Source organism: Pogona vitticeps, chromosome 11, assembly GCF_051106095.1.
Source record: "Pogona vitticeps strain Pit_001003342236 chromosome 11, PviZW2.1, whole genome shotgun sequence".
NCBI classification, from domain to species: domain Eukaryota; kingdom Metazoa; phylum Chordata; class Lepidosauria; order Squamata; family Agamidae; genus Pogona; species Pogona vitticeps.
In genome coordinates this window covers 1,199,477-1,339,801 of record NC_135793.1, presented here as the reverse complement: position 1 = coordinate 1,339,801, position 140,325 = coordinate 1,199,477, and the positions used below count along the sequence as shown (strand labels likewise).

At 48.4% G+C, this 140,325-nt stretch overlaps 5 protein-coding genes across 10 annotated transcripts in view; 3 read left to right on the top strand and 2 right to left on the bottom strand.

Moving 5' to 3' along the window:
- LOC110074335 (heat shock factor protein 3) overlaps positions 1 to 1,368 on the top strand; it is a 19,014-nt gene extending 17,646 nt beyond the window's left edge. For both annotated transcript variants that reach the window (XM_072981221.2, XM_020784399.3), the window contains one exon: positions 1 to 1,368. This exon is cut by the window's left edge and continues 2,193 nt beyond it. The gene's annotated coding sequence lies outside the window, so the exon portion shown is untranslated.
- A 4,206-nt stretch (positions 1,369 to 5,574) lies between these two features.
- Positions 5,575 to 19,313, top strand: VSIG4 (V-set and immunoglobulin domain containing 4). Of its 3 annotated transcripts, XM_020784413.3 has the most exons (9): positions 5,575 to 5,796; positions 9,028 to 9,390; positions 10,631 to 10,912; positions 11,212 to 11,277; positions 11,660 to 11,725; positions 13,521 to 13,577; positions 16,901 to 17,014; positions 17,560 to 17,581; positions 18,545 to 19,313. In XM_020784413.3, the coding sequence occupies exons 1-9, from the start codon at positions 5,739 to 5,741 to the stop codon at positions 18,741 to 18,743; spliced, it is 1,227 nt and encodes a 408-aa protein (XP_020640072.3). In that variant the 5' UTR covers positions 5,575 to 5,738; the 3' UTR covers positions 18,744 to 19,313. The 3 variants fall into 3 exon arrangements, with proteins under 3 accessions (XP_020640072.3, XP_078236798.1, XP_078236797.1); XM_078380672.1 differs by lacking the exon at positions 11,212 to 11,277 and having other exon boundaries at positions 18,545 to 19,307; XM_078380671.1 differs by lacking the exon at positions 11,212 to 11,277 and having other exon boundaries at positions 11,645 to 11,725; positions 18,545 to 19,307.
- A 28,544-nt stretch (positions 19,314 to 47,857) lies between these two features.
- On the top strand, positions 47,858 to 74,992 carry LOC110074339 (uncharacterized). Of its 2 annotated transcripts, none has more exons than XM_072981525.2 (15): positions 47,858 to 47,899; positions 59,523 to 59,605; positions 62,939 to 63,115; positions 63,206 to 63,355; positions 63,960 to 64,001; positions 64,797 to 64,881; positions 65,551 to 65,628; positions 66,689 to 66,755; positions 68,606 to 68,794; positions 69,507 to 69,682; positions 69,987 to 70,148; positions 70,703 to 70,812; positions 71,605 to 71,794; positions 72,472 to 72,592; positions 73,095 to 74,992. In XM_072981525.2, the coding sequence occupies exons 2-15, from the start codon at positions 59,526 to 59,528 to the stop codon at positions 74,798 to 74,800; spliced, it is 3,333 nt and encodes a 1,110-aa protein (XP_072837626.2). In that variant the 5' UTR covers positions 47,858 to 47,899; positions 59,523 to 59,525; the 3' UTR covers positions 74,801 to 74,992. The 2 variants fall into 2 exon arrangements, with proteins under 2 accessions (XP_072837626.2, XP_078236795.1); XM_078380669.1 differs by lacking the exon at positions 47,858 to 47,899 and adding an exon at positions 48,469 to 48,590.
- A 4,317-nt stretch (positions 74,993 to 79,309) lies between these two features.
- Positions 79,310 to 83,337, bottom strand: LOC110074343 (adrenodoxin). Its single transcript, XM_078380817.1, has 4 exons — positions 83,226 to 83,337; positions 80,816 to 80,965; positions 80,203 to 80,332; positions 79,310 to 79,551 (listed from the first exon to the last, which is right to left on the bottom strand). The coding sequence occupies exons 1-4, from the start codon at positions 83,335 to 83,337 to the stop codon at positions 79,431 to 79,433; spliced, it is 513 nt and encodes a 170-aa protein (XP_078236943.1). The 3' UTR covers positions 79,310 to 79,430.
- An 8,516-nt stretch (positions 83,338 to 91,853) lies between these two features.
- Positions 91,854 to 129,558, bottom strand: MSN (moesin). Of its 2 annotated transcripts, none has more exons than XM_072981199.2 (13): positions 129,375 to 129,558; positions 106,351 to 106,434; positions 99,474 to 99,569; positions 98,704 to 98,978; positions 98,420 to 98,503; positions 97,819 to 97,965; positions 97,029 to 97,125; positions 96,629 to 96,792; positions 95,785 to 95,915; positions 95,443 to 95,603; positions 94,514 to 94,606; positions 93,224 to 93,457; positions 91,854 to 93,015 (listed from the first exon to the last, which is right to left on the bottom strand). In XM_072981199.2, exons 1-13 carry the CDS (start codon positions 129,384 to 129,386, stop codon positions 92,851 to 92,853), a joined length of 1,743 nt encoding a protein of 580 aa, XP_072837300.2. In that variant the 5' UTR covers positions 129,387 to 129,558; the 3' UTR covers positions 91,854 to 92,850. The 2 variants fall into 2 exon arrangements, with proteins under 2 accessions (XP_072837300.2, XP_078236787.1); XM_078380661.1 differs by lacking the exon at positions 129,375 to 129,558 and adding an exon at positions 108,996 to 109,016.
- Between the last annotated feature and the right edge of the window lie 10,767 nt (positions 129,559 to 140,325).

Genomic DNA, 140,325 nt, shown 5'->3' with positions numbered 1-140,325 from the left:
ATGTTGTCAGCTTCCTGTTGCCAACAAGAGCCAGAGGCAGAGCTGAACTGTTAAGCGGGAGGAACTTGCACAAACCATTAAATTCCAAGATTGTCAGACCAGCACATCTCTGTCCTTTCCTTTCATCAGAAGGCAACAGGTTGAGTCACATGCAAGGGGTCTTTCTCCGGTCACCCTCCAAGCACCTTTTTTTCCCTTGTTTCTGTTGTTGTGAAAACAGCAGGCAGTGCTGTAGGGACGGCCAGGGCTTCTCCTACAGCTTAGTGGACTGTGGGAATGCTGGGTGTAATTTACCTTGGTGTCAGCAAATCATTGGGCAAGATTCTCCAGGATGTTTTGGCTGGTAAATTACTTTAAAAGAGGAGCTAAGCTGGCTGGATAGTTCAGTGGTTTAAACCTCTGGCTGCAGAGCAAGCCAGAGGTTGGGAGTTCGCTTCCCCCACTATGCCTCCTGGGAGAAGAGCCAGCCTGGGTAGCCTTGGGGAGGGGGGCAAGCTGAAAAGTCCCAGGGCTCCCCTTAAAGGAAGGGAATGGGAAACCACTTCTTAGTACTCTGCTTAGAAAACCCTGAAAAGTGTCAGAATGGAGTTAACACCATGCAATTATTTATTATTTGAGATGGCTGGATAGCTCAGTGGTTTAAGCCTCTGGCTGTGGAGCCAGAGATTGGGAGTTCATTCCCCCCCCCTCTCCGGGGTCTCCTTTGAGTTAGAGCCAGCCTCTGTGGCCTTGGGCAAGCTGCACAGAGGTCCCAGGGCACCCCTGGAATGGAAGAAGGGAATGGAGAATTGCTTAAGAGTATTCTGTACCTGGGAAACCCTGAAAAGGGTCGTCCTAAGTCAGAACTGACTTGATGGCATCTGATTCTTATTTAAGTGTCATTGAACAGATTTTTAGCTGCTTGGAAAACCAGCATTAGATGCTCCCCAGTGAGTGGCTCCTCCTTAAAACTAGAAGCAGGTTTTCCTTGACCTGCTGCAGGATTCTGCCCTTTATTTTTCAACAGTGTTGGGATGAAGCGGTCAGAGAAACCCGCATGAGATGTGCGGATGGCACAGAGTCCGGGGGTCGAGGGATGAAGTTGGTGAAGAGAAACTATTTCAGAAGACAGGGAAGCATAAACAGAATAAAAGACCAAATCACAACCAGCAAGCTAAAATTGGACAGTGAACAAATGCGACATTCCACATGTGGCAAATATGTTTTTAAAAATAAAATTGAAATAAAATCTTGCTTTGCTGTGATTCATGTTCTTCAAAATGACAACAGCATTGTATGAGGTCATGCGCCAAGGAAAATATACATGTTCAAAACAAAGAGGGACAGGTTCTCTTAATGACAATTTATTAAACTAAATTACATCTTCCCGTGTTTGTGTGTTGTTGCCTTTTCTTATCATTCATACTCCCCATTACATGCAATGAAAGACCTTCAAGGATATGGTTGGGGTTTTTTTTTTTGGTTTTTTTAAAATCTGTAATCTCACTTTTCTTACCTGTTATGTTTCTCCAAATGCAATATCTGGCACTTGAATAACCAGCTCTCAACAATGAAAAACGTGCTTGTTGCATCTGGTGTATTCAACAAGAATAATGATCATGAAGCGCAGACAACCTGGCTCAGCAGGGAACACGTGACGAGGATCTTAAATTTCCAGTTAGTCACAAGTTGAACATGATTTAGCTGCGTGTTGCAACCGCTCAAGGGATGGTAGCTGGGAAAGGATTACGTTTTGTGAATGCCCTGTATTTCTGGGTTGCTGATCTATTTTGAAAATGAGAAATGAGTACATCCCAAAACCCAGTGGCGGAAAATAAAGATTGCAAAGTCTTCGAGGTTCTAAGGCTTGGATCACGCACACGAAGGCAAATGTATATTTCCTTCTCTCACAGCATTATCCTGCCGGGCATACAAATCTTTCAGAACTACATGCTGGAAAAATCAGGCATAAAAAAAATGAAGCTGTACCTAAGGGCCAGCTGCAATGCAAACATGGGCTAATTTGCCAAATGTGGACTGGATTGGGGTTCTTTTAGAATAACCTTGACAGTCTTTTCCCCCTTAAGGACGTCACTTCTAATGACACTTTAATTGTGTTGTCTCCTTCAGCCCTTATGATACAATCCACACATTTATAATGTCCCTGGCTGGAAATGTTCTTCCAAGTATTTCGGAGAGATTTATGACCAAGTTAATACTTGGCTTTCTATCCGCTCTAGAGATAAGTATGTGTGCAATTAGCGTGCCCTTGAATGCATAGGATCTGAGATGTTTGGCACTGTGCTTGTTTTCCTGCAAGGAGGAGGGTCCTGGGCCCTGTGCATCGCCCCGATTTGGCTGAGCTCAGAAGGGTGCTAAGGATCCCTTGCACAAAATGCAAAGTGAGGTGGAAGGCATTGCAGGCACCTCATTTCTCAGCTCTTGAAATGCACACAGAATTCTCCATAACAAGAGCGAGAACACTTTGCCCCGATATGGAGGGCCCCCAGTTTTTTCCTGCCTCTGTTCAGCCACTGCTTCTTTCTTTATGGGGGCGCTTGGATGCCACCTCAAAGCAGGAGAGCTCTACTCCAGAGGAATCTGAAGTCCCATGGCTATCGTTTTGAGTGAGTTCAACTAGGAGGGTGACTGCCCCGCTCCCTTGACCGTCTTTGAGTCACAGGCAACCAGTGGATGTTTTTAGTATAAATGGGGACAAGGGGTGAGGGTGGGGAAAGCCACTTAATTCTCCGAGGGGGCCCCCCAGAATGCTTATGCCACTGTTTTTGTGCAAACATGGCTCCAACAGGCTGTGTTTTCATTAATTTAGCTGGAATGAAGAGGATGATTCTGATGAGTTGTTATGTAGGGTTGGGAACCCAGATTTTTATGGTCTGAGGACACGGTCAGGAGCTGGGGTTTGAGCCACATCTCAAAAGCCTCTCTCCTCCTCTTTTCCGTGGCCCTCAAAGATGCCATCCCCAAACGGGCTCCGTTTTATTTAGCATATACGGCAACATATAGACATAGACATCGGTGTTTCAGTCATGTAGACATGCTAAAAATCAACTATTCTCAAAAGCGCCCATGGTTTTTATTCCAGACTTTCCTAAAGTTTCCCAACTTCTGTAAAGTTGGCAGGCAATTTTTTATGAAACCCTCAAGGAAGTGCTGTTAAAATGCACTGTTCTGATGGGATGAGATTGAAATGTTGACACATCTCAAAAAAATAAAAAAATAAAATTGTAACCGTTTCTGCTGCTTTCCTGAAATCTCCAAGGGATATGTGTTTGAGGCAAATCCTCCCTCCTGAATGTCTTAAGCAATTTAAGGCTGTGCTGAGCCTTGGCTTTTGAGCTCATTGCTCTCAAAAATTTTCCCCTGTTTGCAATATCGGCATTTCTGTTTCCTGTGGCTAGATTTCAGGATTCTGATTGTGGTTTCTGGTGGCTATTTTTAATGGTGCTAAATGTGTACATGGGAAGCGCATTAATGGCTGTCACCTCCCCCCCCCACAGCCTTACATCCCAACAACAACAAAAAAAGAAGGGGCAGAAACGGAGAGGTGTGTTATCTAATTACTTCACTGCAAAATGTGGGGATGATTCTGGGTGGTGACATGGGGAGGTGGGGCCCTCAAATATGCCAGTCCTTAAAATAGATGTGAAAAGACATCGCTGATCTGAAAACTAATTTTAAGCCGGAATGAATGAACAGTGCTATGTAAACACATACGGGTTTCCTGGCTATGACTTAACCATCATTTTGAAACTGATTACAGCACAAAAGTGTGTTTGGCTCGTGTGTGGCGCAAATCCCTCCTTACCCAAACCCAAGGAAGGGAGGTATTTTCTCCAAAAATCTGGTAGCCCAGGAAGGCTTCTGTGAAGGCAACGCTACAGTCTGGTGGCAGAGTCCCCTTTGCTGTTCTTGACCTGCCTCTGAGGTGCAAGTCAAACAGAATTTCGGGGCTTCGATCCACCTCCCACTAAATGAAATTGCCTACTTGTAAAATAGAAGCTCTGAGGATGGAGCCAAGCCTTTTTGTCGCTTGAGGCAGAGCAGCTCATTGCTTCGGCAACTGAAAGTACAGAGCATCTCAGCCCCTTCAAGCTTTCGCACCGGTGACAGAAAACCCCACAAATACTTCCCTACAACCCTGGCCGTAAAGCGACAACCGAAGGGAAAAAAAATGTAAACAACTAGCGATTCCTGCTCTTTTATGGGCCAGGACACACAAAATAAGCTGTTCCTTGAGGCAGCCGCCTCACTTTGACTAATGTTTGGGCCGGCCCTTATAAATAACGTAATTATTTCAAGCCATGGAGGGCCTAAATGTAGTTCCTTTACCCCTCACGAATGTCCTGGGGGCAACGGGGCACCTCCCGGTGAAATATTGGCACTTGGGCTCCGTTGAATCATTCAGAAAGATGAACGGAGGATTCCTAGATCGACAGACGACACAGCAACGTTTAATAGAAAATTCATGGTGGCAAGAGAGCAGTTGACCCAGCCTACCAAGAAGAGTTGGGACCTTTTCTTCAGAAGCACGGGTGGCGACATAAGGAAGGGCCCAGTTTTCACTTCTGCCACTGCTCTGTCACAGCTCAAGAGGAAGGACAGAAGTTGTTGGCTCGCACTCAGTGCCTGTGCAGATGGTCCAAGCGTGTGAAACGTGGCCATGAGTCAGGATAGCATGTGCCCTTCCTTTCCTTCATGTCAGCATCTTCTTCTCCTCTCACCCCTTGCCTATTTTCCTTTCTTTGGAACTCATTTGAGATAAAGTGTTTTCCCTTGGTGTTCAAAAAAATAATAAAAAAACTTGGGCTGGAAGTCTAGGGTGTTCTGTGTCCTGTTCTTTTCCTCATTCTCCTTGGGATCACTCCAATGGGCTACCGTCACCCTCCTCTCTTCCTCTGCTTTTTGCCTGACCAGTCTTTTCTGATGGCTATTCATACCCTTTAGCAGTGCTTACCTTTCCCATCACCTATCAGCAATTCCTTTTTGCCAGGTCAGTGAATTCCAGTCCTCTAGAAACAGTCAGAATATTTTTGATGGGATTTCTTTGGTTTTTGCCTGGGTGACAAAGTATGGCCCCTGTTAGTTACAAAGCTGGCAAGTTGCCCCCCCCCATGGCAGAGAGTTGCTTTTGTTTAGACTGGCTGGGTCTGTTCACCTGCACAATGAGTGAGATGCTGCCAGAGTAAATTATAGAACAAATTATTAGATCATGGGCCCAACAATTTGTTATGTCCGCAAATGTCATACTAATGCATTTCAGCGTTTCATGAAATAAGAGTTTTTCCCTTTATCAGTTGTTTATATGTTCAGCTGTCAGTCAGTGAGCAAAGAGATACTGTTGTGAGGTCATGTTATTTTGCTTTGCTCGGTAGGAGAACGGGCTGCTTCACAAGCGACTTTTAGTAAACTGCTGTTCCAGCCTCATTTTCTTTAGCACAAGGAAGAGTTTCAGGGTTGCATCTTTGCTGCCCTCTTCATTATTTGAACACTCTATATGTACAAAATTTCAAATATGGATAGAGGAAAAGGTCTTGCTCGCCTTCTGCTCATCTGCTCACTCCAATTTTTTTCGAGATGCTCAGCCCATTGCAAGATACTTAAAAAGAAGAAGAAGGGGGAAAAAAGGAAGGAAGGAAAAAAGAAAGGATAACAAAGTGAGCCAAGAAAAGGAAGTTGTCTTTATTTCACTCCTGCTCACAGGACAGAAGAGAGTCCCATTAAAGTGGAACTATATAAATATGGGAAAGTTTTCCTGGCTGTGGCTTTCGGTTCTTGTGACAACCATCTCTGGAAAAGGTGAGTCCAAAACCTCTCCCCTTAATTCTGTACAAATAAATGGGTTGTGAATATTGTTTAACCCCAGAGAGAGGAAATGAAAGCAACATTTTGTTGTTTAACTATTATGGATTGGGTGTTGTTAATAGAGCTCAGTGAGTTAGGCATGTGTCTGGAGAGCCAGAAGTTGGGAGTTAGATTCCTAAATATAGAGCCAGCCCGTGTGGACTTGGGCAGGCTGCAGAGTCCCAGGGCACCCCCAGAAGAAGGGAAGGGGAAATCACTTCTGTGTACTTTCAACCTAAAAAACTCTGGAAAAGGGTCACCATAAATCAGAATTGGCTTGATAACACACACACATACAAAATACAAATTAGGGTTGATTAGATAGAGTTTAAAAAAAGTTAAAACAGGTAATTCGCTCTAAATGTGTCCCAAGTTAAGTAGATAATAGATTTAAGTAAGTTTTTAAAATTTAAGTTTGAACAAAGCTGTTTTAGGTCAGAAGGTGGAGTGCATCTCCTGAAGTGATGAGGGTGAAAAGCTTGGAAAGTGAATTTGTGACTTCGGAGCAATTATTTTGGCTGTTTCTAGTCCCAGCTAAGAGCAGACACATTCCATCGATTGCAGAATGGTACAGCCACACATAAATCTGATCAAGTCCGTGGCTCTACCCTAGTTGGGACTGGCAACAGTGTGGTGGCTTTCTTTATCTATATGCCAATTCCCATGGATATAATAGGAGCTCTAGGATTTTGTTATTAGGTGAGAAACACCCCTGTTAAGATCAAAAATATGGTATCTTAAACAGCCTGAAGGTCTCTGATGGAGACCTTTTAGTATGACATTTTTAAGCTCCCAGAGATGTGGGCATCGGCTCTGATACTCAACCTGGTTCTAGCTGTTCACTCAGTTATTGTTACGTCTCTATTACATCTTTTTGAAAAGCACACGAACTTTGGTGCAAGCTTCTATGTCTGTTGCTTAGTGTGATGTTACACAAAAACAGCAAGGGTGCAACTTAATGTTAGACCAACGTTGCCTGCATGCTTTCTTAAGATGTACAGGAGAGAAGTTGGAAACCCTCGTAGGGGCTCATCGGGTGGTAGATTTCACCCATTTTTTTTTCTGGAAACAAGGAACGTCATAAAAAGAAATAAACTCTGACTCTCCTGTTTAAAACATGGCAAACACCCACTTAAAACCCCAGAGCGTCCCAGGGCAGGGCAGGGGAGGGCTTCTTCCGTAGAAAGAGCCCCCTCCGCCAAATCAATTTCTTCTGCACCATCCAGGCTGGAGGTGATTTTTAGATCCAAGATTAAGCAAAACAGGTCTACTTGACAAAATAATCTGGGCAGACACATGATGTGCTGTGGTTTATTTATTTCAAATATTTTTACCCCCGCATTTCTCCGCGAAAGGGCCCAGGGCCGTTATCTATCATTCCCACAGAACTGGAGGGTGAGAGGTGTTGTGAGCATCCCCCACTTTGCGGTCTCCTGAATTTGCAGCCCCATCCCCCGGGGCTGAGGGGGAGTCACGCTGCAAAAGTGGGTGGCAAAGGGGCACCCAGCTGAGGATATAGTGGCGGCAAATCCTCAGGGTGGAGAAACCGGCAACCCCGTGTGTGTGTGTTTCCCCTTTCTTTCCCCAAGAGAGGCTGCAGGGGAAACCGAGGCCGGGATGACGTCGTTTCCGTGCCTTTGTGGGTTTGGGTGGCACAGCCAGGGGACGAGTCATCAAGGGGGGGTGAGGTCACCCTGCTCCCCTCTCTTGTAACACACCCACACGATGGAAAGAAAGGTTGCCTCACTGTCATGTCTAAAGGGAGAAGGTTTGAACGGTGCCAAGAGCACCCACCGTCACCAGTGGCAGACCTCCGTTTTGGGGCCCCCTGAAGCTTGAGCTGTTATGAGGGGCCGCTTGCCACCAGCCAGAGGGGCTGGGGAACCCTGATCTTCTTGAGTTGATCCACCATGACAGATCACAGCACATTTCTTTAAAATGGGGGAATAAAGTGGCTTCTGGGCACGCTTCAGGATTAGAGACACCGAGGCTCCAGTTGCATGAATATCAACATAAATTTGCCCCCTGCTCTCCATCCTCAGCATATATTTATCTCTACCCAAATCACCTGAGCTTGAAATGGTTCCCTTTCTTGCACTATGATTCCTGAATCTCCAGAATTTATTGTTCGCGCTATGGCTCCAAAATCACCATCTGGTGAATGGAACCAAAACCCACAGGCTGGCAGTTGGAAGGCAAGCTTACATTCCAGGTGTCAAATTTGCACATGTTGCGAGAATTTGGGTTTGTCCTCATAAAAGCATTGGCTGCCCTGGTGGCGGTTTTTTTAAAATGGCTTTTTGGACTCTCGGTGTGGTGCAAATCTTCTTTTTTGTTCTTCCAGGTTTGGGTTGTGACTTTGTCGGGGTGGGATGTGGTGCCCTGAGAGAGAGAGAGCGAGAGAGAGAGAGCGCATGGCTGGGTGGGAAAGGGGGGGTGATCATAAGAGCCGGCCATGCTGTTGTTGTCATTTGGGTGAGATAAACAGGCGGTCATGAATAAAACCACCACACTGGTTTACAAAGCTGGTGGAGTGGAGTGGATAGAGCGATGGACTGGGACTGAAGAGATCTGGGTTCAAATCCCTACTTGGCCATAGAAACATCCGGGGAGTGGCAGCCGTGAAACCCCTCCTTGGAACATCACATATTCCCCCAAAACCCTATTAAGGTTGTCGTAAACTGAAAGTGACTTGACAACATGTAACAACAGCAGGTTGTTTTTGCAGTTTGCTTCCCTTGGATAGCTCAGTGGTTTTGGTCTCTGGCTGTGGAGCCAGAGGTTGGGAGTTCGAATCCCCCACTGGAAGAAGAGCCAGCCTGGGCAGCCTTGGGCCAGCTGCACCCCGCCCCACAGTGCCCCTAGAGGAAGCGAAGGGTAATACACTTCTGAGTATTCTGTATCCAGAAGACCCTGAAAAGGGTTGCCCTAAGTCTAAATTGGTGTGATGGTACATGATGATGATGATGATGATGATGATGATGATGATGATGATGATGATGATGATGATGATGATGATGATGATGATGGTTACTCACCTTGGTTCTAACAGTCCTGCCTCTGTGGAACATAATGTCAGCCCCAGCTACCTATGGAATAGGTCTCTGAGCTACAATTCTATTGAAGTACTTTTTGAACGCTGTTGCTTCCTTCTGATTGTGTTGCTGCTGCTGCCTCTCCCCGCAGCCATCCTTGAGCTCACTGGTGACCACGTGGTCAATGGCACCTGGAAAGCCGCTGTCACTTTGCGGTGTGTGTACGAACCATCAGCGGAGTTCAAACAGGTGAAAGTCGTCTGGAAAGCGTCTCAGCAGGATCGTGGCTTTAGGACCATCTTTGATCAGGAGCTGAACTCTGGAGGTCAGACCTTCACCACGGCTTTCAGGGGCAGACTCAGCCTGACCCAGCAGCGCCCAGGAGATGTCTCCCTCCAAATCAAGGAACTGACCATGACCGACAGCGGATCTTACGCCTGTGAGGTCACCTGGGAGGCCCGAAACAAGAGTAGGATAACCAAAGAGAAGACCACCAGGCTCCAGGTGGTGAAAGGTAAGTACTGTTGGTCCATGAGAACTGAACAGTGGTCTGTGGACTGGGCTCGCGGGCTCTGAATTTTCAAGAATGGTTGTATGCGTGTGTTCAGTCTTGAATAATTTCTGTAGGATTTATTTAGAGATGTTGTAGTTTGCTTCAAGATTCACAACACGAGGAACATAATTTTAAGTGCATAAACTCAATGAAAGTGACAAAGAAGTAAATCATAACCAGAAATATGCAGAGTCTGACTCCAGTTCCAGCAGTGCTGGGAATCCAGTCTGGGTTTTAATCTGCACTCTACAGGACTTTTCCAAGGATGTTGAACCTTGAAACAGGTTCAGGGCCTTATCTTCCCCAAAGAGATCCAGCATTCCTATAAAGTGGAAACAAAGAACCAGACGGGATTCTCAGAAACTGGAGCCACTCACTGGCTGTCCACATAAAAGTGAATGGCAACAAGAAAGAGAGAGGAAAGCTGTCTAGTGTGCCCACCAGTGTTGTTTTGACTGAGGATGTGGTGTTGGGTGGCATGGGAGAATGTCTTTGAGCTTTTTGTCATGAATGGGATGAGCAGGGGTGCAGTGCTTCATCCCAAAAAGTCAGTGGAAAGGGATGTTTGGGGTTGGGTGGGAGGCAGCACAGCTGTGCCTGGAGCTTTCAAGGCCGCCTCAGACCAAAGGACAAGTCTTTGTCATGTCACAGAGATGTGGCAAGCAAGGATGGGGAAACAAACACAACAGATGAGCTAGCACGTGAACACGGACATCAGCGAGGAACAGGAGATGGTTGCCCAACCTGGAAATCCACCTTGCACACAATGAAACCATAATTTCTCCCTTCTGACTCTCGCACTGGTCCTCCTGATAGGTCAGCCAGAAAACCAGAGTGATTCCCACAAGGTTTAGGTGTTGCCCAAACATCTGGATAGCTGAGGGATTTAGGTCTCTGGCTGTGGAGCCAGCGGTTGGGAGTTCGATACCCCCAGGGTGCCTCCTTAATAGGGATGGGACTCCATGATCCATGTGGTCCCTTCCAACTTGGCCGTTCTAAGATTCCTCAGATCTGCTCCCTTGAGCCTTTGCTTTTCTTTACAAGGAAAAAAAGGTTAAGGGCTTGTTGATCCCGACAGCTTCCTGGCCGGTCCTGCCTTTGTTCACGTCCCTTCCCTTGCTTTCCAACCCCATCTTGTGTCAGTTTGGACATGTCTGTGTTCAGCCCTTTGATGGATCGGAGCTCCTCTTTTGCCCTCCAGTTCCAGTGAGCAAGCCAGTCGTCCAGTCCAGTTATAAGGGATCCACCCTGGCCAGGGGGACAAGAACCAGCCTGGAATGCTCAGCCAATGGCTCTCCACCCATCATATATCGGTGGTACAAAGAGGTGCCAGGAGACCATCCGGAAAGCATCGGGACCGGGGCCGTTCTGACCTTTGACCCACTGCAAGCCTCCGATGCAGGAAGATACTACTGTGAGGTGGAAAACAAGGTTGGAACACGAAAGGAGCAGAGCGATGTTGTGGAGCTAAGGGTAGATGAAGGTAAGGGCAGAAGATGATTATTTATTTTCTAAGCCACCTTTAACCCCGTAGGGAATCCAGGGCAACTCACAAAATGTGAAACGACAGCTTGAAAATGGCAATGTATAAATATCTTTTGTTATTTTTTAAAAATAAGTACATACTATGGTTTTTAAGTGAAGTTAAAAAGGAATTAAAAGCCATTTAAACCTGAAAGTTAAAAGCAGCATTTATGAGATAACCTCTAAGCTCTAATGCTTAGCAGGGGTTTGAATAGTCAGAAAGAGCTGAAATGTCGGGGATGGTTCTTTCTCTTGTAGATTCTCCGCCATTATCGACTCATTGGCCGAGCGCCGGGTTTGAGACAAGCACCAGCACGCCGAAGGGTGAGGCATCGCTAGTAGTTCCGTAGAGTCCAGAGTTTGCACTCAGAGATATATTGAAATGGGTAGCTGCTGGTTTTTTATTGGAATTGTTCTGGAATTAACCATTTATTGCAGTGGTTCTCTGCTTTGGTTCTCCTTCTTGGACTTGAACTCCGAGAAGCCTTCAGCCATCGCTGCGCTGGCCAGGTTTTCTGGGAGCTGCAGTCTGGAAACATCTGGGAAATCAAGGTAGGGAACCACTGCATTATTGAGATAAAGGCCAGCTGTGACGAACTCCGGTTTCTGATCCTTTCCCTCCAGAGCCTTCTATTTTATAATTCTGGGCAGGGGTTTGAGTAGTCAGAGAGAGCTGAAACATCCCAGATGGTTCTTTCTCTTGTAGATTCTCCACCATTATCGACTCATTGGCCGAGCACCGAGTTCAAACGAAGCACTACCATTGGGATAGGTAAGGTTTCTTTTTATTTCCAAACGAGACTTCATCCATTTCTGCCGTCTGTTGGCACCTGTCCTCTTATGTGTTTGTTGCTAGAGGAGATACTAGAGAACAGAAATTTAAAGTCCAAGCAACAGCTGGCCCTCTCATCCCATGATGGGCCAGCACAGAAAAGGGTGAGGAACCGCCATGCAATGTTCCTGTGTCAAGTTAGACCAGTGCTTTGGCTAAGGCTTTTAGGGTTTGCTAACCGAGCCCTGGGTAAGGCAACACCTCATAGAAGGCCATATCAGTCTATTGTGGAAGAATGTATGCGATTCTTCATTCAGGCTGCTCTTTGGTATGTAAAGCTTAGCATCCTTTCTTTCCTGCTGGCAATGCGGGCATAATATTGTGCCATTCCCTGGCTTTTTGAATTGTGGGTACAGAAGCACACTATCCCACATTCATCAACCGGAGGTCTTTTGAAAAATTGGGTCTTAATATGAGGCAGTGAGGAATCTAGGCAGAAGAAACAGAGTCTTGGTCCAGGGTGCTGAAATTTGCAGGAAGCGTGCGACTGTGCCTGTTGGCATTCGGTGGTGAAATAGCGCGAAGCCACTTGGTTTGAGTGCATGTCCCACCTCTGGCCACTCATGCCTGGACAGAAAGAACCCTCAAAGGGAAGAGGTTTGGCAAGGGTTCAATGCAGCCTTTGCACGCACAGAATTTCGCTTCCTTTTTGAAGCATCTTGGGCCCCACCTCGAGATGGCGAAGAGTATTGCTTCTGTTATGAGGTACCAAGAATATTCCTTTCTCTGGCTGGGGAATCAGGAGGACTCCCCGAAAGAGACAATTAAAACTCCAGCCTCCCCTCTCTTCCATAGGATAGCTCCGAAGCACAGGAGTCAAGCAACAGCGAAATGAACAGTTTGTAAACCTGAATGGAAAATAAAATAAAAATAGAAAGAATGAAAGATGATAACAAATTCTGTGCAGGTGCCGTTTCTTACTTGGAAGTGTCATGACCCCAGCTGTGGTTACAGAGCTGTTTCCTTCCAAGGAACCTTTTTTTAAGCATGGTGGTGCTGCAGGCTAAACCACAGAAGCCTCTGTGCTGCAGGGTCAGAAGACCAGCAGTCGTAAGATTGAATCCACACAACGGAGTGAGCTCCCGTCACTTTGTCCCAGCTCCTCGCCAGCCTAGCAGTTTGAAAGCATGCAAATGCAAGTAGATAAATAGGTACCACCTCGGTGGGAAGCTAAAACACCATTCCTTAGTCACGCTGGCCATGTGACAAGGGAAAACTGTCTTCGGACAAGTGCTGGCTTTATGGCTTCAAAACGGGTTGAGCACCGCCCCCTAGAGTCAGACACGACTGAACTAAAAATGTCAAGGGGAACCTTTACCTTTACCTTTGCTGTACAAAAGGATACTCTAGTTTTAAAGTCAAAATAAGAACACAAATAGCTGTCACCCTAGGCATGTCCAGTCAAGTGTTCCTGGACTATAAAATGAGTATTAAGGAACAAGGAAGGATGAATAGGGTGCCAGCCAGCATCCACCAGTGTGGCCATGATCCTGTCCCTTGCAGCCAAGGAGTTGGGTGCGAGGGACTGTCCTTGACGGTCCCCTCCTCTGACGGTCTCTGGGTGGACTTTGGATCCAGCCTCAGCTGTGCAGATGCACCCCGGGCAGACGAAGAGGTCCTAACCTTTGTTTATAGGTAGGAAGATGGGACCAGGTCTGCCTTTGTGTCTCAGGTGGAAACTGGCTTCCTTTTCTTTCTGCTAAATCGGGACCGTTGGCTTGATTTTTTTTTTCAGATCCAGGAGCTGCTTCGTCAACCACTGAAGACCATCAAAACACTTTGAGAAGGAACGGTAAATTCAGCAAAATGAGAGGCTGAGCACCAGAGTGGGAAGCGGGGCTGTGTAACCAAGTGGATCCTCTGCCCATGTAGAGGGTTGGAAGGCAAGGGGACAGGCCGGACCAATGAATGGCTCCAGCACAGACTGCAGGAGAGAGGCCCACCTTCAAATGCATCTCGTATCTATCTTTTTAAAGTACTTCCGATAAGTTAAAAAGAAGAGAGACTATTGGAGGATGGCTGGGGAGGGGGTAGAGAGGGGATGGCCCATAGGTTTTCCTGTGTGTGTTTAGTCGTTTAGTCGTGTCCGACTCTTCGTGACCCCATGGACCAGAGCACGCCAGGCCCTCCTGTCTTCTACTGCCTCCCGGAGTTGTGTCAGGTTCATGTTGGTTGCTTCGCAGACACTGTCCAGCCATCTCATCCTCGGTCGTCCCCTTCTCCTCTTGCCGTCACACCTTCCTAACATCAGGGTTTTTTCCAAGGACTCTTTTCTTCTCATGAGATGGCCAAAGTACTGGAGCCTCAGCTTCAGGATCTGTCCTTCCAGTGAGCACTCAGGGTTGATTTCCTTTAGAACTGATAGGTTTGTTCTCCTTGCAGTCCAGGGGATTCTCAAGAGCCTCCTCCAGCACCACAATTCAAAGGCATCAATTCTTCGGCGATCTGCTTTCTTTATGGTCCAGCTCTCACTTCCATACATCACGACAGGAAAAACCATAGCTTTGACTATTCGGACTTTTGTTGGCAAGGTGATGTCTCTGCTTTTCAAGATGCTGTCAAGATTTGTCATCGCTTTCCTCCCAAGAAGAAGGCGTCTTTTAATTTCGGGGCTGCTGTCTCCATCTGCAGTGATCATGGAGCCCAGGAAAATAAAATTTGACACTGCCTCCATATCTTCCCCTTCTATTTCCCAGGAGGTGATGGGACCAGTGGCCATGATCTTAGTTTTTTTGATGTTGAGTTTCAGACCGTTTTTTGCACTCTCCTCTTTCACTCTCATTACAAGGTTCTTCAATTCCTCCTCACTTTCTGCCATCAGAGTGGTATCATCTGCATATCGGAGGTTGTTGATATTTCTTCCGGCAATCTTAATTCCGGCTTGGGCTTCTTCCAGTCCAGCCTTCCGCATGATGTATTCTGCATACAAGTTAAATAAGCTGGGGGACAGTATACAGCCTTGCCGTACTCCTTTCCCAATTTTGAACCACTCAGTTGTTCCATGACCAGTTCTGACTGTTGCTTCCTGTCCCACATATAGGTTTCTCAGGAGACAGATAAAGTGGTCAGGCACTCCCATTTCTTTAAGAACTTGCCATAGTTTGCTGTGGTCCACACAGTCAAAGGCTTTCGCATAGTCAATGAAGCAGAAGTAGATATTTTTCTGGAACTCTCTGGCTTTCTCCATAATCCAGCGCAAGTTAGCAATTTGGTCTCGAGTTCCTCTGCCTCTTCGGAATCCAGCTTGTACTTCTGGGAGTTCTCGGTCCACATACTGCTGAAGCCTACCTTGGAGGATTTTGAGCATAACCTTGCTAGCGTGCGAAATGAGTGCAATTGTACGGTAGTTGGAGCATTCTTTGGCACTGCCTTTCTTTGGGATTGGGATGTAGACTGATCTTTTCCAATCCTCTGGCCACTGTTGAGTTTTCCAAACTTGCTGGCATATTGAATGTAGCACCTTAACAGCATCATCTTTCAAGATTTTAAATAGTTCAATTGGAATGCCATCACCTCCACTGGCCTTGTTGTTAGCCAGGCTTTCTAAGGCCCACTTGACTTCGCTCTCCAGGATGTCTGGCTCAAGGTCAGCAACTACATTGTCTGGGTTGTCCGGGATATCCAAATATTTCTGATATAATTCCTCTGTGTATTCTTGCCACCTCTTCTTGACGTCTTCTGCTTCTGTTAGGTCCCTCCCATTTTTGTCTTTTATCATGTTCATCTTTGCGCAAAATGTTCCTCTAATATCTCCAATTTTCCTGAACAGATCTCTGGTCTTTCCTTTTCTGTTATCTTCCTCTATTTCTTTGCATTGTTTATTTAAGAAGGCCCTCTTGTCTCTCCTTGCTATTCTTTGGAAGTCTGAATTCAAGTTTCTGTAACTTTCCATATCTCCCTTGCATTTTGCTTCCCTTCTCCTCTCTGCTATTTCTAAGGCCTCGTTGGACAGCCACTTTGCTTTCTTGCATTTCCTTTTCTTTGGGATGGTTTTCGTTGCTGCCTCCTGGACAATGTTACGAGCCTCTATCCAAAGTTCTTCAGGCACTCTGTCCACCAAATCTAGTTCCTTAAATCTGTTCTTTACTTCCACTGTGTATTCATAAGGGATTTGGTTTAGATTATACCTGAGTGGCCCAGTGGTTTTTCCTACTCTCTTCAGTCTAAGCTTGAATTTTGCTATGAGAAGCTGATGATCAGAGCCGCAGTCAGCTCCAGGTCTTGTTTTTGCTGACTGTATAGAGCTTCTCCATCTTTGGCTGCAGAGAATATAATCAATCTGATTTCGATATTGCCCATCTGGTGATTTCCATGTATAAAGTCGCCTCTTGTGTTGTTGGAAAAGAGTGTTTGTGATGACCAGCTTATTCTCTTGACAAAACTCTATTAGCCTTTGTCCTGCTTCGTTCTGAACTCCAAGGCCAAACTTCCCTGTTGTTCCTTTTATCTCTTGGCTCCCTACTTTAGCATTCCAGTCCCCTAGAATGAGAAGAACATCTTTCTTTGGTGTCAGTTTAGGTTTTCCTACTCTACTGCTTTCTCTTTTAACGAAGCATTAAAAATGTGATTTCCCCATTTGTGTTTTGAACGACAGCACCCAGAATCCGTGCTATAATTCCCAGAATTGTAAGGGGGGGCAGAGGGCTTGTTTTTGCTTTCTTAAAACTCACTCTGTTTGCTACACCCGTTCCTGTGTTCTTTGGAAATGGTAGGTTTTGGTTTTTGTTTGCTTGTTTTTAAAGCAATGTATACTACTTTTGTTGGGCATCCCACCATAGAGGCGTGCCAAGCAGTGTCCATTTCAAACCCAATCCGGCTATCAGCACTGGATTCATGCCAGCAATAGCAGGTGGCTGAAGTTTCGGAGGGCTTTAATTTGCTCTTCGCTGGAGTGATCCAAGTTGCTGAACCTATGCAGGGGAATGAGTTCAGCACTTTGGACAGCTCCTGTGAAGTATAGGCTAAAACGTGGAGTGGATTCCCAGCTCCCCTGCAATTGGAGTCACCAGCCGCCACTGATGAATACCCCATCCATCCCTCTTTATAGATTAAAAAATCAAACAAAAGTGTAACTCTTAAAAAAACACAAACAAACCGAAAACTGTGTTGTTTCAGCTTCTCGGGAGGCCGGCCTCCCTCTTTACATCATCATTGTGATCGCTGTGCTCTCTGTGGCTCTGCTCCTTGTGGTCTTATCTGTTGTTTTCCACAGAAGGAGGACCAAGGGCGGTGAGTTGGATGTTGTTTAAAGAAAGCCAAAGGAGCTTTCCCCCCTCCCTCTCCCCACAGTGCTGGTTTAATGTTGTGTTGCATGTTCCTACATTATTGATTTTATTTGAATGCACTGTAGATAGATAGATAGATAGATAGATAGATAGATAGATAGATAGATAGATGGATGGATGGATGGATGGATGGATGGATGGATGGATGGATGGATGGATGGATGGATGGATGGATGGATGGATGGATGGATGGATGGATGGATGGATGGATGGATGGATGGATGGATGGATGGATGGATGGATGGATGGATGGATGGATGGATAGATGGATAGATAGATAGATGGATAGATAGATAGATAGATAGATAGATAGATAGATAGATAGATAGATAGATAGATAGATAGATAGATAGATAGATAGATATCATGCTCAATGAAATGTTGCAGTTTGTGAATGCTTAGGAGAGGTTCCATCCAGAGCTGCACCAGCCCAGTGCTGGCCCTTCTGGGAGGAAATGGTCTCATAAAGCAATGTTCTTTCTTTTTCAGATCACACCTATGAAGTGGCATAGTAAGTGCTCATCTCCTGCTGGAGAAATCCTGCCATGCATGAATGTTTCTGCCTACAAATAGCTCTGAAGGATGAAAGGGGACTCATTGAGCCACCAATAAAATACCTGATGTCGCTTAGAGTCAGATCACATGGGAAGGCAAACACGTATTTCCTCCTCTTACAAGGTTATCCCTCTGAGCACGCAAATTGTTCAGTGCTATGTGCCTGAGCCATCACATCTGCAAGCCAAGCCATGTTCTCTTCCAAGTGATCCGTCACGAAACCAAACTGAGCTTGTTTGCCCGATGAGGACGGAGCCTTGGTTTGGAACAAATAGACAATCTTGAAAGGATGAGGTGCTTCTAGATATGGAGTCAGCCCTTTGATAATTTTCTGGCAGAGGGAAGGCAAATGAGCTTCAGTCCTTCTAAATAATCCAAATTTGCCAATGGGGGATGCTGTAAACAGGTTGCCCCCTTGTTGGGAGAGTTGTTCTCTATTCAGAGAGGACAAGTTGGATGAGGTTAATTTGTGCAGTGGAAAACAAATGACACCATGCTATCCTTTGCACTTTTTTTTAAAAAAGAGGAAGTCCAGAGCAGAAAAGACATGATGTGCTCTGGGTGTTCACATATCTTTGAGACGGGACATGCAAGGCACTGCAAAAGAGCAAAGTGCAGAAGGCGGAAGTGCAAAACTCCTCCTCCTTTGACCTCTAGAAAACCATGCTTTGCTAAGTCTTTGACCCCTTAATACCACTTTAACTGTTTTCCATTTGAATGCAACAATCAGCTTAATTTCATTTTAGCCTTTGTAACCCATTGCTCTTTGAATGGCACTGTCCCCAGCTTCATGCCAGGAGAAAAGCAAGGTGTAAATCCATGGAAGAAAGGAATAAAGAAAACCTCCAGGTTGTTTCAAGAGTAAACGAAAGCCACCCTTCCCCTCTCGATTTTTGTGATGATTTGCTCTCTGTTTCAGCAATAACAACCCCATGGAAGTCTCCACCAGGGGCCAGTGTGAAGAAGGTCTCTACGAGCAGCCCGCCCCCAGAGTTCATAACAACTACACCGTGGAGCCAGCCAAGGACAGCGATTACGTGGTCATGAAGGCCGATAATGAATACGAGTTCCTTGTGAACAAGATGGAATCGGAGTATGAAGTGGGAGGGGTCAAATGAGGACGTGGCATGGCCCCATTTGGAGCAGAGCTGCCATAGCTGAACTTCTAATATTTCCCATGGGGGGGGGGGAAGAATTCCTCTTCTCCCGTCTCTTTCTGGAAAGGCAGGAGACCCCCACCACCTTTTCATCTTACTGCTCCTCCCTGGCTTTTGAAGTCTAACAAGACTTTCCCCATGCACCTGTCAGCCTCTCTTTGCTGTCCTAAGGACTAGAAACCTAGATCTTCTTTCTGTATTTATTGTGCAACACACAGAGACGGACATTACACAGTGAAGCCTGGCACGGGGAAAGGGTGCCAGGAGGGCTGATGAAATCAACCGGGACATCATGCATCGACAGGGCGAGGCTGGCTGCTTCGTGAGAGCTTCTTTCCATGCCGTTTTGATATTTTGACTGATGGGTGGAGAAAGTCACAACGCTTGTACTACAACATGTGTGAAAGCAGCCAGGGGGTCCTTAATCCTGGCAGGTTTGGATTCCTGCCTTGAGCAGGAGGGTGGATGGCCTTCTCGGCACCTTCTGAATCCACGATTCTGTGATTCTAATGGGAACAGGATGAGGCCTTGGTGGAGGGGGACAGAAAGGGAACTGTGATTCAGTGACCCCTGTCAGCCCCCCTAATCACTCACAAAACTGTTCTTGAGGTGCCCATTTCACACAACTGATGTTTATAGAAAGCCCCTGATAGCAACCAACATCAGTGAGTGTTGGAGAGGCATGACTGAAGAAGTGCTTCCTTTCTGCGAAACTCCAAAGTAATCCCTGTGTCTACATCAGATTAATCCCAAGACAAAGCAAACTAATTAGCAATCTTGACGAGGTGAGAAAGGAGTGTGTTGTGCATTCAGATGCTTTCAGCATTGGCAGAACCTGCTCTTCTAATGTCAAACCATCTATAATGTCAGTTCTGAATATTACAATGTGTGTTGTCGGAGATACTGATTATCACCGTGGCTTGCCTAGTATCGGTCCCTCTATTGTTGCTGCTTGCTTGTTTTTACTGTTGGTATTATGAGCTGCACTTTAAATAGGGAATGACTAGAAGTATTTTAATACTACCTTCATTAGCAAAAAAAAAAAAAAAAAGTTTAATATTCTACTATTGCTCAAATTTCTTGTGCTAATACTCCCCCTTCTGTCTGACATTAACAATTTCAACTTTTACATGCACAATAAACATTTTAGCCAGACGCATGCTTTTAAAATATTTTTCTTCACCCCTTATTTTGCAGCATGGATGACTTGATTAGTTGTATGGAAGACCAAGTCATCTATTGAGATGTCATCTATGCAATTGCTTCTGTTGTCCCTTATTTCTCTGAAGGTTTAGAGAGAAAAAAGAGGGGTCCACTGTGGGCATTAGTATGAAAAACCTATCTTTGCTCATATCTAGCGCAAATTGGACTCTAGATTGGGGCAGAAATCTTGCTGTGATGGAGGGTTTATTGCCACATATTTCACCTAACTCTTAAGTATCTTTGTAACGTTGCAGCATTCCCACACTGGGGCCTGATTCACCTGATTCATATTGTGGATTCTTTCTACAACCGCCAGGATTTCCAAAGTTTGCCAGGTCACCTGCACCCCGATTCCTTGAGTATTTCAGGGGTAAAACATGGTACCAGGGAGTGGTATGTGTGATGTTGTGGGGGTTAAGGATGGGTTGGGAGTTGTCTGGAGCTTCTTCTGGCCCAACCGATGTGTGGAAATAAGCATGAAGGGAATCCAGGTAAAACCCAGCTAAAAACCTGGGTCTGTCTCTCTCACACACAGAGAGAGACACAAATGCGTTGTTGCTTTGGCGGGCGGTCTGCCATGGGGCCCTCACTAGGGTGGAACAGCGAGGGTCACAGAGGGGCAGGGATGCCTGAGCCGAGATTTGCTTTAGTGTGGCATTGGCTGGGGGCGTGTTGGGATCAGACTAGATGAGCTTTGTGTGCCCCATCCATACAGTTCTGTGATGAACTGAACTTTCCGCCATGAAAGGAGACAGAGACATCTCCCCTGCTGCTGCTGCTACTTTCTCTTCCTCCTTAACCTGCCCTTTCTGACACACATAATCGGGCATAGGATTGTGGGGTGGAGGTCCACAAGGAGGGGCTGAGGGTAACTGGTGGCTTTGGACCCGTCAGAACCCCAGCAGGGACTCGTCCATGGAGCGCTGATGAAGACAAAAAGCCACAGAGGCATTAAAAGCTGTTTATTGGGTAAGATGGTTGACACGGACATGATATACCAGGAGGAAAGCACGCCCATCTTGGAGAAGCATCTGAGTCCAGCTGGCCAGGGTCCCTTTTAAGGTGTGGTGTTGTAAGGAGGATCATCCGTACCCTGCAACCCCACCCCCGGCTCAAGGAGCTGCCATGACCTGGGCACCCAAAAAGGGTTTTATTTCCTTGCCTCCCATGTGAGCTGGCCAGATCACTCAGTGGTTTAGGTCTCTGGCTGTGGAACCAGAAGTTGGGAGTTCGATTCCCTCCACTGGGCCTCCCAGGAAAAGAGCCAGCCAGGGTGGCCTTGGGCCAGCGGCACAGGGATCTGAGAGCGCCCCTAGAGGAAGGGAAGGGGAAAACACTTCTGAGTTCCCAGTACCGAGAGAAAAGCCTGGGAAGGGTTGCCATAAGTCAGAATTATGGGCACCTAGGTAAAGGTAAAGGTTCCCCTTGACAATTTTTGTCCAGTCGTGTTTGACTCTAGGGGGCGGTGCTCATCCCCGTTTCCAAGCCATAGAGCCAGCGTTTGTCCGAAGACAATCTTTCCGTGGTCACATGGCCAGTGTGATTTAGACATGGAACGCTGTTACCTTCCCACCGAGGTGGTCCCTATTGATCTACTTGCATTTGCATCCTTTCGAACCGCTAGGTTGGCGGGAGCTGGGACAAGCGACGGGAGCTCACTCCGTCGCATGGATTCGAACTTACAACTGCTGGTCTTCTGACCCTGCAGCACAGGCTTCTGCGGTTTAGCCCACAGTGCCACCACGTCCCTAGTCATTGTTATTTGGACAGGTTGACAGGCGATCACTTTGATAAAATAACCAGGTCTTCAAGCTCAGGATCTCAGTCAATAGTGGTTGAGGATAGAACTGGTAATTTGTTGAGGGAGGGGGGGCTACTGGTTTGTGGATGCTGGGTGTTGTAATCCTACAAGTACCTGGTTGCTACGGGACAAAACATGAGATGTTGCTGTTTCCTGAGCTCCTTGCCTCCTCCAGGGTCCTCGGCATCTCCCGCAGAAGGCGGCGGTGGCGGGGGGCCTGCAGTCCGGCTGCATCTCCCTCTTGGCAGGCGCTGGGCGCTGCTGTGCAAACGCCGCCCTTTGTATATTTGACAAACTGACACCCTGCCACACGGAGTGTCAAATCAGCTCGTCAAATACACGGAGGGCAGCGCTGCGGCCGGCTCTCCTCGAATGTGGCTGGTGATACATGTGGCGAGGCAAATTCCTAGATCCAAAAAGAAAAAAGAAAAAAGAAAAGAAAGAAAGAAAGAAAGAAAGAAGACAGGAATCTCAATGAGGCACAGGCGAATCCGTCATCTTTTAGGACAAGAAGTTCTAAGAAGCAACTTGTGGAGACCGTTGGCTTGTGCTGCCTTTTTCCTGGCACGACATAAAAGCTCCCTAGAATCCTTGCATTTCTGTTTCCTACAGCTTATTGGGGAGGGGGATACATCTGCTATTTGTATTAGGTTTGCACTATTTGCTGCAGCTAATTGGTGAGGGTCGGAGGCGTTTGTGCCCCATCAATTAGAGGCAATTAGTCTCAACAAGTCATGCAAACCTTACATGGACATTAACATGGTTCTCGTGGAGGTGTATAAATATTCTTTTACTAGTCGTAGTTCTGGAAGGTTATTCTTAACTTCTAGTTTGGCCCTTAGATCCGCCAGATCCTGACCTTTGAACCTTCAAATGTGTGTGAAAATGCAATGTGTATCCTTCAGGTAACCCATTCACAGCTCTGTCTGCTGTTTAGTCAATTCTTGCAGAGTTTTCCAGAGTTTACTCCTAGCTGAGAGGATCTCTGAGTATTCTGGTACTTAATTTAATTGTGTGCCGTCAACTTGATTCTGATTTATGGCAACCCCTTCCAGGGTTTATAGGTAGAGAGTACTCAAAAGTGGTTTACCATTCCCTCCTTCTGTGCAGCTTGCCCAAGGCTACACAGGCTGGCTCTTCTCCCAGGAAGCACGGAGGGGAATCGAACTCTCAAATTCTGGCTCCATAGCCAGAGACCTAAAGGACTCTATAATCCCAGAATGCTCGCTTTGGACCTGAAAACTTCCAGGTTGGCTACAAAGTGGTTCTCTACTTTTCTTTCCTCAACTTTTATCTTCTTCTATCACAAAGCGAATACTGTACAAGCCAAAGCTATGGGCCCTACGATGGTGCCTTTAAGTCTAGCGGGTTTATTCCAGAGCCAGCTGAATCTTCCCTAAAACTCTTGGCCTGGGAAGTGTCACAATATTTCAGTTTTGTTTTATTTTTGATTTTGTGGCACAAAACAGCCCAACAGGACTGCTGCTTTGACAACGGCTACCATCAGCACCCTTTACCGCTTCTGACTATCCTTTCAGCTCCACGTGAACCAGGATCACATTAAAAGAGAAGTTAAAACTTCTCAAAGGCAGATTAAATCCCAGTGTTAAGAGTGTCCCGGAGAGAAGAGTTTTAAACCTAAGAAGAAGGGAAGGGCAAATCACTTCAACGTATTCTCTACCTAGAAAACCCTGGAAAAGGGTTGTCATGAGTCAGAACTGACTTGACAGCACATTATTAGTAGTACACTAGTACACTAATTTTTTAATAAAAAAATCTTTTGGATGATTTCTATCATAAAGTGCTCTGAATTTTGTTGCTCTTCCCTCTGAGATACTAGAAACACACACACAAAAACATTTTGACTTTCGTTTCTGCTGCTAAGACCCACAAATCAAGTAGGAAGTGAGAAGATACAGGTTAATTGAAACAAGGGCGCCCATGGCTACTTTAAGTCATTCAAACGGAACAGGTAAAAAAGAGGCAATCCTATATTTCAGGCTAAATTCTAGGAAGAAGAAGAGAGAGTGCCAGCTGGGCGCCCACTATAAACCAAGCCAATATGCAAGTTAAAGTGGACTAGGGAGAAGGTTGGGTGGACGATTTGAAAAACCAGGAAAATTAAACTCCTTTTTATTTGCAAACGGGTGTTTTAATTTTAGAATTAGAATTTTAGGAAAATGTATTGCACTAATGGGGGGGGGGGCAGAAAACAAATAAACAAACAAACAAATATGTTTGGCTATGGATACCCGTGATAGACAGCTGTCTGGGAGACAGAACACCAATAGGTCCAACTGCAGTTGGCGCAAACCGAAACAAAAAAAAATGTCTTCGTTTTGTTGGTTTATTTGCTAGAAACATGGCGGTTCCTTTTTTTCCAGAAACTTCAGAAGTTTGAAGACTGAGATTAGGTTTGTAGGGTGAAAGAGGGGCCTTTAAAAAAAGAGAGAGCAGAAGTTAGCTTCTCTTGCTATGCATTTGTCAGGAGGAGCCGGTGGTGTTAAACCCCCAGCCGTGGGGAGACACGCTGCCCCTAGCCGTCCGTGAGCTACTGGTGAAACGTCTACCACCCGGCTGTTACCCAGAGCAAATCTATTTTGCACAGAAGGTCCTGCTCAAAAGTAGAAGGAGCTCCTGGAAACCTCTCTTTAAAATTATTGTCCCTTCCTTGAATTAAGGCGTGGGTTGTCTTCATCCTTGATTCACTGAAAATGGTTCTGAGCGTATAGAGACTCATTCCATTTTCACCTCCACCAAACAGGTCGGTAGGTTTCTATACTGTCTCATCAACAGAAAAGAAACAAGCGATCAAGCGGGGCAAAAGGAACAGAAGAAGACCATCTGTGTCTCACCTCAGAAGCTCGTTCTCCAAGCCCTCATCTCCCCATGGACGCCCCGCGGAAAGAGTGGCCAGCCGAGACCCGGAGAGGACGCGACAGGAGCCTATACGCTACCTGTCTCCGAAGCAGACGAAGCCGCTCCACCTGCATCAAGGAAGGACCTCCTGTCGAGCGGAGCTGAAGAGCGGGCGGAGGTCTTCCCCAAAGGAAGGGTGGCTTGTTTTGAAGGGAGGCCGCTCCGCTTTTCAAGAGGAAGCTGAAAATGGGGAAGATAAAGCTTGAGGTTAGATGGCAGGAAATATCTGGATGTGAAGTGACAACACGCCGGAGTTGAGAAACGCTGCGGCCACACAGCAGCTCAGCAACTTCTTGGCAGCTGCTCCGTGTGGCCAAAGCTTCCCGGACAGCCAGCGCACAAAGCCTAGCTGTCCATTGATTTCCATGTCCAGCCAGTCTCCTTCTTGCTGGTGCCTTTACGATAGAACATAAGCTAAAGGCTGTGAGATGCCATCCGTTGAATCTGTGCTTAAGGGGTGGGGGGGGGAAAGACGAGTGGGGGAATGAAGACTTTGGCCCGCTGGCCCAGATGGGCCAGTGGACACTCAAAACAGGGCCCTAGGACACTCCCCAATTCACCCCCACCCCATGTTTCTCCTTGCTGGCTCAGTTGATCCGTCAATGCCTGTGAGTTTCTGGTTTAATCCACTTGGTCTTTGTGCTGCTCTATTAAATTTTGGAGGTGGAAATCCTGCTCCTCATTGCAGTAAACCACAACAAGAGTAGGCCCATTGAATCACTGAAACGTAGAGAAGAACTGACTCACCAAACCATCACTGACTGCATGGGCCTACTCTGTTTGTGACTTCCTATGCTGAACAACAGGATTTCACCCATAGTCTCAGACATCAGGACACTTAAGGTGCAAATCATTGCTGGAGCAGAGGTGCCAACTCAAGGATATGAAGTACTGGGGCGGGGTGGGGTGCGTACATAGTCTTCAAGCTAAGCTACTTGGAGTAAGCCTGAAAGAGAAGAGAGACTGATGCAATAATGATTAGGTAATTAACTGATTCTACATAGCACAGCATAGTGCATGTATAAGAAATTATTGCATGCTGTCAAGTCAGTTTTGACTTACCGCAACCCGTTCTAGGGTTTTCCAGGGAGAGAGTACTCAGAAGTGGTTGACCCTTCCCTTCTTCTGGGTGCTTTTCTGGGTCTGTGCAACTTGCCCAAGGCTGCACAGGCTGGCTCTTCTCCCAAGAAGCCCAGCGGGGAATCAAATGCTCAAACTCTACCTAAAGCACTGATCTACTCAGCCAGCTAAGTGCATGTATAATGTGGTATTTCTACCGTGTTTCCCCAAAAAGTAAGACAGGGTCTTATATTAAATTTTGCTCCAAAAATGCACTAGGGCTTATTTTCAGGGGATGTTTTATTTTTTCCATGTGCAACAATCTATTTGGTGGCCTTCCTCTCCTTCCTAGTTGATTAATTCTCCCGTTATCTAATCAAGTGGGAGCCGTTTTATGTCCTCACTCGCCTCTAACGCTTGGCTATTCCCAACATTGAACTTTTACCCCACCAGTTGCAGGACAATTCCATTGTCTCCCTTTGTGCCTAGAGATGCACACTCAACAAGGACTCACACCCTGAGCTACAGACAAATCCTGTGGCTTGCAAAGAAGCAGTTGATCTGAAGGGTTTCGGTTGCCGTTTGCTTCCTCTTTCATCGAAAGTATCTGAAAAGAGGAATGGGGGGAAATTGTGCATCTTTGAAATTAATGTTATTGGAGAAATAGATTGTTCATGAAATTTTATTTTATTTATTTTATGAACAATCTATTTCTCCATATATATATACTTCTCCTTGCACAGCAGAGGAAACAAGCAAGAAAACAAGTCCTACCGTCCTTGTGCAAAATCTACAACCAACAATGAGTAATGCTTTTTGTTGCATCGCTAAACTCAGTGGCAGAACTAAATTTTGGGAGGCCTGATGCTTGAACTTTTGTTATGGGAGCCCCTTCGCAACCAGCAACGAGGTCTCAGGAATGACTGCTCTCTTCTTCAATGGGGTTGATCCCCCGTGACAGTTCACTTCTGGAGCCCTTCTGGGTTGAGGGCCCCTGAAACTTAAGCTTCATGAGTTTCATCGTAGATCCGCCCCTGACTCAGCTACTGAAAACAAGGGCGCTTTTGAGTCCTGCAGGATTCTTCGTTAGGCATCAGACATTGTTCAACTAGGGAGGGCAGGAGAAGGGAAAAAGGGATTCATCACCATCCTGTGTGGATATTGAAGCCCCAGGACTTATAGGTAAAATCCCCCACCTGCCAGCTGCAAATCAGCCAAGGGGTTGTGGTAGTATCCAGTCCCACCTCGGGGGAAACAGACCGCATTACTTTGGTAGAACTCCAGAGAGAAGAGTTTTAAAGGCTTGGCCCGTTCTGTTCTTCTTGTCTCTAAGAGCGGGCCAGGAGACCTCGGGCAGACTCCAATCTGCTCCTTTTTAGGGAGCCTTCTTTTTTAGGGAGTTATCCACATTTTAAGCATCCAGACCCAACCTGTTCAGAGGGAAGGGGCTTGGAAGGCAGGGTGGGGGCTACCCCATGAAGAACCTCTCCCTCAATTATTTCTAGAATAAAAACTTCTATTCGCTCCAATAAAATAAAACAAACAGAGAGACAAACGGAGGGTATGTGTTTTGCACAAAGTTAGAAGCAGAGGTCTGTATTGCCCTCATCTTGTGCTTTTGGAGAACATTCATCTGCCTTTTTTTTACCAGTGAACTTCGCCAGACGTTGTGTGATAACCTCGCAACTCCTCTTGCCCCTTTGGGCTCAGTTTGTTTGTCTAGCCAACATGTGGCACAGCCGTGACTCCCCTCCACCCCCACCCCCCATTTTTGCCCTCTGTTCCTGCTTGGAAAACCTGAATGCATGCATATTCCAGGCAACTGTTGATTTACAGTGTGGCCCGCCTCTGGATCTGGGATTTGATTTGATTCCTATGGATCAGTAAGGCTCTTTTTCGCAACTGCTGTTTCATGATGATGATGACGACGGCATAGACTACGGTTTATGAGTGACCTAAAATCTTCATTGTCAGACCTCCTCTGCTCTTTGGTGAGCCCAAACCCGAGACTGGGCGCAGGAGTTAGGGTGCAACATTAACAACCACTTCATGGTTGATCTGGACCCTTAGAGGCGCCCAAGTGTTAAACCGCCTCTGGTGTAAGGCCACGTATCTCGAGGCGTGGAGGGCAGCCCCTGGACTTGTCCTCCGTATCTTCAGACTCCAGCAGCCATGGGGGACGCTCCTCGCTTCCCCCCCACCTCTCCTTGGTCCAGAGGAAGGATATATAGCTGCAGCCGGAGGATGATATGCCTGCTGTCTTTATTTAAGGATCCGGGTTTCTTTTTCCATTTTTGTTTTTCCTCTGAAGCAACACTTGCCTCTCCGATGAGCTGACTATGATAAGAAAACCCCAAATAACTGCCGTGGTCTTAGGCAGGGTGGAGTTCCTGCCTTCAGCAATGTGAAGGCCTTCTGGGCTACACCAGAGTATAATTTCACATACAGAAAAAACAGGGCACAGTCCCGTTAGGACCACAGGGACAGCCATGTTGATCTGCCCTGCTTTTATTCTGCCTGAGGAATGCCTTTATAGATTTCAGTCCATTTGGAAGCACAGAACAGTCCTTTCGATTTGGTCTGTGTGCGGCTGAGGAGGAGGACGAGGGGCATTCCTTTCCGTATTACTCAAATCTGTCCTCAGCTTACTTTGTTGCTTAAATTTGTACCCAGTTCTTCTGTGTGGCTTTCACTCAGGTTGTTCAACATCCTGAGAGCTGTGGAGGTGAGTTTAAGCAACAACATCAAGTTCTTTTAACTTCCTGCACATGCGCCATTAGCCTACTCTGCTTTTGATCCCAAGCGGTGGGTTTGGATTTTAGGGATCTCAACCCCATCCCCATATAGACTTACCACCACTGATTCATGTAGTAGACATCCCGCAAGGATATGTCTCCGTCTTGTAACTTAACTGTTCACACAGATGCTCCTCAGAGATTGTCCAGCCTGGAATTTATCTCTCTTTAAGCTCTGGGGAGTTATGCCACTGTTTTCTGCACACTCTGGAAGATATTTTTTTAAAAAATATTCATAACACCTGGTCTTTCCCCATGATCTGCATCTCTCTCTCTCTCACTCACTCACTCACTCACTCACACACTCATTCACTCACTCTCTCTCTCTCTCACACACACACACACACACAGAGAGAGATTTGTATTCATATTGTATGGTGTGGTTCAGTCTAAGATTACTCTTCTGACCTTTGATGTGTGAGAGTGTCTAACCTGTCTTGTCTTCCACTGGTTTTATTTCCAGTTAGCTCCTGATGTCTGAATAATGATATACTTTTAATTGTTTACTTTTTTTATTCTCTTAGTTTTGCAATGAATTTTTGCAGTAGACTGTGAAGTGGTTTAGCGCCATACTCTCTACTCTTAGTGATATAGCGCTGTTTCTGTTATTGCAGAGCGTCATGCACGGACTCCAGCCTCCCCAGAAGTTGTCCAAACAACCTTGCATTTTTTTTAAAAAAAAATTGGGAACAAGTAAAATTCGTTTGTCTTAAGAAAATGATCAGCTAGCTTTCATGATGGAATTGAGTGAAAGCGCCAGAGTTTATTTTCTAATGCAATGTGGTGAAGTTGCCCTCCGCTACTCCACATGGAGTGCTAACCTGGTAAACGGCGAGGAAAGAAATCCGTTTGCACAAAAAGCCCCTTTGTTGTCTCTTTGCACCCTTCCCACCATGCCTGCGATAGCTGGGGCCTACACGTTTGCCTGTTTGTCTGTCCTCTTTCTGGAGTGACAGAAGATCTGTCACTTATCGGCCACCCCCTCTCTTGCGCCAACCGAGGTCCTCTTTTGACATGGTTTTCTCGGCTTGCAGAGTCATCACCAGAGGGAAGTGACCGACCGCTAGGCTTCCAGATCTCTCGGAGTGGACCGGGTTGCTCAAGAGTGGCCGTTGAGCTTTGCGACAGTCTTCCTCCGCTGTGTGGCAACGACATTTCTTCCTCTGCAGCCTGCAGGGCCTCTGAGCAGCCCCAGCGGGCGAACAACCGGCAGGAGAAGTGCATGGGGCCAAGGCGGGTTGTGTAAGGTGGGGGGGGGCACGAAACCAACAGTTGTGCCCAGTTGTGTGTCCTCCTAAGGAACGGCCCAAGGATTTCCTGGTTTCGAAGCACCCTTCAACTTGGCCACAGCCGAGAGTGTCGCCCATCCATACCCTGGTGCCAGTTGGGAAGGGGGTGGAGACAGATAGATGTTGTATGCCCCCCTCACATAGAGAAATCAAGCCCTGAGATTTTCCTCTCTGCCTGGAGTGGCAGAAAGGCAACGCCATGGACAAAGACGAGCGGGTGACCGGAGACCTTGCAACTCACCAAGAGCGTTTCAAGGCTCAGCGGAGAGAGGAACTGGGGTCTCCCAAGTTGGGAATCGGCTGCCTTAACCACTAAACTACACTGCCTGCTTCTGCACTGACTCCAAACCTTCTTTCTTTTTTTTCTCTCTCTCTCAACTAAATTTTCTTTTCCCAGAAATGGGGAGAAAATATTTAGAAGGAAGTTCAGAACAAAATACCCTACCTGTCTTTTTATGGCAGCTTTCACTTAGCAGTGCTGTTGTTGTTACTGTTAGAGACGTTTTTGATTACAATTGTCACTATTTTGTTTTTAGGCGTGTATGTTTAATTTTTAGGCTACCTTTTTCCTGTTGAGAGGAACCCAGGTGGCTCACCATGATTAAGACAAGCTAGACAAAAAACAAACAAAGAAACAAACACAAACAATAAATTGCAAAGTGTTAAAAAAATAAAAAATATACTATATACAGATATATACAGATATACTACATACGGCTCTTATACCAGCTTTCTCACAGAATGGAGATTTAAAATGGGTCATAGTGGGCTGGTTTAATTTATTTATTTATTTATTTATTTATTTATTTATTTATTTATTTATTTATTTATTTATTTATTTATTTAGTTAGTTAGTTAGTTAGTTAGTTAGTTAGTTAGTTAGTTAGTTAGTTAGTTAGTTAGTTAGTTAGTTATCAAAAATATTTCTACCTTGCGTTTCTCCTTAAAAGGACCCAAGGCTGTTCACATGATTAAAAACACAATATTTAAAAGCTAAAAGCCATAAGTATACCGATGTCATAAAAGAATTAAACAAGGATCATATTAAAAATGGTAAATAAAATCTATACTAAGAAAACACGTTGAAAAACAACGGGGGACGTCCAGCCCTTTCAAAAAACATACCACGAAAGAACAGCAACAAAAAAATGACAAGAGTAAAACAAAAATAAAGAACGACAGAGCAATCAACCCACAATTAAACGCGGGGGTCTTTTAGATGGAGAAAAGTGGGGTAAAACATTTTAAGTAAGTAAGTAAGTAAGTAAGTAAGTAAGTAAGTAAGTAAGTAAGTAAGTAAGTAAGTGGAGACACACCGCTAGGGGGAGCCCCAACCTCGCCAGGAGATGAGGAGGGAGGCAGCGTGTGTGTGTGTGTGTGTGTGTGTGTGTGTGTGTGTTGCCAAATCTCTCTCTCTCTCACACACACACACACACAAACAAAACACAACACGACACAGACACAGACACCACGTTTGGGCTGGGTTGTTCTTAGATCCTGTTTGTGGGACTCAGAAACTCCTTTACATGACTGCAACCACTGATTTGCAAATGCAGGGGGAAGCATGGGATGCAAATGGTGGGGCAGGGGGGCTTCTGCTTGTTTCACCGCATTCCCAGGGATGGTTGATGGGGAAGTAAGAGAGGGCCTTTCCCATAGCCTGCGGAACTCCCTTCCACAGCAGGCTGGAGTGCCTGCCCCGGTCCACTTCTGCAGAAATGGTGGTTCCAGCAGGCTTTTAGGAGTTGATTAGCAATTTCATTGGAGGAAGTTTTTAAGGACAGCACTGTGTTTTTAGAAGCAATGACATAGTCTTCCTTTTGCTCTTAACGTCAAGATGTTATTGTTATAGGTTTTGTTGACCATGCTTTAAGAGTGCTAAGTTCTTGCAATGATGAACTTCAGCAAAGCCTATTCTAGGGCCCACAAGCAGCTCCAAAGCCCAGGCTAGTGAACAAAATGTATATCTTCCCATCCTCTTCCTTAGGTCCTAAGTTCATCTAGGGAGGCCCTTCTCTTGGTTCGGCCATTTCGACAGTTGCATATGAGGGGGACTCAAATGAGGGTTTTCTCGGTGGTTGCTCGCAGGTTGTGGAATGCCCTCCCCCGTGCAGCTAGGCTGGCCCCCTCTCTCCCCTCTTTCGGGTGTCAAGTCAAAACATTTTTATTCCAACAGGCTTTGGGCTGATTTTAACACAGCTAATGCCTCTACGTTCCCAGCAAACGTACTCTTTTTAATGTGTTTTCAAATGTTTTTGTGTTTCTTAACCGGTTTTATAGGATGCTGTTCATGATGCTTGGTTTAATAATAGTTTCAACTTCTGTGTTCATTTGTTTTTAATTCTTGTTTTTTTTTTTTAAGGATATGGCACAGAGGTTAAACTGCAGTCCTGCAGCCAAAACTCTGCTCACAAGCCGGGCTCAATCCCAGGTAGCCGGCTCCAGGCTGACTCAGCCTTCCATCCTTCTGAGGTCAGTACACTGAGTGCCCAGCTTATTAGGGAGCAGAGCAATGTCTAGCTTACACAATTAAATTGTTAATAAAACTTCTCTGCTCCTGTACCCTCCCATCTCATTCCTCTGGAGAAAAACAGTTGTTGTTTCTAAAAGGAGAACTACCACTTCCAGAAGAGCAGCTGATCTTCTTTAAAACCACGAACCTAGCAGCCAGCTTTATCAAGTCTTTGGGCCTTTTTCCCCTCCATAAATCCCATTTATTAGAGGCCTAGAATTCCATTTTTAAATGGCCACCAGTTTGCATTGACATTTTTATTGGGCGTGCTCATTACCAGCCCACGTTTTACACTGCTCTTCCAGTGGGTGTTGACCTTCCGGGGCCGAAGCTGTTTCTCCTGAGACAAAAGCGCCACGACACGTTGCAACGAATTGGCCAGTGCCTTCTGCAGAGTCTAGCTGGTTCATTGCTGGGGGCAAGACGTCACCCAGGTGGGGCAGCGGAGGGAGACCCTGGCCTGCTTTCCTCTCTCTTTCTCCCCTTCAGCCATCCCATAAATGGCTGCTCGAGTTGAACATCTCATTCAAAAGCTGTCTATGACGAACATTTGGAAAAATAAATAAAGCCAGAAAGCCTCGGCGAAGCCAAGTGGAAGATTCCACTAGCAATCCCTCCTGTCCCCGCCTGGCCAGCCCACACGGGTCCAGAGGCTGCTTTTCTTACCGGCTCTTGCAAGGCAGCCGTCCAGATTTCGGTCTCGATTTGGCAGGAGACGAGAAGGGCTGTCTGGAAACCTGGGCGGTGGCCCCGAGATGCCGTTTGGTTGACAGATGTTTGAGACGCCTCGGCCCTTGCTGTTATTTATTCCTTGCCTCAGTTTCTTCCTTAAGATATGACATGGAAGGAAGGGCCCCCATCCTGTCAAGGGAATTACTGCTGAAAGGGCTGTGTTCTATGAACGTGCCTTCATCTCTCTGGGCGTGGGGGCCACACATATTTTGCTTGAAAACCCAAAAACAAATCTCACACTCAGGTCAATGAGCGAGATCAGAAAAGGCTGGCTAAGTTAGGCCACATATCTTTCAAAATGTAGGGTTTTTTTCCTGTTTTTCTTTCTTTCTTTTTTTCCTTTTGCTGCCTTTGATTGGTTCTCAGGAGGCTTGGCGTTAAGAGGAAATGAAACACAATGATCTGGATCCAGATTTAGAAGCACTTGGAACTGTCCACTTAAAACTTCAGTGATTCATTGATTTTATAAAACGAGCTTCCCTCCGGGATTAGGAGCAGAAGTATGGGCAACCACAGTGTACCTACTTCTTCTCAAAAATTTGCTTCCTGTCATATCTAATGAGTTAACTTAAGGTAGAACTAAAGACAACGGCAGCTTCACAAATAGAAAGTTAAAAAAAATTGTTTTCACTCCAGAGACATAACTCTGGCAGATCTCTGTGACCGAGCCATTGTACTTGCAAGCAATGTTTGTCCTTAACTCTGGATGGTCAGTCGTAATGCAAAACCCAGCCAGTGTGCAGCTGACAGAGGCATATATGAGCACAAATTCATTCTTTCATTCAGGAAAGAAAGAAAGAAAGAAAGAAAGAAAGAAAGAAAGAAAGAAAGAAAGAAAGAAAGAAAGAAAGAAAGAAAGAAAGAAAGAAAGAAAGAAAGAAAGAAAGAAAGAAAGAAAGAGCATTTGGCAGCCTGGGGGCAGCCACAGGGAAGGCCCTGTTAAGTTACATAGTGGGAAGCAGCTAGATTTTACTCATCTGCGACTCATTTCATTCACACTGATTTCAGTGTTTCTCTTCTGAGCATGACTAAATCTGGATCCGATCCTTTCTGTCCCAACATGAGCAGCATTTCCTCAAGAGGTGTGCACTCTCAAGGGAAGAGTGTCCTTGTGTTCGGTTGCTAGTAGAGATCCACGATCGACCGATGAATCATGCCCTACTTTCTACAAGCCTCATTTGTGGGAAGGCGCGGCCGCTGGATGGATCATTACAACCAGCCTGCTTTTTTTTTCTTTCGCTTCGCCACTCTTTCCCCCACAAGGACTGGCTGGGGAAGCAGATATTCCCCATACCTGTGTGTGTGTGTGTGTGGAGGGGGGGAGGGAAGCAAATAGTTGCAACCCTGATGTTTTGCTTTCTCATTCCAAGGATTAAGGTGTGAGTGCTTTTCTAAACACGGAGGATTTATTTCAGCTCCCATGCGAAGACACAGGGAGCCTGTTTAATATTCCCAGCGATCGCTCTGGCCATTTGTTTAGCTGAACATTTTTTTTAAAAAAATTCAATATTGCTTTCAAGAGCTCACAGGGTAGAATTTATGTCAGGCTGTTACAGGTCCATAAACGCTTTGATAAATCTTTTGAAATTAAGGTGGGTGGTTTTTTTTTGGGGGGGGGTATCTGTATAATGGACTTCTCTAGTAAGAGCTTGTAAAATCTAGCGATGTGTTCCTTCCTCTAGAGCTTCAGAGACTTAAGAGTCGGGGGGGGGGTCCCTAAGCTAGCTTCATTGCTTCGAAGGCCTGGAATTCCGCACTGGGCAGAGGACTTGCCACCCATGGGCAGTGATGTAGCAAAGTTCCTTCCATTGTCTTTCTAATGTCTGTTTCTGAGGTGAGCAAGACCAGATGTCCCACCTGGGGAAACAAAGCCAAGCTTCCTATATGTTTAGTGGGCCGATTCCTTTCTGGGATTGGCGCTGAGCCATTATCTGATGGCAGGAGTGACGTTTGCCCATGCAAAGAATGGCACGCTTTGAATCAGGAAGAAATGCAGACAGACCCAGGGTTTGGGGGGGGGGCCGTGACGGAGACAGGTTGCCGTTGAGATATTCTTTTAAGGATTTATCTTTTTTAATGAAAGGAAGAGGGGGAAAAAAATCCAAGAACCTCCGTTTAAATCATTGGGGCAGGTAATTCTAGTATACGGTACTATCCGTGTTTGAATTTTTCATACAGATGGAAAAGGTTATTTGGGTGATTCACTGCCAATAATTACTTAGAGGCAGTGGAATTCCAAAGCTGAGCGAGACACCCAGCTTAACCCCTTCCTGGCTGCTACACACACACACACACACACACACACACACACCCAGACCCGTGTCTTTGGGAAGAATGAAAGCCTTCTTTGAGGGCTTAGCCTGCTCTGGCTCAGGAAGCGTCTGCTCCATGCACCACCCAGCCGTCATCTGACACACAGACATTGAGGAAGTCAGAGGTTGCAAGGATGGGAACTTCCTGGCTGAAGCCACCTGAGAAAGTGGGATTCCTTCTGCCTTGCTCTGTCGCTTTCTGGAATGTGGAGCTGGCAGAGAAGAACGCTGAATAAAAACAAAGAACAGAGACAGTATTTTCTGCCCATCCAAAAGTGCTCTCAGCTTGATTTCAGGAGCCATTTTCCCCCCCTGCAAAACCCCAACTATTTCTGCCCCAGAATGGAGGACATGGATGAAAACCTGGCTCTCAAGGGCCACCGCTACCAGTTGATTCCAGAGACTCTTGAGGACGCTAAGGGGGAGGATGATGAGCCTTCGAGGTCTAAAGGTGGGATGAGCATTCCCATCATCTCTTTCTGTTGGAAGTCCTCCATAAAACTTTTTTGGGAACAAACTGCTTTTGGTCACAAAGGAGTTCCCCAAAAGATTAAGTTTCTTAACTGTAAGAGTAGTATGACAGCAGAACCTATGACCTTGGGAGGTGGTGAGCACTCCAATATCATAAATAAATAAATAAATAAATAAATAAATAAATAAATAAATAAATAAATAAATAAATAAATAAATAAATAAATAAATAAATAAGCCAATTGTCATGTTAAACAGAAAGTGGCACATTCATTTATTTATTTATTCATTTATTTACTAGCAGCTTTTTGCACAATGGGTATATCTCTGTCTTATGCAAAGGGACACTTGTTTAAATAAATAAATAAGCACACAACGTGCGCCACAAAGGTGGCTCATAATTTGTGGGGATGATGTTCTGCCCCACCTTGGCTATTATGCGCCTGAACACATACACCCACCAGCTCTTTCCTCATCACCCTTTCCTTTTTGCTCCCCGCTTTTTGGGTGGCAGCTATTGAGAGGTGCCCGTGCACCGAGCCAGTCAACCCTGGCACCCGCTGGGCATATGGGTGGCATTGGGTGTCCAGGTTGGAAAGCCACCTCATGCACGAACCCAGATACTTTCTCCCTTCCTCCAGTCTTGATCGCCTTGATGTTTGCATCCCTGCCCGGAGACCTGGAGGAGGAAAACCCTTCCCGGAGGTGTCAGCTGGCACCTTGAGAACTAGCACCCCTAGGAGGAGATGGGGAAGGGAATCCACCCGCGTGCGAGCATCCACCGGCCAAGTCACGTTCTGAAACCCTGAGGGATCGTCATTGCCTGGGAATGTAAATCGATGGTGGAAGCTTTGAAGCCCCCTCTGGCCCATTGCAAAGGCTCAGGAAACCCAGCCCAGTTCTTGGGAGGGGGCGAGGCAGGAGGGGGGGGCAGCCAAACGGCATACTTTGAAAGCAGACACACTTCCTGAAGCCCTCGACTCTGGACAGCGCAGACATGAGCTTCACTTCCGTCACCGGAGATATAAAAGAAAATGCCTGGGAAGGAGGAAAGGGGCGCCATTCACGGAATCCTGTCTCCGCTACGCAGCAGGCCTGTGACCCGCATCAGGACCAGGAGAGGAGGAACCCTGGCTTCCCTGCCGTGCATTGTTTTCCCAAGGGTGAGCAAAGCTGGGCTTCCTGTCCCTGCCTCCATTGTACACATTTGTCACACACTTCCACTGTTGCGTGCCCTGGAATGGTGAAGCGGTGACTCAGGAGGAACGTGGCGGGCCCTCCCGTTACCAGCTCCTTCCACGCCGGTCTTGGGCTCCTGCACCAAAGCTTCGCGTGAACCCAACTGGAGTAACTGGTGGTGCAACGGTTTCTGCAGTCTGCACGGTAGACCGAACAGGTTGTTCCGTCTTTGCAATGGAATAAATGGAGACAAACTTGACATCAGAAATTGCAGAGCCCAAAACACCAATGAGGGGACATTTCAGCCTCTGAAGGTACTCTGTCTGCGACCTTAAGAGAGCCATTCTTGAGTGGAGACACTTCAGAGGGACAGAGCCACTAACTCACCAGGAAATTTATCTCTGGCTCAAACTGGGATAAATGGTGGTTTTTTAAAAAATCAAGTTGCAAATGTTCTTCAGCTTCCCAGGAACAAGAAGCTCATCCAGTCAAATCTGTATGTGTATTGTGGATGTGTACATACCTAACAGGGAGACACAGAAGAGGTACATGAAGATAGATGTGCACAATTTTTCTCCAGATATAAAAGACATCCCTTTTTATACCTAGACCATGTAGCCATAAAGTGAGATAACATTTCATGCACTTTTCTATCTTCAATATACATTCTGTAAGCCATGCCACTACCATTAATTAATGATCATTTGTTGGCTTCCTCTCCCCCAGTGAGGAGACCCGAGGCGGCTCAGTGTTAAAACAAGTAATACTAAAAACACAATACTTGTATACACTCAGGGGCCTTTCACAAAAACAAGCATATTTAGACAAGGCTTTTTTTTGTTTCAAGAGCTTGCTAGCTGAGAGATTTTGGAAGCCACCGTCCAGAAGTGGAACTATGCCATGAGTAGATGTACGGACTGTATTTCCATGTAGAATATTTCACCTGTATTAACATTCTATATTTTCGAAAAGCAAACAAAGCTGCAGGTTTTCCTGCCTGAATCTCGGGCTGACAAGCGGAAGGTTTGGAGGCTGTTCTAATAAAATTTCCCTTTCATTTTCTCTAATTAAAGCCATGCTTTTTTTCTAGAATGGGAAAGGGCAGATGCTCCCAAGATGGTCCTTGACAAGCCAAACGCTAAGCAGCAGCATGTGTGCAGAAAGAGAGAAAAAGAAGAAGAATGGCAGAAGCCTAAATTTAAAAAAAAAGAGTCTCCCCAGTCCAACAGCATCTTGTAGATTGAAATGTTCTTGTTACAGGCAGGCCTCACAATCCAGATTACAAGATGGCTGCCCCAGATTTCTCCCCCTGCGCCTTCAAGGGTTTCTCAATTCACTTTGGTGGAGGCAACAGCAGCTCAGACCCAGAGGGGGCGATACAGTTAACATATCCTTAAAAGCAGCGCTCTCTTAGGAGAAAAAAAGACTGTCCATTTATTTAGTCATGAGCATGACAAGATAAGGTGACAAATATGGCTGTTTTTGGTTTTGTAATGGGTCAAGGTGTTGTATTCATGTCTGATTTTCAAGCACATGTTATGATCCACGTTTTTCAGCATCCGCAGGTGGAGGGCTTAGAACCGATCCCCTGCAGATACAGGGGTCCCACTGTAATAATCTGTTATTGTTGGTTGAGAGCCATGCCCAGTATTGCTGTTGATTCTTTGCTTGGGGGAAATGGTGTGGCCTTTACCACTTTTTCTAACTAAGCAGGAGGCAGTGGGACACTTGACCTGTTGCAAACAAAATACTGGGGGCTTCACCTCCAACCACCCTCCATTTTCCTCTCTGTACAGCATTGTGGATGGTAAGCATGGAACCTGAGCGTGTTAATTATCCCGGACTTTGACATTCTCAGAGTTAACTTTGAAGTCGTCTGAGTGGCACTGAAGAATGTGGAGGGTGAGGGTAAACGCCAAAAATGGCTCATGCTTGAAGAGAGCAATCAAGATTAAGAAAAAAAAAAACTCAACAACCTGAGAAGATATTTGGTGCTCTTGGCTAGGAAAGATGGCAAAGCCTCACGGATATTTTGGATACTAGAAACCCTCGGTAACACCCTACAGATGTTAAATCCATCGCATTGTGGGTGTCAACAGGATGTGCTTCTTCAGAGTTATGAGTCTTCTAGCCTGAAGTTGAGGGTGGGGTCATCATAAAATTGTAAAGCACTTGTAAAGCAAGCAAGACGTTTTTAATATATAATGTAATAAAATACAGAGAGAGAGAGAGAGAGAGAGGTTAAGTGGTTATCTCTTTCTCTGGCAGCGCCATCGGGACTAAATGTGGGTAAGAGAATTATCACCTCCCGGATAAAGGTCTGAATGATGCCTCAAAGGTCACAGTATATAAGAACACTAATCATAATGTTAAATTGGCTGTGTTATTTCACTCCCAGGAGATGCTTCAGTTTCTTTCAAGATCTTTTGGGAACTTTGAAACTACAAAGCCCATGTTGCAGTGTGACTTAAGCCTCACACAAGTATACAAGTATTTATGCAACCTTGAAGGGCAGATGACGAATTGTATCTTTCCTTAAAAATACTTCCTCATTGGAAGGGAGGAATGGATATTATTCGAAGGATGATCACACAGGTTGGACCAGAATGGAAAGAGCTCGTGGTAGGGGCTGTCGTATTCTCCCCACTTCTTGGAGCAAACACATCATGATCAGCAGCCTCATCACCCATAAATGTCTTAAACCCCTTGAAAAGTGCCTTTGGCCTTCTCCGCTTTTCTCCCCAGTCTGACAGAAGGTGTGATAAGACGGCGAGAAGGACCACATCTGATGACACCAGAAAGGGTCGCTTCCCTGGGAACCCCTTCCCTTCAGGTGACCTTTCCATCTCTACAAGAATCGCTGCAGCCTCCGCCAAAGGGTAGTCCTGCCACTGGACACGGGCTGGTTCACGGTCTCCTGCGTGTTGCATGATCCCTGTAAAGTCGCTTGCACCTGGCCGTGCTCCGAGCAGTCCAAAATGCAGCCTGTTTTTCTGCCCGATTGCTCCCAGCATGGAGTGAACGCAGGACTTGACATCTGTGAGGTCAGCACAGCGTTGAGCCAGGGAGCTGTTTTCTATGCTCTCATTTGGTTTGAAAGAGGGCCAGCGCCGTGAATTGAATTGGAAATAAATGTCCTGTCCTGGTGGGCTTTGGAGCTCCCTGGTGCAGGCTGTGATTTGACAGGGACCGAGAGAATAGCAGAAACTCTTGACACAGTTCTGTAAGCATGTTCCACCTCACAGCTTCCGAGGTGAGATTTAGCTTCTAGGAACAGCTGTGGAATTGATTTTCTCCTGCTTCTTCCATCACCGCCTTCCTATCCCGGCTGCCTTCCTTCTGCCTCCACCTTGTTTCTGCATCACTGTTTCCAGAAGTCGCTTCCAGCCCTTTAATGCCAGTGGCAGGCAGAGCCAGAATGTAGCCCCTCAAGCAATGCAGGGGCGGTAAGTGGACAGACAAGGGAGCAGCTTGATGAAGATAAGCAAAAAGGACCAGGGGACATCACACTCATTTTACTGCTTGGTCTTCTCTGGGAGCCGTTGCTAAGCCTGCAAACTGAGGTCGCAAGGAGCAAAACAGGGCCTTAGCTGTAGGTCTGAGGACCAGTAGCCAATGTGCCAGCTTAAAGTCAAACTAGATTACCTGTTTAGTATGGAATTAGAAGTGGTGCATTCATCTGTTTGTCGTAGAATGTGATTTCCCTTACCTCTGTATCTTGCAATTAGTGTGTTTCACTTTGCTGGTGAAATTAAACCTGAAAAAAAGAAGAGGGAAAAGGAGGCAAAATATTCTGGCACCTTAAATGATCATTTATTTCACTGTGAACTTTTGTGGATCATAATCCTTTTCTGCTGCACTTTGTTTGTGATTGGCCTGTGGAAAGGTAACCACGGGTTCAATTTGCCGGTCTGATTACTGAGGCACAAATGTCTGAGGAAAACCTGTGGTTGGAGGAAAAACAGTATATCAGAAGGAATATACTTTCATTTAACATTTTGTTTGGGCCTCAGCTTAAACTCTGAGGTGCCGAATACTATGAGGAAAATGCCGACAGGAAAATGGTTTCCCTCTTTATCATCACCACCTCAGGTGACTCAGAGGCCAAAAAACCTTCCTCACGGATAGTAGAACTATATGTGGAATGCAACAAGCTCAAAATAGTCGGATGGTCCACTATTTCTGTGCTCCCTCGATGCTTCCCTGGGGACGCTCCTGGATCTAATAAGTTCACATGGAAATAAACCCGTTTTTCCTAAAAGGAGGGGCAGAATCTTTGGCGACAGCTGACACAGGATGGGCAAAACAAGCAAACGGAGTCGGTGACCAAGGTTTCTTGGCAGGCTGCTTCATGAGTAAAGAGGACTTCTTCCTGGTTTGCTGACTGCGTGCTGAAATAGTCACCGACAACACAGAAAAAGGTTTGAGGAGAGGCGAAGGACACCCGGAATGTGTTGTTTCAGCCTGAATCCTGTGACGGGAACCTGTCTCGTGGCCACCTCAGCAGACCTTGGTGGCTTCCTCTCCTGTTGGATTATTCTCTTTGTAATAATAATAGTGAGGGATATTTTTATATGGTTGTTTGGAGATGAACCGCGCTTGGCAGCATTCTTATATCCACCTTGCCCTCTCTGTGGGGAAAAAGTTCACAGGTTTGAGGAGAAGAGCCTTTGACTTGAGGAGATTTTGTGCTCTGTAGGGTCAAAGCAACTCTGGTGGGCTTCCAAATTCAGTGAGATATTTAAGGGCTGGTTTTGATGTGACCAGAGTTATTTGGTGAGGGGCTGTTCACATCCCAGAAGTGGGCCTGCTGTGCCACCAGAAAGGTACCTCACCACAGCACTTTAACGTCACCACGTAAAACATGATGACAGGCTGCTCTATTTTAAATACTGGCTGTGTGGGTCTTTTGGCCTCCTGTTCTCAGTGGCAAAACTGATAACATTGACCCGAGGGTCCATGAGAGGAAGATGGTGAGGTCAGCGCTATGCCTGTGTAACTCTTGATCCCCTTCCTCCCAGAAATGTGGGATTTGTTGTAGGGTTTTTTGGGTCTCTTATTTAGACCCTTCTCCGCACATTTTTATCTGGCCCCTGGGTGTAGAAACACAACCACCGGTGTCTTTCCACCAACCCACCCTTTTCCAGAGAATCCTGCCTTCTTGGGATGTGGCCAAAGTAGGACAGTCACGGAACAGTTGGTAGTCCTGTTGGGATCTTTGTTTGCAACCTTGCATGCTGTTTGTGGTTTGTACAATTGAGAAAGGGTTTTCTGGGCTGGGGTGATTGTCTACCTATTGTCCCTTCCTGACTTTGAATTCAACGAGAGCTCCGCCTCTCTTTCCTTGGTGGGTAGCTGTTTTTTTTTTGGTTGCTGTTGTTGTTCTGTTCAGTTGGTCACTAAGTATATGTTTAGTGAAGAAAGCGGCACACCCAAGTCTGTAATCCCAAGCAACTGTAAGTAAAGAAACTTTTTAAAAATTCTTTCTCCTAATGATGTTTCAGAGTGAGTTTTTGAGACGTGAAGTGCCAGTTAATGAGAAAAGGGCGGGCTATCTGGGGAATATCTGTAGCTATTATCCTCTGTGAGCCTCTGTACTCCTACTGCATTGCACGAGGAATGTTACCAGATATTTAAAACTCTGAAATAACTCCGACTGCAAACTGTCCCGCCTTTTCCACAGGACGCCTTTCATTCAGAAGCAAACACATCTGCGTGAGAAGCCAGAAACTGAAGACCGTGAGTTTGGCCGAAAGCTTTGATTCACTCCCGGGATGGGACAAACATGCGAGAAAGGGCTTAGGAATTCCGGATCGTCCCTTTGCCACAGGGCTGGCCTCTTCTTTGAGCATCCCAGTCCTGGAGGAGACTGCACAGGGGCCGGTTGTTCCAAGTGGCAAGCTGTGCCCTATTCTGCCTGCTTCACATTTTTTGGCCCGGGAACTGCATTGCTGGAGCTGTAAATCACAGGCGCCTGGTCCTCAAGAGTAACCTTTCCAGTCGGTGCTCAGAACGCTGTCAGTAGAGTAATGCGCGGGGTGGGGAGACCTTCTGAGAACCGAATCAGGCCTTGGGAGCTGCAGAGCCTGAGAACCGCGATGGAGGCGACCCAGAGCCGCTGCCTGCTTGCCGCTGGAGAAGCCGCTCTCTAAGAAGCGCATACTTTCCCCATAAATGGCCAGCCGTTTGGAAACCTCCCGAACCGGACTGGCCAGAGGAAGGGGGTTTCGCACGACCAAAGGGGGTGTGACCGCAGAAGAGATGCCCAAATTACAAAACAAATATTTGGGGGAATTATGGCTGCTAGGGGCAACTGCAGCCTCACAAGCTGATTGGACAGGAGGCACTCTGGCTCTGTGTTTTACAGAAACATCCCCAGAGATTGGGGTGTGTGTGTGTGGGGAAACTTATGGCACGTATCCAGCCATGTCCCCGATGTTCCTCGGGCCGCCTAATCTGCCTCTACTGTTACAGGAATGCCTCTTCTTCCTGAGAAAGTCAGCTTCCCGAGAACTGTGTGATGTAGTTCTCCTCACACTGCAAGGATGGCCCCCTGCCTTCTGCTCAGTAAAATTATCAGTAAACTTATTTACAGTCAAGCAGATCTTCACAGCTTTATTTATATCTTGGCAGTGCTATTTTTCCAGTGGGCACCAGGTTTTTCCCTGTCAGGGAATTAAAACAAAACAAAACACCCAGCTATTCTGCCTACAATTGGAATCAGAAGTGTGACTGGGCCGTTTCGGAAAGAACCCCTTGTGTTTGGTGAGGGGGGGGGGTCCTCTGGGTTAGCCAGGGCCACAAACCTATTTACTGTATTGTTTTTCAAAAACTCCTGGATGGCTCCGTGGTTTAGGCACATGGAGCCAGAGGTCAGACCTCCTTGATAAGCTGAACTCGATGATCCATAGGGTCCCTTCTAGCTCTGAAGTTCAAGATGATGATGATGATAATGATAATGATGAAGAGAGTATGTGCTAAAAAAAAGCAAACCCTAGAAACCTGCTCAGAATTGGTCTCCATAATAATTCAAGTTTTTCTTTTTCTTTCCTCTCCCCTTAATATAATTCCTGTGCACAAGAAAAAAATGAACAAGGAAAAGGTTTCTGAAAACTATTATCAGTCAGCATCGTTTTTATATCTTCGTTCCATCAAGAAATCCTCCCTGGAGAGGTTTCTCTTTCCTCTTTCCTCGTCCTTGGTCATCAAACAGTTTATGGGCATGAAGGAAATCTTCATGGCTCTACGGTCTGTACTCTCTGCTTATATGTTTACTTTGGGAGATGCTTTTAAGTGGCTTTTGACCTGACTGGAGAGGGCATTTCCACACTCTTTTTAACTCAGCAGAGCTAAAACGAGATATTCTACCCATGACTAAAGCTTCCTTGGAATTCGAGGGTTGAGGACAGAGACAAAGGGCCAAAGGATACATCCCTGGAGTTGTCTAATCACAGGAATGTGCAAGGCAAATGATTCAGGCCATCTTTTGTGTCTGAGAAGCCAGACTTGCAAAGTCAGAACATATATAAGTTCTGAAGACTAATAATAAAAGGAAGCCAGCTAATTTGCTGGTAGAGGAGGTGAGGAACGGACCAGATTCTGAGGTGACAATCACATGCAATCAGCACATAAAGGATCCCTTCTTCTAATGACAAGTGTAATGTGTAGCTCGGCTCTGGGATTGTCCACTCCGGGGGTGTCAAGGAAGAGAAAAAACATGCATAATGTGCCCCACTGTTAAAACAGGAGCATGGAGAGATGCTATCTAGGGTCATATATCAAGCTAAACCTCAGGATGCCAAGAGTGGAGCTGAAGCATGCCATAGGAAATTAAACCTGCTGAACCACACTGAAAATTGAGATTCTTTAAAGATTTTGCCACCTGCACTGGGAACGAGGGTGTTTAAATCTTTATTTCCCTTCTACTGTTTTGTCAATGATGTAATAATTCATCATGATTACACGGCATTTTAGCATTTAAACGTAACTAGAAATAAGTGTGGTCTAAGATGGCAGGGATGAACCATCACATTTTCTCAAAAGAACACCCAGAAAATTGCGTTCATCAGCTTCATCCTGCTGTCTGTCTTTACCTGCCTCGTGCGAACTGTGGCCAGAGATGCTCAGCTGAAATCCCAGACTCTCCACTCTAAGATCAGAAAAGTCAGTGCACTAACTGGAAATTATGGGTTTTGTAGTCCGAGAGAGTAAAGCTGCAGCTCTGCATTCCACCCATAGTTGCTGCATCTAAGACCGACGCTGCGGCATAACTTTTCTGCTTCCTTCCTTCTGTGTTTTTTTTTTGGGGGGGGGGAACGGAAAATACAAAGTCAGTCTGTTCTCACCGTCTTAAAAGTTTATTCATTCAGATAAAGCTGTTGTTTTAAAGAGGTCCATAAAACATTTCTCCCTTCCCTTTGACCTTATCATTTTCCATTTAGGAAAATGCAGCTTGCTTGCTTTCTTTAAAAAAAAAAAAAATCCCGGCCACAATTGTGTTGCTTTTAAGCATGTCAAAATATCTACAAAATGTAATTTCCACCTTCAAATCAATGCAAGCTCCTACTCAACTCCCTCATCACGCAACACACGGACAACGCTGTTACACACCAAGTGTGGCTGGCAGAGGCCTTGCTGGGCTGGAGTGACCATTAATCTATCCATCCTTAACCAATCATTCCTTCCCTGCTTCTGAGTTCAAAGAGGACCTCACGTTCCCTTCCCTCTCTCTTTGTCTGTTGATGAAGGCAGTCACGTTTGTCTGCTTGCTGTTATCTGTTCACTGTAAGTAAATGAAACCTTTTATTATTTCTCCTAGTAATATTTCAGAGTAAGCTGCTGAGATGGCAAGTGCCAGTTGAGGATAAAAAAAAATTGGGGGGGGGGACCAACCAGGGAAAACTTAAGTGATTCTGCTCAGTGAATCCCTGCACAGCTAGAGGCATTTAACCGAGAAATCCAAAACTCTGCAACAGCCCCTGTGCGCCCCTCATCCTTGTAGCAGATGGGGCTCCTTTGGGAGTGGCAGCATTTCATGCCTGGCCTGGGCTGCTGCCTCTGACTCACTTGGCCAGCCGGAGATTGTTTCATGAGGAAGAGAGGAGTCGTGCACAGTGGAGGCCAGCTCCTCTCTGGCGCCCCGGTGCCACAGGGATCCGAGGTTCGCTTCTCTTCCCCTTGGCCCCTTTCCCCTTACAGAAATCATGACGTTCTTCTTGGCTTTATCGGCGATGCTCTGCCTTCATTTTCATCCCCCCCCCCCCCGCTCCCCTCTCGGTTTTCACATCTTGAGTTTATCTCAAGCCAGGGAACGGCTTGGCTGCTTCTGCCGGAGAAGGCTTTGCAGCGCTAATGAAGACCAGCTTGCTTTCCTGCTAACCAAAGGGTGCAGTAGGGGAAGCGGGCAGCGGCAGGCAGCGGGGGAAGCAGCCGCAGGGTGGCTTTGCGAAAACACCCACCACCACCCCTTGAGCCTCTAGGGATTTAGACAATCCTGCAAGGGTTCATGAAGTCTTTATAGGAATCCCGAGGGCTTCCGTAGGAAACCCGGCCTGGGAGGCAGCAGCCCTGCACCGAGGAGTTGGCCCACCAGGCTGGCCGGGCTTGTCCTTTGCAAATCTGCAGGATCCCTCTGGCTTGTCCTTCTGTATTGTGGGTGAGCCACGGTCTTGGATCCGGGAAGGCATCCTCTCCGTGACAGGTGTGCAGTCATCACAGCTGGCAGGGAGTGTGGGGCGCCCCAGGGCGGGACGACTAGCAGGGCGGGGGGCTCAGACCCAGGAGAAGTGGGTTCCGAATTCTTACTCAGCTCTGATTTCTCTCTCTCTCTCTCTCTCTCTCTCTCTCTCTCTACTTCTCATCTGAACAAACCTCACAGGATGGTTGTGATGATCCAGCAAAGGGAGCACAATGCTCTTTTTTCTCTTGAGTTAAGCCTTTTCGCCCTTAAATGAAAGGTGTTCTAAAATGTCTCAGCAAAGAAACAAACAAACCCCATAAATAAATTTCAAAGTGTGTTTGCTTATTTGTCCCTCTGAAATGGGAAGCGCCTGAACCATCATCATCACCACCACCACCTTTGAACTGCAAAGCTGGAAGGGACCCCCTGGGCCATCGGGTATGACGTCTGCCAGCGGTTCTCCACCTTGGGCCCCCAGATGTTTTCGGACTCAAACTCCCAGGAGCCTTCGCCACCAGCTGCGCTGGCCAGGATTTCTGGGAGTTGCGGTCCAAGAACATCTGGGGACCCCCAAGGCTGGGAACACTTGGCTAGACGGCTTTTCTTTTTCTTTTTCCAAGAATGGCGAAGGCGGGGGTCGGAGAGAGGCCGGGGTGGGGTCCCAAGCCTGGCCCCGCGGGAGGGAGGGTCTCTGGCCTGGGAGGAGGAGGAGAGCGGCCAGGGCGCGCGGGGCGTCCCTCTCCAGCGGGGTTCCAGTCGGGGCGCCGCCCGGGCTCGCTTCCCAGAGGCGAGCGGCGAGACCGGCCCCGGCGGGGTCTCCTTATTTAGGCAAGGCGAGGAGGAGGAGCCTCTCGGCCGGTGCGCGCCCCTCCGCCCGCCTTCCTCGGGAGGAAAAGCGGCCCGGGAGACGGGGCCCCTCTCCAGTCGCGCGCGCCGCGCCGGGACGTCCGAAGCCGCGCCAGCCGGGCCGGGAGCCTCGGAAGGCGGTTCGCCCGAGGGGGGGGGGGAGGCCGTCCGGGAGCGGCCCCCTCGGGGAAAGGGAGGCGCCCGGCGCCCGCGGAGCCCCTCTCGGGATGACTCCCCAGCAGAAAGCCGAGCTGCCGGCGGGGGCCGTCCCCGAGGGCGCCCCCCGCGCCTGGCCCCGCGCCCCGCACGAGTGGAGCAAGGCAAGTACTCCGGGCAGGAGGAGACCCCCCTCTCCTCCCCGGGGGATCGGGGCCCCGCGTCTCGTCCCCCCATCCCACCCCACCCCACCCCACCCCACCCGCGCTCGCCCGCCCGTTTGGCTCGCCTTCCCTCCCTTCCCGGGGCGCCCGCTGGCTGCGCCTTCTCCCCTGGCGCGGGTCGCCGGCCGCCGGGAGCCGTGGCCTCCGCGAGAGGAGCCGCGTGGCAGGAGGACTTCGCTTTCCCCACCACCGCCCAGCTTCACTTTCCGACGGGGCGGGCGCGCGGGCGGGCTGGAGGGGCAGCGTGGCAGGCGCGCCTCCGGAGGCTGGCCGTCGGCGCCCGCCGCGCGTCGCTTGAAGCGCTCGCTGGGCCTTCTCTTGCCTGTAGGAAGAAAGAAAGAAAGAAAGAAAGAAAGAAAGAAAGAAAGAAAGAAAGAAAGAAAGAAAGAAAGAAAGAAAGAAAGAGGGCTCAAGGGTTCTCTCTGTCCTGTGAGGCTTGCTCTGTGCTCGGAGCCAAACGAAACACAAGTCAGCGCCGTGCATCCTTGGAAGCCGGCGCCCTCGAGAGAGAGAGAAAGAGGGCTTGTTCGGAGAGGGTTTGCCACCATCCGTATTTCTTGAATTTTTGCTTCGCGTTTGTTTTCTTCTTGGCCATTTGGAAGGTAGGCCAGCTGGAAGCCGTCCGTGGAAGGTGAGATGGCTTTGGCAGGGAACCCTGAAAGGTTTGCCTGCCAAGAGGGATAACGGAAGGAGACGCCCGAACGTGTGGCCTAACACTCAAGACAGGCGCAACACAGGGCTGGCAGCCTTCCCTAAGGGTAGACCTGTATGGATGGTTGCATGCTGGTTCTTGATGTAAACTTGAAAGGCCATTATTGGGCAGCCTCGGGGTACGCCTTCGCCTCCTTACCTGCCAGTGAAAGTGTCCTGCTTCTAAATGGGCCAAGGGCATTGTGAAAATGGTTCTGTACGGCTGATTTAAAAGACTAAAAGTGAAATTGCAGCTGCTCTGATATCCCGCCACCCTGTCTTTTTTTTTTTTTTTTAGGGCAAAGCAGCATCCTGTGTAGTCCTGCCTCTTGCACAGTTGTTTCCAGGCCCAGAGTCCCTTTCGGGGTGCAGGGGGTGCAAGTGGCCAGTAGCTTTCGAAAAAGCCCCGTAGTGGATGCATGTGTGTGTCTGTTTGGGGGATATTTTTTGGAAAGGAGTTTGACTACAGTTGTTCCAACCACTGGGAGAACTTTTGCCAGCTGATCTTTGCAGGTTCAGGAAGGTAGCATTACTTTGCGCCCCCCCCCACCAAGAACTTGAGGATGTTGTGCTGTTTCCTGTGTCTCCATCTAGTCTGCTCTGATTGCATCTTGCTCCTTGCTTTGCTGCTTTCATTACCGGAGGCCTCTTGGCACCGGGCATCGTCCTTGCCGCCACTCCGTAAAAGGTCCGGCAGACCCTCTATCTGCCTTTGCCAGGCAGGTGAATTGGAGCCAGGCGGTGGCGTCCGAGTCTCCGGAGGGGCCTCCCGGCTATTCCGAGGCTCCAGACTCTGGCTAGCGTTTTGCCTTCCTCTCCGCTTATTGCTTCCAGATGCGACAGCTGAAGCCGTCTGGTTTCTAATGGACCTCTACCTGCCTAATAATTTGTGGGCGAGCCTCAGTCACACCAGGCAGAGCGGTCAACTTTCCAGTCAGAATCCGTGCCTGTGCTTTTTCAAGAGCTGCTTGATGCATCAAAAGGAGCAAGTGGTTTAGCAGCGTTTGCCGTGTGCGCCTTCAAGTCTCACCTTCCCATCCAGGTCAGGCCATTCCTGCCTGGTCAGCAGTTGGCAGCCCTTTGCTAAAGTAATAAAGCAGAGTGTGCTTTTCCCGGTCATGCGCCTGTTCTTACAAACACTGCTATGTTGTACAGCTGCAGAGCTTTTTAGACTGGGATATGCAGCTTCCAGAGATCTGGTGGTCATATAGACCCCTTCCACTGCTGCGGACTTTGAGGGCTTAGGTAGCATTCAATGACATGCAAATATAAAGCTTTAATTTCACTGGTGATTTTGAACACAGGACTTCATGCAACCAGAATTTCGGGCAAAGGGATAGGAGGATGTCTTATGAAAACATGGGAGAGATTTGAGTTATTTATTTGGTTTATAAGTGACTTAGTCCATCATTTTATGCTTCATATGGCATAGGGGAGTTTATATCTTTACAGGGAAAAAATCTAATCAAAGTTTAGAGAGAGGTGACCTTCCCGCCCCAAGTGGAATATTGATTTTAAACGGACAGAGCTGCTTGTGATGCAGATATCTATTCTTTTTCCTCTGGACAAACAGGTATTGCAGGTTTTGTATTGACTCAAAATCCTTAAAACCTGTTTGATTTGCAGTGTATAGCCATACACCACGGGATGTGATCTTTCTCCTAAACCCTTTTCAACTTCCTTAAACACCATTGTCTATCTCCCGCCCAAAAAGAATGAATGCAACATGGTTCAAATAAGACTCCTTCCTGGAAATTGTATGCTAACAAAGGACGCAGGAGGCCCCTGTAAGGGAAACTCTATGGACCAGCTGCCAGTGGTTCTGCTGTGTGAGATGGTTTATTTATATGCAAAACAGGCGTTGTTTGTAGGAACAACTGGCAATGTTTTAGCTTTTTTAGCAACATTTCTTCAAGGTGTATAATGCTGGATTGTGGGATTGGGGTTTCCTCTGTGGCTTCTCTCTGAACCTGAAGCTTTTCTTTCGTTAGGTTAGTGAATAGTTGTTACCCTTGTTTTTGTAACAACAACAACAACAACCCATCCCGTATTCGCCACTGATGGTGTTCGCTGCACGAAGTTACTAGGACCGCTGGACCAAGGGATTGTAAAATAAAGAGAGAAAAGGGGATACAGGAAGGGGAAGAGCATCTTGGCTGAAGAACCTGGGGGACTGCCTTGGGCAGACCATGGCATCATGGTTTAGCGTGACTGCATCTGAAGATAGACAAGCCATGATGACCTCCAGGCTCTGGGAGGAGAGGAAAAAGACGGAGAAAAGAAGGAGAAGAAGGTTCTTTGCTAGACTCAAATTGCAACTGGGATAACGGATGTTTCTGGGTCAGCCTGTGGAGGGCAGAACTGGATGGATTTTAGAGCAGCTGCAGAAGAAAGAAAGAGAAATGAAACTGGCGAGGGGTCAAGGGGGGATTCTTCGCTGCTTCAGGAGAGGTGGAGATAAAAGGCTTGATGTGAAGGTTGGTCCTGGTCCCCCAGAAACGGACAGAGGTCCCCGCTCTGTTTTAGCTTCTGCCAACCTCTGGACCACATGGTTGCAGGGCAGGGCCCCCGGATGCGGCCCTTCACTGCCTTCAGCCACAACATATGGTTGAGTCCAGATCCTGTCAAGGCGGTGGGCTTCTCTTGAATCTGGGACTGGCCCCCAATGGCTATACATGGAAAGAGTCAAGAAAATGCAGCAGCAACCGAGGGGACATGGACTTCATTTGGGGGCTATACGTGGCTCACGATTTTGGATGCTTACAGCCTACTGTGACCTCACCTTGTCTGGGGCAAACCACTGAGCTTAAACTCTGCAGCCTTAGTAGCCTGGTCACCCTGCTGTGAGCTCCTCGGTCGTGGCCGCGCACATAAAGGGGATGCCCCCCTTGTGTATGGGAGAGGCCGCTGGGCTCCCCACCTGAGCAGACTCTCTCCCCATCCCTGAAGATGATGCAATCAGGGGGGCATAATGGGTGGTCAGTGCCTGTTGCAATCTCCGCATGGGAATGCAACACAGTGCCTCTATCTGGACAGGCGAAGCAAAAGTGGTGCCAATGGGTCTGGAGTCTGGAAAGGCAGATTTGGCCTCATCAGGGAGCCCACAGCCATCTGGACTTGCAAAATTTATTGGAGGACAACCAAATGTCTTTTCTTCTTAAGGCAGCTCTGCTTCTGATTGCAAAGCTGCTGTTTTGACCTACTGGTTGTGTGTTGTTAGAAATGATATTTCCTTGAGTGCTGAAAGATATCTGTTTGTCACAGGATACACTTATTTCATGCCTTATAGTTTGTAAAAATAGAGTGCTTTTGTTTATGATGGATCATCAGGAGGGAAACATAGTTGCCAGTGCTGCAAACTGTCATCTCTTTATACAGAAAAAACTAGTATGGGATATTCTGTTCTAATTACAGTACGTTTTCAGTCCTGCAGCAGACACCCTTTTTTGAACCCCCAGTGGGAAATAAACAGGCTGGCCATCCGGACAAAAGTGTTTGGAATAGTTTCCAGATCTGATGCCCCCAAATAATATTTTTTTTCCAAAAACAGACAGAGTGGGGTTAAACTTTCAGTCACCATCCAGAGACCAAATGCAGAGGAAAACAGGATGGTCCCGCCTCCATTTTTTTTGTTTCCCATTGAAATACAGGCAGGGGTTGTGTTTTTAGAGCTGCTAGTAGCATTTCTGGAAAAAAAAGGAAAAAGGAAAAAGGAAAGAACAATAAGAGATATGAGAGCATAAAATGGGTGGAAGAAGTGAAAAAAATGTTTGGTGCTTTAACAACAACAACAACAACAATGGAGCAGAAAGTTTGTTTTATTAAAAATTGTTAGGATTTCTAGATTTTTTATTTTAATTTATCAGTTTATATCCTATTTTTAATCTTGAATTAACTGCCCATGAGATAGCAGAAGCAGAGTGATAAAATGGACGTCAAAATAAATAAGCAAAGAATGCATACGAATCATGAACGTTTTGGCTGCTGATTGTGGCAGGAGAAGGCAAGTCAGTATCCGAGAACTCATGGATGGAGGGGGGGGGGCTTTTTCCAAAGGATTTGTGAGTGGCCTGATTAGGTATAGCTCAGTGGTTGAGGCCTCTGGCTGTGGAACCAGAGGTTGTGAGTTCGATTCCTCCACGGTGCATCTCCAGAGAGAAGAGCCAGCCTGGGTAGCCTTGGGCCAGCTGTACACTGATGCCAGGGCTCCCCCTAAAGGAAGGGAATGGTAATACACTTCCGAGTCTTCTCTACCTGGAAAACTCTGGAAAGGGTCGCCCTAAGTCAGAGTTGACTTGATGTCACATGGTTATTATTATACATAGATGAGGTATATGTGGAATGTGAGCTGAGAAAAGCTACCCTATGCACCCGCTGCCGAGGGCCTCCTGGAAACCTCACACTATGGCTCTGAGCAGCAGCTGACCCCAATTTGGGCCAACCTGGCTTTTTACATAACTTTTGGACACTGATGCAAAAAAAAAAAAATGCATGGAAGGAATAAAAATAATCGTTTTGCCTGCAAGAGAGTGAAGTAGACTTTTCCTCAAGGCCTTCCAATGCCCATGGGCCCTATAAATAGGGAAAGATTCCTATGAAAGATCAGGCCACAGCCGTGTCTGGAATTTTCCTCTCCGAAAACCGGCTGGCCTGTCCCAGGGGGACCCTTTCTGTCTCTTCCTCCTGTCCAACCCCAGAGGTTGGAAATGCATTTTAATTTTTTTAAAATTTTCATTTCTTTAAAATGAGACTACAACTCCCCAAATCCCCCGGCTGGGGGATTTGGAGAGTTGTAGTCAACAAGCTTACATGGCTGAACATTGATCCGTATGAAGAAGGAACAAGCCCATCTGGGCTCTGAGTAGGACTTTTTCCTATTGTTTATGATGTGTTTTTATGACAGCAGCCACGAAATCAAAAGACGCCTGCTTCTTAGGAGGAAAGCGATGACAAACCTAGACAGCATCTTAAAAAGCAGAGACCTCACCTTGCCAACAAAGGTCCACGTAGTCAAAGCTATGGTTTTTCCAGTAGCGATGTATGGGAATGAGAGCTGGACCATAAAGAAGGCTGATCGCCAAAGAATTGATGCCTTTGAATTGTGGTGCTGGAGGAGGCTCTTGAGAATCCCCTGGACTGCAAGGAGAACAAACTTATCCATTCTGAAGGAAATGAACCCGGAGTGCTCCCTGGAAGCACAGATCCTGGAGCTGAGGCTCCAATACTTTGGCCATCTCATGAGAAGAGTAGACTCCCTGGAAAAGACCCTGATGTTGGGAAAAAGTGAAGGCAAGAGGAGAAGGGAACAACAGAGGATGAGATGGTTGGACAGGGTCACCGAAGCGACCAACATGAATTTGACCCAACTCCGGGAGGCCGTGGAAGACAGGAGGGCCTGGCGTGCTCTGGTCCATGGGGTCACAAAGAGTCGGACACGACTAAACAACAACAAAGGTAGCTGAGGAATTTTTGGAAAGCCATATTTGGGTTAGGGTTAGGGTGGGGATTTCCTGACATGGGTGTGACCTTCTGTGGCTCTTCCATGTTCAAGCTTGTATGTGATGGTTTAAAATACTCCAAGAGGTTGAGCTCATGTCTCTTCTTTGAGCTGTAAAATGGTAGCAGCTGTGGCAAGGTTGTGAGGGAAATGGGCTGTGCTGAAGGACCCCAGGAATGTGTGAAATTCTTGCCTCCCTCCAGATTGGCTACTACACAAAAATGCCCGTTTCGCCAAATCTTGGCCCAGCGGAATCCTTGTTTGCTTTCTTTAAAAACACCTCTCTTTCACAATTTACCTTGGCCCAGAGAGGGGTTTCTCTGCACAAAAATTCAGTTCACTTCACCTCCTAAATGTACACACAGCAGTCTCTCTCTCTCTCTCTCTCTCTCTCTTTCTCAGACATGCATATGGTACGCAAGCCGCTGGCTTTACAGTAGCTGCTTCTGTTCCATTGAATAACCTTGAATAAACCGATCACAGGGAGGTCTGTTCTGCTGTTACAGGAGAACTGGATCCCGATTTGAGGACGGCACCTCATCTAAAAGGGAGCATCCTCAAATTCACCACTTTCGTGATGAGGCCATTCGGAAGAGGGCTCTATTTTCCTGTCCTCACATACAACCGAGTCCATGGTCCCCTAGCCCAACTCCTTCCCCTTCACAGCAAGCTTATAAAGCAAGAGGAGAAGAACGGAGGCCTGAGGTCTTTCAACATCCCAGAGGAAGCTTCACACCGTCTGCCTTGTCTGACGGGCTTTCTCTCCCCCAGGGAGATGGTCCCTCCATGAGAATTCTCTCCCTTTGGTTTGCTGGCCCATTTCCTGAGGGTTTTATCTGGCACCCTTTGTCCTTTTGAGGGCATGTTTTGAGGGCTGATCTCCTATTCCCTCCCCCCCCCCCCCGAAACCCTAAGGATAACCTTTGCTGGCACAAATAGTTCTAGGAAAGGGAAGGGACAAAATGGAGAAGGGAGCCGAGCTCATCTCGTCATCAGAACTGGAGGGGGGATAACAAAGTAGAGCATCCAACGGGGATACATCCTGCCCCTCCCTCATCCTTTTTTTTTTCCTGAAGAAATTCAAAAATCCATCATCTCTTTCTTAGAGGGGGAAAAAAAAGAAGCTTGTTTCTCCCACGAGTGTCCTTCAGGCATGATTTAGTACAGCGTATTTCCCGAAATGTTTGGGTTCCGATGGCATTGTGGCAGCAAGAGACCAAAAAAAATGAGTAAAATTGCTCAAGGGAGATGAATTAGTGTAAAGTAGCTCGGATAAATATTTACACCCAACCTCCTTCAATTTAAGCCTTGGTGAGGCAGCTTCAGTTGCTTTTTTTTTGTTACCGGTGTCCTTAAAGTTCATTGTAAATGTTATAATAGCCGGAGGAGAGGTCAAAGGATGGGTGGTCTTTTAAAAAATTAATGCTTCTGGTTTTCTTAAAGTCACCAACTGAGCAGAAACAAACAAAAGAAGGAGTCTCTTCTGAAAACTATGAACACTGTAGTTTTCTGAAGGCCTAAGAACATGTTACAAGATATGGTGTCACTAGAAGATAAAATCTGAAAGAGTAACAAGGACATGATTTTAGGGGGAGCTTCGTGACGGAGTAGCCACGCTTGCCAATGATGCTTGTGTTTACCCCCTGATGACCAATCACAGAACAAAGCAGGCTAACTTACAAAATACAGGAAGTACAGAAAGCTATGGCAATCAGATGTTTTCAACATGTCAAGGAATTCTCCCTTCTCACAACGGGGTAACTGTGATGTAGCTCTTCAAGAGGTCAGCGGTGATAAAAATCTGTGACAAATCGTTAGATCAGGTGCTTAACACATCGGAAGAGAGCCTGAATTAGTTGCACAGAGTTGTGATGCTGGAGGAATTAAGACTGAGCATGGGTTAGATTAATTGAAAGACTCCAGTGGGCTGTGGGTCTGTCTGCTGGGATGACTCCTTCTCCTCCCTCCATCCTGCTCCTCCTATGTGAGACCTCTTAAGATGAGACCTCAATGATGGGATCAGAGGCCTTCCTGGAAGCATGTACTCTGCCACCGAGAAATGTACATTTCTACCAAGAGTTCTCAGACTAACAAGAATCTGCTCACAAAGACCAGCTTCTCTGCCAGCCTTGTGTGACGTCTGTTTTGTCCCAATAATGTCTGGAGAGGAACCGAGGAGGGCAGGTGTGTAATGGGGTGTTTTTGCGGCTTGTCTTAAGTTATTGGTCTGGTTAATAACACCGTCCACCCCTGCCAAGATTATGGCTAAGGAGGAATCCTGGAGCATTTCACCCTGCTGCCTCGATAGCCTCGGGCCATACATGGATTTGGAATGAGACTCTTCGGATGGGGAGTTTCCCCATGCCAAGAAACACAGCGCTGGAATTGGCAGGGTGAAGTCGAAGCCCTGCACAAACAGAACGCGGAGGCTTGCAAGTTTTCAAGCGCTTTCAAAGTCTGTTTGAGTAAACGGGAATCGGTCTCCCCAGCAACGCCAGGGAGCAAGAGGTGGTGGTGGTGGGGGGGATGAGTTCCATCCTTGGGAGAAACTCCAGGAATGGGAACAGGGAGAGCTTCCTTGTGAACAATCCCTCCTGCCTCGGGGCAGGCAGTCAGCCTTGTGGGTGGGTGGGTGGGTGGAGGGAAGGATGCTCCATTACAGAACCCCCCCCCCGCCCCCAGTTTGCTCGACCTGCTCACCGAGCAGCAAGACACGCCACCATGATGGTGTGAAGATCGATGCTTCCCAGGTGGAGAGGGTGGCGATTTCTTAGCCATGTCCTGTGCCAGGAATTAGACAACATTTCAGATCTCATGATCACGGGTGTGATTTATTACATTGGCTCAGGCATGTTAATGAGCCAAAAAGCATACTTTGGAAATATAACCCAAATAGGAAAGGGTTGGGATAGGAGACCGGCTCTGATCTCTTGCCTTCGCTGGTTGCCATTTGTAGGGTAACAAGATGGGTAATATTTACCTCCCGAGCTGAAAATGCAGAATGCTGAGGATCCCTCTCAGTATCGAAAGGTTGATGGGCCTGTTTGGGAAGTCGATTAATAGTATCATCCCTAATGACATGGTTTGTCCCCTCTCAAAACACAGCACTGGAACCACTCATCAGAGGTATCCGTAACGAGGGCTAGAAAGTGATCTTTAATGAATGGCGATGAGTGTCAAAATGCAGATCAGCCCAATCAACATGGATTACCCTGGATACTTTCAGACTTTCTTCATCCAGTGTTGGTGAAGAAGTCTCACTCTGCCGATTCTTTTCTGTGCCAGACGGTTGCAAAGACATAGTGATTCTCCTGTTTTGGGGATCATTTTCTTGAATAGTCATGGTTGGGTGCTCTGGGTGAAAGCCCACGAGTCCATGGACCTGGTCGTGGACTTCCCCCCTTCTTTAGATTCCCGTGGAGAATGCTTGGGTTTTGGATGTCCCCGGCAAACTTCAGCCGGTCAGCCGTGGCGGGTCAGCTTTGAAGGTGGTTTGCACTCCAAGGCTGATCTTCTCTTGCAAAGCTCAACCTGATATGGATTTTTAAAGGACTTTTTTTTTCTTTTGACTTTGAGGAATCACATTTCCCAAAGTAGCTATTGAATCAGGGACACTTGATTTAGGAGAGGACTCTGAAAATAGCTGGGAAAGGGTGTCTGACGTGAGAGGGCATCGTGGGCCCAGATGGTAAAATACGGTGCATGTTTTTCTCAAGTTCTTCCAGCCCTCTCAGTGTAGAAGGATGGAGAAGTAGACTTAAGGGGCAGACAGGAGACAGCGAGCACTGAAGTTTGGGATGCAGTCTGTGCATGTGGGCTAGACTGCATTCTGCACGGGTCCACCCCTGAAAGTAATCTCATATGCTCTGATGCATCAGAGAATGTCACTTCATAGTAAGATTTGGCTCCGCTCAATATCTACGCATGAAGTAAGGAGAGGAGCATCTTCTTTCCTTCCAGGTGGCAAAATGGTTTAAGCCAGCCCTGGGAAGGAGCTTGTCTTGCTTGTAGGCACGTGATCTAATGCCCTGCCCTTCCTCATTTCCTGGGAGTGTTAAAACGGAAGAAGGGAAGCGAGGTCTACCCCACACAGAAGAACCCTGGCTTGGTCTACATCTGTTATGGTTCTTTAATGTGGAAGATCTTATTTCGTTGAAGGTGTCGAGACCAGAACTGAACAGAGAACTGAGCCAGAAACGCTTCTCTTAGCCCAGTGATATCATGAAAAATGAGAGGATTTTATTCTAATTACTTTTAATTTGAGGCCAACCACCGTATTAACAAGAGGGGCCCAGAGGAAGCCAGAATACCTGCTGTTTTTTAAAAATGTCCTCTGGTGAATGGCAACGTGGGTTGGATTCTTAGCCGCTTGTCATCTGAGTTTGTTTTTTTAAAAACCAGGAAGCAGAACTATGGAACAAAGGCCAGAGGGGAGGGAATGGCCAGCACATAAGGCATTTTGTACCTTAGCAGAATGATTAAGGGGCTGCGTCTCTCCCAGAGATGGGGAAAGTTCGTTTTCTGAGCTGTGCTCTCACTCGTTATCCTAGACATTTTGAACCGAGTGCCTCGAAAATGCGTGTTTTCAAGGCTCCCATTTTGTACCTGCATGTATCTACAGGTTTTGTTTATTTATCTAGAACATTTATACCCCACTTCAGGAAGACCGCAGGCAGCTTACAATACTATAACAAACAGTATTAAAAGCAAACTAGCCAACCCTCAATCAATTATTAAAATATTAAAACCAACCTCAGATAAAAACGGTTTCAAACTGTTCTAAAATGCATTTTTAAAAAATCCTCTTAGCAAGGCAGTTGCTGGGGAAAAAAAACCCTACCTAAACGGAAAGGGCTTTTGCCTGCTTGCAGGAGGATTGCAAAGAGGGTGTCTGCCTGGCCTCCAGTGGGAGGGAGTTGCACAGTTTGGGAACAGTTCAATGGCTAACATTCAAGAACTGTCTTTAAAAAGAGTGCAAAGCAAGAGGGGTTATGTGTGTTCCCCTGCGTATAGAATACATATATGTACAGAGGCCCAAACAGGGTTTGTTTCTTTTGGGAATGTATAACTTCTCCATGACAATGGTGGGCCCCTGTGTGAATTACCCTCTTAATATCAGGAACACCAAGAACATGGAAAAACAGCAGGTCATGGAGAGAGCCGTGGACTAGAACTGTCCTCCCTTATTAGGGTTGCCTTCCGCAAGCAGAGAATTTGTGACGTGGGTCCATGCATGTGGCCCCCCCACCAGCTTCCTGGTGTGTCGTCATCGTGGCAAGGAGCGCCTCCCATCCTTTGCCCGTTGGAGTTGTTTGATTGCAGGCCATCTGAACGTGGAGGGTTGGCTCCATAACCTGCGTTCCTTCTCTTCTACAGAAAATGAAGCCCATCGTCCAGCGGAGGCGCTCAACGTCTTCTGCCATCAGCAAAGCCCTGAGCAAATCCAAGTATCACTCAAGGTAAGCAACAAACACTCAGAATCCTTCACAGAAGAGTCAGGATGGGGCCCAGATCGTCCTTCATGGGCCTGGCAAGTGAAGGGAACTTAAAACTCTGATGTCTTGCAGTGTTTCTCTTGGTCTCCAGAGAATGGCTTAGACGCCCATCTCCCCCCTCTTCCCAACTGGGGCTCAATGCAAAGACCGTTTGTATTTGTGTCGCATACACAATATTTATTTAGGAGGTGGTTCGGCAAACGGCCCGTCTCACTCTCTCGATGCCAAGACGTCTCCTCTCTCAGTGAAACCTCACAACTTCCTCCCCAGGACAGACCCCAGTCTCAGTGTGCTTGTGTATTTGTTTCTCTGCTTGTTGTTCAGTGCAGAAAACTACAAGGTTCTAGGCTGCTCAATGTCCTTTGTAGCGAACCCTGCATAGGAAAGATGCTGTCCTGCGCAGGAATGGGAACATTCTGTGCAATGTGGTATTTCTTCTGGCTTTTCCAGGCAAGTTCTGCTTAGGAGTAGTTCGAAAAATCCCAGACAGCTTAGTATTTCTTTCAGATTTAAAAAAAAAAAAATGCCCACAGAACGTCTGAGAAATCTCCAGCTATTTCTTGAGGAGAAAAATAATCTTGCTTAAAGGACAACAGAGTCATTTTCTCAATATTCTGTTGTTGTTGTTGTTGTTGTTGTTGTTGTTGTTGTTGTTGTTGTTGTTGTTTTGGTCCAAGAGTATGAGATGATGAGACTCTGTTAACTAAATACAAAGAACTGGATCCAGCCTTCACACCAAGCCCTCCTTGCACCCCCTGCAGCGAGGTTTGTTGGACCAAGCCACTGTCACAGTTCGGACCACGGTGCAGTAACGAAAGCCAGTGTTTAATTCAAGGCAGATGGAGACGGAGAGCTGGCAGTGGAAAAAAAGACCTGGCCTGGACCCAGGCGGTTCTGCAACCTTTGTTCCCACCCACCCACCCCCTTGCCCTGTGTGAGAGAAGGAGAGAGCAAGAAGGGGAGAGGGTTTGTCGGAAAAGATGGGATTTTCCAAGCCAAATAAATCATAGCAAAATGTCAACTGCGTATGTTCGATCTGGGTAGGGTGCACGTGGGCACTGAGCAGCTGGGGGGGGAGGGGGGTTGAGATGCCTCTCAGGGCTTTCCCTGGAGGTGCTTTTCCTGCCACCCTGAGGTCTTCTCCCCCCCCCCAAATCTGGCAACCAGCCAACATTGCCAGAAAGGCCATCCCGGGTGAGCTATGCCTCTCCAGGTCTGTCGACCTAAGGACTCAATGCCCGACCCTCAACAGCCCCTGCATACATGCGTACATGTCGCATTTGTGGTGCCCTGGAGGTAATATTGGCCTTAAGCATCCTCGAGGGAAGGCCATCTGCCTTGAGAACGAGAGTCTAAGGTGAGGGTGGACCACCGGGGCCCCCTCTAGAGGTTTTGGGGTTTACAACTCCCATTGTCCCAGTGTTCGGATAATGAGAATTGTACTCCATGCCAGACTGTATGCATGAACCAAACAAACAGAAAATTTAGTACAGGCATCAAAATAGAAAAGAAATAAACAGACAAAAATTGCTAGAATAATGCCCCATTTTAATAGGGGTATATGAGACTTCTTAGGAGCAGGATGTAGTTAAGGGCTCCGAATATTTTGAGCCATGCCAGGATATATTTCAAAAACATCAGGAAGGCCCCAGTTGCCCAATCTACACCTGCTTGTCGGAGGTTAAGCTCTGTGGAGACAGTGGGTAGGTCATGCGCAGATGGCGCTGGTTACGGATTGCTTTTGCTGGCTTGTCGCCTTGAATCGCAACAGATTTCCCCCACGTGGCTGCAGGACGGCATGTCCAGGGCTCTGCTCCTGAACCGGGAGCTGTCCTTGCAGAGTTTAAAGACGTCACCAGCCGTGGGATGATGGATAAAGGAAGACCAAGCTCTTGTGCTGTCTGCTTCCAAAAAGGCCCTCATAAATAATATTCCCTGGCAGTTTATTTAATTGGAATAAATATTTCTTTTTAAGCCCAAGATAAAAACTTAAATGATTTACATTCAGAACCAAACGGCTTTTTAGGAGAGCAACGTTTTTTTATTGTGTGCCACAATTAGTGGCCCTGCTTTGGGGGAAATGATTTGTATGGGTTGCGGGGGGAGGGCAGGCAGAGATTTCTAAGTGGAAGAAGAAGAATTCTCGAACCGCTGTGCCCTCTCTCTCCAAGATTTACCCCCTCTCTTTTTTTTTTTCCACAAGGAGAAACAAATTCTTGGCTTTATTTGGATGTACAGTAGGAGGGGGGGAAACGGCTCCGAACACAGAGGGGCGGAGGGAGATCTTTCCCTCTCCCATGATGGATTGGCCCTTGGGATTTGGGGCAGAAGCATCCATTTAGGGAGGGATGGGTTTCTGCTTTCTTGTGCTGTGTGCGGGGGGGGGGGTGTTTTCAAAGACCAAGAACTCTACAAGGGCCACAGTATTAGAAAGACGTGGCTTCTAAGCCACAGTGTTGCACAAATATCCGGGAGGGGGGAACCCACCATGCTGATATCAAATTTGTTTATTTATTTAGTAATTTACCGCCCAACGGTGCAACATGCCTCCTCTCTTGGTGTTCAGAAACAAGGCAGCCTGAAGAGGAAAGAGCTGCCCGCTCATTCTTACAGGAGGTTGTTTCAGTCTGTGTTGAGCCAACTCGCTTGCTTTTTTGTTTTGCCGTTGGACAGTTGAGAGATAGCGTAGCCTGGTTTGCATGTGTGCAGTCTGAGCCATGTGGCGCTGAAAGGTTTGCGTGCCCGGAGGCATCGTGTTTCAAGAAGAGAATTGTATGCATTGCTTCAGCATCCGATCTGGTCCTTAGATCACAGCGAGGGGTGAAACTGAAGGGTGGGGGTGAAGCCAAAGGCCCTTCAGAGAAGGTGTGCTTTTGCGAGAGACATTAAGGGAGGAGAAGGTTGAGGTTTCTTCTGATGGTACCACGTAGAATCATGTTCTTCCATTGGGTGCCTTCCAGAGGGGCCCGGCTGCAGCAGGCATTGTCCACAGCTAGCGCGGTTGGGTGACTGTGAAGGTGACTTCAGGCAGGGAGGCAGAAAAAGGTTTGGGGTGCATTTGTTTAAGGGAGGAGGGGCAGTTAAGAGGCTTCCCATTCTCTACCACGGACTGACTATTAAAACAGCACATTTCTGCACTCAACGTTTTGTCATCTCTGTACAGAATATGCTGTCCTGGAATTCAGTGGCAGGCAATTATTCATTAAAGGAGTGTCTTGGCAAAGGCAAGGATACTTGTCACCATTTGTATTATGATTTCTCCTTCTCCTTCTCTTGTTTTTTTTTGTGTGTGTCTAGCAGGGAGACTCTTCCTCCCGCATCTCCTCCAGACAATGGTTTTTTTCCGTCTGGGGCTTTCGGGAAGCCCAACGCCGCCTTCATCATGGACGAGCACGTCCAGCTCACCCTGGGGTTCCAGACGCAGGACAGGCATTTTTTCCTCTTCAGCAACCTGCTGGTTGTTGCGAAGTCCAAGTAAGTGTGTCTCGTGTGTTTAATATCCAACAATCGTATGGTAATCTGTCAAGTCAGCGTGGATCCTCCATCTCGGGCTTTCCCCCTCAGGTCTTCTTCCAGTTTGAAGCTGAAGAAGCAAGTGCCTCTGAGCGAGGTGTGGACGGGTTCCTCTCTCAGCGAGGTGTCAGAGAAGAAGCTGAACCCCGAGACGTCTTTTGTCATCGGCTGGCCCACCACCAACTATGTGGTCACTTTCAGGTGAGGCCCGGCGGGGGCTCGGTCCGTTCTCGCTGCCAGAGTTTTTGCACGTTCGGACATTCAGTTCCGCTTCTGGGTGACCAAGAAACAGGATCCGAAATGGACCGATAAAGCAACAAACAGCAGTTTGGTGTTTCCCCACCATGGAAACATTCGGAATCTCCCAGAATGATGGGCACTGTAGTTCTTAAGGTCCTTGCAAGAGATGCATCCCCTCTGTGTGTTGACAGGCAAAGACCATCATGGCAAGGGGTTTGTTCACTCAGGTGTCTGTGTGGGAGCCCCTTGGGGGCGCATTAGACACAGAGATGACTTTGGGGGGGGGGAAATCTCCTGTTGTATGCCAATTATGCTGCTTGGTTTCGTGTTCAACCTTTGGGACATCAAGGCAGGCCTGCAAGTCTGACTTCTCAGTCACGAAGGTCTCCCAGAAACCCATATCTGGAATGTTCGCAGTGACTCTTGCTAACTAATGACAGGTCTCGGCGGGTATAATTTCGCCATTAGAGTTGGCATCTCTGTGACGCAGGGTCAGGGAGCGAAAGCCCCCCCCCCCCAAAAAAAAACCCATCCTCTCACCTCCATGCTTCCCTCTCATTTTCAGCTCTCCGGAAGTGAAGGAAAGATGGTTCTCGACCCTTCTGTGGTAAGGCTACTTCCGCCTGCATCTTCTGCCTTTTGGGGTGGAGTTTGGGGTGGGGGGACATGTGGGATAGGAATCTGGGGCTGTGGGGAGCCCTCGGTGGCCGTCCTTGCTGGGGCTGGATCCTCCACCCCATTGCAAAAGTGTGGGGCAATCAACACCACAGTAGCAGCAGAGATGGGAGCAGAGGCAGAGCAGGGATTCTTTGTTGGGGGGCTCACGTCATTTGTGTCACACCCCATGGATCCAAAAGAGTGACGGCTCCTGCTCCCTGCTGACTTCCCCCCCCCCAGCATGCCTTGGGGAAAGTCAGTTCTGTGGAGGCAGCTGTCACTTCCCCATGGGTACCCACCCAACCGAATGTCTGTAGGGAGATCCAGAAGGTGTAAGGAGTTGAAATTAAAATAAAATATATATATTTTTAAAAATCCCCAGAAAAATTGATAAAGAGTGAGCTGGAATGATTAGTGTTGAGATGTTATATTTGGGAGATGGCGGTTTAAGTCCCCACTCCGTCATGAAAACTCCCCAGGTGACCTTGTGGCGGCGGATGGCTTTGAACCAGCAGACCGACCTCACAAGGTTATTGCCAGCCTGAAAGACTGTAAGGGGTGGTGGGTGGAAGAGACAGGCAGGCCCCCTTGAGCTGTCTAGAGGAAAGGGAACGGTATATCTGGGGATGGGTTACTAGTACATATCTTTGAATATCTACTAATCTCCTTCAGATCCACAGTCAGGTTGGTTATCCTGAACCTGCTGGGACACAGCTTCTCTTAACAATGTGTTTCTGCAACGCAGGCACATCAGCGAGATGAAGGAGAGGGAGTTTCCCAGAAGCCTCTCCATGCAGATTACGTTGGTGGATGGCGAAAACAACCCCTCGGTGAGTAACAGAAGAACAGACGAGCAGAAACGAGGAGGGATCCAGTGGAAGGAAGCAGAGGGAGAGGGAGAGGGAGGCCCCCTCAGACCTTGGTCTCACGCTGGAAACAGGGATCAGTTCATCAGACATTCAGCAACTGTAGTACTTTCTGTAAAGTCAGTGTATTCATTGCCTTTCTGTCCTGATTCGTATCAGAGTGTTGAGTTTGAGGCATTCATAGCTTACCACTTAAATACCATTCTGGAATGAGAACTGTGTCCATAAAGTGTTGCGTTTCTTCATGATTCAAAAAAGAAAATACTATGGAAGGGAGAGAGAGAAACACTGACAGTATTTCTCTGATCTTGAACGGACTCTGACGTCTAAAGTTTTGATCCGGAAGCCGTTCTGGAAGCATGGAGTTTGGGTTGAATCTTGTTCATCCGAGTCCCGTTGCTATCCCTAACTTAAATAGGAGAGACTCCCCAGGGGAGCATAGCCTGGCAAGGAGGAGCTTATGTTCAGTGCCATATTGAAACATTAGCTGAATGGACGAGGGTTTTTCCTTTTATGTTCTTCTGGAAGGCGCTGTGGCAGTCCTTAGCTTGGTTTGCAAGCAATGGTGTCCCTAATCTTTTCTATCACATCAGCAGCACTACTTCAATGTGTGTCTCTGTCCTCTCTCTGTAGAACACTGTGGCCAGTGTCTCCAATGTGGAAACCGCAGACGGGGTCATCAAGATGGCGACACAGCAGCTGGGGCTTCCTGTAAGTGCAAACTGAAGGGGGGGGGAGAGAATCAAACTGGATGACACAGACCGTGCTTTGTGAAAAGCTGGAAGTCCCTCCAGATGTTGTTGTCCAAGCCGGCAGACTTACCAGCAAAGCCAGGCACCCAACAAGCAGGCGGATTTCAAGAATACTTTAGCTGTGAAATCCTGACATTGGCAGGGGGAGGGACGAGATGATTCACGAGATCCCTTCTTATCCTACTGTTCTTTGATTCTAACTTGCAAGCTGTCGGAGGTCCATCAAGGGTCTCTTCAGCGCTTAAGGAATTCACCTTAAAGGGCCACGTCGTTTGATGACAGTTGGTGTCACACAACGGCTCTCCGTTTTTATTTAGATGTCATCAGATTCGGTCCCTCACGTCAAAAGGCTGGTTGCTGGAGACAAGCTGCTCTGAAAGGCATCCAGCTGCCCCTTTCTCTCCATTGCTCCTCCATTGTGATTTTTGGGAGGCAGATGGCACCCGGCTGCTGGGCAGGTGGTCTGAACGGTGGTTTATTTCCCCTTGTGGCCACACCCTGAGTTCCTGCTCTACCACCGTGCAGGCAGTCCGTGACCGGCCCCTTCCACACACACACCCCAGAGCTGTGTGTGTTCCCACACCTCTGGAACATGTTTCTCCTTCTTGGTGGATCATGGGAACCGTCTTCTCTGAGGTTTGGACCCCGCCAGCTCAAGACGGGGCCAGCAAAGAAGCAAACGGTACCAGCTTTGGAGTCTATGAATGGGCCGCCCTGCGCTTGAACTACGTTGTGCATCTGTCTGGCCTTTTGCAGGCTGTAAAAATGTTTGCTAGGATTCCTCTCTTTCCTGGCCTCCTTTCCTTCTCTCGACTCAGCCAAGCCCCTTTCCTCTGGATACGAGAGGAAAGCCAGTCCCTCAATTGTTTTCTCAATGATTTGGAGCCATGGACTTCCTGAACCTTCATCCGACCCCTCTGGCCTTCTGGTTCCTTGTTCCCTTCTGGCATGGCTTTCTGCTCTCTGTCCAGCATTGCTCCCTTTCCCACAACCTGACTTTCTATTCCCTCCCTTCCCAGGGCAGACCAAGTGACTATCACCTGTGGGTCATATCAGGAAGAGACCAACCCGCCTACCCTCTTATTGGTAAGAATATATCCGTGCTCTTGAATGGATAAAGGCTGTGCAATATTATTTCACTCCATAAACAATGCCAGGGCAACCTCTGAACACAAATGGGAAATTCTTTGTTTGTTGTTATGTGCGCCAGGTCGCCTCTGACTTATGGTGACCCTACGGACCAGCCATCTCCAAATTGTCCTGCCCTCAAGCTCAGATCCTGGAGACTCTTTTTCCTTTGTTTTCACCTATAGTCTTTTTTTACCTTATTTGTGTCCCAATAAAGGAACACAAGGCAGAATATATAGCCATTTTTTAAAAGTCACGTGGCGTTAAAGAATAGATTAGCATTTAATTTCTGCAGTGCTGAAGTCCTGCACTTTTTAGCACCCGGCCTGCTGCCCTATAGAAGCAAGTCTGAACTCCTGAGGTATGGAGAGGGACCTTTCAGTAGGGGATGCTGAGGGCGCATCTAAATACCTGGTCTAAGGCTGTGTTGGCATATCTTCACATTGGCCCATCACAAAAGGGCGATTCTGGCGCAACCAGTGGGTCCAGGGCAGTGCTCTGAAATAACATCTGTGGGAGAATGGAATCGGCCAAGGATGATGGATGGTTACGGTAATGCCTTGGGAGAGGCGTTGCCGCAATCCCCATGGTGTGTGTTGGGGATCCTGATCTTAGACTGTGGACCAAAGGTGGTTTCCAGAATAAATGAAGGGCGGCAAACTCGACACCACGCTTTCCCTCAAATGCGACTCATTGTTGATAAAAGGAGTGATCAACAAGGTGGCCCCGATGGCCAACAAGGACAGGAACAACAACAACAACAACAGCAACAATAAAAAAGCAAAGCTCTTTTGCCTTCTTCTTGTTTGGTTGGCGACCTTAGAAGAATGACGCAAGGCGAAACATACAATTCAGATTAGGCCAAGTGTTTACTTTGGCTAAAGGGTATGCGGCACGAGTTTTCAACTTTTTCCCATCCTGTTTCGGAACAGATTTCTATTATTACATGTGACCTTTGCGGGATCGTTTTTGGGGAAGGACCCTTTGGACAAAACGGGAGTCCGAGGAGATCTTTGATGGGGCTCAGGACGGTTTGGTTGTTTGGGGATTATTATTTTTTTTTTGTGAGAAACACTCCCTTCCTTCCAACTCAGTCGGGGCTTAATAATCGTTAAGATGCCGCTTCGGACTTTGTGACTGTTTATCCTGCCGTGGCTCAGGGCTTTGAAATCTGCTCTCCAGAGAGGACATGGAGGTGCAGCCTCAATCAAGTCCTTTGCCTGAGTATAGTTCCAGGCTGCGTCTAGCTGAAACCTGGGGTAGCCGAGGCTGCCATCAGCACCATACATTTGGGGTGAAAGATCTGTGGAGCTGATGGTTTGGGCAAGCCAGAATGAAGCAGACACAGTTTGACTCTCCAACGAACGGGCTTTTCACCCGTGCAAGACCTTGAGCTGGCCTGGTCCAGAAACAGAGAGGGCGAGCTACAGTACCACCGTTGCACGCTCTCCTTGTTGCAACGCAAAGTATCTGAGGATGAACTGGGTCTCGAATAAGCAATTAAGAGCCATTTGCTTTACAAAAGAGCTGCTCATCATTTCTTAAATACAGATGAATCCAACAGTCTGCATTTTTGAACTTTGCTTGGGGTGTCTGGAGAGGAGCACCCATAGTTCCAGATTAACCACTGCTGTGCTGCTGGTGATGAATGTGGGAGGCATTTCTGCTTGATGTCTCTCCATTCATTCATTTGACACGTGCTGTGTTTTTAATTTCATTAGTCCAGAGCTAATTCAGGGGGAATGTGCTGAACTGGGTATTTTCCCCAGATGGCTGGAATACTGACATCTTGCCTGTCTCTGCAACAGGTCACGAGCATCCTTTCAGCATAATTCTCAGCTGCCTACAAGACTCCGTGGACCAACTCCGGGGAGCGAACAATAACGCCCTGCTGGCCGATGAGTATGAAACTTTCCCTCTGGAGCAGCTCCCCAGGGACAGGCAGTGCCAGTTCATCTTGAAACCCAGGCCCCCTGCTCCGGTGGCCCTGCGGAGAGGTAAAGAGTCATCCTGAGTCTCGCTCAGCCCTGTGTGTGTGTGTGTGTGTGTAGCTTCTGCCCAGTGTTCTCTGACTGTACGGGAGCCTTTTCCTCTTCTGAAGAGTGACAGCAGAAGACTCATGTTTGTGGGGAGAAAGAAGCCACGAGCAGGAAGGGAGCAATGAACCACCACCCCTCCGGTGCAGTTACCTCTCCAAAGGCAGGGGAAGCCACTTGGGGTGATTAGCAGCCAATGACCACCAACTCCCTTGTTATAATAGGAAATTAGCAACTGTAGTTTGAAAAAAAAAAAACCCTGCAGAATGGCTCTGTCCTGGAAGCAATTAGAACATCTCTGAGAGCAGAAATGGGTGTTACAGGCAGCCTGTGGTTCAAAGCAGGAATTCCCTAACTGCTGAAAACATCTGAGTGCACAGAAGATTTTCTCACCTCACGTGACTCATAAATTACTTAGCTTTGTTTCCATAATGGGTCTTTAGGACTTAATGCTTGAGATTCCCCTGAAGTCTGAGTTTCCAAACACAAGCATGTACCTCCTCAGCCGTGTCTCTCTGACACTCATGAGCTTTTCTCTCTCGCTGTGGGCTAGCTGTATTACCATCTCTTCCTGCATCCCCGGCTCATCTTCTAATGGTGCACAGTTTATTGTTCATGATCCGTTCTTTGCAAAGGATTGCCTTCCAACCTAAGGGATCATCTGTGTTTTCAGACGCTTTACAGAAACACACCAGGAGGAAGAAATCTCTGATTGACTGGGCTCTTCGCCGAAGCACCAGCACCCCAACGGGGAGCCCGGCCTCTCAGTCCCCCACCAACCCACGGAAACTGTTCGGCCTCTCCCTGACCTCGGTTTGTCCTGATGGAAGTCTTCCCAAACCCATTATGGTAAGATCATGGCTCCTGAGTTGTGTGATTGCCTCCGTTTTGCTTTCTTTTCTAATCCCATGCTCTTTGGTCGCCTCTCCACAAGGGCGAAGAATTTTAATTCCACGTCTTTTTCATAAATTCCCCCCCCCCCAAATTTACAACTTCTCTCTTACCTGGCCCCCAAAACCCAGCACTGGGAATGGACAGTGAAACATCCCACCCGCCCTGGTGCCTGTTTTGCCTAGAATGCAAGAACTCAAGCTGATGGTTCTCCCTGTTGAGCTGCCAATGAAGGCCGTGGTCCTTGGCTTTTCCTCCTCAGGACATCCTTCAGCTCCTCTACCACGAGGGGCCCTCCACGAGGGGCATCTTCAGGCGCTCGGCCAACGCCAAGACTTGCAAGGAACTGAAAGAGAAGCTCAACGCTGGAGATGATGTCCAGGTGGATGGTGAATCTGCCTTCGTGGCGGCCGCAGTCATAACGGTAAATGAGTCGCCTGCGCGATAAGCATTTGTGAGGGTTTTAAATGCTAGGGCGGGGAGATCCGAGGGGCTGTTTAAAGTGACGCAAGTATTGCCAACCTACGTAGCCTTGGGCAAGCTGCCCAGTCCCAGGGTGCCCCAAGAGGAACAGAACAGTAAATAACCTATAAATAAGAACAGAAAGTAATAAAAATGTACAATTGCACAAATTGTGTAAAAACCGGCAATTTTGTGCAAAACGCATTGTTCGTACCAGTGTGAAAGCTTGGTCAAAAGTGCCAGGAAACTCCCCGGAATCCTCTCCAGAAGAAGGAAGGCTGTTCCGGTTCCCTGTCTTTTCTTACAAAGATCACCCAAGTGAGGATTTACAGGTTTCGTTGTCAGCTGTGTAACCTCGAACTAGCAGGGGATGTATTTGTAGTCTCTCTCTCTTTCTAAGCGGTGTCTTTGAAAGCAAGCCTGAAATTCATGCTTTTGTACAGAACAGTATTCAAACTGACTCAAAATATTCCGAACGACTGACCACATTGCTCTGCATATGTATATTTAATTTAGGATTTTCTGCGAAATATACCTGATAGTGTTCTATCCTCAGACATGCACGGGCTGTGGATGGAAGCCATGGATAAGGAGAATCGAGCGCATAAGGTTGACGCTATCAAAAGGTTGGTCTCTATTCTTGTCTGTCTGCCTCAAAATGAAATATCACATGCTTAGGGCAGGAAGAATAAGAGAATAACAGAATTGGAAGGGGCCTCTTAAGGTCATCAAGTCCAACCCCTTGCTCAATGCAAGAATCCAGATCACAGCAGATTTGACAGAGGGTTGTCTAATTTTCTCTTGAAGGCCTCCAGCGTTGGAATGCTCATGGCCTCCTGAAGTCATGGGTCCCATTGTCATACTGCTCTGACTGTTAGGATGATTTTCCTGACATTCAGTTGGAGAAGGAGGCACAACGATCTTGTTGACATTCCATCACATACAGTCATTCACAGGACTGGGTTGTGAAGATCTGAGTGCTTCATCCAGGCTTTTACATCAGCATAAATGTAAATCGGTTGTATAAACTGGAGCAGCAAATTGCCCAGCTAATGAACAAAAGTCGATGCTCATATTCCCAGTCATAAGCCAGTCCCACAACTTGGCATCTGACCAAGGACATGAGCGGTGAGAGGCTAATTAGCAGCAATTCACTTTTCCCGATGTGTGCCGTTGTATTTATGCCAGTGTAAATCCCCAGTAAGATTCTGGCTGTTATATTTCAGAACAAAAGGAACAACAGTTCTGAGTGCCTTCGGTACGCACAAGAAGTTCATTCGGTTTTTAATGGATGTGCGAATGATATGCGGCCAAACTAAGGTGGATTCCACAGGAAGATTTTAGTTGCAGGGGATTTGTAGGGAACCGTTGTGTCTGGAGAGTTTGTGTGTTCACTTTTGTCGTTTTCCTTTGGGCAGGTTAGTGAGCCAGCTGCCGGAAGCCAACCGCCTGTTACTCAAGCATCTCTTTGGAGTCCTGCATCACATTCAGCAGAACGCCATCGAGAACCAGATGAACGCCTTCAACCTGGCTCTCTGCATCGCGCCCAACATGCTGTGGCTTCCCAGTCCGACAGGGCCAGAGGAGGAAAGCAAGTCTACAAAGAAGGTAGCTTCTCTTCCTGGGTTTTCTGCCCTCTCTCAGAGATTCTCTTACTTTGAATTCTGCAAAGAATCACCTCTTTCTGAAATACGGTTCCAAAATCACTGTCAACTTTATGGCCCAACTTGGCGCCTTACAAAAACGGTGGATCAGGAAAAACTACTCTATTTTATTGATTTGTTGTGTTCATACCCTGCCTTTCTGTTTAAAAATAGTGCTCCAGTCAGCTTACAAACTTCTTAAAAGAATAAAAACAGATTTTAAAAAGTACAATTGCAGTTACTAGTATACTTACTGCTAGAGAGGTGAGGACAATCATGTGTTTCTTGGGGAGATGCACCTGCAGAAAATATGAGAAATGCTTAGATTAAGGTGTTCTACCTAGGTTTTAATGGCTCCCCACCTTGGGTCCCCAGATGGACTATAACTCCCAGAAATCCTGGCATGCACAGTTAGTGGTGAAGGCTTCTGGGAGTTGCAGTCCAGGAAGATCTGGGAAACCCAGGCTGGGATCCACTGGTTTAAGCCCTCTTTCTCCCATGTGGTGCCCTCCGGATGGGTTGGGCTGTAACACCCATCGTCTTCAGCCACCCTGGCCAATAGCATGCCTTCAGGTGTCCACCCGGAACCAAGAATTTTTCTTCTTGCCTTCTAATAATGCCGGCAACTGCTTCTCCGGACAGGTGGCCATGCTGGTGCAATTCCTGATTGAAAATTCAACGGAAGTTTTCGGAGGAGACATTGCTTCCCTGTTCCAAAGGCCGGAGAAGAAGAAGAAGTCCAAAAGTGTGGATGATTTGCTGGGTAAGGCCATGCCTGAGATCCTGATTCTTCCGAATGGTCTCTGCGCTGTCTTTCCAGGATACTCAAGTCAGCTTGCGTTCAAGAACGAAAGCCATCAATTGGCTGTGTTCAACTGCGCTTTCACCCAAGTGGCTGTCATCCTTATTATGTCCGTATCCCTTTGTTCTTCCTCCACATGAGGTGGACGCAAGATTAGACAGATTAGAGCGGACTGGACAGAAGCAAATCTAGGCCTTTTTTAATTTTGTTTCATTTCGGTTGGTATCTAGCATCTTCTTTTGCGTGTGATCTCGTTTTGCCATTAAACCCCTAAAAAATTAATTTGCCCCATCAGTTTCATCGGGATTGGCCAACTTAGTCCTGTTCTGATGTGTAGCATCTAAACGATGATTTAGTGGTGTTGAAAACCCTGAGTTATGTTTAAGCCGTTAGTTGGGGAGTGGTCCATTCCTCTTCCGAGGCGTGGGGTGTGTGATGTCTGTCTCTCTCCTTCTCCCGGCAGTCCAATGCAACGATTCCTCGGATGACATGGAGTATGCCACCCCTTACCAGGAGAGAACCAAGCAACATTATGGGCTTGATGCCGAGGATGTCCTCTTCGGCCCCTCAGCAGAGCTGCTCCTCAACAAGGACCAAGAAGACTGGGACCTCTTCAGCGAGATCACCGCTTGCTACCAAAGCAAAACGAAGAAGGAGAGCGCAAGCGCCGACAGCTATGACCTCCTGGAGGAAGAGGTGGGCTCCTTCTGTTCCGCCGGCTCCCTCTGCTCCTTGAGCCCGGCCAGGAACCGATGCTCTTCCGAGCCCAGCGTCTGCCTGAGCTCCCAGCTTCTTCCTCCAGAGCACGAGCCGGTGGCCCGGCAGTCCAGCTGTGACGCCACCATCATGAGCAGTCACGGCGATTACATCCGCCGACTGAAGGAGCTGCAGCTAGAGAGCCAGAAGCTGCTTGATGAAGGCTTGAGCCCCAGCCTGAGCAGAGCCAGGAAGAGCTTCTGGAGGTCTCCTCCGAGCAGCAACGTGGCCAAGAAGCCGGACCCGCACAAGGCGAGCTTGTCCAACAGGTCCAGTTTCTCCAGCCTCTCTTCCAACACCACCTCCCCGTCGGCGTCCTCCCTCAGCTCCTTGGATAGCGCTTTCTCCTACTGCTCGGAGTCCTCTGCCTTCAGCCCCACGGACGTCCCAAGCCTGCCCTTCATGTTTGGCACTTCGGCTCGGCTCCAAGCCTTCTCTCCCAAGGTGGCCAAGAAGTCCCTCAAAGAATGGCATAAGCCCATGGTCTCCCCTTTGCCACTTAACCCTTGCCACGTGGACTTCTGTGTCGGGGAGCAGGTGGGAGGCCAAGAGAGCGGCAGCCAAGGGGAGGGGAGGGTCTTCATGCCCGTTGGCGCCACCGGTAGCCCAGCTGAGGAAGTCAACTGGGACGAAGACAAGAAAGAGCCATGGCAGACCGAAACCCTCTCCCATACTCTTGGCATCTCCAGTTCCGTCCAGCCGGGCGCCATGAGTCGCAGCCCTGTTGGCCGGCGCTCGCCTCTGGTGAGCCGGCAAGACCACAGGGAGAAATCGGTGAAGCACATAGAGATAAAAAGCCCCGAAGCTGCCCCTCGCGGCCAAGAGAGCTTGAAGCGCACCAAGATAACCGTCTACATGGCTCCCAAAGAGAGAAGAAGTCCATGTGAGTCCCCAGTGGGGCAAAACGGGCAGGATGCGGCCACAACAGACCAGGGCTCAGTCTCCAGGAGCATCTGCCCAGGACTTCCCAAGAGCCCCCAGACATTGAGGGCTCATATTCCGCAGACAGTCTTTTATGGGCAAAACGCTCCCTTGGTCCTTCAGTCCACCGCGCGAAGGTACCACCACGAATCGCTGAGCCGGACATCGGAGGTGGTGATGACCCACGGTCCTTTCCTGGCGCAGGAGCCGGAGCGTGTCTCTCGACAGCCGGGGCTCCACCTCGAGAGCCAGGGGAGCGGAAGTACGTTTAGCCACACCTTCCACATCTTCCTCCCAGCCTCCGTGCGCAACACCATCCACGGATACTTCAGCCAGGAGGCTTCCAAGGAGTACTGCGTGGCCGGGGTGGAAACAGTGGAGAAGGAGCTTCTCCGGAACAGGGTGGAGTGGCTTAGGAGCCAGTCCTGCCCTTCGGGAACCCCAGCGGAGGAGCCTCAGAGCCTCCTGGTTGCAGAAGAGACTTTTGTCTAGGGAAAGCCACACTGCCGCCTCATTGGGGAGCGGGGGGGGGCAGGATGGGTTGTATCTGTAAGACCTGTTGTGTAAAATACAAGATGTTGAGAGTTTAACGGGCTGCCTGAGTCGGCACACGTGCCAAGTAGCTTCCACTACGTCACCCATAGCACCCTCCCTTGAATAATCTTCTCCCCGACCCAAAACAAAGAACAGGAAAAGCTGCTTCTTTGCTCAACGGCGCTCCTTGTTGACGGATTGCCTTGAGTTGAAGGCGGCGCGAAGTTTTCCAGTTCGGCATCACAGAAAGAAGAACCGGTAGGAATCTGGGGGGGGGGGGGAAGAGGGGGTCCTTGTTCAGATGAAAAGCTTTGGTTCCATTCCTTTTGAAAGTAACAATGAACCCAAGGAATTGGAGGGTCACCTCATAAGCTCACCTTTTGAAAGGCATTCTCTCTCTGCCCCCCCCCCAAGGCACATGGATTAAAAATGCCACAAAAAACTTCACCAATGTTTCGCTTCGCCACAGGGATGCTAAGAGAAATGTAAACATGGCCCTGCCATTTAACTCCAGTTTTCCCTTTTCCTTCCTGTGTTTCTCTCTCTCTCTCTTGTTTGCTGATGCAGGTGTTTGCTTTTATTTGTACATAATTTTTTTTTGGTCTTGATTGCTCCTTGGTTGTAAAAAAAAACCTCCCACAAGCCATGTTATAGAGAAAATCCTGGGGAGCAAAAACAGGAATAATCCCTCATATTTGTGGGAAGTAGACTCTCCAAGTTTTCCACAGGAAATTCCTTAAGTGTAGGTCTCTTTTTTCATGGTTAAGCTAGGGTAGTGAAAGGAACCCCATCTTTCCCACCCTATGAAACAAATGTCACATTTCAGGATCGATCTTGAATAATCCCATGTCTGCAATGCCTGGCTTTCTTCATAGGAGACACTTTGCCCACCTATTTATTTACTGGGCCTTAAAGGGGAAAACGCAAAATGAAGGTGGGATTTTCATGCTTCCAAGCTGTCCTTTGTTTGGCTGAGGTTTCAGTTTAATTCTTTACCATTTTTGGAAGACCTGGAGAGTTTTGGTCTTGTGTGGTATCTGTGGATTCGTGGAAGGAGGTGTATGAGAGGGCTGAGTAGGTGTTGAGTAGGTGCTGAGAAACGTTGACCCTGGAATGGCCAGCGGGTGGCTTTCCTACCTGGCAGAGGGCTCTCCTGGAATATGCCAGAGTGGCTGGATCTAATGCCCTTTACAGCACTTTGAAACACCAGGCAAACGCACTAGAGTAGACCTATCGCATCAAATGCTGGATGGTTGAGTCAACTCTTCCATTGGGCCACTGGGTCCACTCTAGAGGGGAGTCACAAGAAGGTGCCAGCCAAAGGATCTGCACAGCCTGGTTCCAAGCCTGTCCCTATTCTGGGTTGCTTTGGATGAAAACTAGAATAGGTGGGATTTATTAAAGGCTCACACAATGTTCTTCTCTTTAAATGATGGGTGGGTGCTTAAGGATGGATCTGTCCATCATTCATCAAGTGGAGTTTGCATAGTCACCTGTTTAACACGTGCCCCACAAGAATGTCTGCTAATTTTGAAAGGAAGAGAGAGAAGAGTGTTCCTAACTCTGCAGGATTCTTGCTTTATAGAGCTCAAGATCTACTCCCCAGGACCTCTCTTCCCCCCCCCCAACTTTGTTACATCCAAGTTAACGGTGCTTATATGCTGCCCGCTGCTCCCCACCAGGGGAAGAGGACACATGGATACAAAGAAGTAGAAAAACAGCACAATAATTTTTTTAAAAAACAATTATGGCTGACAATATCTCTGGCATATCCCAGGACAGTTCTATCTGTGCCCTGGACTGTAATGACTTTAGGGTCAAGACCTGTCTTGTGTTAATTTTAGGGTAAACAGAATTGAAGCCAGCTTGCCTGCTGGCCGCGCAGGTCCTTCCCAGCTGGAATCAGGCTGTGGGCGCTGCGGCACATCTGTGGGACTGGGCACAGGGTCTGTGTGAGTTTGCTCAGAGGTAAACTTCATGGAGTAAGGTTGCCCAGGGCTGCAGATATAAGGGCACAGGCTAAGAAGTGGAAATCAGAGATGGCAGAGATTGCTAAGAAACGTGCAAAGGGAGGAAGAGTTTGAAGTGAAATATTGTTGAAAAGTTGTGGAAGTTGGGTAAAGAAAGTGCGACCATTTAAATGGTTTGTTTCCTTTCACGGCCAGTTTAGGGAGCCTTGTTCCATCCTTAAGGGTGTTCCTGGGCTCTCCTGAAGCCACCTTTCTGTCACGGACTGGAAAGAAAAGATTGTCTCTCGCAGGCTATTAGGAAACACCCCCTCCCCCAAAAAACCCTCTGCTCACTTTGTTTTGTGGCTGTTATTTTGAAGTGCAAACCCTCCACCATCAATACGGTTGTAAATAATTCAATAAAAGAAGCACAGTTCTGTTTTGTCGTTATTCCTTTGCGTTCTTGTCAACGAGGGCTTGAGGTGACAACTTCAGTTTGGTCAAAGGGGGACACGATTCTCCGATTGCTGATATTTGACTTTTAAAACCCAAATGCTTTCACGTAGCTGAGGAGTCACGAAATACACTAGTAGAAAGGGTGTGCTCTTAATTAAGCCTTGTGCTTGTCAAGGAATCATGGGCCAAATTTGGGAGTAATAAATCAAAGATCCTTTTAAAAAAGAAACCACCATGTTTGGGATTATGGGTTATATTGAGTTATTCTAGTCCTTGGGAACAAACCAGCCAACGTTTTAAGCATTCAAAGACTTGTGGATTTCAGAGGCTAATCAGAAGATTCTTAACTCTTTCTCGCTGAAAGGAGATGTCAGAATGCTCACTCCTACACCTGAACTTTGGTGATCTTTGTCACTCTCTCTCTCTTTTTTCCCTGCAGCCATTGCATTTTTTCAGACCCTGATTTTGTGTGTTTGGCTGTGATCGCCACACTGGCCCTGCTGAAGGGAAGTTTGCCTCTGTTTTGCTGATCACAAGTCATCCATTTATGTTGCGTAGGCATGGTCCATGCTAAGTCTGGCCATAAAAGTGATCCAACAAAGGCTATTCGGGGGGGGGGGGGAATCACTGAGAGCAGGATGGCTTACCTAGGAATCTCCTTATCTCAATGTTCCAAATTCCATTGGCATGACGGGAAGGGAGAGTTCATCTTTCTTTGAAGGAAGGAAGATATGCCGCCTGTATTCCAAGAATAGCAACCTACTGGTCCAGTTAAGCCCAAAGAAGGAGTTTTGGCAGGGTCTGGAAGTTCCCATGGAAATGAACATGAGCAGCCATCCAATGGGTGTCTTGTGAAAGAACCACCAATAATTCGGAAGGAAGGACTTTGGTGTGTTTATTCATAAAAGGAGGGTGGGATCGGTCAAGGACGCATACACTAGCTTCGCCTGACATGCTTTCCGTCCCGTTCATTTGGGGGTTTGATGCTCTCATTGGCCATTATCCAAGGGTGTTGGGGAATTGGGGTCTGTGTCCTGCTCCCTTCCTCCAATGCATTGTTCGGTTGCAACATAAGCTGGTAAGTAAAGAAAGCTTCACCTATGCAGGATTTAATGGAGTGAATTTGTTTTGTCTAGTATTAATGACAGTTAATATTCCAAGGCAACTGAAGGCTCGCTTCCTTCAACAGGGCAATGTGTGAGGATCTAGATTAGTTCTGAGGAAATGGAGTAGAGGATGAAGTGACCTTAGCTCTCTTTAAGGGCTGGCATGAGAAGCAGAGGTGGGCACTTAGTGTGGGTAGTACCAGCACGTGGACCAGGAATATTGATGACCCCATGGAAGAATGAGACACGGTCTCAAACTTGAACCCATGTGGAGAAAGAAATTTGCAAGAGATGAAACAGGGTTTCTTCATAGGGTCGCCATAAGTCAGACATGACGTGACACAGTGACAGTCAGGGAAGTCTGTAGTTGACCATAAAACCATGCTTTAGCAGCTTATGGATGTCAACAGGATCCATGTTCAAAAGAAACATACCCCATCTTTTTGGGCTGAAAGCATAGCTTTAAGGCCCATTCTCTTGAGGCAACGAAGAAGCACCATAACAAGAAATAAACCATTTTCTTAACATGCTCTTTATTTGAAATGCAAAATGGATTGCTACCGAGAAAACAGGATGCTGATGCCATTCATGACTGACTCATACAAAATCTGCATTTAAGAGGAATTTGTATAAATTGATTATTAAAATTGCTCAGGAAATCAAGCCATTCCGTAGGTTCAATAGTTTGGGGTTCTCCCTGAGCAGTTCCTGGGAAACACTCTAATATATATATATATGCTTGCAGTTGAGACCCTTGGCTTGGTGACTCCCTTGGAGAGAGAGAAAAACCACTCATCAACGTGTGAACAGTGTTTATTCAATCCCTTGTAAGGTGAAAAGACTGACTGGGATTCTTAAAAGGTAAATATTAATTCCCAAAGTCAAGATGACCTTCAGAGACAATGTTCTCTCTCTCTCTTATGCACGCATGTATTTCATCCAGAAAATAAATGTGATGACAGAGTGATGTGAATGAATATATATATATATATATATATATAAATATATATAAAAGCAAATGTGAGCACTGAAGTGTCTCCATCCCATAAACGCCGTTCAGCAGAGGCCGAAGGTGGGTTACCGCTTGCTTTGTTTTTCTGCCTCTAGTTCCTTCCGGAGGTCCGAGACCTCCACAGGGACGTGGACGGTCAGCCCGTTCATCCACTTCTTAACATGCACCTGGCAGCCCAGGCGAGACCTAAGAAAGTTTGCAGAAACAGAAGGTGTTGAGGGGGAAAGGGGGAGGGGCTCACGAATGCCTCCCCTAATGGCAACGCGGAGGGGTAACGTACAGCCTGCGCTCTCATGCTAGCCCCTTCCCCATGAAAACTCTCTGACATCCCTGAACACCCACCCCTGGAAAAAGAAACGGACCATTAAAAAGTCTGAAACTTTTCCCAAAACTGAGAATTACAGGAAAGTTTATCCCATTCAGGAGGGCAAAATGCACCCCTGGTCTGTGGGGCTGAGAACAGTTCACAACCTAAGCTGAACTGTGACACACATTTCGATCATTTTTTTTCCTATTTTTGAACAAGGGCTCCCCCAAGTGGTGAATTTTGTCACAGAACATGATTTTCATCCCTGACCGGTCTTGCATTTAGCATGCTTTGCTTTGTGATTCTGAGGCCGTTGTCTCTGAAGAACCTCATTCGAGGAGGAAAGGGGTTGAACTGTGGGGAATGTGCATCCCCTTAACATCCAGTCTGCCCCCAAACCTCCCAGGTTTTGTGATGGAATGGAGGGGATTAGAAAAGACCCCTGCACCCAACAAGACATATGGCACAGCTCGCCAAAGGGGGTTGGCCCCAGAGGAAGGAGGATCCAGAGGGAGGCTACAGAGGCTTACGTGTCCGTCAGTCCAAAGGCCAGGTCAAGCATGTCCAGCTCTTCATCACTGGTGGGGCCCAGCTGGCGGAAAGCATCCTCCTCGAAGATGAGGTGGCAAGTGGAGCACGCGAGCGCACCTTCGCATGCACCTGCGTGAGGAAGGAAGGATCAGGGCCCCTCTCCCAACTTTCCACTGGGTCCAGCAGAAGGCCCCCTTCCCACTCTGTTCTTCCATATTTCTATGACTGCATTTATTTATTTATGATTGATTTCTTAGATTTACATACTGCCCCAATAGTACGATGCACGACTCTCAATAGTTTACACTACTATTATATGCTTCTGTGAGGTTGTGGGAGGCAGGGTAGAAAAGAACATGAGAAGTAAGGAATAACAAGTGGAACGTCTGAGGTGTTTCTCTCTGCTCTTTCTTGGGTCATTGCAGCAGTGCCTGTGGGGTCCTGGGCAGCTTTAGACTTTTGCTAGAAATGAGGAAGTCCTCATTCCTTAAGAGTCAATTCCAGAGAGAGAGAGAGAGAAAGGGGGGGGGGCTATCCAAACAAATGGGGCAGATTTAAGGCAGCCCAGAAAGGGAAAGGCAAGCCAGAATGGGTTCAGAGTCCGACACTTACCAAAGCCATCAATGCTGAGGTTTTGGTTCATCACCACCTCCAGCAAACTTTCCCCTTCTTTCGCCGTGACCGTGAATTTCTCCCCATCCCGGTTAACAAAATGCAGCAGCACTTTATCGGTAGAACTGTGTGGGGAAGCGAGAGGAAAGAGAGGTCACCAGGAGAGGAGAGAGGGGAGGTGAGAGGAGGGATGCCGTAAGACAACACAGCAACGTGAGATGCCTCCCAGGACCGCCCCCCCCCCGAAAAAGGTCAATGCATTCTGTACTATGTGCAAATGGAGGCATGAAAGAATGAACTAAAATATTTAAATTTGACGAGGTGGGTAGAAAAGCTTCTTTAATTACAACTCACAAGATTCTTCAGCCCACTGGGTTCTTGGCTATGATCTCTGGAGGATTTGGGGAGCTGTTTTCGCCACAGTCCGGATTTGAGGCATAAGAAGGGATGGCACCCCCCCCCCGAAGCAACCATACTAGTTGTTGGCTGATCCGAACATTGGTGGCTCCAAAGCAGTGGTTTCCCCACCTTGGGTCTCTCCAGATGTTCTTGGACTACAACTCCCAGAAGCCTTCACCGTGACCTCTGCTGGCCGGGGTTTCCAGGAATTGCCGTCTAAGACCATCTCGGGAGACAAGATGGGGAACCACTGCTCCAAAGCATTGACAGGCCAAGCAATGAAGAAACCCCCAAATTTACAAAAACCCTCATTCCCCCTCCCAACCCCCAACCCCCCAGAATTAGTACTGTTTTTAATAGCAGAGCTGGCTGAAGATGCTTTGTTAAAGATCAGAGGTTAGTTTCTGGGGGGGAGGTTGAGCCTTCAGGGTGATTGATCTCGGTCATGAGCCTGGGCTTGAAATAAATCGCAAATAATCTCGCAGCCTTGAGCTGCCCGAGAGGAGACTGTGTTCCTTCCTTCGCTCTGCTCTGGAGCAGCCTTGGCATTCCTGGGCTGAGAGTAGGAGAGGACGTTCCTTTCTCCAGACTCAGACATTAGAAAAGAAGCCGCAACTGGGATGTGACACAGGGCTCTTCCCTGTTTCTACTGCAGTACAGCAGGTGTGAGAGACACACTGTACTCATCAGCTGAATTTAGCTGCAGGTCAGGGCGCAGGAGGGGGGCTTTGCCATTGCCAGCATTCCTCTGCTTCCCCTCCTGGAGCAAAGACAGAGGGGCCACGGAGCCCACGTGGCTGCCTGGTCTCTCCTGGCGGAGGACGTGGAACCCTTGACGTTGTGTATTTCGGAGTGGCTTGCCTCTGTGCCACGTCCTTGAAGGCTTGTTAGACCCAGCTGATCCCAAACGCAGACATTTCTGGCCTGGGACCTGCCTCTTTGGACGTGATGGGGCCTTCCTTCTTTTTGTGAGAGCCGATACCTGGCTGGCACCTGTAGCCGGATCATAAAGGTCCCGCTCGGAGACAGATCAGGGCCGGGCTGGAGCGCCTTTCCTCATGCGTCGTGTGCTCAGCAGGAAATAGACGGTAACAGACTTCTCCACAAGCGGTCGAAACCGTGATCTATTTCCCTCTGTGATCACACCCCGAGTTGACTGGCTCTCTGGCACGGGCGATGGTCAGCGCACCCCTTTCCGCAGCCGGGAGCCAGAGCGGGGAAATGACTAGAGATCTGGAAACTGGCCACGGAATTATTATTATTATTATTTTTAAAGAAAGAACGTGGAGGATGAACAGGGCCTGATCCAGGACCCCAGCAGGAGACTCAGCCTTAAAACTGCCTCTCGTACCCTGAAGACCCTGATCCAGATGATATACTCATGTTTGACCGTCCCTTCAGAAAACCAAACAAAAAACTCCTCACAAAAACCCTGACATAAATGCCAAGTCAGCTTGCAAGGCATGGACGGTGCTGTGGCTGGTTCTTCTGTCCTGCTCGGGGGGAGGCTCTGTGGGAGGTGATGTCTTGGCCCTCAGAGGACCTTCTCCCAGAGGCTGCACCTGCTCTTTGGCCCCTTCCTTGACCCGAGGTCTAACGCCTCCTCCTGCCCTGGGCTCGCCTCCCACCAGCTGCGAAGGTCTGCCAAAGGGCCTCGGTCTCCAGCCCTCCCTCCTTCCATGTCTGCCAGCATCAGCATCAGCATCTTAGGACCTGGCCTCCCCCTCGTTCTCCAGCCTTTAGCCGGTGAATATCACAGCTCTGCCTGGAAGGTGTTTTTTCCACCCCCTGGAAGCTGCCTTGTTTTCCATTGTCTTCTCTGTCTCATTTTATCTAGTTCTTCGGTGGGTTTGCAAGGCGGGCTGAAGGCCAGGGTGGCGGGAAAGGCAGGCTAGTTCTAGCTGCCCAATTGACAGGAGAAAGGCAGGCAGGCAGGAAGGCAAGAAGGCTGCGGAAGTGCTCCTCTCCATGGGATCTCCAGAAATACACCAGAGTTGGGCAGGAGACTTACCCTGGATCCCCTGGGACATCTCGGAGCCCGTGGGAATGGCTGAACCACCGGCCCGGGTGCAAGCTGAGCTGGCACTGCCTCCGATGAGCTGGTCCAAGGGAGCCGAGGCCATGAGCTCTGCGCACTGCGGGTCCCAGCCGGCTTAACCTGAAAACGCACCAAGCCATGGCTGCAGAGTCAGCTTTCTGATTCCTCTTCTCTCAAGGTCTGCCGAGCGCTTCCTTGCCTGGCGAGGGCAATATAAGCCCAGCTGGGTGAGGGGAAAGGTCTGGGATGGCCTCTCTGGAGCTGGGTGGGGAGGGAGGCGTGTACCATCATCCTACCAGCCCAGCCCCTCCATATTCAGGCAAGCAAAGTCCTTGACATCCTAGGATCGTCTCCTCTTTGCAGCCCTCATTCCAGCTCCACCGTTCTAAGATGATGAAGGTGATAGGTTCTGGGTTTCATGGGGAAAGCATCGAGATTTGAATGAAATAAAAGAGACCAATAGTGCAATCTGCTAGCTTTCGTGGCTCAGGAGGCCCACTTCATCAGGCTTGTGCCGGAGGAGTCTTGTCCCGAGTGCAAAGAAGTTAAACCGAGTCCCAAACGTGCACAGCAGACGTACGTACGTTGCCCGCCGTTTTTCTTGGATGCAAGTGAGGAACGAGGCAGGCTGTACCGGAGGTGTCTCTTTAAAGTGACAGCCAAGGAAGCTGTGGGTCGGATCTCACACGGCAGTTCAAGAACCAGTAGATGCGTGCAGCCATTGTGCATCTCTCCTTCTGCTTGGCCTTCCTTTGAAACGACACACCTTCCTCTCTGCCCGGGCTACAGGGCGGCACGAGAAAGACAGAGCCCTCCCTCTGGGGTTGGGGTGAACACTTAGGAATGGCGCCTCTCAACAGGCATGTGCTGGGACTGCCGCGCCTGGGAAGGCGGCTTTCCCTTGCTCGCTTTTCAAGGGGTGCCCGTGTTTCCTAGCCATCCCACGAGCGATGGATGAAGCCACACTACACCGGGGGTGGTGGGGGTGGGGGAAATGCCCATACCTGCTCCATTTTGGCCACTCAGTTCCTCGTCATACCTAACCCCCCCCCTCTCAGACTCAACCCAGCAGAAAGATGGGCCAAAAAACGTCTGCCTGTGGCCACCTGCTAGCTTGGGAATGCCTCTGGATGGATACAGAGCGCATCCCACTGTCAGAAGTCGGCCGGCCCCAAATGACACTGAGTGGAAGAGTGCCTGCTGATGTTAAGGGAGGTGGCAGCCTCTTCCACTCGGGAAAGCCTGGTCTGCGGCCGCTCTTCCTTGCGGGCTAGAAAGCAGAGCAGCCCCTCCAGGAGGACCGAGGAGCCGCATCCGTGCTGGGTTGCAGGAGGCGTCCTGGGGTCGCAGGACATCCACTGCTGGCCCCCACCCTCCCGACATCCCGAGGGGCATCGAGAAGGCCCTCCGACTCGTCTCCTCCTTCCATGAGCTTTCAAAAGATTGAGGACACTCTGTGACCCCTTTTGCAACATGCCTAAGGATCTTGGCCCTCTTTCAGAATAGGCAGACATTGGGGGCCCACCTGGCGTGCCCGTGTGTGGACCTGTCTTTTGTAGAAAGTAACTGTACAGTTCAGTGCAATGCCACACCTTAACAAAACGACATCCTAGCTACATGAGAAAGGGGAATACATCCAGACCAATTAAACCAGAGACACGCTCAACAACCCAGTAATGCAAACAATATGCTGTTTGTTAGTATTTTCTTATTTAAAAAAGGTATCGAAAAGGCAAACTCGGAGGTTACAAAAGCTTTATAGGGCACCGTTAGCAAAACAATATCCTCCATGCAAGAGGTTAAAACAGGGGAGGCTGAATGCAGGGGCAACGGCCATGTGTTTGAACAGTCGGACCATCTTTGCCCATGTATGTAGAAGTTAATTAATGGGTTCCCCCTGACACAGAAAAGGAGTGACCTTGGCCACAGGACTTTGAGCGGAAATTTATGGGTTGTTCTCACACATAAGTCACAATCCCCCACCCCGCAACAAGTTCGCAAGAGGCCTTGACGTGGGAGTCGAGATGCTCTTGAATCTGCAAATACGTTGAGCGCTGTTTCCACTTAAATGGTGCTAAACATAAACAGAACTGTTTAAAAGCAAAACAAGTTATCCCAGGAGGGAATGGATGCTAAGCACAAGAAACACAGATTTTTTTTTTAAAAAAAATGGAGAATGATAAGACTACAGTATTGAACTGGACCATTTATTTGGAATGTGGAAACATTGTGCTTCGGTAAAAGCAGCTCCCTTAATAACCAGACCGATTTCCACACAAGAAACTGGCAATTTATTTGAGATTGTAAGGGGTGACAGGAGAGTCTCTCTTGTTCTTTTATGGAAAAAATCATAGAAATAGTTGTTGTGGGTTTTCTGGGCTCTTTGGCCGTGTTCTGAAGGTTGTTCTTCCTAACATCTCGCTGGTCTCTGTGGCCGGCATCTTCAGAGGACAGGACTCTGTGCTCTGGATGTCCTCTGTGATGTCCTTTGAAGATGCCGGCCACAGAGACTGGCGAAACGTTAGGAAGAACAACCTTCAGAACAAAGAGCCAAAGAGCCCGAAAAACCCACAACAACCATCAGATCCCGGCCGTGAAAGCCTTCGCAAATCATAGAATAATTGAGTGAGAAAGGGCCTATAAGGCCAATGGGTCCAGCCCCCAAGGTGTACTTGAAATAGCCTGGACTTCTTGGTTCTCACAATATTTTAATTGCTGTGCTTGTTAAAATCAAGTTTAAAGTAGGGAATGGGAAGAAATTGTCAAATTAGAGGGGGAAAGATCTCCAAGTTGCCTGGTGATGCTGAGTACGCCATTTAAATTTTGTTTTTTCCAAGGATTGCCTTATTTGTTGGTTGCTACCCTCATCATTGCATCACGGACTGTGATTAAAATGAAATAACTAAGAGTGGGTGGATGATGTTTCCAAATGCTCATTCACAAAATGCTCTGTTTGCACATTTTTGTTATGGCGCCTTCCCTAAAGCTGTGTTCCTGGGAATGAAAAGCATCCTAACATTTCTCCTGTGTTGAAAATGGTTTAGAAAATGGAATTTTTCATGGAACTTGGCTTTTCCATGTCTTGAAGAGGTGCCTCTCAGCTTCCTTCTGCAAATGGCCTGGGAAATAGCCGTGGAAATCTGGAAGCAACAGACTTGAGTCCTCAGCTGAGCAGCCGAGCTGCTTATCGCACTGGTGAACCTTGAACTGAAATCACAGAGAGATGGATGCACAGTAAGGTTGTGGCCAAGGACAGCCCGCAGGGTTGGTAGTCCTTTGCTTGATCATCCCGGAAAAGTGGCTCGATCTCAGAACATGCCTGCTGTTAGGCATAGGGTTTTTGGATTTTTTTTTTAAAAAAGACTACAAATCCCATAATTCTCTGTCCTGGGAGTTCCACGGGCTGCACAGACACCTCAGTGTGGCTCGCCGGAAGACAGGCCTAAGATGAAAGGCTTTGTGACCTAGCTAGGCCTGGTCTGCCTAGGTTCCTGCCCAGAAAGGCAGTTTCTCCCAATGTCAGCAGGAAGCTTCCTTTCTGAACAGGAAGCTTGGGGGAACTAGGCCGAGGCAGGCCACAAAGGCTTCCAACCTTAGGCCTTTCTTCCAGGTGAGCCACAGCAAGGTGTCTGTTGTTCAGGTGGAACCTCCAGAATAAAATCCAAACCCCCCCCCCAAAAAAAACACACCCAAACCTACTAGCTATCAGAGTGAAAACTCCCCCAACCCTATGGTCTAAAAATATTTCCAAATTCCACTGTCCTCGGCACCCTTCTCTGGGTGAGATGAGAGTCCAGATCACTTGTGGAGTACAGCAGGGAAGCAATCCTGATGGCAACTGGGAAAAAAAAACTCATTTCAGGGAAGCCTTTTGTTTACCTGGAATGACACGTCTTGCCTCCTCAAAAAGAAAAGATTTCCTCCAGCATTGGAACAGGCAAATTCAAAATCCATCATTGCTTTGAACGTCTGAATAATTTGGTGCTTGTTCAGGATAATGAGACGCCGTACTTTTAACTTCCAATAAATAAAGAAAATTTATTTGCATGTCCTGAAAAATCTCCAGAATTGTAAGATCTGGAAATGTGCAATTTTGCACCATTCCAATTGGTTTCCACAACTTAAATAACAGGATTGTCTTCAACTCTGCTGGAGAATGTATTTCTCTTAAGATATGGAAAAGCCAAGTTCAGTAAAATATTCCTCTTTTTAAAGTCATCTGCAACACAGGAGAAAGGTTAGGACGCCCCACAAATCCAGTTGGGATTACTGATAATCAGCATTTGGTAGCCAGTGTTTGATCATAGACATTCCACGGGTGGATCTACTCCACGTCTTGCAAACTGCAATCACAAGTTCCCTTTTCCCTGGCTAGGAACGAAGTAGTTCATCTATTGTCCAAGTTCTGACCCAACCTCTTCTATCACAAAACAGTGTCTATTCTAACAGAGCTTTCAAATAATGGAAAGAAAGAGAAATGGTAGATTGGAAGATTAACAAGCCTTTGCTTAAATTCCTGGTTGTGCACCAGCTGGATGGCCTAGCGCAGGACTGGGAACTGAAGTGAGAACTCTTAATTAGCATCAGTTTGCTGCTGTGTGATTGCACTGTTTCCCTTCCATTGGTGTTAACTTCTGAACAGGATTGGGGCCACAGTTTATTCCGTCTGAATTTACAAGTTGCCTCTTGGAACAGTAGAGAAGGCATTGTAAAGTATTTTGTCTTCTTTAAAAACAAAAAGTGTCGGAAGCAAGAAATAAAATCTTGCATGCTGTCAAAACCTGTCAGCCGGTGAAAAGGCGTCTTCTCCCTTCAGACCTTTAAACCCGGGAGGTGTCCCAGCCGTGGCAGTGATGGTGGGGGCCTTCCAGGAAGATGTGCAGAACGCTGGAGCATCTGAGGCAAGGCCAGAAGGTCTTCTGTGAAGGCCGTTCAGGACCACGTGCTGGGGGTGGGGGGTCTGTTCTTTCTCTCCCGGAATCCTTGGAGTGCCAGACATGCATTTGCAGCTGTAAATTACACCCTCTTGTTTTCTATTCCCCTTCCTCTCCCCCTAGGGAGAGGCAGTTTTCAGATTTCTTTGGCAGACTTGATCTCTGGGATGGCACCGATTCCCCATGAAACCCTTCCTCCTGCTTCCTTTCTCCCTGCTTTCCACCCCCTTTAAGGTTCACTGGACTTTCTCTAAACAGATTCTCGGATGCCCTCTGGTGGCTCCGCAAAGCGCAGAACAAAAACACCAGGACCGAAAACGGATTCGGGCGGAATGACATGTCCCGGAAGAACTTAAGTAGGACGCTGTAGATTTCCACCAGAGCATTAGCACATACTAGGCCAAACTGCTGGAGATCATCCAGCAAACGTGAACCTCCTCTAAATAAGCTTTTTTTTCATAGCCTTCTTGTTCCAAAATTGATGTGGGCCATTCTAAGACCTGCTACCTCTTCCCTTCCGTTTCCTGGATGCAGAATCAGAGAACTGGAAGGCGTCCCCGATGGCTTTAACCCTGCCCCTGCTGGGACAGCAGAATCCATTCGGAACTTTTCTGGAGAGGAGGCATGGGCCACCAACCCCCAAGTCCCCATTTCTGATAATAATTATTTATTTAAAATATTTAACCCCACCTTTCTCCTTAAAAGGACCCAATAGCAGAACATGTTTGATCCCACTCGGCTTGAACACAGATTACAATTCACTTCTTACACGAATGTATTTGGGAGGTGCTAAGGATCGAACCGGCGATCTGATGCACACAGAGTAGGTCCTCAACTTCTCGGCTAGTAAAGCGCAGGGTACACTGAAACCACAGGAAGTACTCTCGACAACAGCTCTTGAGGTGCGGATGACGCTTTCCATGTGTCAGCTTTGAAGCCCTAGTAATTATAAAAAGCAACAGCCCCCCCTCCCTGGCTAAAGATAACGAAACAGGCACTCAAGCTGGTGAAACGGCTGGGAAGCTATCCAAACGTGTGGGAGTTTATATCTAAGACTGTACAACATGGCATGACCCAGATCACTTTTTGGAAAACAGATAAGCAAAAAGAGTGTGTTCGACTCTCTTTATTAGAATCGAGCTATCTTTATATGCCCACAGATGTGAACCCATAACATCCATCTGGACCATGGTGTATGTGTGTGGAGTTACCTACTGGAAGTTCTTTAAAACTTCACCTCTAAGAAAAACCATCTTAACATGTTTCCTGGGCCTCTAGAAGATAAGTGTTGAACTTGCAGGCAAACCCCTGAGACGAGAGATCTTCTACTATTGTCCAAGGTGCCCTCTGATCCAGGAGGTTTCGTACCTGAAGGGCTCTCTGTGTATAAAATAACCATCTTGGACCTGCAGAGCTGGGAAGGGCGACCGTACGGACCATCGAGTCCAACCTTGAACTCCCAACCTCTGGGTCCGCGGCCAGTTGCCTAAAAACCCATGACCGATCTATCGGAAACAGTCACCAGAGTCAACACAGAAAGACACCAAAGGAGTCCAACTTTATTGGTCTAAACTTTATTGGCACTGAATGGAGAGAAGAGGGTGTGGACTTAACAAAACCCCTTTGAACACACAGCGTCTCAACCGCAAGCGGACCTCTTTTGGCTGCGAGCCACAGCGATCCACGGGTTACCTTGCAGCCCCTCCTCCCCCCCCTCGGAAGAACTGGTGCTTTAACACAACATGTAAAAAGGTTGGTCAAAATAAAAAAAAGTTAGACATAATTTACAGCAAAAATTCCAAAACACAAATATAAAGTTTGACAAAAAAAAAAAGCTTAATAGGGTAAACTCCCCTCCCCCAGAAGGATCGTGTATATCCATGTAATAAGAGTAAACAAACGGGGGAGTGGGGGAGAGGAGAGCAAAAAGCCCTCCATGAATCCTAACAAATAATTAAAAAAAGTATCTAGAAATCTCATTGTAATACTGAATGCTTCTTACATTAATTTCCTGCAAAATATCATCTCTTTACAATACATTTTTTTCCCATGGAGAAAAGGGGTGGGTGGGTTGTAAATCTCCCCTCCCCTCTCAACACTTCCAAGATTAATATTTTCTAATTGTGCATAGCTAGGAAAAAAAAAAGAAAAATGAAATCAATATCATTAGATACAACTGGAATACATAATACTGGTGAGACCAGGGAAGAGCTGAACCATCTACACGAGGAGTTAGACTCACTGGCACGGTTGTTTCGACCCCGGAAGAAAGCGGGCAGCGGGGAAGTCAGGTTGCCAGCCGGAGGAAGGTTGCCGGGGCTCCACGAGCCCAGGACAATGCAAGAGAACGGCCGGACAGCTCGGCTCGTCCATTGCTGAGTGAGCTCAGGGCACAGTGCATTTATTTGCTTATCAGAAAAAGCTCTATTGGGTAGGTCTAAAAAAAAAATCAGTGTGTACCAAGCACCAGAAATTTCTGTCCTGATTCAGGAATGAAAGGGGAAACAGCCGTGACCTTGCCTATACATCAGTTCTGACAAATGGTGTGTTTTTTTTTTTTAAAAAGGAAAAAAGTTAAAAGCTGTGGAGTTCCATATTTCCAAAGGGAGGAGGACAAAGGGACTGTCTGTGCACACGGCCAGAGCCCCCGTCCCTCGCTTCCTCAAGGCACATGATGTGGAAGGGGGGAAAGGAGGGAAGGGGTGCCCCCCCCAAACGCACCCCTGGGCACTTCAGAAGGTGATCTCTGGAGGAGTTCAGAGCATTGGTTTCTGACGCACCTCTCCACGCAAGCGATATTGCTCACAGGGCCCACTCCAGAATAAGCCTCAAGATTTAGAGGCACTTGTGGGAGCCCCACAGGGAAAACACGGGAACCGTTGGCCCTCTCTTCACCCGGGGCTGACTTTTGCAGTCTCCACTCAGCCTTCTCCAAACGGGTTTTGGATTCAACGCTAATCAGTTGGACGCAAGTGGAGAATGGAAGTGAGGGTGCAGGGGAGTTTGGAGGGAGAGGGCCAGGAGGGCTGGAGAGGCCGCAGAGAGGAGCCGCCTGTGAGCCCACACAGGGGTAGGAAAGGAAGTCAGAAACCCAGTGGCTTCCTTTCAAATGGAGCTCTTTTTAAACAGAAGCCTGAGAGAAGCAGGAGCCGCCGGGCTGTGCAAGGGAGAAAACCCAGAACAAGGAGGGCTCCATCCAGACTTGGCTCAGCCTTGGAGGAGGAGGTGCTGGCACTTCTGCTGATGAACGGAGACGGCTCCGGGCCACCCTTGCAGGTCAATGGCCCTGCGGGGAGGAGAGACACCTGGAAGGCTACTGGATGAAGGGTTGGCCACAAAACAGCACCCAAGCCTCTCTCTCTCTGAATTTAGCACCCCTAGAAAAGACGGTCTGCAAACTTCTGAAAGGAAAACCCCAGAGGCTTTCGCATCTCCCCGCTCCCCTTAATAACAGACTAAAAAAGGCACTCCAAACCAAGAGATCCAGCAGCGAAGGCAGAAGAAAATCTCCCCATCCTTCTGAGGGGCTCGCCAGGTGGGGATAATCCCCTTGTCAGCTATGCAAGCAAGGTCAACCCTGCAGGCCACAAGCGAACAGGAGGAGACCACTTTTATAGAGAAAAACACACACTACCCACAACTGCCTTCCTATAGAGAGAGGGGGGGGGGAAAGGAATGCAAGTTTCATAAGGCACCATACGGCAAGTGTTCAGAAAACCCACCCTGGAAAAAAAAAAGGCAATCTGTGCAGCTTTGTGCTTCTCTTGCGGACAGCCACACCTGACTGAAATCCTCTTTCAGACCCTCGGTCCAGCCACATTGTTGGCAAGATCGAGGACGCGGGACAGGTGGGCCAAACTTTCTTCCTGCTGCATATGGCAAAAAGCGACTCTGTAGCCAATGGGGCTAAGAGGGAGCATCCGAATTGCTCCGATCGCGACGATGCAGGAGGCTGTGGATGCTTCCAACCTCTTAGGTTGGTGGCACTTGCAAAATACTGAAAGATCAAAACAGATCTGTCTGGTCTTTTGAAACCTCAGGGAATCTTTTCGAAAGCTTTGGTCTCTAGGAACTAGGCTGGGAATGCCACAAATTTGGAATTCTACTTGCAAACCATTATCCTGCACTACAATTTTTTTTCCTAGTCACACAGTGTTAAAACTAGTCTGGCTTTAAAACACACACACACACACACACGCACACACACACACAGAGAAAGATCTGAAAACTTCAGCAAAGGCTATGGATTAGTGCTACGCTAGTCTGTGACTCTTCAAATGTTGGCTAGAGACGGGTGGGGAGAAGACCCAGAGGTGTGTCCGGTGCCCCTAATTAGGCCTCGGCAATTAGGCAGCGGTGGCGGCACTGATGTATCACAAGCCGTATTAAACCCACGTGGAACAAAGGTGGCTCCACAACTCGGCTTAAGCAAGGAGAGGGCAAGGTGCCCAAAATATTTCAATAATGGACCACAGACTAATTTTTCTTTCTTCCCCGTTTGGTCCTACCCCGAATGACAGCCTGAGTGCTGAACTCTAGGGCAGAACGGTGGTCACGCTCCTGTAGTGGTTCCAGCAGAATGCGGTTACACAGAGAGAAAGGGGAGAAAGGGGAGAAAGGGAAGGAGGGAGGGAGGTTGCAGGCACGGCAAAGGCAGGAACGGTTTACATGGACTCAAATTCGTCAATGCGCTGCTTGGTGTTGCCCTGTCGGATCTGGCGGAGGGTCTTGTACTTGTCCCGTCCGAGGCGCATGTTCTCGGCGTGGATCATGTCGTTGCTCGTCTTCTTGGTCTCGTCTCGGGCGTTGGCCAGCTCGGACGTGAGAGCCTGCAGAGGGGCAGAGGGGGTCCGTTGGAGGAGAGGGGGACCCTCGAGGGGGCTGGGGTGAGATGCTCCCGACGGAAAGCTCCCCCGAGTAACACCCTTTATTTCAGGGTGTGCGCCTTCAACCACGCCCAGGCCCTGAAACTGACCACGTTACTCTGGGGAAGAGGACCCAGGATGGCCGGCTTCCTTGTCTTTGTGGGCGCCCTACCTTCAAGTGTTTCTGGACCCGCTCGTTCTTCTCCGCCTCTGTGGTCCGCTGCTCCTCGCTGCGGTCCTTGACGGAGGCGTGCGCCCGAAGCTCCGCGCTGGCCTCAGCGGCGTTCTCGTCCTGCTCGTCGTCGTGCTCGTTCTCCGACTGCATGGGCTCGGGGACGTGAGGGGTGCTCATGGCGGACTTCAGCTCCTCTTTAGTCTTCTCCAGGTCCTCCTGAACCATCTGGGCCTGGAAGGCGAAGAAGGGGCCATTATCCCATCGGTGAGTAAGAGGCAGCTCCCCAAACCGTCCCATTTCCCCTTTTGTCAACTTGGGCTTGGAGGGAGAGTAAGATGCTTTTCAGTGGATGAATAACAGGGACTTTTTTTTAAAAAAAGAGAACTCTTCTGGTTGAGAGCTCCAAGCAGAATCTACTTTGGAATGGCAGCCTGAAACCTGTGGAACTCCCTTCCACAGGAGCCTGTTTTAGGCCCCTCCCGCCTGTCCTTCTGCCAGCTTGTCCTTGCTCGTAAGTCAAATGTGTAGCTACAAACTGATGCTGCATTTCTACTGATGCTGCACTTTTCTGAGTTGTTTTTTAAAAACTGGGATTTTTTTTAAACACTCTTTTGGGGTACCATATGTGTCTTTTTAATTTTTCTAATTGTCTTTCATGTTTAATGTTTTTGAAAGTAACCCTCCATGTTTCACATCATTTTAAAGATTGAATTAAATCTTTATCACCTCTCTGGCCCCACTAGTCTGCAACATGTCTGTGAAGTGGGGAGAAAGGTGGAAGAGAAAGGAACTGGAATGGAAATTTACATACATCTGAATCCTCTCCGAAAGAATTCTGCTGAGGTTCCTCGAAACCACGGTGAGAACCCTCACAGCCCACCAACGGTGCTCAGCACCGCCCCCCCTCCAATCCTAAAAAGGCCAATCATTTCTGCCAGAAGCCTTCAGTAGACGGACATTTTCAGGACGTCCAAGACTGAGTGAGATGCTCACTTGTGTGGAATTGGTAAAAATCCTGGCGACCAACCTCCGCAACCCTCCAGCCAACAAACTGGAGCTGGCCTAGAAATTCCTAGTATGCAAAATCTGAGCTTTTCTACTTATCTATGAAAAAGAAAAGGGCATCTTCGATTTTTAGGACATGTAATGCCAGCATTTGGAGGGGGGGGGAATGCCATTTCCAAATGTCTGCACCACAAGGACAGAGGAGGGGGGGACCCCGCCCTGCAGCCTGGAAGGGGAAAGCAAGGGTTCAAGAGAAAGAGAGCAAGACGACCACCGACTCACTTTCTGCTGCCACTGCATGGCTTCGCTCTCCTTCTTCTGCCGAGCCATTTCTAACAGCGAGATCCTGTTGGTCAGTTCCAACATCTCACTGGCCTGCGGAAGTCAACAGAAAACCGTCTGTGAAGCAGGGGAGAGAGAGAGAGAGAGAGAGACCCTCCAGGAAGATGCCCGCCGGTCAACCCCTTGGACAAGCTGAAACCCCAGGCAGGCAGGCAAGGCAGGCTGGCCCAACCTGGGAATTTTATCTGAGGACGGACGCAAGGCTCTGCGAGAAACCCCCAACAGAAATACTGCTGCCAAGATTTTGGCAACATTTCGGGGCTTGCAGGTTCTTTCTCCGAGGTGTGCGGTTAGGTCTGCCGTGAAACATTTCGAAGGGCAGTCCTTTGAGGGAGAACAACAGGCAGAGACAGGCAGCCAGTCCACCTTTCAAGGAAAGAGGAGCTACTCTGGAATACAAGGCTATCCCCTTATTTGCATCCAGACCATGTTCCTGCGGAGACATGATTTGCACCCTTTACACCTTTTCACAAAACCTACACCTTAGGGTATGAATCCTGACAGCTGAACCTGCATTTACGGACATTCCCCCCCCCCAACTGCCCGTCAGCTCCTTCTCTTCTTCAGGTTCTTCACTACCAGGGTTTAGATCCGTTGTAGAAAGACATAGTAGCCCTTCCTCCCTTGCGGTAAGGGATGGCATCTCCCATTATCCCGTAACCTTGGCTATGCTGGCGGGGGCTCATGGGAGTTGGAGTCCAACCAGCACCTGGAGGGGGCGCACATTCTCCCCACCCTGTAATGAGTACGGGGACGAATCTTGTTTCTTGTGCCCGTGAGGCTCAAGGGGCAGCAGGCAGGATCAGCCAAAGAACAAAGGGTTTTGCCAACGGTGCCCAGACGGGGCCTGGGGGGGGGAAGCAGCCTACCAGCTGTTCCTGGGTCTTCTTCTGATCATTCGATGCCTTCAGCAAAGCCTCTTTGGCCTCCTCGGCTTCCTGCCGCTCCCTCGCCAGCTTCTCGGCTTCTTCCTGAGCCCGTTTCCTCTCCTGCTCGAGTTCGAGCGCTCGGCAGGTCTGCTCCTCCAGTTCTGGAGAGGAAAGAGCACGGAGGGGTCTTTTGTGCGTCCTCCTGGGCATCCCACCCACCCAACGCATGCCAGCAGGTCACAGGCGGGCCCGGCTTCGCCGCACGCGTCCGGCGCCTCCTCCCTCAGAGGTGCTCCCTCCCGAGCGGAGCCCAGGGGGTGTGTGTGTTTCGAGTTCTCCTACCTTGCTGGGCTTTCTTGGTCTGCTCTTCAATCTGCCTGAGCCGCTCCATCAGCTCCTCCTTCTCCCGCTCAATCTTCTCCTTCTCCTTCTCTGCCAACTCCCTCTTCTTCTTCTCATTCTCCAACAAAGCCCTGAGAGGAGAGGAAAGGCAGAGGCTCATGCAAAGTCTAGCCCGTGGGTTGGCAGACTTCAGCGTCCCCTTTATAGCGTTCAGGACAGTGAGTTGGCATTTGCCGTTTCTTGGGGGGGGGGGGAAGAAAGTCTTCGGTCTTCCCCACCAACACTTCCTCAACTCCATGGTTTGCCTCTGCAGGGGAACTCTGTCTGATCTGCATTTTTAAGTGAATCAACTCACTGGGCTTAGAGACCCTCCAAGGTAGTGCGAACACCGCTCAGGATGGCTTACATAATGAGGCAAAGCATGCAACCGATTCGAATAATAAAAGGAAAACAGAACACATAAACACACAAGACAAAAACAGAAAAGGCAAGCTAAGATTTAACACCTGATCACTTACAATAAACCAGATCCCATGAAACATAGTACAATAACCAGCATGTATATTAGTATAAGAAAATTACTCAGCGGTTTCAACTGCACATCCTGGACGAATGCACGAATCAGAGACCGTGGATCCTCCAAGCTATGCCCTTCTTCAGAATGTCACCACGCCCGTTCTCCGATGGGCAGAAAAATACAGGCAGGTCCCCAGCAAGCCCACGGGGTGACCCAGGTTGACCTCCAAGCCTTGCTCTCACTTCCCCGACCCCACCCTCTTCTCATCCAGGTCAGGGAAGCTTCTCCTCCTTTCCATCCACCCTACGGCCGCACGCAGGCACGCACCTCTCCATCTGTTTCTGGTGCTTCTCCTCCCGGGCCTGGGCTTTCATCTGCTGCACCTCAATCGTGTCGGGCTTGCGCCTGCGCATGTAGAGCTCATGGTTCCCCATGCAGAGGGCCAGGATGCGCTTGTTGATCCTTAGCCGGGGGGCATAAAATACAAAATCCTGGGTGGGAGAATGGGAAGTACTCAATTAATCATGGGCACCGCTCACAACCCTTCCCCTCCGCCTGCAGGAGCAGCTCCAGGCCCAGGAATGCTACACCTTCGGTGACTCAGTGTCACAGCATTCCTAAGCTTCAGAGCGGTCTTCAGCAAGGCTGGTAAATCCTGAGCCACTCCATGTGCCCACCTGAATCACAGAATAGGGCACAACATTGCAAGCAACAAAACAGGCCTTACGGGAGCTTTCTTGTCAATGGGCTTGATAACAAACTTCTTGTCATTGAAGGAAATATTCCTGATCTCACTCCAGGGGAATCCAATCTTTGGTGTTAACCTGCAAAGGAGAGGATTCACCATTTCAGAAAGCAGAGCCAGCTAAGAGCACCCGCAGTGCTTTGACAGCCTGTTGACATTCACACCATATGAATAAATTATTTCCCAGCAAGGAAAGCTTTGCAAATTTTTGAAAAATGGGATCTAAGGAGAGATACTGTAGTGCAGAATCTATCTAAACCCAAGTCTATTCTTGATCGCCCTAAAGTGCAAGACATGTAATCATGGTACAGGAAGCCAGATTTAGGCTGAATATCAGGAAGAACTTCATAACTGTTAAGAGGAGTATGATGAGGGAGCCCATGACCTCAGGAGGTGGTGAATGCTCCAACGATGGAGGCCTTCAAGTGGAAATAGGGCACCCCTCTGTTAGATCCGCTTTGATTTGGATTTGTGCCTTGAGCAGGGGGTTGGATTTTATGGCCTTAAGAGTCCCCTTTCTGGATCAATTATTCTAGGATTCTTATATTCAACAAGGAGCAAGAGGAATAAAACACTCAATTTAAAATGCAACATAGATCATGGGGGAGAGTGTAGGAAAGCTGTTGTTTTTCTGATCTGTTTGCCAGCTTCCAGAAACCATGGAAATCATCAGGGTTCAAAGAGGACCGCTGGTCATTCCCATACCATTTCCCACCACCCAGATCTTCTCCCCATCCCTTTCCTCAAGGAAGATTAGAGGTTGTCTCCTCACCGGTCAGTATGCTCATAAATGTTGAGCCCAAGGGCATCTACTCCCAACCAGAGTTCGGAGCCCTTCTTATTCTTAATACTGAAGTAGTTCACGCCGTACATCTCCAGATCCTGAGCAATTTTCAGGTACTCCAAGATGGCATCTTCTCTGGAAGGATGCAAGAAAGCAAAAATGGTTTTTAACACTTCACCCACACCTGGCTTTTCCTCCAAAGAGCTCTGAGTGGCCCTGGCCCTATTTTATCCTGGCAGCGGGTTGGGTCAGATGGAGAAGGATCCTGCCCAAGACCAACCATGAGGTCAAAGAGACTGAAAGCTGGGTCTCCCAAGCCCTGCTTCGATGGTGCAAGCCCTACAGCGTATGGGATCTCTCGCTTTCACATCTGAATCAGACGGGAGCATTCAGACCCTGCTTAGCGGGGGGGGGGGGGCTTTAATTGTGTCCCATCCTGTCCGTTTTCTCTGCCTCCCCTTCTTCCCAACTGCAATAGGTGGGGAAAAACTGGGCCGTCCAGATGGCCGAGGAGACGCGAGGAGGGCTTGGCCAAAGAAGACATGCCCAACCGCATCTGGGGCCGCCATTGGCTTTCTCTTGGCCTTACCTGAGCATCCCCCGGTGTTCTTCATGCCACACCTGGATCCTTTCTTCCCACTGATCCTTGTTGAGCTTGTGCTGTTCCAGGACCCTGGAAGCAGAGAGGTGGCAGCAGGTGGGTTAAGGAGGCAAACCCTTTCTGCACACACGCTGACGGTGGCGAGACAGGCCGGAGATCACGTAGGGAGAGTGCGAGAAGCCGGGGCTCTCATCCCAAGACAGGCTGGTCTCCTCGTCCCACCCTTGACCGCACACGCCAAAAGCAGAGCGACGCCTCGAAAGCTGGCTTACCTCTGAGGGAGCAGCTTGTCGCCCGCGAGGTAGCCGGGCTTATGCACCTCTTTGTTGTAGTCCCCGTACTTGGACTGGACGGCGTACGAAGCCAGGAGCACGGCGGTCTCCGGGGGGCAGTAGATGTCGTCGTTCAGGATGGCCTCCTTCACTTGGAGGAAGAAGAGGCGCTGCGTGATGTCTTGGATCAGCTCCTCCGCCACGTCCTCCGGGTAGAATTTGGCACGGAATTTGAAGAGCAAAGGGCTCTCCTTGCGGACGTCCTGCGCCGTCACCTGCAAGGAATGGGTCGCGAATGGATCCGGTTTCCGGAGGGTTTTCCTCCTGTGGCTCCTTGAAGGCTTAAGGCTTGGTCGTGAAGGGGACCCAGGGGGGCCACCCAGTTCTACCCACGCGGGAGGGCTGGAGGCAGGCGAAGGTCTGCCCGGGGTGGGGATGGTGGTGGGGGAGAGGCCATGAATGACAGTCGGGCCATCTCAGTGCCCCCGGGGTTGCCCTGTTGAACTGGAGATCCCCCCCCTCAAAGTCCCCAGAGGGCAGCATGGGGGGGGGGGGAAACACAAAACAAGAAACCCAGAGATGCTTCTCAGTATGACTTTCCTTCAAGGGGGTCCCTTTCCTGGAGGGCCCACCCCCCTTGCACCCCACCCCCCCAGGGCTGAAACACAGAACCCTGCGTTTGTTCTGAAGGTGCCCCCTCCCCTCTTTGGGGAAGGCAGCCCAGAAAGCGATGGACAGGAGGTAAAAATTAAAAACACAGCCTTCAGTACCTTTTTGTTCAACTTCAGCCAAGTGGAGAAGCCCTTGGTATCCTGGTACTGTAGTCCAAAGAACCAGACCTCTCTCAGGCCGATGGTTTTCACCACCTGTCCAGGGGAAACACAAAAACAAAACACACACACAAGAAACAAGGGCGTTAGTCAGAGTTTACAACAAGGGGGGGGGGAAGAGCTCCCTGACCCCAGAAGAAGAGGTTTTCTAACTTTCTGCTCCTCTGAGGGCATAAAGAAGCAGGCAAAGGAGAGGAGAACCACACAGACCAAAAAAGAAAGAAAGAAAGAAAGAAAGAAAGAAAGAAAGAAAGGAAGGAAGGAAGGAAGGAAGGAAGGAAGGAAGGAAGGAAGGAAGGAAGGAAGGAAGGAAGGAAGGAAGGAAGGAAGGAAGGAAGGAAGGAAGGAAGGAAGGAAGGAAGGAAGGAAGGAAGGAAGGAAGGAAGGAAGGAAGGAAGGAAGGAAGGAAGGAAGGAAGGAAGGAAGGAAGGAAGGAAGGAAGGAAGGAAGGAAGGAAGGAAGGAAGGAAGGAAGGAAGGAAGGAAGGAAGGAAGGAAGGAAGGAAGGAAGGAAGGAAGGAAGGAAGGAAGAAAGAAAGAAAGAAAGAAAGAAAGAAAGAAAGAAAGAAAGAAAGAAAGAAAGAAAGAAAGAAAGAAAGAAAGAAAGAAAGAAAGAAAGAAAGAAAGAAAGAAAGAAAGAAAGAAAGAAAGAAAGAAAGAAAGAAAGAAGCCTATTTCCAGCCAAAAAGGGAGTTGCTGAAGAGGCAACCCAAAAACAGCCATGATGGGAATGGAAAGGCAAGGAAAGGCCAGTCCTCCCCACTCACCTCCAAACACCAGGGTCCCGATCCCACGCCACCCTCCACCACCTTCTACTATTGGTGATCAAAGAAATACTGGAGATCATTAATTTGATTTTTTTTTTTTGACCCATTGCATTTTCTCTTTGTGAACCTCTCTTGGCCAGCCCCCAACTATTCTTGTCGTTTCCCAGTCTTTCTTAAAAAGTCATGGCATTTTTAGGGCTTGTGTCTTATAAGATACCTTTTCTGAATTGTATGGTTATTCTCATTGTTATTACGTCATTTTATCTTCGCCACTCGTTAAGCAGGATAAAAATGTAAGTAAGCAAGCAAGTAAGCGAGTCAGTCAGTAAGTAAATAAATAAATAAGTACACCGTAGCATCGCCAGCAGCCTTCCAAACAGCTTTTGAGTCAATGAAAGCCATCAACTGCAAAAATCCACATATCTATGCTCTTCGACAAACTATTGATTTATAAGTGTATTTCTTAAAAATAAACCAATACTGTATTGGTCTATAATGACATAGAGGCAGGATTAATGGCGAAACACATTTCCTAAGCACACGGGGAGGCAGTAAGGGAACCCCACGGTGGAAATCTTTTTCACCCTCTCCTGCTGGGAATGAAGGCGAGGAGAGTAGAACGGACTCCGGTCACGAGCGATTTGTGCAAAGGGTGAAGTGCTCTCCTTACACGCCACGCTTAGATCTGGATTTGCAATGATGGTTGTTATTTTTTTTTTCCTTTAGAGCCCGCAAGCGTTGCTGGGTTTTTCTGCACTCCTGGCTGAAGGCCGAATGTTCAGGAAAATACCCAGCAACGAAATGCTGCGACCTCCGCTCGGTCCCTCGCGGCCGCCCTCCCCAGCGGCTGGGCGTCTTTTCATTCCTGCCAACGGCAGCTCAGGGATCAAGGGAGCTCTCTCTCTCTCCCAACTGGCCTCGTCCAGAAGCCCCAGGGCAGAAGGAGTTTCACGCCACAAAGCTACCGGGGGATCACGTCGAAGGAGGTGACCCAGGCTCGCCATTTTTCCCCACAAGAGGAGGAAACAAGGTTTCTAGAGACTGAAACGCAATCTCCCCGAAATGGTTGACGGAGGTGATGATTTCCGCTCTTGCACAAAAGTGGGGAAAAAATCCTACCTCTTTTCCCACTCGTTATGTGCCCTCAAGTCATCTCCGACTCATGGCGACCCTATGAATGAGCCCTCTCCAAAAGGTCCTGTCCTCAACAGTTCCTGCTCAGCTCTTGCAAACTCAACCTGTGGCTTCATCGAGGGAGTCAATCCATCTCCCATTGGGTCCTCCTCTTTTCCTGCTGCCTTTCCCACCTTTTCCCAGCATGATGGTCTTTTCCAGAGAATCCTCTTGGCTTCTCAGGAAGTGCCTGAAGTTAGACAGACTCAATTTCAACAGTTTTGCCTCCAGAGAGAGGTCAGGATTGATTTGATCTGGGACTCACTGGCTCATCTTTCTGGCAGTCCCGGGGATCCAGAAAGCCTTCCTCCGGCACCCCATTTCAAACCAGGAGCAGAAGAAGCAAAATGTCCTTTTGCTGGAAGCTGCTCCCGCAAGGCGGCCAACGTTTCAAGAAAAGTCCCTTCCTGCTGATGTGAAAGTACTGAGTCTCTTAGCATTGACTCCACTCACGTTTTTTCAAAAAGCAACCCCCCTCCCCGGTTGTCAGAGGGCAGTGGCCAGAATCCTCCCCTTGGGCCTCCTACCAAGACTGTTCTGGCAGAGACATGTTTCCCTGCACGACCCAAGAGGGTATCCAGAGGAGGCCCAGGGGGTGGAAGGAGAAGGGCCATCTGGCGCGGCTGGAAGGAACACGCAGAGGCCAAAGATCCCTCCACGCCACTGAGGTGTCACAACAAGGTGCTGAAAAACAAGCAGCGGCCAAAGCAGGGCCCAGGAGGGGGAAGTGCCTTTCCAGAAAGCCGAGAAATCAGAGGGGGGCAGCCCTCTGGCCTCCCTCCCAACAGCCCATGCAGATGGTTTGTTTGTTTAAATGTTTGAAAAGGGTCCGCAAGAAGACAGGAGCCTTTCCTACGGAGCCCTTTCCTGCCACGGAGGCTTTACTGAGGTCTGTCGACAGCTTGTATTCAAGAAATGGAATATAATGGCCTTAGAAGGGCAAAGCAGGAAGGGACCCTCCGGATAAGCCCAGCGGGGAATCAAACTCCCAACCCCAAGAGACCTAAGCCAGTCTTGTTCTTAGCCTCCCCCCTAGGGACACAGCTCTTGACCTTTACGGTGCCTTGGGCTTAGCTGGGATTGGGGGGGGGAGGCTGGGGGTCTCCGCTCAGTCCACAAACCAGCTCTCTTTACTTTCCCATTCTGGTCTCGGCAGCGCAATGGCACAAGGACGGTCTGGCAAACGGCTTCCCCCCCGCATCCCCCCCCCGGCTCCGCCTGAACTCTCCCTGGTCACTATGAACATCTGGGAGGGGCGGCTCTGGTAAGGGACTCCAGGGTTTCCTAAATGGGAGGAAACTATCGACTTGGACCCCAGGTCTCCCTGAATGCTGCTGAAGAACCCTGAGGACTACGGGGCCAAAATAAATACATAAAAATGAAATTTTGGAAAGGCCACTCGTGACCTCTTCCACTGCCTGATTTGACCAGCCAAAGTCCAGGGGATCAGAAGGCAGAGGTGAGCCACCACTGCCTTTATGTCACATTTTAGGGCTACCCCTGCGTTATCCCGACAGCCTGACTTGCACGGGAGCAGCATTGAAAAGAGGTTTCAACAATGCTGGTGGCAGGGGAGAAAGAAAGAGCAGAAAGGCCATTAGAGACCAGCTGTTTTTATTTTGTGTCCTCTGCCCGGACAGGCTAGGCCAGCTAGAACATTCAGCCGGGCAGCACAAATACAGTAGGGAACAATCGGTTTTATTGCCCATTGTGGCCGGAGCTGAATGGGTTGTTTCCTCTCCGAATCAACTTCCTCCCCCTTGCAATTGTCCAGAGACAGTTGCTGGACCCCAGGCCGGCGGGAGGAAAAAGAGCAGATTAGATACTTTAGCAAGGTCCTGGCACAGCAGCGGCAGCCCAGGCAGCTTCCAGAATTCCTGACCTCCTGACAAAGGAGGAGACCTCGACACCCACGTCGCCACCCCCAAAGCCTTCCCCGACCTCAGCCGGGAGAATCTCTCTGGAGCCCCCTTTTTCTCTCCGGGGCCACCCTTTCAATGGTCGAGCCCGCAGTTTTACAGATTCACCAAAGCAAAGCCCGGGAGAGATGGACAAACGATTCCTTGCTCGGAACTCAATTCCGTAGCAAACGGTCTGCAACAGCCTCCACGCAGCCACCCCCGGGAGCCCACGAAAGGGTCTCCCATCAAGCCAGACCCTCAGTCCGTCTGGTTTAGTCTTGCCGACTCTGACTGGCAACCGAGGGTTTCCAGGCTTTCAGGGGAAAAGTTCTCTCACCCATTCCTGGAAATGCTGTCAGACCGTCTTGGCCTGCGCAGCTGTGAACACATCTTTATGGCAAGTTCTTTTGATCAGGTAGGAAATAATAAATATTTCAATAACTGTTCACAAGACATGTGTGGGCTCAGGGCCATCAGAATATTTCACATGAAGAAGGGAAGGCTCGCCAGAGCAACAAAAGAGAAAAGTTTGGCTTCTGGGCAACCGTGGGCTCTGAGCAGAAGACCTCCTCTTTCTAAGGCCAGTCAAAGTCTCCAGTCCCCAGTCGCTCTGACCACCAACACAGGTGGCCCCACGTCTACCATCTCGGAAGCAAAACGGCATCGGGGCAAACAGAGCTTGCCTAGTATCCTTGGGGAGAAACCAGAGAGCTATGCAGAAGGATTTCCCTTCCTAAAGAAAGGCCACCTGCACACAACCTTTTAAAGAGATAAATGAGGTGTTTTGGGGCCCTTCTGTCCTCTGTATTTTACTCAGTCACTGGGCCAGCGTGGGGTGTTTCAACCATGCCTTTTGCAAGTGGCAGGAGAGGCTGAAGCCTCAGCTAGTGCTGAAGGTGCATCGCCAACCAGAGGATCTGTGAAAATGCTTCCTGCAGCCCCCTGGGGTTACTGTAAAGGACTCAAGCATCCACGGGCCAGCTTTGGCCCAGGTAGCCAGACATTTTCCACAGGGCAGTGACACTGATGTAAAAAAGTGTCAGGGGCTGAGCCCTGCGTGCCACAAAACACTCAGGCAAAAATAAAAGCCGGGTGATACAAAGATTTTCTTTGGTTTCCAGGCCTTCTGACAGGTGAGGGCCGATGCACGTTTAGCCCTCTGTATACTGCAAAGAAAGCTCATCTGAGCGATTTGTCTGTACATCTGGTGGATGCTTTTCAGCAGGGGCCACCCTTTCTGGGCAGAAACAAGTGACTCAATGAGCATCCTAGATGAAACCTTTGGCCATTTGGAGGACAAAGATCGTGCAGCCCCCTCAGAGCGACACCACTGGTGTGGGACATTTTGGAGAAGCAGGGAGGCCTAAGCGCCGCTGTGGGTGAGGTGGCTTTCAGGGGAAGGGAAAAGCAGCGGCCGCACCACCTTCGCCCCGCACGGCCCAACCGAAGCAGAGGACGAGAGAGGGGCTCAAAGTGCTGCCTGTCTTTTTCCACAGAAAACCACCTTTGACATCAGGGCAGGCGTCTGTTTGGACAGATGCACAGAGCAGAGGCGAGGGAGGGAGGAGACCGTATTGCGACAGCTGCCCCACAAACAGGACATGAAAGGATGGAAAAATAAAAGCAAAGTATAAACACTGTGTGCATTGAGACCTGATATTTATTTATTTTTTTCACACATTCTATTCCGGCCCTGAGGTCAGAGCTGATGGATTCGAGTCGGGGACATGGTGGTTGCAACTTCTCGGCCAGGAGTTGCAGGTCCTCACTGCAACCGAAGCCCATTTCAGCTGCAGCCCCAGATCCCCAGGAACCTGCCTGTTCCTTGAGGCCTTTTTTATGGGTCAGGTAGGACCCAAGGCAAGAAAAGGAAGGGGCCTCTTTGGGGCTCGGGATTCCTAGCTACATGCTTGTATGAGGCCCGTCCCAGGCTCCAGCTTAGGGTTAGAATGGAGACAGGACAAGAGCAGGTGGGGCTGAAAGTGTAAAATTGTTTTTTTATGGTTGCCTGCTGTTGTTGCTGTTCTATTTTTAAATTTATAGTTTCCCTCTCCGGATTTATTTTGAACTTGCTCTCTAAGTTTTAATTTTGCTGCTTTAGCCACTTTAGAAATCTTGTATTCCATGAAAAGTCAAAACACTGATTTGTAAAAACGGGAGTAAGCACATACATCTCTTGTATGTATCTGTAGCTGTGCATTGGGGTGTGTGTGTGTGAGTGAATGATTGATAGACAGACAGACAGACAGACAGACAGACAGACAGACAGACAGATATATATAGGAATGGGGTAGAAGCAAGAACACACCCTTCACACAGCACATACAAGGTAGGGGGTCGAGAACAAAAGATTTCCTCTTATTTACTGTTTTTCACTCAATTTTCCCATTCGTCTGTGTGACTAAAAATGCAACCACCACCTCCACTGCTGAGCATCAATACACTACAACAGAAAAACATTTCAGGGAGTAGATTGTGATAGAAAAATTAAAAACCTTCCTTGCTCTGAAGGAGTGGGCCAGCTTTATAAGTAGGTGAAGTAGCTTTATAAGCAACAAACTCCTTGCCTTACAAACCAAACCCAAAGCCTTTGCCGTGAAATGAAAATGTGGTTGTGCTCAGGAGCCTCTTAATTGTGTCTTTGGGGGCTACACTCACTGCTACACCAGGCAGAAAGAAATGATCAGGCGACATATTTAACAGAGGTAGGAAATTTGCTATTAAGACAGCAACAATGGAGTTTGCCCAAGTGGTTCTCGGTGAGCGTAACCTGATGGATGTATCCTTTCTTCACTGATTTCCATCACCATCAGCTCCATTTGGAGGTTGCCTGATGTTTTTTACTTTACACACTCAAACCCACACACAGACAAAAGAAGGGAAGTATAGCCCCCAAGACAGCATGGGCTTGCACACATATTGCACATGTCTTGGGCCCCCACAGAGGGCGCAAGCTATAGGCAGCCAGCTGCTTTACCTGGTCAAAGAGCTGCTTCCCCGTCGTATTGGGCTGGATTGCAAATTCCAGCTCGGCATCCATAGTGGTCACGCGCACACTGATCTGGAAGAAAGAGAGGAAAAGAGTGAACATTCTGTGATGTCGCACAAAGTCCGTAAGAGCATCTAACGACAAGAGCCACTATGCAGCGAAAGGGTCTTGAGCATCAAGCTGATGACAGAATGGATTAGCCTCCCAAAATCTGGTTCCCTTGAGGAGACGTGGGATCCACAACTGATTATGGGAGTTGTGATTAGAGATGGGCACAAATCAGAAAAATTGTGATTTGTTTTGATTCGTGATTCATCAAGGTTGACGAATCACAAATTAATGATTCCCCCCCCCCCCGATGATTCAGTTTGTCAGTTTGTTTTTTTCCTTTAATGTGCTTTGGGGGCTGTTTTATAGCCCAATGAACTGACAAATCAAAAATCACTAAAAATTCATTGATTCATGTTCACTGATTTGTATGAATATGAATCAAGAAATTCGCAATTTCTGAATGAATTTGGTGATTTTTTTTTTAAAAAAAAACATGCCCATCTCTAGTTGCGATTCAAGACACCAGGTTGGGAAAGATGATGTACAGTAGAAGAGAAGCAAGCTCAGATAGAGCATGAAGCCACTTTAACTATGAAAAGCAATGCCCCTCTATCAGATAGAGAAGACACCAACATTTCTTTCAAGCTGCAGTTCCTTGTTATGTAATTATACAATAGGTTTGTTGCAAGAGAGCATCTGATAATGGAGAAAACAGGCAACATATACAACTGTTAATATTCATCTTTTCTGAGTTTCCAGCTATCGCAGCTATTTCTTTCCCAATGTCATCGATCCAAACCTCTCCAGGACTCTCCTGCCTCACAGGTTATTCCTCCAAAGGGCCATGCAGAGAGAAGCGCAGCTCCATATGGCCACCTGGCTCAGCTTCTTGCCCTCCAGATGTGCTGAACTACCACCGTCATCATCCTCAAGGCTGCAGGGAGAATGAGGCCTTCTTAACAGCCTCAGAAGCCAGGGCTGTCTCTACCCCAGAGATAACAGGGGAGAAAAGAATTCCTGCAAGCCTACGTATGGGAGAACTCATGCCCTCACCTCACACACAACCATGAAAAAAAAAACAGACTCTCTCTGGCCGGAGGGGGCTCGACAGTGCCTGGTACTGCTATCTGCTAAGCCAATTTCTAACATGACTTTCCAAAGAAGCTTCCCACTCTCCGCTCATTTTCCAAGCCCATACACACACACACACACATATGGGTGCCCAGAGTCCCCTGCAGCCATGGTAGGCTTCAAAGAACAGCAACAAGAAATCCAATGAGCCTCAAGCTCTCTTGGGTTGGTGGAAAGACAACAGGGTCTCTCCCCCCACCCAGTTAAACCACTGAGGGAAGAGGCAGCCACCAACCTGGCGGGGCGGCTACTGAGCCTTATTGCTCAAACCTCCTCCTCTCCCAAGGAAACACACGAAGGCCTAGAAAACTGTTTGGGAGCCACCATCCCTCACCAATCAGCCTTACTGCCCAGCAGAGACTCGGCTACGGCTTGTCACATGTCCTGGCTGGTGTCCACCTTCATGGTCTTCCATGTTTGACCCGCCAGATAATCTGGCATCCAACCCCACCTCACCCAACCGCTGGCTACGCCCATCAAGACCTCTGGGAGTTGAAGTCCAAACCATTTTGAGGGCCGGCAGTTGAGAACTCCTGTTCTGCATCCTATAGACATTGCCGGACAGGAGCCGCATACGTTGCCGATGGCGCCAAAATGAATCCTGAACCAAGTGACCAACAGCCTTGGTGGGATGTCGCGCTGTTTAAGGTGCGGAGCACCTCCACTATCAGAAAACGCTCAGTGGGTTGGGACACTGGGTAGAGGAACCAGGGTTCACAGTCCCCGTTGTGGCTCCCAGAGAAACAGCCAACCATGTAGCCTTGGGCAAGTTGCACCCTCCCACGACATGCAGAGAAGAAGGGATGTGGTAAACCATGTCTGCCTATTTTATACTTTAAACACCCTGAAAAGGTTCCACAAGTCAAAACCAACAGGACCCCATGAAATTAATACATTTTACAGCCTTGCAATTGAAATGAGGGGACCTGGTGGATCTCCTCCCTGAAACTGGGGAGATCAGCTCTTGCTTGTTTTTCTTTGCAAGCACAGGAGGAGTCCAAAAAAGCACATTGTTTTTTCTTTAACACACACAACAGGCTGATGCTCAGATATTTAGGTGGCCAGGTCATCCGTGAAGAACTTTTATTAAGTGGGATGGAATCTGAACGTCCAGAAGCAGAAGTCACATAAGTGTGCAACTAATGAAATGCCCCAAACTTCACTAGGATGCATCCACTCTTTTTTTAAAAAAAGTCGAAATGCCCATCTGCACATTCAAGGTCTACTAGCTACAACCCCTTCTGGGCAGACGTCAAAGACTCCCGGCCTCGACCCTGTTTTCTTGTCGTCTGTGGGGGCACAGCTGAAGGAAACCTGCTCAAGGGGCCCGGCGCTTTCCCCAGACACCTTTCCGCCTGACTTCTCGCAGGTTTCCAAGGAGAGAGACAGGGAGGGAGGTGTGCCATTCCCCAGCGTCCCCCCCCCCAAACCCACGATGGCAGTATACTTACAGACATCTGGCCTTTTCTCCCGTGTCCTCCCTTCCCCTTCTCGGCTGTTTCCCCTGGTATTTTGTGTGTCAAAAAAGAAATCCTGGCTCTGGGTCATATGAGAGCGCTTGCAATTGCTGAAGGGATTAGCTTTAATTAAACCAAACTTCGCTCTGAAGGGGGGCTCTTCCCCCCTCCCCTTAAGCTAATCAGGAAACAGAACGCCAGCCCGAAGGGGCTCCCAGCCTGCCCAGTGTGTTCCCTGTGCCACCGATGGTAGTGAAGACGTTTGACTGAGGGCCGGGGAAGGCTCTCCAGCAATCCAGATGAGGAGCCCTGTTTTCAGTGCCGGCTCTGCTCTCCCCACCCCCACGACCGACCGACCCAATGCTCGGCGACCCAAAGGCGCTGCTCACGTCGTTTCCTGCAATAAAGCCTCTGCTTCTGATATGTCTTTGCATTCTTTCCTCCTCCGTTTGGTGAAGGAGCCTCTGCTTACTCTGTCCATTCACTCTGCTCATCCTTCTCTGGCTATTACTGAACCCCCCCCCCCTTTTATGGCCAATGCCATGAACCATGAACGGCAACCTCACCACTGAGCACCTTTTAAACACTCTGCCAGCCAGGTGCTGCAGCATCAGCCACAAGGCACCAAATCAAGGCAGTTTTGGAATAAATACGAAGGCCACTACTCCATGGCTCCTCTCCCAGAAGGGCTGCACAGGGTTGTCTCTCTGTGCTTTGAATGGCATCACCGGAGAATAAAATTCTAGTGTTTTACTGAGACTATGCGATTTTTGGAGCGCTACTGTACCTGGTCTTTCAAGCGATTCTTCTGTACCTCTTGGGAAACTCGTCCAAAGAGTCTCTGTACTTTTTCTGATTGGTTCCCAACTTTTATTAATTTGCTCCGTGTTTGAACCAGAGAGAGTCTCTGTGCCCCCATCAGACGGTTCGGCGCCCTGGGATCCAGGACCGCTTGCTTCCCTCTGGATCTCATCCGAGCCATTTACTCACTGGGAGCTCGTAAGCTGACGGGTAACATATGTCCTCTCTGTCAGCTCAATGGGAGATTCATGTCAACACCACATGGGAGGGCCTGTGGTAAACATCCAAAAACGCAACAACCACTGAATGTTGCATCATCCGGATTAGGTCAGAGCAGGTCTTGAAGCGTGCAGGAGAGATGGCTGATGTTCTAGTAAATTTTGGTAAAATCTGAACTGTTTGCAGAGGTCATTAAAGCTCAAGGGTTTGGCGGCTTCAGATCTGCAGGATCTCCAGGGCCACCCTCTGTATTCTGCTTTTTTCTGAAGACACCAGGCAAGAATCTGAGAGAAGAAGGACGTTGTCTGGAGCATCATCACTCACAACACGGAACTCTCCGGGCTAGCTTTTTTACTCTCTTTGTGTGGCCGAGAAGCTTTTGATGGGTTGTGAAGGCAAAGAAGTGAAACTTGATCTTCGTTTGGCATATTTCTCTCCCTCTCCCCCAACTTCTCTTTCTAAATGAACTTTGTTTTGACAGTTGCACAGCTCCACCGATGGCTTTGGATGGGTTAATTCATAACTTTTCTGTAAGCCACCTTCTTTATAGTGAAAGCTCAGAAAATGCTCCGTAAATGCAACGGAAGTTTGAGCCGACAAGGGCTACAGATCTGTTCAGCATAAGGAAGCCAAGATTTCAGATTCCTAGGGCTTTGACGGGCGGGCTGTGTGTGTGTGTGTGCGAGCGAGCCGGAGAGCTCAAACTGACCAAGTACAGTGAATTCTAAATATGGCAAGATTTGGAGTTTCAGAAAGGACTGTTGTGCCTGGATAATGCCAGCATTTCAGACCAATAATACATTTAGAAAGTACTTTCCAAGAAAAAGAAAAGTTGATCCGCTATGTGGGATTTTTATTTTGAATTGTAGCAATGGGCTTGTTTTTTTTTTTTTAACTCCTTTCGGAACCTCTCTATTGTTTGATCTGTTGTGTGGACCCAGCCTCTGAGCCCCACCCGGCACTCTTGGGAGAGAGCTGTGTGGTTATGGCACAAGCCAAACCTGCTCAACGCAAAGGAAGGAAGCCACATCCGGTGAAGAGGTGGAATCCTGAGTAACCCAGGAGGGAAGCACTGAGCATGCGATTCTGACGCCACCCCTTTATTTTTAGCCTTTCAGTCACGAGGGCACCAGGGGATCCCTATCTCAATCCTACATGGCCTCTTAGTTTAGGATCTCACGTGCTTTCGGTGGTGAGCAGAGTCCTTGATGGTGATGGTATCCTGCTTCATGTCAGGATAGCTGGGTGGAGAGCTGAGGGGTTGAGGTCTCTGGCTGCAGAGCCAGAGGCTGTGAGTTCGATTCCCCCCCCCCCCCACTGGGCATCTCCAGAGAGAAGAGCCAGCCTGGGTAGCCTTGGGCCAGCTGCACATTGGACCCAGGGCACCCCCCAGAAGAAGGGAATGGGAAATCACTTCTGAGTCTTCTCTACCTGGGAAACCCTGACAAGGGTTGCTATACATCAAATGACCTCATGGCACACAATGAAAATGATGACGATATCAGGGGGAAAAACACCAATATTTTTTTAATTAAAAGGTTAAAATACATAGAAAAATTTAAACAACTCAAAACCATTTAAAATGGCTTCAAACATACAAAATCATTTAAGCCAGCTACACCCATTTCTATGTGTATCATGGTTCCTGCACTGGGTACTGCAAAAGCATGCAATTGGGTTTTTGGTGCAGAATTTAGCAAGCATCAACACCCAGCTGTTGCGGCTGGCTGCTTCGCAAAGAATTCTTATTGCACCGAGAGGCAGCCTGAAGCTCCCAGGTCAGGCTGGCTGCAGGAGCGTCGGACAGGGAGCCCTGCCCCCTTGCCCCTCTGAACACCCCCTGCCCTGTTCTCCAAACTAGAAGCAAAAACGTCTCCAAACGGTATGGAAGGCAGCCACCAGCGCACCTGGAGGGCGATCTTGCCAAAAGGAACAGCTGACATGGGTAGAAATCAGTCTTCACACCCTCTTTGTTTCTGGGGCACATGGAACCACTGAGAGTTCTCACTCCATGGAAGAAAGCAGGTTTGGCTCGGGGTAACCCAAAGCGGCCCCCACAGAGCCGGAAAACGGACATCCTGGCAGGAGGGGGGCCATGCCAGAGCAAGCTCTGTGATGCTCATCTTCTCACGGCGATGCGCATTACGACACTCGTGCATGAAGTGTGTGCATAGGCGCAGTTCCTCCGCCCTTGCCATTTCCTCCTTTGTCGCAAAGAGAAGCGTCAAGCACTTTCCCCATGCTTTCCTGTAGGTGTTTTGAGAGAGAAGACTGCCGCTTACAGAGGCTCTGGGCTCGGCCATTAAAAAAACAAAGACAAAGCTAGGCGTTTAGACAAGAGGTTTGAAGAAGCTGAGCAGGCCCTGGTGGCCTTTTGGGAATAACATTTGAGAACAAAGCAGCTGTTTTAGACGGACAAGGGGAACCCAGCGATCATCCCACACTGCCCCAAACGGAGAGAAAGCACAAGGTGAAAGATGGAACCAGTCCAGAAAAGAGGGGCTGGTTGGCAAATACTTTCGCCACCTCTGGTGGTGGTGATATAGAGCCTTCTCATTCCACAGCGCGTTCCGAAAAAAATGCATCTTGAAAGTAATGGACTCTGTAACTAATTTAAAGAGGCTCGCCCTTTACAATACGAGGCACAAGGACAGCCAGGGCAGGCTGAAGATTGCCCTCCTTCCTTCCAGGAGTGACAGCCGGTCCTGCTGCGTTTTTCTTGTGCAATTTGCCGGCAGGCTCAGTAACACAAGCTGACATGGGAAAGCTGTGACACAGGCAAGACTCAGCTCTGGTCAGGATTTCTCCCTTACTCCTTGTCCTGATTTGCAGCAGCTACGATCCTGCATGTGAGCTTTTGGGGATTTCCCCCATTTCCAATTCCACCCAAGGACTGCATGTATCCATTCCAGATCCAGCACGACCAGAAAGAACCCCGGTCACATTTGGGAACCGGCCCCATGACACAGGAGCGTTTGCTTGAAATATTGTTTCCAGAAGGTGTTGCCGGTTTCATTGCTTCAGGGCTCCAACATGTTCTCTGTGGGTTTTTTTTTAAAAAAATACCTACAGGACAATGCAGAGTGAGGTCACCGGGAAGGGCTGGAATGACACTCCTTTCAATGCTGATGCTCTTCCTCCTTTTCTTCTGGGCCAGGGGAGGTTGTGGGAGAAACAGACATGTGTCTGGGTGTAGGAGTGGACTGGATGAGGGCCAGCAAACAGAGACTCAATCTACACGCAACAAGGAACTGCTGGTATGTAAGTACTCTTGATGAATAAGACTCAACTTATTTAGGAAGGACATACAATGGCTCATGAAGAATCCAGGAACTACTCATGGTGTTCAACCCAGGAGTGTCTTTTTTAGCCCAAATAGCCTCTGTGGGTAACTACAGAAAACTGTTATAGCAATCATAGTTGAGAACAAGCCACATTCCGTGCATACAATAAACTATCAGAAACACCTAGACTATTTCAAAAGATTATCCTAACGTCTCAGTTTTAAAATAAATGGATAGGTGTAGGTATTGGTACGAAAACACAGAGATGTAATGGAGAAGAACAGCAGCAGCTGAACCCATCTCCCCCCCCCTTAAAAAAAGGATAATAAAGGAGCATCACTCCTACATGCAAAGACATGTTATAATTGCTTATGTTAAACAATTGTATATTTATTGCTATTTACTACTCCCTCTAACTAAGGAAATGGAATACTCCAAAATGTGCTACGCATCGCTATACAAGAAACAGAGGGGCGATTTCAGAAATATTTCTCTCTCTTGGCTTTGCTCTTCGTGTCTTCCTCCCACCTTTCAAACACAATTGGAAAACCCTCATCTCTGCTCCTTTCTCTTATTTGAAGCGGAAGATAACTTTGGCCTTCCAAGCGGTTTGGTCAAATAAGTTTCCAGCAGGGAAGACACAGAAGTGGATGACCGCTCAAGGCAGAACTAAAAATATCACACAGGAAAGACCATAATCTGGGTGGGGAACCGAGAACTTGGGACTGCTCATTGCTTCAGCTGAGTAACTGCCCAAACTCAGATTTCTCGGAAATAACTGTTACTCACCAGGCCTGCCCAGACTATGAGGTTTACCTCCAAATATATCTTTGGGCAGAAACAGTTATATCAGAGAAGCCCGTTTCCCTGGCCATTTCCCCCCCCTCCCCCAAGTTTTTGTGTGTTCTTAAAAATATGTGAGGGAGATTCACAACAAAAGGCCCAGGAAGAATATTTAAAGCAGGAAACGGCTTCTCCATTTTGGGAGCGGTGCCGTTTTCATGAAAGAGGAAGCGTTCCACCTTGAACTTCTGCAACCAGAAGCTGCCTGCACTCCCATGTGGTATTTTTGGGCAAAGCATGGGAAGTTCAGCCAGGGAGAGGCTGATAAAATATGGCAGGTGGATGTGTTTGGAATCCTGCACCCTCTCCCACAATGCTGGCGACTTCAGTGGATGCAGAGCCCAGCGTGGGTGAACATCGGCCACGGAGGAGCAGTTGATGCTGATCAGCATTGAAGCAAGTATAGCTGTGCAGGGTGTACTGCATGAAACAGTGCTCTCCCTGAGGTTATGTACTTGACCTTACTAAACCACTCTTATCCCTTAAAACAGTGGTTCCCAACGCTGGGTCTCCAGATATTCTTGGACTGCAACTCCCAGAAATCTTGGCCAGCAGAGGTGGTGGTGAAGGCTTCTGGGAGTTGCAGTCCAAGAACATCTGGAAGCCCAAGGTTGGGGACCACTGCCCTAAAGGGCTTAAAGAATATGCAGATACACCCACACAACTCCAACATTATTTTCTGTCCCTGAGACATCTTGTATTCCAGGAATTTAGTGAAGTCATAATTTACCCAAACCCTTCCTAGATGTTTACTGGAAAGGTACAGAGTGGGCTGCCCTGAGTAGACATGGTCTAGAGGGGCGGGGTATAAATTTAATAAATAAAATAAAATAAAAATCCTATGCTGGAAAAAACAACAACATAATAACGGAATCCAAGTGGGCACCTTTAACTCTACCTTTTTACTCCACTTTAGAGACCAGGTCCCAAGCACTAAGCCTGCAAGTAACCAACCTGCCCAAACTTGTGCCGCCTGTACACCACGCCATAACTGCAAATCATCTAGCCACTCGAGCGACTAATTCCCATCAAAGTCCACCATGGAAACCCTATCAGCATATGACGGTCATGGCTGTGCCATTCATCTGATACTTAGACAGAGGCTCCTTATGAACAAAAAATGTAATGAGCTGGTCACTAATTTCGAAATAGGCTTTCTGAAGGCTACCCAACCTACGGCCGTTGACTTGCGTATCATCTAGTGGAATTTCACAGGTGAAGTAGGTAGGAGCACTTTCTAGCATGTAATGATCCTACTGCAACCCAACGTTCAACTCTGGCCAGCTGGGATACAAAGCCCACTGATACATCTCAGGGTGCTTTATTTTTAATTATCAGCTATCTAAAAGCTTTCAGAAGGGTGGGACAGAAACCAAGCAACAGGACACATTCACACATACCACCTTGGACAGACCTGAGCTAGAAAGACTTCTAATTGACACATTTTCACATAGGTTTAAATGGGTGGTACATGATACGAGGGCAACTATACATATATAGATGATATGATGGTATCAAGTAGAGCAGCGTGAGCACTTGTAAAAGAAGTGGGAGATTTTAGGGCTATGATATTCCAAGCAGGCTGCCTCAGTGATCACCATTAAAAAAAAACCAAGGCAATCCAGCAAAAACCTTTGAGATCTAGGTCTGCTTTTCTCAACTCTCTGACATATTACTTGAATAATCCCAGAGGCTTTATGCCAGTTTTTACTGTTTGGCTTCAACGTCCACATCACAAAATGCAGGCTGAAAAAGGGAAAGTTGGTGGATATTAAAAATAAACTCAAGAAATTATCAAAGAAGAGTCAACAAAATTTTTTTGAGGGGGGGGATCCCCTGCCCGCCCAGGCTTTTCCTGGAGCATATTTTATTTATTTATATGATTTCTATGCTGCCTATCTGACCAACAGCCATTCTGGGTGGTTTACAAGCAATCAAAGAGCACAGAAACCGTTCAAATGCATCACATTAATTACCGTAATTAAATTAAAACAAAATTGAAAAAAAAAAGTTAAAAACAGTGTCTATAGAATTCAGAAATGCCCAAACTCCATGGGAACGGAAGGCAAGATTTTTGCTCGGTTATACAGTACTTACAAAATCAGAGTCACATAACGGCAGAGCTGAAGCCTTACCCAACTCTAGAGGTTTAACCTAGAAGAACAGAGGCTTATGGGAGGTTTATTAGCTCAGTGCTCGTTAGCAACCCTCTGCAAACAAAGCTCCCGAGTAAGTTACAAATCTCGGCTTCATTTCTGCATCTGATGACCACTGAAAATGATGCGTTACGGGACTGCAGCCTGGCTCTCTGCATTCACACAAGAGGTGGGAAGAACCTTGCAATGTTACCTGAACAGGACATGAAACTTAAAGAAAGACACACACAGGCACAGTTTAAATTCAAAGAGGGTGCGGCACAGAACTGCAACCAGTGGTCTTGGAAGTGTGTCCGGTTTTATGCTTTTGGATGTCAGCTTAAGAAAGAGATGGCTGCAATTTGAGAAAATCGTGTTGGGATGGTATGGGACTCAGCTATTTTAACGTGCCAGTGAAGCAAATTCATGAATCTCTCACTGAAATTAGTGGGGATTTTATGAGAAGTCCGGGAGTATGGCAATGAACTATGTGATTTGGGAGACAGAAAAGCGTAAGGGCTGGCCCCACATGCCGGTAGCTGCTGGAAGCCAGGGCCAAGTGTAGGTGTCCTTCCAAAGGTATTTGGCAGGATGTCATTTGGCTCCCCTCCCAGCAGCCATCCATGGATGGCCAGGAGCAAGAAAAGATGGTCCAGGCGGGTCCCATTGCGATCGACTGTTGCAAAGAGATCAACTCAATTCACCCCAGTCATCCAACAGATAACAACCTGCCCTCTACCTATAGGGGTCTTGGGGCTACCGTGGGATACTCCATGCCCCCACTTATCTGGAGACCCCTCTGTGCCCTTAACCAGTCACAACAAAAGCTTGCTAGCATTGCCCTCTTGTTGTCTTAGAATTTAAGACAACAAGAGGGCATTTTCAACATCTTACGAGTTATACCAAGAACTGTGTGTCCAGACCCTCCCAAAATCAGCATCACAGCAATGCACAAATCTGCACAGAGGTTCCCACACCCCACCGAATACTCTTGCCACTAACCCCACCTCTGAGCCTTTAGAGGAGTCCTTCTTTAAAATGCAAAGGATAGAGCAGAAATCTACGCAGGGTCTATGGGCGGAAGGTGGGCCACCAAAATGGTGGGCCACAAAGCCTCGGAGGTTTGACGAGTCTGAGGAAGTTTCTGCGATCAAGTTGGAAACTGAAAGAATCAGGGCTTCCGTAAGCCACAGAAGCATCGAGATGGTACATGCACGCTGTACGGCACAAGCTTTCGAAACTGCGTGCTCAGAAACTCATGCCATTTCTGAGAAACTCATTATCATGGTAGCTCCTCTAAGTTAGAAGTTCATTGAGGGGATAAAGTTGCCCGCGAAGGAACCCCCCTCAGGTCTCCCCAGGATTCTCTTAACTCTCAGTGACAGCTTAGTTTTGTTTCTCTCCACGCATGCCTACCATCAGAAAAACAGTCTTCTAGGGAATCTGGGATACCTCGGTGAGAAAATTCCCAAGAGAAGAGGAGACTCCTCCAAAGCGTTTGCTCTTCACACTTCCACGGGAGGGAGCCTGCCACGATCCCTGAGAGCAAAGAACCCTAAAACTTTTGTGGTGGTTCACAGACTCGTGTGGGAGACAGGATTTCTGGGAAAGAAGGAATTTAGTACAGAGCTGCATGCCTCTGTTTACCTATGAAAAGTGACCGTTCACACAGCCTACAATGCTTGCACAGACACAAACTTGTGATCCCTGCTCCCAACTGGTTGGGTTTCCCCCCTCCACGTTCCTACTCTTTCCCCTGGCTCAAAAGTACATAATCTAAAGAGCCACCGTCTGAGGGCCCAGTGAAGTGAAGGCCTTTTTTTTTTTTTGCAAATGTCGAACCATCGGCTGCACAGGAAGGGAAACTTATAGGACCTGCACAGGGAAGTTACAGGGGTTGCCCGCACACGAGCAGCCAAAAACCCAGACAGCAAACGTCACCCAGAAGCTGCCCCAAGTCCTTGGGACGTCTCCGCTCCTGTTTGGGCAGCGAACACAAAGCGCCACACGATTATTTCTTCCCGAGAGAGACTCCGCAAAGAATGGGGCCTATGTTCTCAGGATTCAGGCGGTCTTTTACCGCCGCTGAGGCAAGTTTTTCCAGCCGGCTTTTTACTGGGGAAGGAGGGCTGTGTGGACAATAAGCTGAATTGCACCCTCCTTCAAAGCAGTCTTGAGGAAAGCGAAACCAGCAGGCTGGCCCTTTGGGGCTGACCAAGGCCTCTAATCTCTTGCCCCGTAATCGTCGGAATCAGCAGCTTCCCAACCCAGCCGAGGAGATGGGGCATGCCACCAGCCACCGGCCTCCTTTAACAACACGCCCACCGGTGGCTAGAAACCAGATAGCCGGCTGCTTTCCACAGGCACCGAATTACGCACACACACACACACACACACACCGTTGTGATAGAAACCATGCTAGAACACTAAGGAAACCCACAACCGCGCATCCTGCACCCTCTTCACGGAGACGGCCTCTCAGGTCCTCACACTCCCACAGGAAACGAGAAGGGGTTGTTTTGCTCAAGTAGCAAGCACGAAAACGGAGGGCCAGAAGGCTCAAAGCGGGAAAGGGGACATTTCCTGGTATTAGAACATTTCCACCAAGGTCTTGGGGCACCTGCTTCCCCCACTCACTCTACGTTTTAATTCTGCTGGAGTCCTCCCCCCCCATCTTTAAGGACTCCTAAAAAGTTCTTTTAATGCTGCATTTATCCTATTGCATTTTTATCATATCTCTGCATATTTACTCTGTGCGCTGCCCAGATAACTTTGTTACAAGGCTGCCTGGGAATAACAAACACTTAACTAAAACATACACAGTTATTCTCTAGGACTTAAATGCAGTGGCTACAGTAACTTTTTTCTCTCTCCCTATTTAAGACATCGAGACGAAGCAGGCAAACAGCAAAACCGGGGAGGAGCACAGAGATGCTGGCCTTGTTCCGAGAGGGAAATGAGTGGCAAGGACTCAATGGACTGCCCCAGAGAGGCGTCAGGCGAGTCCCTGTCACATGACTGGGCGGGAGGGGTGCGCGTCTCTCTCCCCCCCCCCCCGCATTCCTGGCCTTTGTCGAGGAATGCCAAGGAGACCAAAGTCGAGAGTGGTGGAAATCGGCTTGAGCCCGGCTGAAGTATTTTAATGGAGTGTGTACCTTGCACTTCTCTTCCACACACCAAGACGAGAACAAGAGCGTGGGCCGATCCTCAGTTAAGAGGACTGGGGGTGGCCGGGAGTCTGATCAACGCTGGAGCTAAAAATATTTCTTGCTGCTCGATGAGCTTCCACGCAGGGAGACAAACATATTTTTTGGGGGGGCGGCGGCTCCTGAAGGTGGGCAACCTCGGAGGACTGGCAGGAGAGGCGTCTCCTGCACTCAAGACCTTGGGTGATGCTTTTGCTTACCAGCCAAGGCAGCTGACTGGGCACGGGGTGGAGGAGGATGCGGGGACGGGCAGGGGAGACCCCTGGCCTGAATCGGCAAGGCTCCTTCGGGGCTCCTCTTTGTGGGAAAGGGAGGAAGGGAGGCCTGAAGCGGCGGGAACCTCCGAACTTTCAACTCCTCCTCCTCCTCCTCCTCCTCCTTCAAGCAGGCTTTGCTTCTCCAGCCCTCCAGGGTTATGATTCAGCCCTGATAACAGCAGCTTTATTGTGCAGATCCTGGGCCCAGCAGCTGAATGGGGGAGAGCGAGTGCAAATCAGCCAAATAAGGCCTTTTTTTTTCTTCCCCTGACTTGTACCAAGCCAGGGAAGGGTCCAGGAGCTGACGTCACCGGGAGGAAGCATTTAGTCACCCGGTTCCTCCCAAGTTCTGGAGAAGGGCCAGAGGGAGTCACCAAGCTTGCCCATCCGTTTCTCTTTGCGGCACAGAGCAGAAAGGCTCGGCCTGACCGCGGGAGGGCTGGGACCGCCAGAGGAGAGGAATTGGGGAGGCACAAACTGGCCGAATGAGCAGTGGAAAGGCTCTGGCCGGAGCCCACAGGGAGGGGCAACGTGGCTGCCAGCCTTTCCGAGGCACAGCTCCACACGACACGTCTGAAGCGCAGGACTTCCTCTCGCAGCTGCCTCATTTCCTGCGGGGGGGGGGAACCCACAGGGGCCCAGCTGGCCATTTTCATCCTCATGTCCAGCCCTCTTTCTTAGCAGACCTACTCCACAGTCCTTCGGGTGCGCATGAAAGAGAGACAAAGAGAATAAGGGCAGAAGTGGGCATTCAGAGGTAGATCAGGCTTCCAAGGAGGTCCAGCCGAAAAGTCCCGAAAGCCGGTCACCAGGCAAAGCAACCTAAATCTACGTAACCCCCAGGAGTGAGACAGAAGCTCATGCTGTGATACTCAGACCCTCACATTAGTGAAGGACGTCATTCTTCTAGTCCCTGTGTCTGTCTGTCTGTCTGTCTGTCTCTCTCTCTCTCTCTCTCTCATGCTTGTTTCTGGCCTGAGCGTTCAACCCAACCCAACACAGGAACCATCCAGGCTGGACTGGGAAAGTTTTCCAAGAAGGATCAAGCAGTTTTTTTTTAAAAAAAATAGGAATGCTACGGAACCAAGATGAGATGAAGCCCAAGCTTCTCATGATCCGAGGCTGATGGAGCTTCAGAACACGAAACGGGTCAAGGACACGGTTTAACATGCCAAGGTTTGTCCAAAGCAAATTAGATTCTCGCCTCTCTCTCACCCAGACGTTCGCAGGACACCTGAGAAAACGACTTCTAGAGAAAGAAGGACTTTACCATGACTTTATCCTCTAAAAAAGTGAACCAAAAGATAAAACGTCACGTGGTGTTCAGGTTGAAACACCATCGAAACATGGCGATAACAGAGAGCAGGAGAGAGAGAGAGAGAGAGAGAGAGAGCACTATCTGTTTGGACCCCCAAATCAGAAAGTGCAAACACGCCTCAAGCTTTTCCTGGTGGAAAGGACCCATCAGCCACCACCCTTAAGGGCAGGCGTGCCAAGGATCTGAAGTGGCAATGGATTTATTCAAGGGAGTGGGGTTTTTTGAGCAGACCTGCCGTGGATCAGATTTTAACATTGCAGAGGGCACGGGCTGCTTCTACAGCCGTTGTGCAGAAGAAGCAACCCATGAACAAAGACGGCTTTCAGTCCCCTTCCAGCACCGCTCTGGAAGAACCGCCTCACTCGGCTCCATTTGGGATCGAGAGAGCACACGCCCTTCTCATTCCAGCCAGCCAGCCTCCGTGAAGTCAGGCCGGGCTTTCCCTGGGAGACGCCTGGCTGGGAGGCCCACCTCCTCCATTCCACGTATTCCGAAGGTGTGTCAGAACACGGCTCTCCTCCCAGGGTGCCTCTTTCTCCTGCTTCCACCCATCCTCTGCAAGGCATGAGCCATGAAGCTCCCTCCTGGAGGAGAGGAGGCCAGCCAGAAGCTCCTTAAGAAACGTCTCCCGAGAAGCAGGTCAACGGTTCCACCCCCCACCCCCAATGCAGATTCCACACTGGGATTGTCTTTCAATGGGCTGGACCTCATGAAAGGGGGGAGATGGATTCACTGGGGGGGGGCTGCCAAGTGTTCAGCCAGGAAAGCTTCATTCAGGCACAAGCGTCCCATCCCTCGTCTCCTCGCACGGAGGCAGACCCACGACCCTCCAAGAGATTGTCCACCGGCAAGTCGCTTTCAGTGAACCCAGTCTTGGGACGAGGAGCTCCATAAATCAGAGGCTTTCTTAACTCTGCTGGAGATCACAGAAGGAGTGGCTTAAAACCTTTCAATGTCTGCATGGAACACGCAACCATTATTTCCAGATCATATAACCACTCCTGTGGCTGTTGTTACATGCTGACAAGTTGCCTTCGATGTATAGCGACCTTGTGAATGAGAAATGTCCTGTCCTCAGCTGTTGTAAACTCAAGATTGTGGCTTCCTTTTGCGAGCTTGTCCATCTCACGTTTGGTTTTCCTCTTTTCCTGCTGCCGTTGGCTCTTCCTAGCATGAAGGTCTTTTCCAGGGAGCCTTGCCTTCTTATGTCCTTGGCTGAAGTAGGACAGACAGCCTGAGTTTCGACTGGGCCTCCTACTTACCAATAATCAGTACTAGAAATCCAGGAACATGCGCAACGGGTTCTCCATCAGGGAAGCATGACTAACCATGATCTACCGTTGATCTCTCCCGGAAGGTATGTGCCCCTGACGCATAAGAAGAGCGTTTGTGCAAAGGAACAGGAAGATGAAGGAAGCCTCGAGGCTTCCAGTAGGGGCAAGTCTGGTTACGCCCGCCTAAGAGGTAAGGTTGAAGCTTAAGGCTCGACACCTCAGCAGCTCTGGAGACGAGCCACTCGTGCGACAATCAAAATAGCTGGAAGGTGGGGTTCCTCCCCCACCCCCGCTTTTGCCTCCAATTAGCAACTACAACCACCACTTGCTAATGCATCCCTTGTACCTCATCTTACGTTCCCCTGTATTGGCCCAAAAAGAAAAATCATTAGCAGGCCCATATACCATTTCGTCTTAGCATGGTACAAGAAATGGCAGAATATATTCTCATGTCGCTGAGGAAAATCCTTGTGCATGAAGTTGCGTTCAAGCCAGCCTCCTTCACTTTTGTCCTTTCTGATCTGGATCATCCGTCCTTCCCCAGATGTTGCTGAGGCCACCACTGATTTTATCATTTTAAGCAACCCCAGTGAGCCTCAGATTTGGAGGGAGAGGAGGGGATGGACGGTTAGCACTCTGCATCCCAAATGGGGCTTTTATGATGGTGCCCACCATGTTGGGGAGGCCTGAAAAGGCCTCCACAGGCCTCTCTCCCCGAATCTGCTCTTTGACCGGAAGATTAACGAATAGCTTAAGTAATAAACATATGCCGCTTAAGAGCTTCAATGACAGTATGTTCTTGGTGTATATAAGCCAAGGGATGAAACAAGCATTTTGCTTTGGGCCTCATCCTGCTAAGGGAAGCGACGGGGCTCGAAACCCACAGCACCAATCAGGCCATTCAAATCAAGCCCCGAGCCGGCAAACACACTCTCGATTTGTCCATTAAACTGTCAGTTTATGCACAGAGCCAACCTTTCCCCTTGCAAACATCCATGAAAGGAAACGCTCCTGAGAACTGTCACATTTCACATGTACGCAGCACATTTAAACATCTTCAACTTGGTTACCATCTTCCCAACCCAACTTAACATGAATACCCACCATTATGACCTCCATATTTTCCACACAGGAAGCGCTGACATTTGACTACACCTTCACAAAGCCAAAAAGACAGATAAACACTTACAGCTGAAAAAAACCAACACTCCAAAAATTATAAAAACAACTAACCCCTCCACTTCCTTCTAAAGAGGCTAACCGGTTTCCTTTTGCGGATCTACCTATACCGGGGGGGTAACAATCCACAAACACAGAGGATATCAAATCCTTGGACAGTGCCAACCTCTGAGTGCCAGGTGCTAGAGAGAAATAACAGGAGGGAGAAAGGGTTGTTTCCGGTTGCAAGGTACCCCCAAGTGTTTGAGGTTCCTCCCTTAGACATAGAAAACAGCGGAAAGTCATCTAGATGGGTTGATAGGATGCTGGGATATTCTGGGGAGATTTGTGAGTATCTGCACAGCATGAATGGGAGTAACATTAGGGATGAAGTAAGGTGGAGATGGGCTTAACATTTCATTAGCCATTTTATTTATTTAAAATGTGTTTACCCCGCCTTTCTCCTTAAAGGGACCCAAAGCAGCTTACATTTTAATTGTAAGGCATTACAAGAAATCATTTCCGAAAGGGTGGGGCAGCTTAGGCAACCATCAGAAACACTTCCCGTATTTAAGGTCAAAAAAAAATTTTTTTTGCTTCCATGAGCAAATTACCAAAATTTCTTCATTGGAAAAAGGAACTGCTTCATTTGAAAGGTCCAACTAGTTTTTTTTAAAGGCAAGCCATATATTCACGTTTTTGTGTTCTTTGAGTATCAGCAGCTTCTTCTCGTTTTCTTTTTTTATAGCACCAGCACTGAAAGTCCTGAGCCAGCTCAAATTTACCCTACAGAGCCAGCTTCTTCTTGTTGCTACACGACATCCGTCTCTCTCTGCGGCCGACTGAACAGCCAGGCGTACTTCTAAGGGGTCAAGAGGCCTGGCAACAAGTTCTCCCATGCAAAGGAGGGCCTGCAAGTTCAAACGGAAGTAAGCCATCCCAGAAGTAACACCCCCCTCAAGAAACTGGCTTTCGTATCTTCACAAAAAATCGGTGACTTTCCAGTGCAGTCAGTTCTCCAGCCACCCAACTGCTCGGCAGATATTTTGCAGGGGTCGAAACGGACATCAAGTGTTGGGGTGCTGCCTGACTCCTTCCCCAACCCACCCCTGGCTTCACGCGTTCATTTTATTCCCCGCGCGTCTGTCTGAGAACCGAAGAGCAGAGGAATCAAGCAGTGCACCTCAGACACCACTTCTTTTAACATCAAGCACGAATATCTCACATATGCTAGGCTCCTATAATTTGGAATTTAATCTCTCGGCAGCCACCACTTCTTGCAACCTGCCTGGCCTCTCAGGACCTCATAAATGTGACTTAGCAAGCCTTTTTTTCCCCAAACAGCTGCATCATACATGTTTGCTTTGTGCACCAGAGAGAAGTAACCTGTGATTGCCTGCACGTGTTGATGGATTACCACGAGGCCTCTCACAGCTCCTCACCACCGAGCCTGTCAGCTCACAGGGCTGGGATCTGCAACCAGGTAACCATTCAATTTCCTGCCACACTGCAGACAAGAAGCCACCACAACCCAGAACTGAAGCACAGTGTCTGAAGACGACAATCTAGACTCTCCGCAGGTGCAGGAGAGACCTGGCTTCTGGGCTTATCAGCTCATTCCAGATTGCCGTACATCTGTGGCGCTTTACGCATCCACACCGACGGGACTCTGCCAGCTGCGCTGACCTCCGACTGATCAACTCAAGACTGGCTTAAAGGCTTCCTATCTCCAAGTCGTTAAAGGCTGGATGGCAAAGCTACCTTTTCAGTTGGGGTTCAAAATGGAGGCCTGTGTGCCAGGCGGGGACGAAGGAGCGCCGCCTGCCCGCCACAGGGCCTGCCTCTGAGAAAGGAAACAGGAAGCAGCAGCCCTGGGTTGCAACAGCCATCGTGGCTGCTGGGTGTCTGGAGGGCAGTCATAAACCAGCAACAGGCCCTCCTCCGGCAGGCACGCCGCCGTTCCTGGCAATTGGTGGAGGATGCAAGTCCTCCACATGAGTCGGGGGTGAAGAAAGCGTGTGTAGAAAAGGGCCCGGTAGAAAAGCAAAGCCGCTTTTAGGGGAGGGAGACTCCAAACGGCAATGGTTTTACGAAGGATTCTTAGACATGCCTCTCATTTCAATGGTTATTCCATTCAAGTATCAAATAACAGTCCATTTAATGAACCCATTGAACTAAAAAAAAAAAGCAGCGAGAATGAAAGAATTGGGCAAACCTTTGCCAGCAGTCAGGTGAGACCGACTCACAATGCATTCATTATTTTAAAAGAGATATATGTATTGTGCTTCCCCCCCCCATGCCACTACAAGTAAACCTTACTTTTCTTTGCCTTAAGCTAACCATCCTATGACTCTCAACGTCTCTGTTTTGCTTCCTCAAGCTTCCAAGTTGGACTCTAAGAAGCAATTGCAAAGTTTCATGCAAAAAGGGTCTTTCTTTCCTTCCTTCCTTCCTTCCTTCCTTCCTTCCTTCCTTCCTTCCTTCCTTCCTTTCTTTCTTTCTTTCTTTCTCTTTCTTTCTTTCCTTCTTTCTTTCTTTCCTTCTTTCTAAATGCCATTCCTACAGAAAACCTTTTTCCCCCCAGAAGCCAGTCAAGTACAGACTTGACAAATCCAGCAATTAAAAGCAAACAGGCCTCCTTAGCCAAGAAACGTTTCTCCAGTCATGCTGGGGCACAGCACCGCTGCGATTCAGGAGTTCAGTTACAAGGAAACGAGTTCTCAGTTCCCAAAAACCTACATGAAACTTCAGTCACAAAGCTTATTCCACCACTAGTTACAAAGAACTATTGGTCCCACAAATAAAATTATGTTCCAGTAGTCACAAGGCGAATCTCTGAGATTTTTTTTAAAGGGGAGGAGATGGGGATTGATAGATGGACACAGAGCGTGCAGGTCTGCCAGCCTCCATCAGTGTCCCAGCGTTCTCTGCAAAACTGTCTCTCTCAAACAATAAGGCAAGAAAGCGGAAGATGGGAGCGATAGCATCTTAGAACTGCAGAGCCAGAAGGGCTCCTTTGGATTACTGAGCTGGGCTCCTGTCAAGGAGGCACCGTGGGGGAATCGAACGCCACCTGAACCCCTAAACTCTCCAGACACCACACCTGTAGCTGGGATGCAGGCCAGCCCTCAGCAAGAATGAGAGGCAGAAGCAAAATGCCACCATCTTTCATGATTGCCTTTACATGCCATGGGGGTCGCTTCCCAATTATAGGGGCCTAGCCTATGTGAGAGATTCATAGACTGCTAACACCCCCCCCCCCGGGGCTTTCTGTGGTTAATCTGGACCCAAGTCTCTTGCATCTCAGCCCAATGTGCAGTCCGCTAGACCACACCGGCTCTTTCTTTGCTGTCAGACCTCCATAAATCAACGACTGCGAGCTGCAGCTGCCAAATAAAGAGATGTAAGGGCACCACTCTGAGTTACACTTGGTTGTGAAATCGTGTTGCAAGCACTTAATTTTGAACCACTTTGCATAATTTGATATGTCTGGAATTGTCCTAAATTGTTCTGAACCTCTTTTTAACTCTTTTAAATGGCCTTCCGCATGTGCCCTGTGGTCTGGTGACAGAGGTCAGGGTGTGTTTTTATTTTTAAAAAAGAGATAAATGGTACTCAACCCTTCCTTCTGAGCTCCCAGGGGCACCTGGTTTGCCCCTGTTGGGAATGGGGAGGCCAGACACACACACACACCCCTCTCCCAGGGCCTTGGTCTGCTCCAGGAAGGCAGCAGGCATTAAGCACCCCTACTGGTCCTGCAGAAAACTCCCCCCTGCCATTTTGAGTTGAGCCAGGATGAGATTGCAAGCTGCACAAACCAAGGCTTTCACCAACAACGCTCTGGAGAGCCACGAGAACACTGGGTTAGAGATGAATCAAGCCTCCCGGGGAGAGAGACGGCTTCCTACGTGTTTGTGCAGAGCAGAAGGGAAGAGGCGCATGCAAGCAGCCGCTAAGAAAGCAGCATGGCTGCTCCCTGCCAGTTACTCAAGGGAAGTTGCCCAACCGCCATCCCCCCCCCCGCCTCCTCCATTCAGAGCAACCACCCCTAGCTTCAGATCCTGCCCTTGTCTTTAAAGGAACCGCCACCCATAGATTTGCAGTGGGGCAGGAGGGGCCTCACATGGGCTGGCAGGACATTGCTTTGCATTATTCTCCTGCTGAAAACTCCAGCAAAGGGAGTAACTGGGAAACTGTGCTTTTCAGCATCTGGAGCAGCAGGTATTTTAAAAACTTCTAACCACCCCCATGATATAAACTCACAATCTGACCAATGCCACTTATCCATCCCCAGTTAGCACATCTAACAAACCCATCCTGGTCTGTTGTGTCCTTTATAAACTAAGTCTGTACACCCACCTCCCGCGGCTTATAAATCCTTATTTGGAATCAACAAACCAGGATGCTGGGGTTTCTCTCTTTTTGATTGGCTTAAATGCTTGCCCTGGGAAAGGAGCCACGTGGGAACAAACAGGCCCCCATTAAGCCAGGATCTTGGCTTACTGCTCTGCAACTGAGGTCACTGAAATACCACAACACGTTGAATGCAATACAAACATAGGAAGCCCCCATCATTCCAAATTAGGATGTTTGGTCCATCTAGAGGTCAGTGAGGTCTCCAAGGTCTGAGGCATCGGCCCCACCCGGGGAGTGAGCACAGCCCCACCCTCCTCGGGGGCCTTCTCTCTTTTTTTGGATTTTTAAAAAAACGCCAAACAAACCACAACAGAAAGAACTGCTCCTCTTTCCAGACATAGATTCCACCTTTTTACTATTGATACACTTCTCTTTCCTCCCCCAATCCATTTAATAATACTGTATAATAATTAGGGGCTGCTGAGTTGATGCTGACTGATGGCAACCCCTTTTCGGGGTCTTCTAGCAAGGAGTACTCGGAAGTGGGGGGGCCTTCCCGTCTTCTGGGGCCACAAACCCATCCTGGTCTGGTTGTGTCCTTTATAAGCTAAGTCTGTACGTTCTCCCAAAAGGCCCGGGGGTGGGGGTGGGGGGACTCGAACGCCCAACCTTCGGGCTCCGCAGCCGGGTCCGAACTCCTCCTAGGGAGTCAACCTCCTGAAAGGCCAGGGTCCTCCCCTGTGCCGCCGCCCCCCCCGCCCTCCTCTGGTTTTCTCCCTGGGGGACCGTCCCCCGTCTGTCTCCCGGGGGCCCTCCGGGGTGGGGGCACCACGCCGATCCGCCGCCGCCGCCCCCCCTCCTGCTCGGCGCCTGGGCTCGCGGCGGTGGCGGGGTGGGGTGGGGGGCTCCGGCCGGCCAGGCTCGCCACGAGGCGCCTCCGCCCGCCCGCCCGGCCAGGCTCTCACGCGGGAGCCCCCCCCCCCGCCGCCCCGTCGGTCCCGTCCCGTCCCCTTCCTTCCTTCCCTCGCTCGCTCGCCGCCCGCCCTCCGCCGGGGCGCCGGGCCAGGAAGGGCTGCCCCCGAAGCGCCCCCCCTCCCGCCTCCGGGGCTCTGGCCGGGCCCCAGCTTTCCCCCCCCCAGCCCGCCCCCGGCTGAGCGGCGACCCCCGGCGGGGAGGCGCGCCCTCCTGGGGGCCTGGCCGGCTCCGGCCAAGCGGGCCCGAGGGGCGCCTTCCCGCCCCCCCCCATGGACGCCGCGCAGGCCGGCCGGCGGGGCGAGGGGGGGGCGAGCGCGGGCCCCGCTGCCCGGCCGCCTCCCAGGAGCGCTCGCCGGCCGGCCTGCCTGCCTTCGGGGCGCCGCCGGGACCCCCTCCCTCCTTCCCGCCCTCCCTCGACGACGGTCCCCCCGCAGGGCCGGAGAGCCACCCGGAGGGCCTCCCGAGGGCCGGGGCGGCGGCGGCGGCTCTCCGGGCCGGGGGGGGGAACCTGGGGGCGCGCCCGCGCTGCTCGCCCGGCGCCACGTACCGTCTTGGGCATCTTGCCGGCTTCGGGCGGGCGGGCGGGCGGACGGGCGACCCTCTCGGCTCGGCTCCGGGCTGGGCTCTGGGCTGCTTGGCGGGGCTGCGGAGGGCGAGGGGCGGCGGCGGCGGCGGCTCCTCCTCGGCGCTTCCTGCTCACTAAGGGGCGCCGCGACGCGCCGGCGGGCCGCCTCCCTTCGGGGTCCGCCCCGCTCGCTCGCCCGCCCGCCTTCCTTCGGGGCCGGCGCTCGGCAGCCCCCGCCCCTCCCCCTCCCCCTCCCCGCTGGGGGAGGGGCCGGCCTTCCCCTCTCCCCGCCTTCTTCCCCCCCCCGGCCCTCCCCCCCCGTCGGGGACGCGACGGGCGCAGCGGAAGCGCCGGCGAGCCTTGGCTACTCTGTCGCCAGTCGCCGGGGATACATTGACGCCCTCCTCGTCCTCCTCTTCCTCACAACGTCCCGGCCAGGTGGGCCCGGCGGAGGGAGGCCCCAGGCAGGGGGAGCGCCTCCAGGGGCCCTCTAGCCACTAGGCCGTGCGGAAAGGTGCCCCGGGCCCCTGAGGCTCCCTCCGGGAGGACAGCCGGTCCCCCGCCATGGCGGGTCCTTCGGGCCCTCGGAGCGCCTGCCCGCCCCTGGGGGTTCAGGGGCCACGGAGCCGCCTCCCCCGCCTGGCCCGTGAAGGGCCCTTCTAGATCGGAAGGGCCCCTGGACTGAAATGAGACATACTGTGTATTTGCCAGTCAACGGACTTTCATGTTTGCCTGGAAATAAGTCCCCCTGTGGCTGATGGGCCTGATCCCCGTGTAGGGAGGTCTCCGGTTGCCCCCTGAGCAACCCTCTGCTGTGGGCTGGCACCCCTGGGGGTTGGGACAAGGGTTTTGACCCGCCGCGGTCACGCAAGTTGTTCTCCTGTATCACCTGTAACAGCCTCTCACAGGACATCTCGTGCTCACAAGAACCACAGTGCAGTCCCGTGTGGCTTGATTCAGATGGAAGGTGTATTGAATTCAATGGGATTTACTCCCAGCTAACACTGGAAGCCTGACTCATCCAATGTGCTCCTTGTGGAAGGTTAGGATTAGGCACAAATCTCTCAGCTGGTGGACCTTTCTTCTGCCGGGTGATCTTCAGAGATCGGCCAACATCGTGATCTGTCAGGGAAATTCTCTGCCTTATCTATATCGGGGGGCCCTTGTTCAGTGGGAGATTGTCTGGGAAACAGATTCTGCATTTTCCGCAGAATAAACGTGTGCAGAAATCTGGCACCAGGAATGGCAATACACTTTGGAAGCAAAGCAAAATTGCTTGCTAGCTTCCCAGAATGAGCTATTTTATCATAAACTTATAGAATTACTGGACAGCTCAGGGGCCTCTGGCTGCAGAGCGAAAGGGTTGGGAGTCCGATTCCCCCACCGGACCTCCTGGACAGGAGTTGGACTCCATGATCCACAGGATCCCTCCCAGCTCTGCAGTTTTAAAATCATCATCATTACACACACCTTTAATAGAAGAGTCACAGCAGGCTTTTTTCTCTTCCTTGACTGATCTCCATTTGACCCCACCGTTTACGTCTTGTGAGTTCTGTCCGATGCACTCGAAAGCTGCTCGTGCCATCACAAGGACGCCCCCCAAGATGTTTCATTGCTTGGACAGAGCGATGTCCGGGCCAAAGGTCAGCCTCCCCGTCATGCCTGGCTGCATTAGTAGCTGCCATGCCTCTTAGGCATCGGCCAAAAGAAGGGAGATACTGGCTTGTGCCAGTGACTTCCCGGTTCTCTCTCGCCAGGTCTGGTCTTCACCGAAGAAATTCCTCAAGGTGGGCTGCATTTGCTGAGCTCTTCTGCCGGCACAGCCTGTGATGAGATCCATCGCGTCCTCTTCCTCCACTTGAGGTGTATCCCATGGCGCTGGCCGAGGCCTCCTTGAGCCGTAGCTCTGAAGAAAGCAGATCAGGCATAACCCTGCGGGGGAAGTCTTCGAACAAGGGGCTTTTAAGGCACGGGTCTTTGAATGTAGATCTATTGATGAGCCATTTAGGTTCTGCCAGAGAGGATCAGCAACATTCCCGTCTCTTTAGTCATTAAATAAATAAATAAATAAATCAGCAGCTTAGTTTCAGCTCTCTGTGGAGAAGAAACAGGTGAATGGCTTCCAGTTTTCCCCAGCCGTCCATGAAATCACACTATTTGTTCATTTAAATTAAGTTTTACTCTGCCTTTCTGCTCCAAAAGACTTACGGCGGCTTACATCTTTAAAAGACAATATGATAGCTAACAACAGTGAGTATACGAATTATTTAAAAAGGCTCAAACAAAGACCTTACTTTAAAAAAAAAAGCCTTATGTTAAGTCTTGAGAAGAACAAAGCAGGTACAGAGAGACAGAGAAAGAGTCCCTCCGATTGAGCTCTTGCAAATAGACTGATGGATTCATTGATTTATATCCCATCAGACAAAACTAAAATAAAAAATTAAGAAGAAAGTTGTGACACTTTAATGACTAACTGTTGTATTTTACTTTGAACTTTCATGGACCAGTCCACTTCCTCATAATTTCCCACACAGAAGTACCACAGAAGCCACTTTTAGCAAGGTGAAATAGTTTTAAAACAGTGTCATCTATGTAAAACTTAAAAATCTGTTTTCAGATGGTTTAGCGGGCAAAAATGATTAAATTTCCCTGCTGGAGAGAGCCTGCATGGATGGAACTGCGCCAGCTTTGCCATTGATAAGAGGCCGTTATTATATTGTCGTAGTATAACCCATGCGCTCAATGATCCCTTCATTCATATTGTGTGTGATCTTTTTCAGTGCCCCATCAGGAATTCTATTTAAAATGGGATTACTTTTCACCCCAAACCCATTTTTTTCTCCAGGGAGGAAGAAAAGAAAGGCATCTCTATTTTATTCACAACAGCCTTATAAGGTAAGCTGAGCGGCAGGAGAGGATGATTAATCCAAGACAAATTTTTGAATGTTACGGCTGAGCAACAGTTTTTTTTAATGCAAGACAAGAGACCTTTCTTGCAACATGACACTGCTGGAGTCGTGTGAAAATATATATAGGTCAGATATTAGATCACCGTGGTCCACCTGGGGTTGATTTTCCTCCCCCCCCTTTTTTTAAATAAGGCATCACATATTTGTAGGTTGTCTCTCAAAGCAGCAAACAAAACTGATTTTCTTTCCATCCACGTCATTCCTATATTCATTTTGTTTGAGCCTATTTTTGAAAAGTTAAAAATAACATGGGAGTTGCCCCTGGCTTTCAGGGAAGAAAAGAAACAAAATTTCTTAGAGCATTTTTTTAAAGCACAGGCAAAAGAGATCCAAGACCCCATCTTGCAGGAAGCTGAAATGCATTAACAGATGAAAGTCCCATCCTGTCCAAGACGCAGCTCCGATGGCTTCATCCTGATATTACAGAGGCAGGAAAGACCAGCTGGCAACTGCCGCCCTGGACCCTGTGGGGCAATTGACCATGCATTAGATTGTATGGGGTGATCTAAATCATCACCATTATGAATGAGAGATTAAACGGACTGCTGCTGGCACTAATTCACATTTATCGAGAAACGGATTGGGGTGGAGCACTAAATCAGAGCATCCTCCACCTTTATGCATTATTTATAACAAGTCTTTAATGACCTGGAGTGCTTTCTGAATCAATCTGTGACATATGCTATTCTCATTTGACAGCAGGGGTGTTTGTGGCAGAAAGAAAGCAGGCTGTCCAAACAGAACTCCCCATAATAGTTGCTTAAAACTGTTAAAACACGTTGAAAAGAGGCGCAACATAATGTTAGCCTCAAGCTGAGGTTTCTGTTCTTCTCTTACCGCAGGTTTGATATTCTGATTCTGACTTTGCATGTGGCATCTGCAAACGGCGGTATTGTGTTACATCCAAACCATCCTCCCCAGGTTCTTTATATAGTGATTTCTTCTCTTACCTGGGCTTTCCCCATATTTATCAGTTACAAACATTTGTCTGTTTGGTCACATAAGGGTTTTCCATAATGGGACTTTCTGCATTTTGACTTCTTGGTATTCATTCATTCATTGTAGTCATTCTTAGTCACTATCAGCCGAGGCAATTCTTGGCAGGCTGTGGCAAATTCACTTTTCATAAACTTGTATCTTTTTTTTAAAATACAGTAGTTGCCTGTAACTACAATTCAGAACTAAGCAAACTTAGAGTACAACATGAATTCTTGAAACCAATTTTAAGTGTTTGTTGCATGTTACATTATTTACTTTAAGGAAGTGACTTTAGGACATCTTCATTTTGAGTTTTATTACATTAAATTTTATAAATAATCAGCAACAGTTTGACCCTGTTGACACTGAATTCTTGACTGAAGAATTCTTGCTTGTTGTACCTACATTTTTGTCCCCAAACAAACCATGGTTTGTGGTTAAACACAGTTAGAAGCCATGGTTTGTTGCTAGTCCAACAACTATGGCTTATTTGAACTATGGCTTGTTGTTGTTATGTTTAAGCAAAAGATAAGAGCTTGTTCCTGGCTTGTTTTACCTGAATCAAGGGAGGCTAAAAGTGGTTGGAAAAACAGACCAGGAATGGGGAAAACACTTGGAGGTCTGCAGAGCAGTTCATGGCTGAATAACAAATCACAGCTAACACAATCCATGGCTTGGTGAGATATGCAGACATAACGTTGTCTCCCCTCTTGGTAGAACTTGGAATGCTAATTAAAAGATGCCAGCCACAAACTAGATCCTGCCACCCTGATGTCTGCTCTCCTTGGGAGTAAGAAACATCTCTAAGAAGTTGTTGAGGCAGGCTCGCCTTATTCCTATGGTGCCCATGTTGGCCTCATTGGGGGATGGGCAGGCCAGCAGGGAGGCATCATCTGTTTCTCAACAGAAAAGAGAGTAAAGTCTTGTGAACCAGCCTTGGCACGACTGGTTTTGCACTAATTTAGGAACAGTGCTTGCAATATCTTTGCTGGGAGCAAGTGATCAGAGGGAATATATACCTCTGGAATGCTTTTTTTTCCTGTTTGGCTGTGGTTGGGGAAAATCAACAGAGCGGAGAACTGAAATCACAGGCTATTATCCTTTGTTTGTTGACTCTCCTTCTGTTCCAGCACCACACTTATTTGCTCAAGATTATGCCACAATCAGAGTTGTTGATAATGTAGTAAAGGACGGTGCCCTGCGGCCATCTAAACAGAGATAAGAAATGCCGATACCCGCCAAGAAGAGACGGAAGGGAGGCTCTCCTGTGAGTGGCAGCGGAGAACAATGGGAAGAGAAGACCTAGCTGGCCTTATGGAATGAAAGGCATCCAGGCTGGGCTTGATCCTGCAAAAAAAAAAAGCCACCTTTTTCTCCAGCTGAGAGAGCATATCGTTCTTGGGTAGTAGTATAGAAGCTCCCTTTGCTTGCCACTGCAGTTAGAGAGAGGGGAGGATTTTTTTTTAATTTTAATTCATTTGTTTTGAAATCATTTGGCAAAATGCACACATTTCTCCATAGGCAGGGCAGGAAATATATATATATATATATATACAGAAAATATATAAAATATATTTTATATATATTATAAATATATTTCTATAAATATATATATATATATATATATATATATATATATATATATATATATATATATATATATATATATATATATATATATATATATATATATATATATATATATATATATATATATATATATATATATATATATATATATATATATATATACACACACACACACACACACAGAAAATATATTATATATATATATATATATATATATATATATATATATATATATATATATATATACACACACACAGAAAATATATAAAATATATTTTATATATATTATATTATAAATATATTTTTATAAATATATTATATATATATATATATATATATACAGAAAATATATAAAATATATAAAATATATACAGTATATATATATACTGTATATATACTGTATACTGTATATATACTGTATATGAAAATCCTACCTGTGGTGAAGAGAGGAGACGTCACTCCCATGCCAGATTCAGGAAAGCAAGTAAGGCGACAGGTTGGGGCAGAGGAAGAGTGCGTCGGAGGCTCTCCCTCTGTGGGTGTGCCACATTCACTCCAGGAAAGGCCGGGGTGGTGGTGGCGGCATTTCAGGCACTGCAAAAATGCTCACTCTGAAAGATGCAGCGTCAGTTTCTGTGACGTAATGATGTGCGGCATGAATGGGGAAATGCAGTTGAACCAACTGCTCCACAGGGGGGTGCAGGAGGGGCCTTAGCTGAGGGGCATACAGCCCTCTTGTTTTCAAGTTTGGTCCAGATGTGGTGGGAAAGTGGGATGATGGGGACAGGAGTAGCCGGACGAAGCCTAGTCCTCAAGCCCAACCGGGAGAGGCAGCCGCCCACCTGCCTGTGGATCAGATCCTTTCCTTATTCATGCAGGAGTCCATTTGCACAGAGGAAGCCGAACTGATAGTTAATCCGCAAAAGGCTGCAGGAAAGCAATCCTAGTTTCTCCTATGTTCAGATTTTGTGTTTTTTATGTGGGGGGTAGGAGGCTTGGGGGTGCGTGTGACGTGGGAAGACTTTCTGGCCTAGCTTGGTCAGCTCTCTTCTTCAGGTGCGTCCTTGATGTCCCCGTAAGGCACGGGATCAGGGTTTCTAGCAACAGCGGTAGCAGAAAGAGGCAGATGCCTTTGGCGGGCCGGTTCATGGGAGGAGGCTAAGAATGTCCAAGATCGGGGAGTGGGCCCAGCAAAGAAGTCCTGAGGTCAGTGAATAAAAACCAGGTCACCATGAAAGACTCCAGATGTGTCCAGAATGACAAGGAGCTTTGGTGGCATGATGAGAAGTAAAACGAGAGGGCCCTGGGCCCCCCACTCCACAGTGGGGGATCAAGCCCCCAACATCTGACTTTGGTCCGATACTTAAATAGCACCCCATTAGGCAATGTATGTATTTTTTGGGGGGGAGGTTTCACATAGATAGCAAAGAGGGGAGGTTTAGGAAGGAGAGGGAAAGCCCCAGACATATAGTAAATGAATAAGCGCGTAACAGAAAGCAACGGTTTTCTTCTTGCAAGGAGACGTTGCTGCATATGGTTAATGAGACCTAATCTCTCCTTCTGGAATAATGGAAGGAAAAAGAACGAAGGTGGGCAGGAAGTTGTGGGACCACTCCTTTAGTGTCTAAATAGGCAGAACCCGCTTGCTGTGTAAACTCAGCACCTGGGCGGTGGAACGCGTCGGGAAGTGACCCACGTTATCAATTCATAATTATATTGCCAGTTTTGCAGCCGGCAGAGAAGGGCCCGTTATCACAGCCAGAGAGCAACCTGCCAGACTCTCTCCAGATAAGCCCTTCCCTGGGCTGGATAAGGTGGCGGCTTTTACCTAGGGAATGGGGCTACTTTTCTTGCTTAATTCAGAAACAAGCCCCAAAGGACTGTAGCATCATTATTATTTTAAGGGGGGGGGAGAATTTCCCTTTTTATTTTCCCTTTCCACTAAAAATACTGCTCGAGGCTGCTAGTGACACCCTTAAAAACAAATATGTCCATAAAATCATGGGAGTAATCCCTCAGTTAAATTACACAGAACAATAACTTAATTGAGATCAAAAGCATAGGTTTTAAACTTAACTCCTCAGTGGCCAGGCTACCACTGGGCTTGAGAGGGACTTTAAAGTCAGCGACCCATCTTCTGAAGTAGCAACGTGTGTGTCTACAGGGTGATGATCGGAAGGGGTAGAATTACAGGCCGTAAAGGTCTGCAAGCTGAAATTCAACCCAGTGGAAAGCTTTGCACATTTTATTTATTTACTTATTTTTTTTTAAAAGCCAGAAATGAGAGTTAAAACAGAAAGGGACGAGAGGTGGAAATGTCTGTGGTTTTTTTTGTTTTGTTTTTGACGTGTGTGTATGAGAGAGAGATTTAAGAGGATGAGAATTGTGATCAAGATAGGTGTCTCTGTGTTTGTGCCTCACTTCCTGATAGGTCCCGTGTTCATTTTTTTTTGAAAAATGTGACTGAAATAGTCAGGGGCTAATTTGTGAGGACCTTAAAGGGCAACTGACTGATTTCCTTTGCAAAGTCATGTCTGAAGCTCGGCCATTCCCACTGGAAATTCATTGCAACCAGAGGCTGAAAGGGAGAAGGCCACAGAATCCGTAGCCATTCATTCACTCGTCCTGGGGGTGGCCATTGTTTGAACCCTTTCGCGTTCTGATCTCTGCCCCCCCCAACCAGAGGCTGCTGAGAAAAGCAGGGCTCCCTCCCACTGTCAAGCCAGCGTCAGGATCCGTGTTCTTGCTTCCAAGCATGCGCCTGCGTGTCCCTGCTCCCTTTCCTCTGTCCTCCTCCTGTGTTGCCCCCTGTAATAATTTAATCGGAGGAAACAGATATGCCAAGGAAGTTGGGCGGGTGGGGAGGGGGGGCCACCACATCACAGTCCTCCCTCGCCCCCCCTCCCTGCAAGTTGTCTGTCAGTGTAAACACTCGATGATTTCCTGTTATTGTAGTTTAAAATGTGCCATGACATCATTTCAGGAGGAGAGAAAAGGCGGCCTTCCCAGACCGCCCGGGGGAAGTGGAAACGGAGGGAATTTTCGACCCTATATGGCCGTGGAGGCTCAGCCAATCCCAGCCACCAAGACATGAAATGAAGAAAGAAAAAAAAATCAGGGTTGCCAGGGCTTTCTCCTTCCTGGCACGCCCGCAATCCCACAAACGGGAAAAACGGCTCTGGTTTTTCCTAAAGGGAGGCCGCTGAGTTGGCTTCAGTGAAGTGCTGGAACACCACAGCTGGAAAAGGAGGAGGAGGAGCAGCTCTGGAAGGAGAGAGGGCTCTGCTCTTTTTTCAGCCCAGCCGGCGATGCAAGCACTTCCAGCTGTTTGACACCAACTCTGAACCAGGGAGGGGGACTTGAGTCACTTAACTCGCAGCGGTCAAGTCAGACTTAAGTCCTTCCGGTGACTTGGACTTGGGATTCCGACCCAAAGGCTTGCCCACCTCCCTCCTCTGAACTGCTTGTGTCTTCAGGCAACCTTATCCTGGGATGGAGAATTTGGTGGCCTTCTGAGCCTTCCCTGCTGTGACGGGGGAGTGGAGGTGCACCTCCAGAAGGCGACAGTGGTGGGTCTTGGGGGCTGCAGGCTGAAGTCTCAGGAAACAGCAGAGTTTCTAGGTGGGGGGGGGATAAATATCAGTGGGAAAACCACCGAAGGAAAGTGAAATTAGATGTTACAGATCTGAGGTGGATCTGCTCATCCACTTCTTTCCCAGCAGACGGCAGGTCTCGTGGGCTGAACGCAGAGGTGTTCTGCTGGAGTTCCTGCTCTCTTCTGGCCCGTTCCATCTTAATGAGGTCACACAACCCATGCCCTAAGGATCCACCCACCCACCCTTGGCCTCTAGTTTGACAAAATCCGAGGAATGGGAAGTTGGGAGCTCAGGAGACTTAACCAAGACTCAAGGGTTGAGAGGTCCTGTCTGGGCAAAGGGGATACGGCTGAGACACACCTCCGTTGGTCAGCTTTCGGTGATGGTGGTCCTTCTTTAGGGAACTTTTAGGTCCTTGTTCCTACCCTAGGATTCAGTGTTAAGTAGGGTCTCCCCCCCTCTTTCCCCGCACTTCAACTGGCATCTGCCTCCGTCTCTCTTAAGTTGCTTTGGTGTCCTCAGACGCCCCAGTGGCAATGAACCAGACCCCTGTCAAATAGATAAAGAAAAAGCAGGACTGAAGAGGACCTGGGGGGTAGGGGAAGGCATTTTTGAGATCTAAGTGAAATTGTAATGCAGTTCATTTTGCAAAGACCTGAAGCAAAGAGGAGTGACACAAATGATTTTATCTATTTCTTGCAATTTAAATTTGCACATTTGCAAGGGAAATGCAGTGTGAATTCATACCTGTTACATGCATTTCTGAAATTAACTGCACTCCAGGTTGGCCCCGGGCCCTTCAGCTGTCAGCCCTTCCTTGAAATGCAGATTAACATTTGCATCTGTTGGCTGAAACATGTCCAGACTCTTGTCTGTTTTGTAGCAGAGCCTTGATGTGCCTCCTTTAGCACTTGTGGTATAAAATGGTGAATGAAAGGGCGACTCTGGTCCGTGGCCTCTTTGAACTCTACAATGCTGTGCAAGGGTTTGAAACTCAGCTTCTGATGCTCCAGTGTTCTCCATCCAGAGTTAGAACTTGGGCTTGCATGCAGGATTGGGACCCGAGAGCAATGTGTGTGCCCTTGGACCCAAAGAGCTGAAGAACACAATGGGCAAAAACTAAGCCACACAGCGCTTCCTGAGCATAGCAGGCTGGCTATATCCCTGAAGGCTCCATGGTGCATATACTTACTGTACTGTATATGGTATATATGGAGTTGTGGAGTGGGGGGAATGGTAGGTGGGTGTGTCCCCAGGCAGCCTAAAGTTCCTGCCAAGAAATACTTTCCCCCAAAACTCCCCATGAATGCAAAAACAGTGTTTCGTGGAAGTGTCTCTTTCTCAGCCTTTCCTAACAGACTATATTTCTCTGTGCAGGGAGCACCCCATATTAACTGGCAGTCATTGCCATGATGTGATTCTTCATCTGCAGTCCAGAATGGCACAGCCGAATGGGAACCAATGAAGGTCACCTTTGGGCCAAAGAGCAGCTGGAGGGAGGACTTTTTTTTAGCCCAGAAGTATAGAGAGTTTCAAATCAGGCACATGCACTATATGGGGGGGGGGTTCCATAATTGGTTTAGCGAATATGCTTATTCGGCAAGTGTGAATAACGTCACGTGGCTTCGGCCCTGCTGCATTAGGTGGACTTACACATTCTCGCCTCTCTTTGTACAAACATATTAAGATAAAGAGCTTATAACTTTCTCAACAGTGTGCAAGAAACAACATGGAGTTTTGTGGCCCCATGAAGACAAACCGGTTTTAGTGCTCCTCCTTAGTCACCGGTCCACCTCCTCG

Coding starts and splice junctions, on each gene's coding strand:
- LOC110074343 (XM_078380817.1), bottom strand. CDS start 83,337: ATGGCCTCGGCTCCCTTGGACCAGCTCATCGGAGGCAGTGCCAGCTCA. Junction 80,966..83,225: donor GATGTCCCAGGGGATCCAGG/GTAAGTCTCCTG, acceptor CCTGGTGACCTC/TCTTTCCTCTCGCTTCCCCA. Junction 79,552..80,202: donor GCCTTTGGACTGACGGACAC/GTAAGCCTCTGT, acceptor AAACTTTCTTAG/GTCTCGCCTGGGCTGCCAGG.
- VSIG4 (XM_020784413.3), top strand. CDS start 5,739: ATGGGAAAGTTTTCCTGGCTGTGGCTTTCGGTTCTTGTGACAACCATC. Junction 11,278..11,659: donor AAGCACCAGCACGCCGAAGG/GTGAGGCATCGC, acceptor TTTCTCTTGTAG/ATTCTCCACCATTATCGACT. Junction 11,726..13,520: donor AAGCACTACCATTGGGATAG/GTAAGGTTTCTT, acceptor TTTTTTTTTCAG/ATCCAGGAGCTGCTTCGTCA.
- MSN (XM_072981199.2), bottom strand. Junction 98,504..98,703: donor GACAAGCTGCTCCCTCAGAG/GTAAGCCAGCTT, acceptor CTCTGCTTCCAG/GGTCCTGGAACAGCACAAGC. Junction 95,604..95,784: donor GACCAAGAAAGCCCAGCAAG/GTAGGAGAACTC, acceptor TTTCCTCTCCAG/AACTGGAGGAGCAGACCTGC.
- LOC110074339 (XM_072981525.2), top strand. CDS start 59,526: ATGAAGCCCATCGTCCAGCGGAGGCGCTCAACGTCTTCTGCCATCAGC. Junction 59,606..62,938: donor AAATCCAAGTATCACTCAAG/GTAAGCAACAAA, acceptor GTGTGTGTCTAG/CAGGGAGACTCTTCCTCCCG. Junction 70,149..70,702: donor TGGCGGCCGCAGTCATAACG/GTAAATGAGTCG, acceptor TATTTAATTTAG/GATTTTCTGCGAAATATACC.